At 35.4% G+C, this 126,345-nt stretch overlaps 12 protein-coding genes and 2 long non-coding RNA genes across 14 annotated transcripts; 7 read left to right on the plus strand and 7 right to left on the minus strand.

The window, feature by feature from the left end:
- The first annotated feature begins 399 nt into the window (after positions 1-399).
- Positions 400-3,756, plus strand: LOC144423005 (integrin alpha-11-like). The gene is made up of 8 exons (XM_078113153.1): positions 400-664; positions 1,429-1,496; positions 1,821-1,984; positions 2,201-2,318; positions 2,397-2,568; positions 2,820-2,892; positions 3,173-3,315; positions 3,630-3,756. The coding sequence occupies exons 1-8, from the start codon at positions 429-431 to the stop codon at positions 3,754-3,756; spliced, it is 1,101 nt and encodes a 366-aa protein (XP_077969279.1). The 5' UTR covers positions 400-428.
- Positions 3,757-4,466: 710 nt separating this feature from the next.
- On the plus strand, positions 4,467-10,059 carry LOC144422665 (cytochrome P450 2B1-like). Its single transcript, XM_078112332.1, has 7 exons — positions 4,467-4,573; positions 5,026-5,087; positions 7,982-8,103; positions 8,815-8,936; positions 9,030-9,174; positions 9,400-9,560; positions 9,693-10,059. Exons 2-7 carry the CDS (start codon positions 5,071-5,073, stop codon positions 10,005-10,007), a joined length of 882 nt encoding a protein of 293 aa, XP_077968458.1. The 5' UTR covers positions 4,467-4,573; positions 5,026-5,070; the 3' UTR covers positions 10,008-10,059.
- Positions 10,060-10,676: 617 nt separating this feature from the next.
- Positions 10,677-15,899, minus strand: LOC120344813 (neuroligin-2-like). Its single transcript, XM_039414124.2, has 10 exons — positions 15,779-15,899; positions 15,203-15,305; positions 14,934-15,085; positions 14,324-14,495; positions 13,780-13,938; positions 12,899-13,070; positions 12,269-12,444; positions 12,002-12,164; positions 11,456-11,591; positions 10,677-11,047 (listed from the first exon to the last, which is right to left on the minus strand). The coding sequence occupies exons 2-10, from the start codon at positions 15,299-15,301 to the stop codon at positions 10,855-10,857; spliced, it is 1,422 nt and encodes a 473-aa protein (XP_039270058.2). The 5' UTR covers positions 15,302-15,305; positions 15,779-15,899; the 3' UTR covers positions 10,677-10,854.
- Positions 15,900-21,264: 5,365 nt separating this feature from the next.
- LOC120344811 (integrin alpha-11-like) lies at positions 21,265-26,213 on the plus strand. The gene is made up of 11 exons (XM_078113154.1): positions 21,265-21,532; positions 22,297-22,364; positions 22,690-22,853; positions 23,068-23,185; positions 23,264-23,435; positions 23,687-23,759; positions 24,040-24,182; positions 24,496-24,604; positions 25,325-25,439; positions 25,892-25,953; positions 26,127-26,213. The coding sequence occupies exons 1-11, from the start codon at positions 21,297-21,299 to the stop codon at positions 26,211-26,213; spliced, it is 1,347 nt and encodes a 448-aa protein (XP_077969280.1). The 5' UTR covers positions 21,265-21,296.
- On the plus strand, positions 25,911-30,888 carry LOC144422666 (cytochrome P450 2B1-like). The gene is made up of 5 exons (XM_078112333.1): positions 25,911-28,963; positions 29,675-29,796; positions 29,890-30,034; positions 30,260-30,420; positions 30,553-30,888. Exons 3-5 carry the CDS (start codon positions 29,911-29,913, stop codon positions 30,865-30,867), a joined length of 600 nt encoding a protein of 199 aa, XP_077968459.1. The 5' UTR covers positions 25,911-28,963; positions 29,675-29,796; positions 29,890-29,910; the 3' UTR covers positions 30,868-30,888.
- An 828-nt stretch (positions 30,889-31,716) lies between these two features.
- LOC120344809 (uncharacterized) lies at positions 31,717-46,599 on the minus strand. Its single transcript, XM_039414119.2, has 21 exons — positions 46,533-46,599; positions 45,852-45,987; positions 42,766-42,950; positions 42,485-42,655; positions 42,275-42,390; positions 41,821-41,976; positions 41,348-41,502; positions 40,846-41,081; positions 40,493-40,601; positions 37,625-37,849; positions 36,918-37,316; positions 36,681-36,821; positions 36,261-36,363; positions 35,992-36,143; positions 35,384-35,555; positions 34,839-34,997; positions 33,959-34,130; positions 33,340-33,515; positions 33,073-33,235; positions 32,542-32,677; positions 31,717-32,115 (listed from the first exon to the last, which is right to left on the minus strand). Exons 1-21 carry the CDS (start codon positions 46,597-46,599, stop codon positions 31,923-31,925), a joined length of 3,522 nt encoding a protein of 1,173 aa, XP_039270053.2. The 3' UTR covers positions 31,717-31,922.
- Positions 46,600-48,179: 1,580 nt separating this feature from the next.
- Positions 48,180-49,788, minus strand: LOC120343935 (uncharacterized). The gene is made up of 4 exons (XR_013475376.1): positions 49,703-49,788; positions 49,417-49,433; positions 48,976-49,094; positions 48,180-48,303 (listed from the first exon to the last, which is right to left on the minus strand). It is a non-coding gene; the product is annotated as an uncharacterized LOC120343935 (long non-coding RNA).
- Positions 49,789-52,761: 2,973 nt separating this feature from the next.
- On the minus strand, positions 52,762-55,186 carry LOC144422976 (uncharacterized). Its single transcript, XR_013475507.1, has 4 exons — positions 55,083-55,186; positions 54,313-54,344; positions 53,615-53,742; positions 52,762-52,951 (listed from the first exon to the last, which is right to left on the minus strand). It is a non-coding gene; the product is annotated as an uncharacterized LOC144422976 (long non-coding RNA).
- A 3,090-nt stretch (positions 55,187-58,276) lies between these two features.
- LOC120344703 (uncharacterized) lies at positions 58,277-61,780 on the minus strand. Its single transcript, XM_039414013.2, has 6 exons — positions 61,682-61,780; positions 61,580-61,599; positions 60,977-61,107; positions 59,613-59,780; positions 59,112-59,147; positions 58,277-58,482 (listed from the first exon to the last, which is right to left on the minus strand). The coding sequence occupies exons 1-6, from the start codon at positions 61,725-61,727 to the stop codon at positions 58,440-58,442; spliced, it is 444 nt and encodes a 147-aa protein (XP_039269947.2). The 5' UTR covers positions 61,728-61,780; the 3' UTR covers positions 58,277-58,439.
- A 9,634-nt stretch (positions 61,781-71,414) lies between these two features.
- LOC120343960 (uncharacterized) lies at positions 71,415-93,974 on the plus strand. The gene is made up of 26 exons (XM_039413012.2): positions 71,415-71,672; positions 72,036-72,185; positions 72,805-72,933; positions 73,767-73,833; positions 74,495-74,549; positions 76,973-77,001; positions 77,309-77,382; positions 80,355-80,465; positions 81,448-81,471; positions 81,795-81,881; positions 82,948-83,039; positions 83,531-83,636; positions 83,763-83,824; positions 84,585-84,681; positions 85,755-85,868; positions 86,048-86,183; positions 86,494-86,671; positions 87,614-87,779; positions 88,681-88,840; positions 89,030-89,137; positions 90,014-90,114; positions 90,227-90,317; positions 90,603-90,714; positions 91,041-91,212; positions 91,950-92,071; positions 92,707-93,974. Exons 1-26 carry the CDS (start codon positions 71,609-71,611, stop codon positions 92,860-92,862), a joined length of 2,763 nt encoding a protein of 920 aa, XP_039268946.2. The 5' UTR covers positions 71,415-71,608; the 3' UTR covers positions 92,863-93,974.
- On the minus strand, positions 93,626-106,245 carry LOC120343962 (rab9 effector protein with kelch motifs-like). The gene is made up of 8 exons (XM_078113091.1): positions 105,934-106,245; positions 104,338-104,501; positions 103,524-103,715; positions 102,170-102,296; positions 95,987-96,126; positions 95,018-95,136; positions 94,564-94,912; positions 93,626-94,057 (listed from the first exon to the last, which is right to left on the minus strand). Exons 1-7 carry the CDS (start codon positions 106,128-106,130, stop codon positions 94,568-94,570), a joined length of 1,284 nt encoding a protein of 427 aa, XP_077969217.1. The 5' UTR covers positions 106,131-106,245; the 3' UTR covers positions 93,626-94,057; positions 94,564-94,567.
- Positions 97,664-100,512, plus strand: LOC144422975 (uncharacterized). Its single transcript, XM_078113092.1, has 3 exons — positions 97,664-98,112; positions 98,691-98,889; positions 99,860-100,512. Exons 1-3 carry the CDS (start codon positions 98,010-98,012, stop codon positions 100,065-100,067), a joined length of 510 nt encoding a protein of 169 aa, XP_077969218.1. The 5' UTR covers positions 97,664-98,009; the 3' UTR covers positions 100,068-100,512.
- An 888-nt stretch (positions 106,246-107,133) lies between the features above and the next one.
- Positions 107,134-112,057, minus strand: LOC120343961 (putative ATP-dependent RNA helicase DDX43). The gene has a single exon (XM_039413013.2). It carries the CDS (start codon positions 110,323-110,325, stop codon positions 108,070-108,072), a length of 2,256 nt encoding a protein of 751 aa, XP_039268947.2. The 5' UTR covers positions 110,326-112,057; the 3' UTR covers positions 107,134-108,069.
- Positions 112,058-120,456: 8,399 nt separating this feature from the next.
- Positions 120,457-121,891, plus strand: LOC144422977 (uncharacterized). Its single transcript, XM_078113095.1, has one exon. The coding sequence runs from the start codon at positions 120,568-120,570 to the stop codon at positions 121,030-121,032; it is 465 nt and encodes a 154-aa protein (XP_077969221.1). The 5' UTR covers positions 120,457-120,567; the 3' UTR covers positions 121,033-121,891.
- Positions 121,892-126,345: the final 4,454 nt, after the last annotated feature.

A 126,345-nucleotide genomic window follows, 5' to 3' on the forward strand; every position in this document is an offset into this window, starting at 1 on the left:
ACCATTCTTCTTAATTTTATTAAATGAATGTCGTCTTCGACGCAAGGTTTTTGAACCAGGGTTTTGTTTATCTAGACTGGCGCGCCATGTAAGTGTGACGTAAAAAGTTAATTTTATGAACAATATTTACAGTGTTACAAAAGCAAAAGTGGAAAAAAATGAGTCTCGCACCAAAACTAAATTTAATCGCAATCTCAACAAATTCCTTGAGCTATTTTTAGCTGAAACATCAAAAAATGGTTTTAGTTTAGTTTTAGCAGCATCAGGCGGGCCAGATTGTATTACCTAACGGGCCGGATTTGGCCCGCTGGACATAGTTTGCCCATGTCAGCTTTAATGTCACCATGTGCCAATTCCTAGGCACGAAAATAATGCAATTTTTCTTTTTGCAGTGTATTTACATGAAAATTGCAATGACGACGTGAGATATGAATAACTCCGGATCAAAGTTAGTGTTTATCTTGTTTCTGTTGGCTGTTTTGTCGTCTGCTGCGGCGTTTAACGTGGACATTTCTTCAAATCACATTGATATCATTTCGTCGCCTGATGTAAACACAAAACTTTTAACAGTTCCACTAAGTAGTAATATTTCCGATACAACTTCGTATTTTGGATATACTGTTGGAATTAACATGGTCGACATAAATAATATAACAAAGGCAAGGTAGGAGTCAGTTTAATTTGATTTCTATTCTCTAATTCGTGTACTCCATAGTGCGTGTTCCAGGTTAGGGTTATTCCGATTTGCCTCATTTTAGTTCCAATTCGAGTTAATGAACTGTCTGTGTTAGCAAAGTTAATATACCCTTTGCCCATAGGTTTCAATCCCTTTACACAACTTGATGTAAAGTAGCCGAACAAAATTAGTTACCTTGGTTTTGGTACACACACTTTTGGAGCGCTAAATTCCTAGTAATGTTTAGGATTTAATTTCCCTGCGCTTGTAAAAGACTTCCTGCTGTTAATTTGACTTAATGCTGTTAATAAAAATTTATCGGGAGAGATCTATATTTCTATATAGACTGATTTTTGAACTGGTAGGATGAATTTCGCAATTGTTGAAGCAATAATAACAAAGTGCAATACTTATAAAGTTTAAGGGGATAAGTAAATAAATAAACGTAACACTTTGTAATCAACGATATTGATTTTTATTTTATATTTATAAAATATAGTATCAATTATATTAAGTTCGTATCAGAAAATATTAATCTATCAGTCTGGATTAATTTGTCGAGACGATCAAACCGTGCCTCCCAGTTGTAGCATGTCCACATATCAGTTCTTCTCAGCCTGAATTCTGATATAACAAAAATCCGATATACTCGGACAAAATATCCGCAGCAGTAGCAATGAAATCAGGTGATAAAAAAGGTATTGACTTTGTTTGCTCAAATGCCTAATCCATTCCAATAATATAATTCACAGATTGCTCGTAGGATCACCACTGCACAGAGCAACAAATCGATCTTCAGTTCATCCGCACATTGAAAAAAGTAATTTAATATTCAACGTATACTTTTAAAGTCGAATTGATGTTTTACATCGGTCCTTTTTGGTCAGTCAGTTATAATCGATTAGCAGATATTCTTAACAGACGACCTACCCGGTCCGGAGTCAACGTTAATTCATCTAAAATTCTGCTGTTTGAAATTCCTATCAAAATATCATTTATTAGATTTTTTTGGCAAAAATTGATACTTTGTGGTATTAATCAACTATCCGTTCACGCCACCTTAGTTTCCTCTTTTCCACCAAAATAAATGAATATGATAATCCTAAAACTATATCATTTTTTTTTCAATCTGTTTTGTTTTAAGAGCCGGAAGGAGGAATTTATGAATGCCAAATTGAAAACATTTTCATAATTGAAAAAAATGATTCCGAAATATCTTCACTCTGCGTGCCAATTCATCCAGAAAAACGACTCCCCGGCGATGTATTTGGAAAAAGTGTTTCTTCAAATCCTGATGGAGATATGACGGTATTTACCAACATTGGATTTTTAATCTGAGTTATTCTGATACCATCTAAAACCAGACTTCTTTTTAACGTTTATAGATATATATTGATATATTATTTACATATATATATATCATTTTATAGCCAACTCAAAACTATCGAACCTGTCACTATAATATGCCAGCACTTAGGTTTAGATGAATTTTCAATAGTTAACTGAAATGTTTCTTTTTCGCAGGCTTGCTCTGCAACGAGAGGAAAGAACTGCTCTTCTGCAATTCATTTACCGGGGTTTTGTTATAGAAGTTCTGATTTTGGAAAGACGTGGAATATGGATAAACGGTCAAGAAATGCAGGTAAAACAATTTGATAATATGAAAATATTTTTCACTCCTAATTAATATCAGCATAAAAAGTATGGATTATTTTTGCAGCTTGCGGTGTGGAAACAGTCGACGTCATGTTCGTTCTTGATGGTTCGGCTTCAGTAGTCGGTCACTTTCAAAAGATTAAAGATTTTGCAACGAATATCACGGCCTTGCTTGACATAGAAAAGGGCACAATACACGTTGGAGTCATTCAGTATTCAACGTATATATGGAAAAGGTACATAGATTCATTTTATATAGAGATAAACTATGCTGTACTTTCTGACTCGGTATAGTCAGGTCGATTAGGCTTTAAAATGTTGGCAGTTTCGGACACAAAAGTTCACAATATTGCATTCTACATTCAATTTCTCAGGTGTGTATTAAGACCGCTGAACGTTTAATCTTGACTGGTTTTTGGTTTTTGATAATAAGTGTTTCATTTACAGTTTTCATTTTAATGTGGTTTTATCATTTATATTCAAACAGACCCCAGCATCGAAAGAATTACATCAAAACCGAATTAAAACTAGGAGAGTTTCAAAATTTGGAAGATTTTCAAGCAAGTATATTTATGCAATCTAACTAAAATTATAGACTACTGACACAACTCCAATACATCGCTGATTTCGAACGAATAATTGTTGGGCAATGGTTTGTCATATGGTCTTCTTGAACTGGTAAGTAATTCTTGTACCCAAACTGAGACCGAACGAAAGACCTATCGCGAAATTCTATGCTGGAATTGTATCAAGCTTGATGAATCAATGGATTTTCCAATAGAATTTCAGCTTTATGTATAATGGGGATCAATAGTAATTCAATATATAATCTATTTCCAGGAAGCCATGTCGCATGTAAATATTAGCATGGGTAGCACAATGACAGGTGCTGCATTAAAAAAAGTCGTTGACGATTTCACACAATCTGAAAGATATAACTCTTCGACCAATAAGCAAGTTATGATACTTCTTACCGACGGGCGGTAAGAAAAATTTTTGTTCTTTGTAATAAACTCTGATATTGCGGAATAATGTATAAAAATCCTTATCTCATTTTTATTAGAATATGACAAACTTTTAGATTTGAAAAAAAACGATTTTTGCCAGTTGTTTGTAAATAACCAGAAAAGACAACAAAAGGGCTAGTATTTAAGTTATATGATGATGTGCAAATGGAGTTTTTCGCCTATTTTTTATCCGACAATTTGCCCATTTTTTCTTGGTTAACGATCAAAAGATAACATTACTCAAGTTAATCATTGAACGTGAGTGATTTATATGAATTTTATGTTTTCAGTTCAATATATTCGAAGCGGGTAACACTTTATGCTCAACAACTTCGTGACTTTGGAGTTGTTCCTTATGCGATTGGAGTTGGACAGGAAATTGATGACAATGAACTAAGAGTAATAATACTTTATTAAAAAAACGTTGCATAGTGTATATAGATTTAGCATTTGCCTATAGCTTAAGAAATAGGCTATTAAGCAGTTGATTGGGCGCTCCCGAAGTATGTGCACCAAGATGACGCACAATCTGAACCCTAACCAGGTACTGACTACTTTATACCATAGAGTAGGGGTGGGCAAAATTTTTAGGATAAGAGCCGCATGCGGCAAGTCAGAAATATGTGAGAGTCGCATAATTGAAATTAATATTATTAGAATACCGTGAACTGAAAAGAACTTTACACAAACGTATAATATTGCAAAGTATTCATTGCGAGGCCATATCAGAAGTAGTTGACTTGTGTGTTCCCATCCTATCTGAAAGTTTTTAAAAGTCTTGGTAATATGTGCCAACGCATCAACAAACATTTGATCATTGCGATGTAAGATTTATCATTTGACTGATTTAACTTCAAATTCTACGCTACGATTTTCATACTAAAACATAATTTGTCTTAATCATTTCTGAAAATTTCTCCAACCGCTTGTTAATTAAAAAAAATGATCTGTTACGCTACAGTTTCTCTAAGTTGAATTTGGATAATAATTATTGCTAGCGAGAAGAGCCGAACAAAAACTCAGGCGAGACGCATGCGGCTCGCGAGCCGCGGTTTGCCCACCGTTGCTATAGAGTAATCAAAATACAAATTGTTTAGGTAATTTTTCTTAAATACTAAGGTGATTGCCACGGGAACAGATACTGACGTCAGAGTATATAAAGTTGAAAATTTTGAAGGACTGAATGATATTGTTGATGATTTTCAAAGTGAAATCTTGAGCTCTCAGTTAGAATGTAAGTCAAGGTGTTGTTTTTCTGGCATGTGATCATGCTGTTTGACTTGAGTACCAATTGCATTTTTAGTTTTTAAATATGCATGTGTCTCCTCCAACTGGAGTCTCCTGCTACTCTACATTTTGTCGTATTTCAGAAAAATCCGCCAGTACAAAAATGAATTGTTCGCTGATCAATTTAAATCCACAAGTGTCACGTGTTTGAGCATTGGTCTCTAGTTATAAACGAACTTTCACAAATTCGGCGCTTCGGCAGAACAACTGTCCGATACTTGCTCATTAAAGAGAAATCTGAATTACTGTCTATACTGCAATGTTGTGTATATTCTAAAATTTACGTGTAAAATTAGTTTAACTCAGAATAATTTTTCGAAATATTCAATTTTGTATTTTATTCACTGTCCTGTATTCCACCTTCGCATCATAATGACAACGCTTCATTCAAATTGGAAGTTGGCGAGACAGGATTTTCGTCGCATTATGGAGCTATAGTGAAAGATGAAAACAATACCACAGTAAGTTTATAGCCTTACGAAACTGGGTAATATTGATTTTGTTTTAATTGCTTTATTTTGAGTAATTTTTGTCAATTGTGAGTTGTGACTGCAATGTATCTTATTTGGGTGTGTGATGTGTCTGTTTTGAGCAGCGATGCCAAAAAAGAGTTAATTTATATTCTTCCCCAGTCTCAATTTTGGTTTACTTTGAGGCATAACAGAGTATCACGATGGAAAGTAGAATCCGCTGGAGATGAAAACCGAGTTTCATGTTGAGTTAAGTTGCAAAGTTTAGTTGACTATTGCTTAAAGAAAAACGGGTATGTTTGAAGTTATTTGTTAAATACTAGATGAAGGCGCTTTGTTATCAATAATAAAGTAAGTATGATACTCAAGTCCCTCGGTTTCATCAATGAATGTTGAACGATGGAGTGGAAAAGTAGTATTTTACTGTTTATATAATTTGAAGCAGTTAATCTTGACAAACTGTAACATAACGTGCAACAACAACAAGATTGCAAGATAAAATTGACATAGCATAATAGTGTATTAACGAAAACGTAAGTGAGCTCTCTTTTAACAGCAAATGTAGAATGCTAGTATTTTATAAAAATTAATATTAAACTAGGGATAGAGGATTGGGTACTCCCGTAGTATGTAAACCAAGATGGCGGAGACTAGAACGTAGTATGTGTACCAGGTTAGGATTAGGCCATAATTTCAGGTACAAATACTACGGGAGTCACTTGGCTAGTCGAAATCGTAATAGAACTGAAATAAGGAAAATTTAAATAAAATTATGGCCTATGACCTGGTACAAATACTACGTGTCTAAACCGGTGTCGGCCATCTTGGTTCACATACTACAGGGGCGCCGATGATTGCGTATATATTTAATAAACACACACAGAAATGATTTCAAGTAAAATATTTTGCAAAATATTTAGCAATCTCCAAACATTGTAATAAATGTTTCAAATTCGGCAAACAATATTATTAGTATATAGGAATACAGTGAATTTTTTTTCCATCTATGTGTGAAAGATTGTCACGGCAAACATATATGTTTCCTTTTAGGTAATCATAGTAAATATTGAAAAAAACTCTAACTTATAAAATTATATATTATACATGTCCAGAGTCTCAAAATACGCAATCAGTTTCACCATACTGTTGGCGCTTTATGGGAATGGACATGTGTGAGATAAAAATAAAATCATTTCTTCAAATTTCACGTAAAACTTTCATAACCACATATTAGATTTAAAGTATATAAATAGTAACGAATTGTTGTCCATTCCGAGAGCGCAACACGTGAAAGAAAGAACGTTAAAATTGTATGCCGCATATTCAATGTATTCGCATGTACTACAATAATATCCTTAATTTATTCATATTTGCAGGCGATGCTTCATAGAATTTATAGTTTAAGAATCCTGGCTGTGCTCCTGCTTATAAACATTGTCATTTTTTTATTCCGCCTCTTTGCCATATTTCGAGGCTATATTGTTGTCAGATTTTATCAAAGCTGTTATTGCTTCTTTGAACAGTTACAAAATTAGTCAGTATTTTGAAAAGTAATCGAATGGCTCGCGGAGCCCCTGGGGCTCCGTACGGAGCACTTTGAGAACCTATGCAATAGACTACGGGTTTCACGACAAACGCGAGCGCAAGCCGCCACAAGATGCGCAATATTTGAGACGTTATAGAACACAAAAAAAGAATCCCACAGAGCCCACGGAAACAACAACACGAGGTCCCATGTCCAATATATGGAAAGGAAAGCCAAATCCAAATATTTTATCCACAATTTCCCCAAATGTCATATCTTGGACGAAACCTCAACTGTAGAGTATCGTAACTTCTTAATCTACTAGTATTGTGCTAAATTGCATTAAAATTTCAAATGATTCAACTCATGACTGTAGTATCAAATGTTTTACAGTACTTTACACCTTCAATCGTAACTTCACATCATTTACAGTTAACGTTACGTACCTAGTCTACAGCGCGTCACTGATATCGATAAGTTTCCGACTTTCGCGTAGCAAGAGTTCGAAAAATCGAAACCGAAGACAGCCGTCACGCTTGGCGGATTAAAAACTGTGTTCACTCGGATAAAAATAAAACTGTGAAATTTTGGATGAAATTTTTAATCTCATAGCATTCTATGAAAATTTAGCAATAAATAAAAGTAAATATTTTTCTAGCGACAACATCCACAAAAACGACTTCAACATTGAATCAAAGCAATCAATTGTCAAAGCAATTAAGTGATCAAGTAGTTAAAGAAAAACGATTTTTTTCAACAAGAATAAAACGAGAATATCGGTTGGAAACCGAAGACTTATCGATCGATAGTTAGGGAATCCCCCAAAACAGAAACTGCAGCTTCGATTCATCAGCTCTTGTAACTTGCGCACTGCGCATCGCACACACACACTCGGCGGGTCTCAAAATTCTCTCGCTTTACAAAAATCTAGATCACTATATCAATAATTGATTGATAACTCGCTAATTATACGACATAATTCGCCCAAAATCAATAGATTTCTGGTCCGAGATAAGATGAATGCACATGCAAAATTTGGAGCAGATTTAACCTCGCATTCGCGAGATATCGCGTTCATCTAACAGACAGACAGACAGACAGACAGACATACATACAGACAAATACCTATCAATATACTTACCGATCTTAAGATCGATAAGTAAAAACTCAACATAAAAGCAAAACGATCCATATGTACATTTCTTGTCCAATAAATCCAGGAATAATGTATAAATCTAATTTTTCATTTAAATATTTTTTTCGCTCAATCTTATATAAATTTAAGAACCAAATGTTTACATCTGATATGTGTCATATACCACTGCATTACAATCTAACTAACATGCATTCATTAATACAGATTTGGTGACAGGAGACTTGCGATACAACGTGCTTTGTTGGCATATGTCCCGATTTTAAGACATTTGCCTATTTTTTCTGGAGCCTTCAAACGTATAGAGAGTGACGTTACCAGTGTGTTAGGTATGTTTTGGATTGCCAAGTTTAGAAAACTACTGAAGATGTTGTTATCACAGGTTAAAGATATTTTGTTATGACCTATTTCCAGTAATTTTCCAACCCAGGCCTAAAACTCGAATTTTACTCCTATTTTAGAATTTTGGATTTAATTTTTTCAGAATATTCTAAACTAATTTGTCATGGGCCGAATTATGATATAAGTCATGAATATTTTCGTGAATTTAAAAACAATCATGTCGAATCATTCTGAATGGTTTAATTTTAATTCCTCCGAATCCAACTTTTTCAAACATACTTATATATCTTAGTTTGTAATAACAAATTCGGCATGATAAACTCCATCTGAACCGGCGTCCGAAAGATGTCTTGTCATTTGCCCCACAATATATGTCTTTACCCTAACTTTGGGACGGTCCAAGTGTGCCAAAAAGGTTGCCCCTTTGCGACACGGCATTTATAATAAGCCGAACTAAAAGCATTTATGAGATATATATTGTATGTTACAGCCTCCAGCATCTATGTAGAGATTTATTGCACCCAGCAGTTTTCTGAGCACATTTGGCGATTACGAAATTTCACAACTAAGAAATGTTATTCCGTTAACCCATATTGTTTGACTATTGCAACTATGTTGCTATCTGAAAATCCCCTTGCTATTGAATTTAACTACGAATGCACCCAGACAAGCAATCATTTTATATTGAAATATTCCAGATGTATTCAGAGATATAATTGAAGAACATCGCAAAACCTTTGACATTGATAACACACGCGACTATATTGATGGATATCTTAAACAAATCGAACTAAGAGGCGGAAAAGAATCTTCATTTAAAGTAAGCTGGATCTGAAATGTCTTGACTTTAAATTGGACCATCCAAATAGAAGTTATTTTTTACTGTTATAATGTATCGTTCTAAATATTACAGGAACAACAGCTTCTACACACGATGCGTGATTTCTTTATTGCTGGAACCGAAAATTCGTCAAGTACATTGAGATGGTCCTTTTTATGCTTTGCCCATTATCCAGAAATTCAAGAAAAAGTTTCAAAAGAAGTAAAGCAAGTCATTGGTAAGAATTGTATTTTAACACTGACTGTATACATAAGATTGATATGATATATGACAGTGCTGCCCTGGCCTTCAGTGAAATCTTGACTTGAGTATGCTTGACTAAGTCTAACACAGACTCAGCAATTTCGTTGTAATTAGTAGACCTGTACACAAAGTTCAATATACCGTAGTTATGGAATTGATTGATAAATGAAATTTGAAAAAAAAGGAATTATCTTGCCAGGGTCTGGAGTTCCCTCGATGAGTCACAAAGAAGCAATGCCATACACGTGTGCGTTCATTCATGAAATAACGAGATTTAGAACGTTGGTACCTTTAGCAATTCCGCACGTTACGACAGAAGATGTGAAATTCAAGGGATACAGAATACCAAAAGGAACACCAGTAAGACGTTTTATCTCTAGGATTTGCATATATTCTTTATAGTATTGGTCTTTGATAGTCGAATTTTATGTACAAAAACCATGTTTATATAGTTTTGTTTGTCTATTGTCCTAAATACTAAACTTTGTTCAGGTACTGCCGAACTTATATGCCGCAAATCACGACCCAAACGTCTTTGAGCATCCGAACGAATTCAAGCCTGAAAGATTCATTGATGACGCTGGGAAGTTTGTTCCGAGTAATCAAGTGGTTCCGTTCTCTGTTGGTCCAAGATATTGTCTTAGCGAACAACTTGCAAAAATGGAACTCTTTCTTTTCCTAACCAACGTAATACAAAGATTTGAAATCGTACCTGATCCTGAAAAACCTCTGCCCAGTTTTCGTGACAGTGTTACCGGAATGGCCGATGTCGCCTTACCATACGAAGTATCCTTTCGACAACGATGAAAAGAAAAATGATCGAATTCCACATTCTAATTACGCATTTCTAGTTCTTGCTTGCAAGTTCACGCAAATGTTGCAGTAAAATAATAATAATTTTAATTATATTGAAATTCTCGTAATAAATATTGTAGCGTTTAAACTTCATTTTTTGAGAACAATAGTTGAGGGTAGTATTCCACCTAAACTAAATGCTATACTTCCATCGAGCCGTTCTTTCGCTTACCAGTTCAAGTGCAGTGCAAGAATATAGATATCTATTTAACATTCCAGCGCCTATACGTGGTGTGTCTATAGTCAGACAATCGACTATGTGACACGTAGTCATATAGTGCATGTACATTCTACATACAATCATACTCTAACTCTGTAAAAGATGAGAAGAAGAGAGCTTCTTAGCTGCTGAATTCTCCATTTCAGGAATCGGGCGGTACTCAGTGTGATGAACCACGACCCACGAATGATAATAAGGCTACCTATGCCTACCGCTAACTATGTTAACGTTCTACACACCTGACCGCCACCCGCCAAATTATGCCGGCAATAGCAAATTTGAGAGATTCGCATTATTCCGAATACAGTAGCCCAATACGTACAGGTAGTTTCTTTCTCAGAGGGAAAACCTAAAATCATCCCACAAACTAAGTTAAACATAATAATATACTTGCAACAAAATTGTCCATATTTATTTCCAAAGTATTTTAATTAGACAAACAGGTCATGGTTATTACTTTATACTGCCAACCACAAAATGTAAGCAACATTAGATCACCTGCGGTATTTCGAGTGAAATTTTCAAATTACTCAATATTACCAAATTATTTTGAGCATTTTCAATTAAAGTCTTTCTCTATCAAGGCATATATAACGGACAGGACACTCGAAGTGTAGGCATGATGAAATTCCAGAATGCCGTATCCTTTCCACCTAGATAAGAATCGGCCGAGATATCGTTGCCGTCAAGTTTGAGATAATGACGATGTAGGTTCCGATACCGTGGCCACTCTACGTCTGTCAATACGCCTTGATCGCCCATACTTGGATTTCTAGAAAATTGGCAAGGCAAGATCGTTGCTAATAAAAAATTATAAAAAAATATTTTACTATCTTCAACCAAAAAAATGAATACAAACAAGTATTCAATGTATTTCAAGCTGTTGTTTCTGATTGGAATGCATAATAAGTTGCCAACAATATTATCGAAGACACTGGTTTGTTGATTTGTTCATGTAGGCTGTGACATGTCATTAGTTAGCCTATTTCATCGCCGTGGAGATTAGAATCATGCATGGGCCCACGTCCATCTGCACACCACATTATGTCACATTATAAACTCTACCTCATACAAAATACCCGTGTAATTGGGCCGAACGATACTCAATGGACTTGGAAGGACTCATTTAGGTTTCCCTGAAACAATTAAAACGTAAGCAGTTGTTACCGCCAATTCTTACCCAGTTTTTGCAAAGTTGGCCCAGTATTTCATCATGTTGAAACTAAGGATAGAGGCCTCCGGATTATCACCTTGCGTAGCTGAATCTCTCACAATATCTCCCCAGACGTATGGAATATCTCCCCCGTGCATAACACCTATGAATACGAATTTCCATTTAAACCTGGATTGCTCTAGCTGGGAACACAAACAATAATAAGTTTCTCGAAACAGCATAAAAACTTTTGCAACTTGGCTCTTTAAAAAACGTTATTTCTTATCTGTTTACTATTATTGTTTACCTCAGTGCTGGACAAAGAAATTAATTTTTTTCCCCGAAGAACTACATCTGTATGAAATTGATTGCCTCATAGCTTTTCTCGCATAGATTTGAGATATATATTCCAAGTCTCGAGTCAAATGGAATATATATGTTGACGCGTAATGTCCACTACAAATCTATATAGTTCCTGAAGCTTGGGATTCCAATCGTGTACCTGACTTTACTCAGAGATGGGTTGCTTATTAATATCGCTTGAATTTAAACAAATGAGTAGAATTGATATACCCGTCCATGATGGATATTGCTGTTGCTCTGTTGTTTGGTATGGATAATCGAGAGAATACATGTACACATCTGTCAATGTACCACCAGCGGTAAATGAAAGTTTAGCAGCCTGGGAATTATATCGTTGACTGGTGTACATGGAGAATAGTTGTTTTTGCATTTCCTAAAAGTAAGTACGTGTTCGTAAAATGAGAAAAGGTAGGCAACTAGTGAATCCGATTCCTCCATGAATTAAAGAATATCGTTCATTGTCAGAAATCAACTTACCGTAGTATCCGATGTAAAATATTCATTTGCCCATTCTGTATATTCAAATTCAACATCATCTGATGCCACCCCATAAGAATCTCTAAATGAGGTTCTGATAGTATTTCGGAATTGATCAGCGGTATTGACGCTTGTAACTGTATCCCAGTATGGGGTCCCATCTCCGCTATTAGAACCTGTAAATCAGGAATAAAAAGTGCTACTAAATCCTATCAAAGCTTTCATCGGTTTGTCAACATTATATTAATAATAAAGAGTTTAGTTTATATACAAATCAAAGCTGTGGTGTTGGAAAATTTACAACCAACTCCCAACTCTGGGTTAAAATAATTTTTGGCTTTGACTGCGAGTTAAGCATTTTTTTACCCCGACTCCAAGGTACAAACAACCAGCTTCGGACAAACCAATTTTAAATGACAAAAATTTTGGGGTGAGCAGGAGTGTTGCGAAATCAAATTCCACAAAATCGTATCGTTCTCGCCTAACTAGAAATAGGTTGAGATCTTCTTGTTTTCAAGGTAGAGATATTGTCGATGTAAGTCTTTTGCGCTCCTGGCAACTTCCTTACTGATTAATTTTCATATGCAATCCATCCAAACATGCTGAAAGTACAAATGTAATAGAAGTTACCCAGCATGAATTTCCAGCCAAGCATTTCCTTAAGAGTTAAAAGGTTTCGTGGGTCTCTAAGTATAAAGCTACCATCAACTACAGGCGCAAACTGAAGAGGAACTGATTCGTCCAACGATCCATCTTGTCCAGAAACAATATCTTCGATAGGAAGCGATCTCACACATTCAACCTAGACATATATATAGTAGTATATATTTCTAAGCTCACATTGAGCATATTTTTCATCTACGACAATAATAATGTTAACAAGAGAGCAATGCTCAAAAATATGGACAAGAACGTCAAATGGCCAATATGGCCACCACAATATCAGAAAAAGTTTCGGCGAAATGTTAAAAGGACTATCTACCAAATGTTATATAAAGATCAATACAAAAAACATTTACGGTTGAATATATGGCAACAGGAAACCAAGTAATAGTCTCCTAGTATTGTAACTTTATTCATCTCTGGATGGGCCTACTGGAAATTTGAAATCGAATGTTCTTTTTGTAGTGGAGAGAAGCGATTTTTTCAATTTCAACAAAAAACAGCAATTCAGCAAATCGATCTATAGCTCAAATCGGTGTCCAATAAATTGAAACTATAAACTGATTTTCTTGACCATATGCTTGTTCCCTATCAAAATTAGTTTGCGTAAATGGTATTCCTTTAATATGTACATTAGCTCGCCCAAGCTGCAGTATGATCACTCAGTCAACAAACATAATGTGGCACGATCGATTGTCGTTTATTTCCAAACTGTAGAAGCGTTCACACACTTGAAAACATTTATGATATTTTGATGATATTTTACAAACAAGTAGCAGATATTGAATAAAGTTAGAAACTTAGTAAATATATCGTCAAAATAACAGATGACTCAAAATAATACATACTGAGTCACTTGATGTCGCTCGCGAGCATCCAGTACGAGAAATCAATTCTGATGAAACTGTTTCCTGGTCTGGATAATCGTAAAATCCATATAACGTCCCACTTTGCAAAATAGTTTGATTGACTCCAACTTTCCTACTTGAAGGGCTGACCATATGTAACTAAAATAAAAATCATTTGAAAGATCATATACTGTTTCCCAATTTACACGTTACATACATCACACTAACATGTGACAGACAGTTGTCAGTTCGATGGCCATACTTTGTTAACGGTCAGGGTAATTATGACGTGAAAACATCGAAGATTATTTGAACTCACATCGTTGTATCCGGATTGGTAAGCACGCAAAGAACATAAAATCAGTATCTCATTCAAATAAAGATCAGAAAATTATAATGAGTGTAAACGGGATTTGAAGTCATGATTTTGTGTATTCGTTTTCAATACTAACGTTTAATTGCACAATATCTCATTACGACATGTTCATGTTTAAACGTGAATTAAATACAATCTTTGTGATTTTGTCTATAAGTATTGAATAACCTGAGCACTTTCTGCCCCCGCGCCTTGTCCAAATATAGTCATTCTTTCTGAATCTCCACCAAACGCTTCTATGTTATCAGCAACCCACTGCATTGCAAGATTTTGATCCCATAATCCGTAATTACCTGGTGAAAATCGATTGCCCGTACTCATAAATCCAATAGCACCTAACCTGTCAAAAATTGAAGATGTTTTTTGTAAAATGAAATACGGTTATATTGGAACTATTAAAATTTTGTATCACCAGATGGCGACTGAAATGAGTATTGGGGCATTACAATACCGTCGGAAAAAGCTGAGTGGAAAGAAACTCAACAAAGGGGCATGTTTTGAAAAGAGAACTAGAAAAAACACCGACAAACGTATCAAGACGAGTAAAACATATAATATATGCGCTTATGCAAATAGAAAGAATCTGATTCTGCATTGACTTTTACTAAAATTCCAGTCTCCAACTAGATCAGAGTTCCAACTTCAAATAATGAGTATTTTATCAATCGCCCATCATCAATAAAGTAGGCCTACTGGGGTGAAGTTCATTTTTTATCAATTATTTGAAAGATGCTACATGCTGTAATTATGTCAATTTTATTTCAATGTCTTGCCGTACCTGTAATTCATTGTAACCACAATTACTTGTTCAGATGTGGCTAAAACATCTCCCATATAACTTTCCATCCCATCTCCTGTCATATAACCACCACCATGTAACCATATCATAACAGCGTATTTTTTCGGAATGACTTGGTCGTACGGTTGTGTCTGAAATAGAAGTTTATCAGTTTGTTCTTTAGGTTTGACGGGGCCAAATCGATTCAATTTAACTACTGCGCCGTTTAAGCATCATGATTTTTCAACATTGATACGCCCAATTCTTACCGAATCAATGGGAACATATACATTCATGTACAAGCAGTCTTCACTCATAGTTAAAGCATCATATGGAGATTGCGGACACGATTTTTGGAAAGTAGTCATCGACCTGGAAAAGATTGTTCGCATATTACATACTTTAAAATCCGGGTCCGTCGCAAGAAAAACCATCTTTGCAAAGCGGAATTATAAACACTTTTATGCCAAAATGTGATTGTTGCATGATTCAAATGTATTCATGTTACCTAAATCGATTAACTTTATGTATTTCAATGAAATAAAAATTCTCTACCAAATTACTTCATTTTCTATATATTATTCTTTTTGGCGATTTTTATTACATTTTCCTCAATATACTTCAGGGGTGTTCAACCAGTCACAGACCAAGGCCCACATTTCGCACTTTATTACGACGAAGAGCCACATTGTAAACAAACATGAACATCAGATATATCTTTATTAAAATAACTTTTATGCATTTATTGGGCATGGTACGGTCAGTCAGTCAGCATTCTGATTAGTCAGCTATCTGATTATCTTATCTAATTTTACCCAAGTCAATTAAAGAGCTTTAATTAATACCGTGTTCTGCTAATAGATCTTGACCAATCCACCCGACTAATTCTCTATGAAAGTCAAGGACTGGAATAGTAAACAGCTTCATTCATAACTTAAATGAGCGTACATACTGAAATAAGTAACTATCAATAGGTAATTTGTAACAACACGTCTTTAGCCGAATCCATCGAAATTTCAAGTCGCACAAAGGATCACTCAGGGGTTTAAAAGAGTCGGAAAGATTTTGCATACAGAACAAAAGGAATTGATGGACTGGCACTGGAGGGAAAGTTATCTCGTAGAGGAAACCAGTAGCAGTCGAAAATGAGACAATGTAATTTTTATTTCAACGTTTTAGGGAAAGCAATAAAACATTTTGTGATTGGATGAATGAAAGTGTAATAATGCAATACACTTTACATTGGTTTATTTCATTTGGAACGTATTTGTTAGATGAGTACTTGAACAAAATTAAACAAATGCTCGTATCAGATTTAAATGATAAAATGAGTAAATAAGATCACACACTGAACATTTAGGGCTGCAAATTGTTTGTCGAATTAGTTTAATCTACTAATCTGAGGAGATACTGCTGAATAAGTACTCTGGTCCTTCCGTAACAAACTAGAAATCTCATAGATATGAGTATCCGAAATAGGGGCATGCAAAGGCCATTTTGTTCGGTAAATTCTGTTCATTTTGATGCAGCCTATAGGTAATTCTACACGATTGCATTGCTATAATCCAAGTAGCTAACTTCCTAAATAATCGAAATATGGTCACGACAAAGAACAGTTCGAAATACAATTCATTCAATCAATAGAAACGCGCATGCCAAATAAAACAAAATTAACGTCACACTTGAAAATAGAATTTTTACTTGAGAAAATAATGTATATATATATCGATTAATAAAATCAACTTTTGTTCGAATAAAAAACTACGAGTCTTATTGGGAGGTCATCGTCTACCTTGGAACATGCAAATGCACTTATATAAATATAACAATATTGAAATGACAACGATTAACTGTTGTCATTTGGCAAAAGCTGCTCGGACGTTCCTTCCCCGCTATCGGAGTAGCTGGTGGCTTTAGTAGTATGTGGCTGCTTGCCTTTAGGCTCGGTATTACATTTTGTCATATCTCCGCCATCACCTTCCGGACTTCTATTCTTCTCAGCTTCTTCAGCCCTTGTTATAATATTTGTCAGCGTCTCAAGTGATTCTATGTTTTTTTTTCTTTCAGATATCTTATCAAGTATGAAACAAGTGCATTCATAGAGGGAATACGAATGACGGCTGAATAACTTAATTAGAACGTAGTCATTTTCAATTGAATTTCGATTCATTTTTTCCCTGATCCCGCAAGATCCACACATCCACATAGAGCATGCACCGTCGATAAACGTCATACAGATCATTATGGCTAGGAGGGCTAAACATATTATGGAGTATGGAAAAAGTCTTGAGTGAAGTTCGTTAAAGCACACAAATTCGTTTGTTGGGAGTGACGAAGAAGCTTTACTATCTTTGGCATAGCACAAAAATATATGATCAGTAGAAATGATAGTTTTGAGCCAGAATATACAGATTAGACAGAAAGTGACAATTGATCCTAATAAGCCGGAAAAATTTCTTAGGTTGTAGAAAGTTAAGATTCCCAATTTATGTGTTCTACCGTACAGCAGACCCATGACGTATCTTAGAGTTTTTGCATGACAAAGCACATTCTCAGTGATTTTTCTTGATTCGATGGTTTCTCGATCTGTCGAAAAAATGTCGCAAGCTTCTTTTTTTGTCAAATGTTCTTTCCGCAGAATTTCGTCGATGCTTCTAACAGTATGAAACCCAGATATAACGTTCGGTATAAGTTCCCACCAAGCATAAAGACAGTGTATAATGGTACTTGCTAGGATTGCTGCGAGTCCGGAGTGTCGGATGACTCCATCAACTTCGTGGAAGCAAAATTTATTGATAAAATCAGCTTGTGATCTTGACAGAGTGACGTTCCTTGACGGCTGTTTCACCGTACATGGAGTAGAATTTGTGGTTTCGACAACATAAATCATAATGAATGATGTAATATACAAAGCTCTCATGCTGTATTGCCTCACTTTTTCCCACCATGGTTTGAATTGTGTCTCATGCAGAAGATCGGAATTCCCAATTATGTCGGAAAAACTGACCCCTGACATTTTAATGCAATTTTAAATAATATTCCTAACTATATTGTTTCTGAGATATGTAAAAACCATAAAATGACTGTACTAATTAGGTAAGTATATAACTAACCACCCAATAGCTAAAACTGTACCGATTGCTCGCTACATTTCAGTATAACTGGAAGAACACGCTCGCCTGGAATCATTGAAGCGGAAATGTCTGACTCGTAGGTACCACAATAGCGCGGCGTGTATCCTTCGCTCTGACTCAATAGCGCGGAAAATTTCTCCAAGAAAACTTGCGCATCGCGACGACGTCAAAGTTACAAGAGGGATATGGACAATGCTTAAGTGAGGTGACATGCGGTGGCAAAACATTGGCGGTTTAGCCAACTCGCACGGCATTTTAGGTCTAACTCTAGTCACAGTTATCGCAATGTCACCTTGTTACTAATCCCATAAACCAAAATGGTTTTGGTGATAAAACTTACCCCAGGCTGTCTGTCAACTTTTATTAAACCTGTTAAGCAGCGTAAGCGATTTTTTACAACCAAATATATTGCGGTGAATAGCCTGTATAATAATTCACGTTCTTGGATAACGGATGACGAAAGTTATTCAAAATAAACCACCATTGTGTTGGACAACGAAACTTGACAAGTTGACGGCGCTTGTTGAATGCTCGTCATCCTCTCACATGCTGGTAAAATAAACATCGCGAGCTTACGAATGTTTATTTACCTTCTCCATCAACTGAAATAAAAATACGGACCTTTCCGGGAGGTTTGGAAAACGCGAATACCATTCCACGTAGCGTATTTATGATATCCCCCATCTTTGGTTTAGTAATAATTTGTAACATTTTTGTTCCCTTTCCGAGACCTGGCGTGTTTGTGTTTATATATCAGTTTCGTTTCGATAAATTGACTTTTGTGAAAGCAATGACCCGTTCAATAATGTCACGGTAATAATATGATGTATTATATTTACCACTGGATAGTTTAGATTTGGACGACCATTCTGGAACAAAATATCCGAGTGTGATTATGATGTTTTGCGAATAGTGGTGGTCCCGTGTACAGGAGGTAAGACATTAAAAAATTATGGTTCACCGAAGTACATGTAAGAGCTTCTCTGTTTGATGATCCAATTTTATCATATTAAACATAAAGTTAGCTGATTAGTTTATAGATATTTTTCCTTATAAATATTCCCAAGGTTTTGGAGTTACTTTTAATTCAAACCGAACAATAGCCAAGCTATAAGGGTGTAATCCCTCGTGCATTGATTTTCCAATCCTCGAAGCGGTGGGAGCTCTTGGACTTCAAGAGCTTAAAGCATAACTAAGTTACCACAGTGTCACCTGGGCCATCGTGCACACAAATATTGCTCTCAGATGACTTTATGGACAAATAGGATAATATTGAAATATCACAGATGACTAAAATCAGGATTTATCAATCATCCCAAGATTCCCAAAACGTGATACTTTTATTTGAATCTATGACGTAACGTACAATGGTTTACGTATATACGTTTACGTATATATATATACTAAATATGGATCTTATACACCGTAAGTCAAATGGGTTGTCTTAATAACTTACTAATATCGTAATATACTATACGCTATAAATTATTCTCCTTGCATATACTTACCTGGCACCATCCTCTTTCCCCAACACCCGTATGCTAGTTCACTATATTAAGTATACTGAGTAGCTAAATATGGAGATCCCAACAGTGTACTATATTAATTATACTGAGTAACTAAATATAGATATCCCCAACAAGCATATACGGAAACCAGCTATGTACACTTGATTTCTATTTCGCGGTTTAAGTCATTTCCTACATTGCAGCCAGGACCCTTAAATGAACTTAGGCGATACCATAGTCGGAGTTACGGGATAACAGCATGAAATTGTTTAATTTTCTTTTTAATTGTCACTCACTACACTGTGGGGTATCTATTGATTTTAAATCAAATTTAGCTTTCCTTTTGTTCTGACACTGTCCCAATTTTATTTATATCTCTCTTTCGCAAACAGACCCAATATTTGAAACCAATATTTATGTGCATGCAATTGCGTTTCTTGTTATAGTTGTAAAATGCTTGTCTGAAGAAGTCTGACCTCGGTCAGGCGAAACGTTACAGAAATATATTTGTGTTCGTGTGCAGCAGGACTCTTGAATTGAATAGAATAGCCATTACACTTACATTTGCTACAGCATCCTTGCGTAATACGCATACGGATCCACCTGCGCAAAGGCATAGAGAGCAAGGAAAGGTAGTTAGTTTCACGCAACCTCAACTGTTATACGAAGACAGCTACTAATATTGTAATATAACAATAACTTAATGACCCCCGTTAGCTATAGTAAATATGATTTATGTACCATAAGTGAAATATGGTTCCAAATAAGTCACTGACATCGTAATATAACATAAGCTATAAATAATTCCCTCTAGTTATACAATCGGTCAACTAAATGATCCCACTTAATAAGTAAAAAATACCGACCTCGCTACAACCTACCTGACCCAATCCTCTCGAACACTGTATAGTAGTTGAAATACGGACCCCGCTCCAACATACCTGGCACCCACCTTCTCAAACACCGTATGGTAGTTGAAAATACGGACCCCGCCTCCACTTACCTGGCACCGTCCACTCCCCAAATGCTTGAACATTGAGCAATAAATACGTGTTAAAATCCAAGGCAGACCCGTAGTGTTATCCCACTAGGGTTATCTGACTAATTGCACTCTAATGTAGAGCACGATGGTGAATATTATTTTTGTTCAATATTGGATTTAATTGTGGTTGTATACATATTATCGAAATAAAAAAAAAATAAAAAATTACATAATTTTTCATATTGTCAATTGTTTTATTGGAGTTCATGATCATTAGCGTAATGACTACATTGTAAACACAATAGATTATGTCACCTCACGGAAATCGCAATAATATGGTCATTTGGCATTATTCAATTTGCGATGAGGTATTGCAGATCTGATCGTGACAATGCAAAACATTTAGGCATTCCTTTAACCTTATAAATTTCGTATCGAGTTGGTCGATCTCGCAATATAGCTTTTGTTTTGCTTCAGTCACCATTCTTCTTAATTTTATTAAATGAATGTCGTCTTCGTCGCAAGATTTTTGAACCAGGGTTTTGTTTATCTAGACTGGCGCGCCATGAAAGTGTGACGTAAAAAGTTACATTTTATGAACAATATTTACAGTGTTACAAAAGCAAAAGTGGAAAAAAATGAGTCTCGCGCCAAAACTAAGTTTAATCGCAATCTCAACCAAATTCAATTTTTCTTTTTGCAGTGTATTTACATGAAAATTGCAATGACGACGTGAGATATGAATAACTCCAGATCAAAGTTAGTGTTTATCTTGTCTCTGTTGGCTGTTTTGTCGTCTGCTGCGGCGTTTAACGTGGACATTTCTTCAAATCACATTGATATCATTTCGTCGCCTGATGTAAACACAAAACTTTTAACAGTTCCACCAAGTAGTAATATTTCCGATACAACTTCGTATTTTGGATATACTGTTGGAATTAACATGGTCGACATAAATAATATAACAAAGGCAAGGTAGGAGTCAGTTTAATTTGATTTCTATTCTCTAATTCGTGTACTCCGTAGTGCGTGTTCCAGGTTAGGGTTATTCCGATTTGCCTCATTTTAGTTCCAATTCGAGTTAATGAACTGTCTGTGTTAGCAAAGTTAATATACCCTTTGCCCATAGGTTTCAATCCCTTTACACAACTTGATGTAAAGTAGCCGAACAAAATTAGTTACCTTGGTTTTGGTACACACACTTTTGGAGCGCTAAATTCCTAGTAATGTTTAGGATTTAATTTCCCTGCGCTTGTAAAAGACTTCCTGCTGTTAATTTGACTTAATGCTGTTAATAAAAATTTATCGGGAGAGATCTATATTTCTATATAGACTGATTTTTGAACTGGTAGGATAAATTTCGCAATTGTTGAAGCAATAATAACAAAGTGCAATACCTTTAAAGTTTAAGGGGATAAGTAAATAAATAAACGTAACACTTTGTAATCAACGATATTGATTTTTATTTTATATTTATAAAATATAGTATCAATTATATTAAGTTCGTATCTGAAAATATTAATCTATCAGTCTGGGTTAATTTGGCGAGACGATCAAACCGTTCCTCCCAGTTGTAGCATGTCCACATATCAGTTCTTCTCAGCCTGAATTCTGATATAACAAAAATCCGATATACTCGGACAAAATATCCGCAGCAGTAGCAATGAAATCAGGTGATAAAAAAGGTATTAACTTTGTTTGCTCAAATGCCTAATCCATTCCAATAATATATTTCACAGATTGTTCGTTGTATCACCACTGCACAGAGCAACAAATCGATCTTCAGTTCATCCGCACATTGAAAAAAGTAATTTAATATTCACCGTATACTTTTAAAGTCGAATTAATGTTTTACATCGGTCCTTTTTGGTCAGTCAGTTATAATCGATTAGCAGATATTCTTAACAGACGATCTACCCGGTCCGGAGTCAACGTCAATTCATCTAAAATTCTGCTGTTCGAAATTCCTATCAAAATATCATTTATTATATTTTTTTGGCAAAAATTGATACTTTGTGGTATTAATCAACTATCCGTTCACGCCACCTTAGTTTCCTCTTTTCCACCAAAATAAATGAATATGATAATCCTAAAACTATATCATTTTTTTTTTCAATCTGTTTTGTTTTAAGAGCCGGAAGGAGGAATTTATGAATGCCAAATTGAAAACATTTTCATAATTGAAAAAAATGATTCCGAAATATCTTCACTCTGCGTGCCAATTCATCCAGAAAAACGACTCCCCAGCGATGTATTTGGAAAAAGTGTTTCTTCAAATTCTGATGGACATATGACGGTATTTACCAACATTGGATTTTTAATCTGAGTTATTCTGATACCATCTAAAACCAGACTTCTTTTTAACGTTTATAGATATATATTGATATATTATTTACATATATATATCATTTTATAGCCAACTCAAAACTATCGAACCTGTCACTATAATATGCCAGCACTTAGGTTTAGATGAATTTTCAATAGTTAACTGAAATGTTTCTTTTTCGCAGGCTTGCTCTGCAACAAGAGGAAAGAACTGCTCTTCTGCAATTCATTTACCGGGGTTTTGTTATAGAAGTTCTGATTTTGGAAAGACGTGGAATATGGATAAACGGTCAAGAAATGCAGGTAAAACAATTTAATATTATGAAAATATTTTTCACTCCTAATTAATATCAGCATAAAAAGTATGGATTATTTTTGCAGCTTGCGGTGTGGAAACAGTCGACGTCATGTTCGTTCTTGATGGTTCGGCTTCAGTAGTCGGTCACTTTCAAAAGATTAAAGATTTTGCAACGAATATCACGGCCTTGCTTGACATAGAAAAGGGTACAATACACGTTGGAGTCATTCAGTATTCAACGTTTATATGGCAAAGGTACATAGATTCATTTTATATAGAGATAAACTATGCTGTACTTTCTGACTCGGTATAGTCAGGTCGATAAGGCTTTAAAATGTTGGCAGTTTCGGACACAAAAGTTTACAATATTACACTCTACATTCAATTTCTCAGGTGTGTATTAAGACCGCTGAACTTTTAATCTTGACTAATTTTTGTTTTTTGATAATAAGTGTTTCATTTACAGTTTTCATTTTAATGTGGTTTTATCATTTATATTCAAACAGTCCCCAGCATCGAAAAAATTACATCAAAACGGAATTAAAACTAGGAGAGTTTCAAAATTTGGAAGATTTTCAAGCAAGTATATTTATGCAATCTAACTAAAATTATAGACTACTGGCACAACTCCAATACATCGCTAATTTCGTACGAATAATTGTTGGGCAATGGTTTGTCATATGGTCTTCTTGAACTGGTAAGTAATTCTTGTACCCAAACTGAGACCGAACGAAAGACCTATCGCGAAATTCTATGCTGGAATTGTATCAAGCTTGATAAATCAATGGATTTTCCAATAGAATTTCAGCTTTATGTATAATGGGGATCAATAGTAATTCAATATATAATCTATTTCCAGGAAGCCATGTCGCATGTAAATATTAGCATGGGTAGCACAATGACAGGTGCTGCATTAAAAAAAGTCGTTGACGATTTCACACAATCTGAAAGATATAACTCTTCGACCAATAAGCAAGTTATGATACTTCTTACCGACGGGCGGTAAGAAAAATTTTTGTTCTTTGTAATAAACTCTGATATTGCGGAATAATGTATAAAAATCCTTATCTCATTTTTATTAGAATATGACAAACTTTTAGATTTAAAAATTACGATTTTTGCCAGTTGTTTGTAAATAACCAGAAAAGACAACAAAAGGGCTAGTATTTAAGTTATATGATGATGTGCAAATGGAGTTTTTCGCCTATTTTTTATCCGACAATTTGCCCATTTTTTCTTGGTTAACGATCAAAAGATAACATTACTCAAGTTAATCATTGAACGTGAGTGATTTATATGAATTTTATGTTTTCAGTTCAATATATTCGAAGCGAGTAACACTTTATGCTCAACAACTTCGTGACTTTGGAGTTGTTCCTTATGCGATTGGAGTTGGACAGGAAATTGATGACAATGAACTGAGAGTAATAATACTTTATTAAAAAAACGTTGCATAGTGTATATAGATTTAGCATTTGCCTATAGCTTAAGAAATAGGCTATTAAGCAGTTGATTGGGCGCTCCCGAAGTATGTGCACCAAGATGACGCACAATCTGAACCCTAACCAGGTACTGACTACTTTATACCATAGAGTAGGGGTGGGCAAAATTTTTAGGATAAGAGCCGCATGCGGCAAGTCAGAAATATGTGAGAGTCGCATAATTGAAATTAATAATATTATAATACCGTGAACTGAAAAGAACTTTACACAAACGTATAATATTGCAAAGTATTCATTGCGAGGCCATATCAGAAGTAGTTGACTTGTGTGTTCCCATCCTATCTGAAAGTTTTTAAAAGTCTTGGTAATATGTGCCAACGCATCAACAAACATTTGATCATTGCGATGTAAGATTTATCATTTGACTGATTTAACTTCAAATTCTACGCTACGATTTTCATACTAAAACATAATTTGTCTTAATCATTTCTGAAAATTTCTCCAACCGCTTGTTAATTAAAAAAAAAGATCTGTTACGCTACAGTTTCTCTAAGTTGAATTTGGATAATAATTATTGCTAGCGAGAAGAGCCGAACAAAAACTCAGGCGAGACGCATGCGGCTCGCGAGCCGCGGTTTGCCCACCGTTGCTATAGAGTAATCAAAATACAAATTGTTTAGGTAATTTTTCTTAAATACTAAGGTGATTGCCACGGGAACAGATACTGACGTCAGAGTATATAAAGTTGAAAATTTTGAAGGACTGAATGATATTGTTGATGATTTTCAAAGTGAAATCTTGAGCTCTCAGTTAGAATGTAAGTCAAGGTGTTGTTTTTCTGGCATGTGATCATGCTGTTTGACTTGAGTACCAATTGCATTTTTAGTTTTTAAATATGCATGTGTCTCCTCCAACTGGAGTCTCCTGCTACTCTACATTTTGTCGTATTTCAGAAAAATCCGCCAGTACAAAAATGAATTGTTCGCTGATCAATTTAAATCCACAAGTGTCACGTGTTTGAGCATTGGTCTCTAGTTATAAACGAACTTTCACAAATTCGGCGCTTCGGCAGAACAACTGTCCGATACTTGCTCATTAAAGAGAAATCTGAATTACTGTCTATACTGCAATGTTGTGTATATTCTAAAATTTACGTGTAAAATTAGTTTAACTCAGAATAATTTTTCGAAATATTCAATTTTGTATTTTATTCACTGTCCTGTATTCCACCTTCGCATCACAATGACAACGCTTCATTCAAATTGGAAGTTGGCGAGACAGGATTTTCGTCGCATTATGGAGCTATAGTGAAAGATGAAAACAATACCACAGTAAGTTTATATAGCCTTACGAAACTGGGTAATATTGATTTTGTTTTAATTGCTTTATTTTGAGTAATTTTTGTCAATTGTGAGTTGTGACTGCAATGTATCTTATTTGGGTGTGTGATGTGTCTGTCTTGAGCAGCGATGCCAAAAAAGAGTTAATTTATATTCTTCCCCAGTCTCAATTTTGGTTTACTTTGAGGCATAACAGAGTATCACGATGGAAAGTAGAATCCGCTGGAGATGAAAACCGAGTTTCATGTTGAGTTAAGTTGCAAAGTTTAGTTGACTATTGCCTAAAGAAAAACGGGTATGTTTGAAGTTATTTGTTAAATACTAGATGAAGGCGCTTTGTTATCAATAATAAAGTAAGTATGATACTCAAGTCCCTCGGTTTCATCAATGAATGTTGAACGATGAAGTGGAAAAGTAGTATTTTACTGTTTATATAATTTGAAGCAGTTAATCTTGACAAACTGTAACATAACGTGCAACAACAACAAGATTGCAAGATAAAATTGACATAGCATAATAGTGTATTAACGAAAACGTAAGTGAGCTCTCTTTTAACAGCAAATGTAGAATGCTAGTATTTTATAAAAATTAATATTAAACTAGGGATAGAGGATTGGGTACTCCCGTAGTATGTAAACCAAGATGGCGGAGACTAGAACGTAGTATGTGTACCAGGTTAGGGTTAGGCCATAATTTCAGGTACAAATACTACGGGAGTCACTTGGCTAGTCGAAATCGTAATAGAACTGAAATAAGGAAAATTTAAATAAAATTATGGCCTATGACCTGGTACAAATACTACGTGTCTAAACCGGTGTCGGCCATCTTGGTTCACATACTACAGGGGCGCCGATGATTGCGTATATATTTAATAAACACACACAGAAATGATTTCAAGTAAAATATTTTGCAAAATATTTAGCAATCTCCAAACATTGTAATAAATGTTTCAAATTCGGCAAACAATATTATTAGTATATAGGAATACAGTGAAATTTTTTTCCATCTATGTGTGAAAGATTGTCACGGCAAACATATATGTTTCCTTTTAGGTAATCATAGTAAATATTGAAAAAAACTCTAACTTATAAAATTATATATTATACATGTCCAGAGTCTCAAAATACGCAATCAGTTTCACCAAACTGTTGGCGCTTCATGGGAATGGACATGTGTGAGATAAAAATAAAATCATTTCTTCAAATTTCACGTAAAACTTTCATAACCACATATTAGATTTAAAGTATATAAATAGTAACGAATTGTTGTCCATTCCGAGAGCGCAACACGTGAAAGAAAGAACGTTAAAATTGTATGCCGCATATTCAATGTATTCGCATGTACTACAATAATATCCTTAATTTATTCATATTTGCAGGCGATGCTTCATAGAATTTATAGTTTAAGAATCCTGGCTGTGCTCCTGCTTATAAACATTGTCATTTTTTTATTCCGCCTCTTTGCCATATTTCGAGGCTATATTGTTGTCAGATTTTATCAAAGCTGTTATTGCTTCTTTGAACAGTTACAAAATTAGTCAGTATTTTGAAAAGTAATCGAATGGCTCGCGGAGCCCCTGGGGCTCCGTACGGAGCACTTTGAGAACCTATGCAATAGACTACGGGTTTCACGACAAACGCGAGCGCAAGCCGCCACAAGATGCGCAATATTTGAGACGTTATAGAACACAAAAAAAGAATCCCACAGAGCCCACGGAAACAACAACACGAGGTCCCATGTCCAATATATGGAAAGAAAAGCCAAATCCAAATATTTTATCCACAATTTCCCCAAATGTCATATCTTGGACGAAACCTCAACTGTAGAGTATCGTAACTTCTTAATCTACTAGTATTGTGCTAAATTGCATTAAAATTTCAAATGATTCAACTCATGACTATAGTATCAAATGTTTTACAGTACTTTACACCTTCAATCGTAACTTCACATCATTTACAGTTAACGTTACGTACCTAGTCTACAGCGCGTCACTGATATCGATAAGTTTCCGACTTTCGCGTAGCAAGAGTTCAAAAAATCGAAACCGAAGACAGCCGTCACGCTTGGCGGATTAAAAACTGTGTTCACTCGGATAAAAATAAAACTGTGAAATTTTGGATGAAATTTTTAATCTCATAGCATTCTATGAAAATTTAGCAATAAATAAAAGTAAATATTTTTCTAGCGACAACATCCACAAAAACGACTTCAACGTTGAATCAAAGCAATCAATTGTCAAAGCAATTAAGTGATCAAGTAGTTAAAGAAAAACGATTTTTTTCAACAAGAAAAAAACGAGAATATCGGTTGGAAACCGAAGACTTATCGATCGATAGTTAGGGAATCCCCCAAAACAGAAACTGCAGTTTCGATTCATCAGCTCTTGTAACTTGCGCACTGCGCATCGCACACACACACTCGGCGGGTCTCAAAATTCTCTCGCTTTACAAAAATCTAGATCACTATATCAATAATTGATTGATAACTCGCTAATTATACGACATAATTCGCCCAAAATCAATAGATTTCTGGTCCGAGATAAGATGAATGCACATGCAAAATTTGGAGCAGATTTAACCTCGCATTCGCGAGATATCGCGTTCATCTAACAGACAGACAGACAGACATACATACAGACAAATACCTATCAATATACTTACCGATCTTAAGATCGATAAGTAAAAACTCAACATAAAAGCAAAACGATCCATATGTACATTTCTTGTCCAATAAATCCAGGAATAATGTATAAATCTAATTTTTCATTTAATTATTTTTTTCGCTCAATCTTATATAAATTTAAGAACCAAATGTTTACATCTGATATGTGTCATATACCACTGCATTACAATCTAACTAACATGCATTCATTAATACAGATTTGGTGACAGGAGACTTGAGATACAACGTGCTTTGTTGGCATATGTCCCGATTTTAAGACATTTGCCTATTTTTTCTGGAGCCTTCAAACGTATAGAGGGTGACGTTACCAGTGTGTTAGGTATGTTTTGGATTGCCAAGTTTAGAAAACTACTGAAGATGTTGTTATCACAGGTTAAAGATATTTTGTTATGACCTATTTCCAGTAATTTTCCAACCCAGGCCTAAAACTCGAATTTTACTCCTATTTTAGAATTTTGGATTTAATTTTTTCAGAATATTCTAAACTAATTTGTCATGGGCCGAATTATGATATAAGTCATGAATATTTTCGTGAATTTAAAAACAATCATGTCGAATCATTCTGAATGGTTTAATTTTAATTCCTCCGAATCCAACTTTTTCAAACATACTTATATATCTTAGTTTGTAATAACAAATTCGGCATGATAAACTCCATCTGAACCGGCGTCCGAAAGATGTCTCGTCATTTGCCCGACAATATATGTCTTTACCCTAACTTTGGGACGGTCCAAGTGTGCCAAAAAGGTTGCCCCTTTGCGACACGGCATTTATAATAAGCCGAACTAAAAGCATTTATGAGATATATATTGTATGTTACAGCCTCCAGCATCTATGTAGAGATTTATTGCACCCAGCAGTTTTCTGAGCACATTTGGCGATTACGAAATTTCATAACTAAGAAATGTTATTCCGTTAACCCATATTGTTTGACTATTGCAACTATGTTGCTATCTGAAAATCCCCTTGCTATTGAATTTAACTACGAATGCACCCAGACAAGCAATCATTTTATATTGAAATATTCCAGATGTATTCAGAGATATAATTGAAGAACATCGCAAAACCTTTGACATTGATAACACACGCGACTATATTGATGAATATCTTAAACAAATCGAACTAAGAGGCGGAAAAGAATCTTCATTTAAAGTAAGCTGGATCTGAAATGTCTTGACTTTAAATTGGACCATCCAAATAGAAGTTATTTTTTACTGTTATAATGTATCGTTCTAAATATTACAGGAACAACAGCTTCTACACACGATGCGTGATTTCTTCATTGCTGGAACCGAAAATTCGTCAAGTACATTGAGATGGTCCTTTTTATGCTTTGCCCATTATCCAGAAATTCAAGAAAAAGTTTCAAAAGAAGTAAAGCAAGTCATTGGTAAGAATTGTATTTTAACACTGACTGTATACATAAGATTGATATGATATATGACAGTGCTGCCCTGGCCTTCAGTGAAATCTTGACTTGAGTATGCTTGACTAAGTCTAACACAGACTCAGCAATTTCGTTGTAATTAGTGGACCTGTACACAAAGTTCAATATACCGTAGTTATGGAATTGATTGATAAATGAAATTTGAAAAAAAAGGAATTATCTTGCCAGGGTCTGGAGTTCCCTCGATGAGTCACAAAGAAGCAATGCCATACACGTGTGCGTTCATTCATGAAATAACGAGATTTAGAACGTTGGTACCTTTAGCAATTCCGCACGTTACGACAGAAGATGTGAAATTCAAGGGATACAGAATACCAAAAGGAACACCAGTAAGACGTTTTATCTCTAGGATTTGCATATATTCTTTATAGTATTGGTCTTTGATAGTCGAATTTTATGTACAAAAATCATGTTTATATAGTTTTGTTTGTCTATTGTCCTAAATACTAAACTTTGTTCAGGTACTGCCGAACTTATATGCCGCAAATCACGACCCAAACGTCTTTGAGCATCCGAACGAATTCAAGCCTGAAAGATTCATTGATGACGCTGGGAAGTTTGTTCCGAGTAATCAAGTGGTTCCGTTCTCTGTTGGTCCAAGATATTGTCTTAGCGAACAACTTGCAAAAATGGAACTCTTTCTTTTCCTAACCAACGTAATACAAAGATTTGAAATCGTACCTGATCCTGAAAAACCTCTGCCCAGTTTTCGTGACAGTGTTACCGGAATGGCCGATGTCGCCTTACCATACGAAGTATCCTTTCGACAACGATGAAAAGAAAAATGGTCGAATTCCACATCCTAATTACGCATTTCTAGTTCTTGCTTGCAAGTTCACGCAAATGTTGCAGTAAAATAACAATAATTTTAATTATATTGAAATTCTCGTAATAAATATTGTAGCATTTAAACTTCATTTTTTGAGAACAATAGTCGAGGATAGTATTCCACTTAAATGTTATACTTCCATCAAGCCGTTCTTTCGCTTACCAGTTCAAGAATATAGATATCTATTTAACATTCCAGCGCATATACGTGGTGTGTTAGTCAGACAATCGACTATGTGACACGTTTACACGTAGTCAAATAGTACATGTACATTCTACATACAATCATACCCTAACTCTGTAAAAGATGAGAAGAAGAGAGTTTTTTTAGCAGCTGAATTCTCCATTTCAGGAATCGGGCGGTACGCAGTGTGATGAACCACGACCCACAAATGATAATAAGGCGTCGAACCTAACTATGTTACCGTTCTACACGGTGACCGTACATTTGAACCCACGTACATTTGAACCCATGTGTATATCCACGGGTTCAATCTATATGCGGGTGCTAAAATCCATGGGTTAGGGTTAATGTGGGTTCAACTATCCGAAAAACAAAAAAAAAATTCCTTAGGTGCAATAGCATACAGGTGCAATTGCCATGGGTTCAAATGTACGTGGGTTCAAATGTAATGGGACCGTTCTACACACCTGACCGCCACCCGCCAAATTATGACGGCAATAGCAAATTTGAGAGATTCGCATTATTCCGAATACAGCAGCCCAATACGTACAGGTAGTTTCTTTCTCAGAGGGAAAACCTAAAATCATCCCACAAACTAAGTTAAACATAATAATATACTTGCAACAAAATTGTCCATATTTATTTCAAAGTATTTTAATTAGACAAACAGGCCATGGTTATTACTTTATACTGCCAACCACAAAATGTAAGCAACATTAGATCCCCTGCGGTATTTCGAGTGAAATTTTCAAATTACTTTAAAATATTACTTAATATTACCAAATTATTTTGAGCATTTTCAATTAAAGTCTTTCTCTATCAAGGCATATATAACGGACAGGACACTCGAAGTGTAGGCATGATAAAATTCCAGAATGCCGTATCCTTTCCACCTAGATATGAATCGGCCGAGATATCGTTGCCGTCAAGTTTGAGATAATGACGATGTAGGTTCCGATACCGTGGCCACTCTACGTCTGTCATTACGCCTTGATCGCCAATACTTGGATTTCTAGAAAATTGGCAAGGCAAGATCGTTGCTAACAAAAAATTATAAAAAAATATTTTACTATCTTCAACCAAAAAAATGAATACAAACAAGTATTCAATGTATTTCAAGCTGTTGTTTCTGATTGGAATGCATAATAAGTTGCCAATAATATTATCGAAAACACTGGTTTGTTGTTTTGTTCATGTAGGCTGTGACATGTCATTAGTTAGCCTATATCATCGCCGTGGAGATTAGAATCATGCAAAGGCCCACGTCCATCTGCACACCACATTATAAATTTCTGGTGTCACATAAACTCAACGGGCCTCATACAATATACCCGTGTAATTGGACCGAACGACACTAAATAGACTAGGAAAAACTCATTTAAGTCTCCACAAAAACATTAATACGTAGGCAGTTGTTACCACTGACAACAATTCTTACCCAGTTTTTGCAAAGTTGGCCCAGTATTTCATCATGTTGAAACTAAGGATAGAGGCCTCCGGATTTTCACCTTGCGTAGCTGAATCTCTCACGATATCTCCCCAGACGTATGGAATATCTCCCCCGTGCATAACACCTATAAATACAAATTTCCATTGAAACCTGGATTGCTCTGGCTGGGAACACAAACAAAAATAAGTTTCTCGAAACATGGCTCTTTAAAAACGTTATTTCTTATCTGTTTACTATTATTGTTTACCCCAGTGCTGGACAAAGAAATTAATTTTTTTTCCCCGAAGAACTACATCTGTATGAAATTGATGGCCTCATAGCTTTTCTCGCATAGATTTGAGATATATACTCCTATAAGTCTCGAGTCAAATGGAATATATATGTTGACGCGTAATGCTCACTACAAATCTATATAGTTCCTGAAGCTCTTGGGATTCCAATCGTTTACCTGACTTTACTCAGAGATGGGTTGCTTATTAATATCGCTTGAATTTAAACAAATGAGTAGAATTGATATACCCGTCCATGATGGATATTGCTGTTGCTCTGTTGTTTGGTATGGATAATCGAGAGAATACATGTACACATCTGTCAATGTACCACCAGCAGTAAATGCAAGTTTAGCAGCCTGGGAATTATATCGTTGACTGGTGTACATGGAGAATAGTTGTTTTTGCATTTCCTAAAAGTAAGTACGTGTTCGTAAAATGAGAAAATGTAGGCAACTAGTGAATCCGATTCCTCCATGAATTAAAGAATATCGTTCATTGTCAGAAATCAACTTACCGTAGTATCCGATGTAAAATATTCATTTGCCCATTCTGTATATTCAAATTCAACATCATCTGATGCCACCCCATAAGAATCTCTAAATGAGGTTCTGATAGTATTTCGGAATTGATCAGCGGTATTGACGCTTGTAACTGTATCCCAGTATGGGGTCCCATCTCCGCTATTAGAACCTGTAAATCAGGAATAAGAAGTGCTACTACATCCTATCAAAGCTTTCATCGGTTTGTCAACAATATATTAATAATAAAGAGTTTAGTTTATATACAAATCAAAGCTGTGGTGTTGGAAAATTTACAACCAACTCCCAACTCTGGGTTAAAATAATTTTTGGCTTTGACTGCGAGGCAAGCATGACTCCAAGGTACAAACAACCAGCTTCGGACAAACCAATTTTAAATGACAAAAATTTTTGGGTGAGCAGGAGTGTTGCAAAATCAAATTCGACAAAATCGTATCGTTCTCGCCTAACTAGAAATAGGTTGAGATTTTCTTGTTTTCAAAGTAGAGATATTGTCGATGTAAATCTTTTGCGCTCCTGGCAACTTCCTTACTGATTAATTTTCATATGCAATCCATCCAAACATGCTGAAAGTACAAATGTAATAGAAGTTACCCAGCATGAATTTCCAGCCCCGCATTTCTTTAAGAGTTAAAAGATTTCGTGGGTCTCTAAGTAAGAAGCTACCATCAACTACAGGCGCAAACTGAAGAGGAACTGATTCGTCCAACGATCCATCTTGTCCAGAAATAATAGCTTCGATAGGAAGCGATCTCACACATTCAACCTAGACATATATATAGTAGTATATATTTCTATGCTTACATTGAGCATATTTTACATCTACGACAATAATAATGTTAACAAGAGAGCAATGCTCAAAAATATGGACAAGAACGTCAAATGGCCAACATGGCCACCACAATATCAGAAAAAGTTTCGGCGAAATGTTAAAAGGACTATCTACCAAATGTTATATGAAGATCAATACAAGAAACATTTACGGTTGAATATCTGGCAACAGGAAACCAAGTAATAGTCTCCTAGTATTGTAACTTTATTCATCTCTGGATGGGCCTACTGGAAATTTGAAATCGAATGTTCTTTTTGTAGTGGAGAGAAGCGATTTTTTCAATTTCAACAAAAACAGCAAATCAGCAAATCGATCTATAGCTCAAATCTGTGTCCAATAAATTGAAACTCTAAACTGATTTTCTTGACCATATGCTTGTTCCCTATCAAAATTAGTTTGCGTAAATGGTGTTCCTTTAATATGTACATTAGTTCGCCCAAGCTGCAGTATGATCACTCAGTCAACAAACATAATGTGGCACGATCGATTGTCGTTTATTTCCAAACTGTACAAGCGTTCACACACTTGAAAACATTTATGATATTTTGATGAAATTTTACAAACAAGTAGCAGTTATTGAATAAAGTTAGATACTTAGTAAATATATCGTCAAAATAACAGAAGACTCAAAATAATACATACTGAGTCACTTGATGTCGCTCGCGAGCATCCAGTACGAGAAATCAATTCTGATGAAACTGTTTCCTGGTCTGGATAATCGTAAAATCCATATAACGTCCCACTTTGCAAAATAGTTTGATTGACTCCAACTTTCCTACTTGAAGGGCTGATCATATGTAACTAAAATAAAAATCATTTGAAACATCATATACTGTTTCCCAAGTTTACACGTTACATACATCACACTAACATGTGACAGACAGTTGTCAGTTCGATGGCCACACTTTGTTAACGGTCAGGGTAATTATGACGTGAAAACATCGAAGATTATTTGAACTCACATCTTTGTAGCCGGATTGGTAAGCACGCAAAGAACATAAAATCAGTATCTCATTCAAATAAAGATCAGAAAATTATAATGAGTGTAAACGGGATTTGAAGTCATGATTTTGTGTATTCGTTTTCAATACTAACGTTTAATTGCACAATATCTCATTACGACATGTTCATGTTTAAACGTGAATTAAATACAATTTTTGTGATTTTGTCTATAAGTATTGAATAACCTGAGCACTTTCTGCCCCCGCGCCTTGTCCAAATATTGTCATTCTTTCTGAATCTCCACCAAACGCTTCTATGTTATCAGCAACCCACTGCATTGCAAGATTTTGATCCCATAATCCGTAATTACCTGGTGAAAATCGATTGCCCGTACTCATGAATCCAATAGCACCTAACCTGTCAAAAATTGAAGATGTTTTTTGTAAAATGAAATACGGTTATTGGAACTATTAAAATTTTGTATCACCAGATGGCGACTGGAATGAGTATTTGGGCATTACAATACCGTCGGAAAAAGCTGAGTGAAAAGAAACTCAACAAAGGGGCATGTTTTGAAAAAAGAACTAAAAAAAACACCGACAAACGTATCAAGACGAGTAGAACATATAATATATGCGCTTATGCAAATAGAAAAAATCTGATTCTGCATTGACTTTTACTAAAATTCCAGTCTCCAGCTAGATCAGAGTTCCAACTTCAAATAATGAGTATTTTATCAATCGCCCATCATCAATAAAGTAGGCCTACTGGGGTGAAGTTCATTTTTTATCAATTATTTGAAAGATGCTACATGCTCTAATTATGGCAATTTTATTTCAATGTCTTGCCGTACCTGTAATTCATTGTAACCACAATTACTTGTTCAGATGTGGCTAAAACATCTCCCATATAACTTTCCATCCCATCTCCTGTCATATACCCACCACCATGTAACCATATCATAACAGCGTATTTTTTCGGAATGACTTGGTCGTACGGTTCTGTCTGAAATAGAAGTTTATCAGTTTGTTCTTTAGGTTTGACGGGGCCAAATCGATTCAATTTAACTACTGCGCCATTTAAGCATCATTATTTTTCAACATTGATACGCCCAATTCTTACCGAATTAATGGGAACATATACATTCATGTACAAGCAATCTTCACTCATAGTTAAAGCATCATATGGAGATTGCGGACACGATTTTTGGAAAGTAGTCATCGACCTGAAAAAGATTGTTCGCATTTTACATACTTTAAAATCCGGGTCTGTCGCAAGAAAAACCATCTTTGCAAAGCGGAATTATAAACACTTTTATGCCAAAATGTAATTGTTGCATGATTCAAATGTATTCATGTTACCTTAAATCAATGAACTTTAGGTATATATAATATATATACCCATATAAATTCAAACTCATTCGCCAAATTACTTGATTTTTATTTTTACGTTTTAACGTTAACTCTTTCTATCTTCTGGATTAATTACATACAAATGAGTACCCACACAATAGAAATCATATTTTGTAATAACATAACTTGCCTCGTTCCTGTCCAGGGCGTTGGTTCTGTAGGTTTCTCAAATCTTTCTGATCCAACCGGCGGTATTGCGTATGGGATGCCAAGAAACCTTGAGTACAACATTCCGTTGGTTTTTCCCATTTCACCTCGAATGCATCCATAACTGAAAACATTGTACCGTGGGATAATAAAAACGATTTATATATATATAAATTATACTTCTGCAATATATATATATACTCATTTACGCATAGCCTACCTTGTAGCTCTAATAAAATCCCCTGTTCCTTCGCATACGCTGCCTTCACGACTGCTGATTGTTTTTGGGAAACTTTTTAGTTTTAGGAAGTCATCCTCATCGGGTTGGTCTAATTTGAACTTGGGGCGATTGAGAGCGGTTTCTGCCCCCAAAACATTGAGTGATTTTGTGCGAGAATACTGGTTGTTTGCAACCGATTCGCAAATTCCACTTTTTGAACCATATATTTGAGGTACCATACGACTCCAGAATACGGAAAAATCTCTCCGGAAAGAATATCCAACTGCATTGTTGCCACTGTCTTCTAAACTTGTGTTTAGTTCAAGATAATGCCTCGTATTGTAATCGTAGACTGGCCAATAAGCCGGAGGAGCATCTTTCGCACCCTCGTTTGGATTTCTGAAAATAGGAATTAATAGAATTGAGTAAATAACTATTATTAAGCTTCCAACTACACGGCTTCAATGTTTTCTTTCAATTTTTATTGAATTTTATTCCAATGGGAATCCCATGGGATGGGACAGACATAATGGCTATGAGATGGACAAGCAAAAATATGTCCCATGTACAAGCTTGGCAATATCACAAGCAATATAATATCAATGGCCTGCCATTGCAGGCCCCCATATTTTCCATTGCTGCTGCAGTAACGCCAGGATATGGACGTTACAGTAACGTTGGTTAACTTCTAAAATTGGCTTGCTTACCCTGTCCGAGCAAAGTTTGTCCAATATGTTATGATTGAATTGGCAAGTTTCTGTTCTGCTCTGCTGTATCTGAGTCCCGCTCGATTGGGTACATCAAAAACATATTGTACTTCCTCTCCGTGTTCTGCGCCATCCAATTTACCATCGAATTCTCCGTTCAGTAGCGTTCGGGTTTTGGGTTCGGAGAAAAGGTAAACAAACGTTTTTGCTCCCGTGCCCTGGTTTCTAATATATGTAGTATTATTAAACATGACGTAGAAAAAGTAATCAGGCAAAAGGTTATATAAATGCGTGTGTGTAATGCAACATGATGAAGGTGACGTAACAATTGAAATTTTGGATTCTCCGACACCTTTTTCACTCGGATAGATTTACAGGCGTGATTGTGAACTAGGCTTGCACGTAATTTACGGATTTACGGAATTACGTAATTATTTGGAGTTACGGAAGGGAAGTTACGAATTACGTAAAGTCGTAATTATTGCATTGAAACGAGCTTTCTTCAAAGCAGTCAATTTCGTCGATTGCGAAAATGAAAGTTCAACAAGTAGAAGAAGTTAGAGTTCCGGTATTCGCAGCCGTTTTTCTCTCTCTTGTTACGTAGGTGAAGGAAGGCAGACGCGTTGCCATTTACTAACCTATTATCAACTTATCTGGCGTGGCCAATGTAAATTATTAACGTAGTTAATGGGGGAAGAACTGAGTAGGGCCGTTTGACGCCAACACACCTGGTTTTAACTTCTCCCGCAACTTAACCGTAGATAAGGGATAGAATTGCGTTGAGACCGATTGACGCCAACACACCTGGTTTCAACTTCTCTCGCATCTTATCTAGCATGGCCATGGCCAATGCACATAATAACCGTAGATAGGGGGAAGAATTGTGTTAAGACAGATGGACGCTAACACGCCCGGTTTCAACTTCTTCGGGTGAAATGACTAATGAACGCAGGAGATCAATCTATCAAACATGGTCTATCAAACATTTGTATTCATTTTACTTTTATTTATCATTTACTTGTTCCAGTTTTCCGTTACTTATGGTATATATGTTCCGTTTCTATTTTATTCTATTTTATAGTCACGCGTTTGAATAGTGGGAATTCCCCACCAAGTGTGGATTAGCAATGCTCAACCATTCTTTATTGTTAATATCAACACTTGATATTTGAACATGGAATATCATATTGTTTTTGGCTGTTTCATTTCAGACTTGGGGTATAAACAGGAAAATATCCATAACCTTTCAACACGACTATCTTGTGAAATTTAACGAAGAGCTTTCGCGACAAATTGGAACCAAATAAGCGAAAAGAGCGATTGATCACTCGCGCCAATACCTCGCCGTGATAATTAATGTCGCGCTTATCAAATAGCAATATGACGACAAAAGAGAGATTGCGTAATGAACCAAAACGACGGATTCCTCGCGGACCGTTGAAAATTTAACTGCTAGCATATATAATCAAATATGAGCCTCTGTGTTTATTTTGTGCGAGATCCATTTCCTATTACAAAATTTTGATGTTCTGTTAACGGTTTTATCGTTATATATCAGCCATATATGATTAACTGTCTTACCAAATGCGGCAACTTATTTTGATTTATCGTCGACTTGAATACCACCGGCACTCGACCAAACTTTTGTCAATCTTGGCCTATAGGATCGCCGACTTGAGTTAGCAAATAAATGTTGTGAGTGTAAAATAAATGTCACAAAATGCATTGTTTTGTGATATAACTTTGTATTTTCGGAGAAGGCATGTCATATAAGTTCGATATTTAAATTATACGCAAATAAATAATATTTGATCTAAATTTATCGCAAATAATGTTATAAACATTCAGTTCGCGAAATGATTGAATGTAAAATGAAGCATGGTAATAGGAATATCGTCAATAAGTCGACATCAATAATTATTATTATAAAAATGCTAACAAGGCAGTAATGTCGGATAATGCAGAAAACGCTGCAAAAACAAGTCTTCGTCGCGAGGAAATCGCAAGTATAATCAAATGAGAAAATACGCTCGTCGTTGGCTAATAAATTAGAAACCCGTAATTTTTATTCAGTACTCAGGTGGTTTTAAAAAACTATCGTTTCCATAAATATCCGTATACCAGTGTCGGTAATGATAAAATAAAATTGATCGCATAAAAATGGGACGGTTAATTTGCGAAGGTGATAAAGAAAAACCAAAGCTAACACAAAAGATAAAAATCAGAATAAAATTAATTTGAATTCACTCCTTGATAGTTGTCTTTAACATCTGCCGCCGGCGTGTAGTACTGCCAAGAATAGGAAAACCCAACTTCAATGTCCCATTCGGAAAAAAGTGGATTCAATTGGTTGTTACGATAGGTTTAAATGCGTGGAAAAATATCGCAATTACGGGGTCATTACGTAATTGATTTTGCCGTAATTACGGAATTGATTTTTGTCAATTACGTGCAAGCCTAATTGTGAACATTGTTTTTTTTGTAGTGTTGTTAGCCGTTTGTCAGTTTTTAGTTGTGTTTCCGAAATTTAAGTAAAAATCGAATAACTCAATGGTTATTTTGTCTTCCGGTAGTTTTAGTTTAGTTGAAGTAATAAAAATTTAGTCCTGGAAAAGCTGTGATAGACTACGCTACAAATAGTCATCAGCAGGCCTACTTTTATTTAGCACGTGAGTAAATATTTTTTTAAAATTAACAGTTGGGAAACATTTTAACCAGTAGGCTACGCAAGTATCAATTTGCTAAAATAATTTTACAATGATCAATAAAAATTTTCCAGTAATGAGTTATAGGAATATTCTTTAAACGTCCACTAATTTAGATACCAAATTCACAATAACAAGATTGCAATAACAACAAATTACTTACTGTGATAAAAATGAATGTTGTTGTGCCATAGAATAGGTAGGAGCAGTGAACATAAAGTCAGTGTATAAATCAACAAGCACATCTTTATAATAATGCTTATCTCGTCCGTCTGTAAAAGCAGAATTTAGGGTTACTTTACAAACTAGAATTGACAGCCAGTGTCAAGTGCACCAATTATGGGTACCGTAAATGAAAAAATATGGCAACACAAATACCATATGAACCCATTGTAAATGCTTAACGAAACTAAAGTGTTTTAAGTAGGTTGAACGGTTTAAACTGCAGATTTGAAAGCATAAAATGCTCTAATATATATTACAAAGTTGCTTTTAGGTGACATCGTCATGCGATACCTTTATATTTCTGGTACTGGAAGTCGATCAATTGAGATATGTGGGGAGTTATGTAGGGACTCAGTCGACGTGATGCCCTTAGTAGAGATATCTCTGTCATAGGAACTATAGGTAATCTTGAAAAAGGAAAGTCAAGTCCGGCGAATAAATGACCGTCCATGTTATTGCTTCCAACCAAATAATCCTTTGTAGCAGCATTTTGAATAAGAAGCTCTGGTTCACTTGGCAGGAATGTTCTACATAAAAAGCAAGTATATTATTATTAGTTGTATTAGCGGGTCTGGTATAGCTTAGTACCGCAAGTACTTCTAGTCTGCGTGGCTCAACAATTTTTAAATATGTCATTCCTGACCAACAAAATTTTGTCTATAGCTAAATATCTCGATCGAATTTTTAAGTCAGCTAACTTAATAGTTGTGAACGGATTCACACTAGTTTTGTTATTTAAATGATATGCTAATGTGCCGTATTATAACAACAAAAAGTATTCTCACTGATTTACCCATCAACGACTGGCGCCCAAGGTAAATTCAGATTTGAGATCTTCAATACTCCATAAACTCTTAAACCAGTTGCAATTTCCTCCGCGGGTTTTTGTTTAATGCAGGATACAAGATCAACATTGTTTTCTGTTGTGCAATTCAGTTCTCCGGCTAGCTGTAAATGCAATTTCCCTTGATCTAGATTCTTAGAATATAATTATTAAGTGCCTAATACAGAACGTCAAATTGTAAAACATTGGCATTGACACCGTGGCTTTTGGATAACATTTTATGGATTTATTTTATGCCAATCTGTTAAACTTGTATTTCTGGCACTTTATTAATAAAATAATCTTTTCGGATGAATTTTTCCCTTCTTGATATATAGGATCTGGTATTTAATACGAACATGCATCGCTGCATAAACGTCATTGGATAACAAGGTAAACGTACAAGCCTTGTGGTTCGTGAATAGCGATTTTTTAACTTTTACCTTTGTCGCACTTCGCATCGGGTCTCTTTGTAATCCCCACTGTGACAATGATGTTCCGCTCTCTGAAATAGCTCGACTAAACAAATTTGTACTCATCGGAGATACCATATGTAAACCTACACTTGTTCCTCCAGTTGATTGACCAAATATAGTCACCTATGGAAATATATATATAATATGTATATTTAGCCTGAAATCAGTTGCTTGTTAGAATTATGATATGATAGGAGATAGAACTATGTGCTACATATAATAAGTCATTATCAACCTGTCAAGGTAAAGAAGGTGAATTTTGAATTTTTCAAATTGGTCTGAATTGCCAAAAACGTCACTTGTTTGAGAGATGCCTACATTCAACCTGTCGAGTATTAATTACATCATACATCGCCAATACTATGCAACGCACACACATCCGATTCAACAGGTATCTCGGGTTATGTAAAACCCAACGTACCCTTTGTGCGTCTCCTCCAAATGCCCAAATATTATCTTGAATCCACTGTAACGCCATCACTTGATCTAGCATTCCGTAGTTACCTGGTGCATTTTCATCACCAGTACTGAAAAATCCTGCAGACGAACGAATAAATTTGTCAGATTATTTGAGCGTTTTTGAACACTTATATAGAAATGGAATAAAACACTCATGAAGAAAAAATCTCACCGAATGGACCAAGTCTGTAATTGATACTGATGCCAATTATATCACCTCGCAGTGCGAGAGGTGCCATATCATAAAGTCTTTCGTCGTTTACACTTGGTCCCCAACTACTCCCATAACTGTATCCTTCACCGTGAATCCAAACCATTACAGGACGTGGATTTCTTCTGGCTTCTGTTAAGTGCAGTAGTACTAGTGTTTATATTATAACAAAATATCAGCTTAAGAAACAACGTTTTGAACACCTGTATCTTAATTTTTGCTAGTTGTATAGGTAACTTTACCGTCAACTCCCCCAGCAACCCATACGTTCAGATATAAACAATCTTCGCTTCCAACTGCACCACTTCGTAGATCTGTGTTTGGTCTTGTTTGTATACACATCTTGTCCTTCAAGTCTGTTCCTAAGCCTCCAGTTGCATCATATGTATTGGCTCCCCATCCTGGATGAGCCACAGGAGGACTGAATCTTAAAATCAGGAAAAAAGATGTTGAAGTTAATCTATTTTTCAAAGTAAAGGTTGGTCACGTGTTCTGCATTTTAAAACAGTGTATTAATTACTTATGAAATGAGTCTTAAACACGATGACTTATGCTCAAAAATAGAAAGAACAACAGTGGTACCAAATAAAATGGTGGCGATGACTATATTTAGAGTTACCATACGTCCCGATTTTAGCGAGCTATTCCGCCGTTCGGCAGATCTAAATGTCCCGGTCATGCATTATGTCAGTCATAAATCTTATTTTTATTTGATATTAGTACAATTTTTTTATCGGATGTAGACGATTCCACACTGATACCGAAAACAAAGTTTTCTAATGGGTTGAAAAAAAATATCCAACATTTGAAGAAATGACTAATAGAGAATATTTTAAAATGATTTACAGTAGGCTTGCACGTAATTTACGGATTTACGGAATTACGTAATTATTTGGAGTTACGGAAGGGAAGTTACGAATTACGTAAAATCGTAATTACTGCATTGAAACGAGCTTTCTTCAAAGCAGTCAATTTCGTCGATTGCGAAAAATGGAAGCTCAACAAGTAGAAGAGAGTTCCGGTATTCGCAGCCGTTTTTCTCTCTCTTGTTACGTAGGTGAAGGAAGACATGACGCGTTGCCATTTACTAACGTATTATCAACTTCTCTGGCATGGCCAATGTAAATTATTAACGTAGTTAAGGGGGAAGAACTGAGTAGGGCCGTTTGACGCCAACACACCTGGTTTTAACTTCTCCCGTAACTTAACCGTAGATAAGGGATAGAATTGCGTTGAGACCGCTTGATGCCAACACACCTGGTTTCAACTTCTCTCGCTTCTTATCTAGCATGACCATGGCCAATGTACATAATAACCGTAGATAGGGGGAAGAATTGTGTTAAGACCGATGGACGCTAACACGCCCGGTTTCAACTTCTTCGGGTGAAATGACTAAGGAACGCAGGAGATCAATCTTCCAAACATGGTCTATCAAACATTTGTATTCATTTTACTTTTATTTATTATTTACTTGTTCCAGTTTTCCGATACTTGTGGTATATAATATATATGTTCCGTTTCTATTTTATAGTCACGCGTTTAAATAGTGGGAATTCCCCACCAAGTGTGGATTAGCAATGCTTAACCATTCGTTATTGTTAATATCAACAATTAATATATGAACATGGAATATCATACTGTTTTTGGCTGTTTTATTTCAGACTTGGGGTATAAACAGGAAAATATCCATAACCTTTCAACACGACGATCTTGTGAAATTTAACGAAGAGCTTTCGCGACGAATTGGAACCAAATAAGCGAAAAGAGCGATTGATCACTCGCACCAATACCTCGCCGTGATAATTAATGTCGCGCTTATCAAATAGCAATATGACGACAAAAGAGAGATTGCGTAATGAACCAACGCAACTTCGTCTCCTCGGCATCGGTAAAGCGATTGCGACGGCAGAGAAAGAGCAAAACGACGGATTCCTCGCGGACCGCTAAAAATTTAACTGCTATCATATATAATCAAATATGAGCCAGTGTGTTTATTCTGTGCGAGATCCATTTTCTATTACAAAATCTTATGTTTTCTGTTAACGGTTTTATCGTTATATATCAGTCCGGACTTGGCCCTGCTCATGATGTTTTTCACAATTCCTCTCAATATTTCGGCCGTATATGATTAACTGTCTTACCAAATGCGGCAACTTATTTTGATTTATCGTCGACTTGAATACCACCGGCACTCGACCAAACTTGTGTCAATCTTGGCCGATAGGATCGCCGACTTGAGTTAGCAAATAAATGTCGTGAGTGTAAAATAAATGTCACAAAATGCATTGTTTTGCGATATAACTTTGTATTTTCGGAGACGGCATATCATATAAGTTCCATATTTAAATTATACTCAAATAAATAATATTTGATCTAAATTTATCGCAAATAATGTTATAAACATTCAGTCCGCGAAATGATTAAATGTAAAATGAAGCATGGTAATCGGAATATCGTCAATAAGTCGACATCAATAATTATTATTATTAAATGCTAACAAGGCAGTAATGTCGGATAATGCAGAAGACGCTGCAAAAACAAGTCTTCGTCGCGAGGAAATCGCAAGTATAATCAAACGAGAGAATACGCTCGTCGTTAGTTAATAAATTAGAAACCCGTAATTTTTATTCAGCACTAAGGTGGTTTTAAAAAACTATCGTTTCCATAAATATCCGTATACCAGTGTCGGTATTGATAAAATAAAATTGATCGCATAAAAATGGGACGGTTAATTTGCGAAGGTGATAAATGAAAACCAAAGCCAACACAAAATATAAAAATCAGAATAAAATTAATTTGAATTCACTCCTTGATATTTGTCTTTAACATCTGCCGACGGCGTGTAGTACTGCCAAGAATATGAAAACCCAACTTCAATGTCCCATTCGGAAAAGAAGTGGATTTAATTGGTTGTTATGATAGGTTTAAATGCGTGGAAAAATATCGCAATTACGGGGTCATTACGTAATTGATTTTGCCGTAATTACGGAATTGATTTTTGTCAATTACGTGCAAGCCTAATTTACAGCTAATTTTCATGCCCGTGATCTACCCACAGTGGTATGAAAAAAGTTTGAACTATTATTAGGCCTCGGATTCGAACCAAGATTGGCTTGTCCAATCCGCACTGTCCCATGTTTTGCTTCAGATATATGATAAGCCCAACTATATTACCACTCTCGACACTACAGAGAAAGATGAAATGGGCGCAAAAGTAGTCTAAATTCCATTAAGCTACCACTAATCTATTCTAATATATATATATATATATATATATATATATATATATATATATATATATATATATCAAGCCCTTCAATGAACTTACCTCAGATCGCCAATGGGCGGAGATGCATACGGAATTGCCACAAATCTGTCGATTCGTCGAAGATCATATCGAATATCCTTTCCTTCAATTTTTCCTTGAGTAACAATCACTTCTGGATTTCCTAATCTTGTTGACGCTGGAACAAGAGAAACTTAGTTTTTTTTATCCCTTCATGACACTTGTCGTATTTGGCTATACATGTACATCTGGCATCTACCTTTTATTTGTATTCCGCGATAAAACAAAATATTTCCATATACACCAATAAAAATTACGATTTAGTTACCTAGTGAAAGTTATTGAACAATACAATTTCTCAATATCTCAGTAGAATGTGACAAGAAATGTTGATTTTCGAGGAAACAAACTTTAATTCTGCCCCCTCGAAATGGTCTTCGAAAAGTCACCAAGCGAATGTGGGGTGCCTCTGTTACTGTGCCTCTTCTCAGAATCGGGTTTATTCTGATAACCAATGATCTACACTGTTTCTTAGAAGCACCGGCGTCTAAATATTTTTGTGTATCGTATCCATCTCGACACTCCGGGTAAATTGCTGGCGTATAAATCAGAAAAAAAGATTAATGGGCCATTCATCTTTAGTATCAATATTTATTTATATATATTGTCCATTCGTCATCAATAGAAATACTACTACTAATTACTTTCAAGATATAAACTTACGTTGTTCGGATTTCACAGTTGCAAGACTGCACAAAACCAACCCAAAGATGGATATTCGAAGAAACATTTTCCAACAAAATATGATATTCCAGGCTCTTACGAGCAACGTCAAAGCTGAAATGTCAGACGCACAATAGGTGTGTTTGCACGATTAATAAATTAGCTACAAAACCATATAATTTATGAAATAAAAATAGTAAAATTAACGCTCATTTAGCGGTGTTCTATCTGATCTTTCAGGAGTTTGTCATATATTGTGTAGTCTACACAGCGAACAAAGTTTTAAAAAGGTAAACCGAAGGTTCAATACCACTGTTAATCACTTTCAAATGTTCGGTGAGTTTTCAATTATTCTCACTATATTACAGGAATATGGATAATCTTACGATGATATTAGATCTAGCACGGAGCGCATATATAAATTGCTCCATACGAAACAAAGTATTTGTATTATAAACGTACTTTTGTGATAACATGAGAGCGATCAATATGGTGTTCTATATATATGGGCCTAAATATTTGTTTGTTAAATGCAAGGTTAGGGAACCAGCATTGCGGTACCACCTACACCAAGAAATCGTAAAACAAAAAACTTACATAATAACGAAAATTAAATTTATGAATATATTTATTAAAACAATTTTCCGAGTTTTCAACATGTAGCTTCATAATGTCTGAAAATCTACTTGCTCGCATTTATAATGATTTCATGACCTCGTTATAACGACTACACTATGTGATAACATTATCATCCAATCAATCATGGTATCGTTATCCAAGCAAATTATATATTTATGTACTCTATCAATCGTACCAAAATGTCACCCGAAAGCGATAATTTATCACGTAAATATCAAGTTCTTTTATTCCACCTTCAAACCAATCATTGTGACCTGAATACTCAATTACACAAAATAGGATGCCACTGCGACGGATAGGCCTATTGTAAACCGTGTTCTGTATCTGAGACGCTATCTCACTATCTACTCTACTGCAACAACATCATTATAATCATCAAAGAAAGCCAACAAATATGGAAAGGACTTTGGAGTACATTTATTTTAAAATTCAGTCTCCTCATTCTGGGTTGGAGAAATGAAATGTTTCACAAGACTCTCGAATTGATCGAAAAACTTTTAGAATCGTCCACCCAAATTATCTCTCGAAAAAAAAGAACATTTTGCGAGAATCAGACGTTTGATGAAACTTCAATCGTTCCGTGGCGCCTATCGCAATCTATGAATGCTATCTGTGAATGCTTAATAACAGTTTTTTTGAACGCGTCAATGGAATTGCAACCTATTGCATCGTTGATACCCTAGTGGCACAAGTTGCTGACTCACATTACCATCAACTAATACTATTCAATGTGTTCGTAAGGCATGTAAATTTAATTAGTAAACATCCCAGCCATGCTCACAACTACTTTCGAAGACCGTTTCTTTTTTTTTTATTGGATGGACTCTTTTATTAAAGATTCACATGGAAAACCTCAAAGCACTGCCATAGTTTTCCTGCTGCCAAGTTCTTTCAATGGTTATACGCCATTCGCTGCCATATTTCTATAAAGCAAGAAGGTATATGAAAAAGTTTTGTATTTTTGTTGAATTTATTTGATTCGAACGTTGCTAATTAATTTGATTAATATAAAAATCCAAAGTATTATTTCATATATTCAGAATGAATCAATTGTAATCTTCGTGCTTTCATCGTTCCTCCTCATTTAGATCTGAGTTATTTGCATTTCCCCGGAGTAAAAACAACCTCGGTTCTAGAAAAATATAAGAAAATAATTTAAATACATATTAAAAATACATAACGGAATGTTGGACACATTTCAGTCAAGAAAATAGAGATTCCTTTTTGACGACGAAATGATGGACAACTTACAAGTAAGTATAAGAGAGAAAGAGTAACAGAGATGCAACAGTTGTTTCCCCAAGCACCGACTTCCTGTTCTATCTCCATAAAATTGGCTAATGAGCAAGGTGTCAAAGTGATGTAACAGTTAAATTTGAGAGCCGCTCAAACAATATATACACTCAGACAGATTTCAATTGGTGCACGCAATCATCATTTTCAAATCGAGCATAATAATTGGAATGATACAATGTAAAAAGAAAATATCTGGGGTCGGGCAACTTCCATTTGTTGGTACAATCGATATGGCGAGAGATTATTTAATTAAAAGGTCAGAGGTGGCCGTGAAGACCCTTCCGCAATGTTCTTGGTTAGATTAAAAGAACTCCGAAGTAATTTACTATGACTGTTCATGTTTTTTAACTGGATCAGATTATCTTGTCACATATTCCATCCCAAATTGCATAAGTATTGAATTGTACATTCAGAAAATAATAAAACTACTGAAAATGATTTGAAGTGCAGTTGCTATAATGCTCGTTATCAATCAGTTATAAAAAAAAAGCACGGTTGAAAAACCTACATTCCTTTTTCATCGCAGTACATGCATTTGTTATTGAATGTTTTAAGATTTCCATCTTTCGTTCTGACGCAAACTGGCATCAATTCACGAGTGCATCCTCTAGTTTTGCCAGAACAAGACTAAAATATTAAAATCATATGGTTGTTTATATTTGTTGTCATGAGTTAGTTAAATGGCTAACTATTTGAAACTTAAGCTTAAAATGCAGATGATGATTATGCATGTTCATTAAAGTTTGTCCAGAGCAAGGTTATGAGTTATAAACATCGATAAATAAATTTTACTAAATATATAATGAAACAACACGATGAAACAAATTTTATAATACCTCATCACAAATTAGCTTTTCCTAAACTATTTGAGTGCTTTATATTTTATATATGATCATTGGGCTATGCTAAAGGTTCTAAAACATATTATCGTTCTAGATAAAATACTCACAAAGCGTTCTGACGAACCTAAAAAAATAAAAACTCATATAATTGAATATATATCATATTACGACGAAATCTCAAGTAAAATTTTTTAAAACAAAATAAGTCATACTACTTTTGTATTTGGTAATCATATTAAACCCTAATGTCATTTAACACATTTTTAGAAAATTTTAAAGTTTAAAACCGTATTGGCCAGACTATTTTTAAATTGAACTGAAGTGTTTTTTGCTTCTTGGAGTAATTACCAGCATTCGTTATATATACTTAACATAAACTTGAAGTATACTTACATGAAACCGTCAGAAATACGGTAAGTAAAATAATGCATAAGACGTACTTCATTATTTGTTATCTATGTATTTATTTGTTTAATGCTGTGAATATAAGCATAATATGTAGAAAACCAGTGAAAACACCAACATCATTGGAGTTATTTTTTTGTTCTCTCCTTTGCAAATGTTAGGACAGCAAGCGACTTTTTCAGATTTGATTTCTTCAGTTACTTTCTTATGTTGTAGGCCTACTGTGCTCAAAGTTGTGATACAAAAGCTATGGGAAAGCTTGTGTGTAAGCAACTATTTAGATTATCCGTTCAGTTTTCCTGCTGCCTATTTTCTTTCGTAGATCGATGTCATTTCTTACTATTAAACTATCAACCACATATAGACTTATGGTGAACGTTAACGCTAAAACTAGTATATATATTTCAAACTACAATGTGACCCTCAAAACAGAATATAGAAATTTCGTAACTACTTCTACGAAAATGCGGAAAATTCAATTAACACTTGAACTTCTGTTTATGTATGATTGCACCCAAAAGTTATAATTTCTCTGGAATATGTTTAAAATGACCTGGTTTCTCTATTTTATGTCAGCCTGTATTTTCCTATCCTTCTTGCTATGAATACCCCCTTCTGCTATTACAAGAGAGCTATTTTTACGTTACCTCCTAGTCATGCCCAGAAATAGCAACTAATCAATGAATCGCAAAGCTGTACTCAGAAACTGACTCAAGTCATTACAAATTCTGATTTTTACTTGCTTGACCACTTTGAGACTATAAATCGATATTGAAATTCATTAAAATTACGAATAATATACATTAACAATTGTTCATTATTGATCAAATATAATTCGTTTTGTTCTTATCCTGTCAAATGTAGATTATTTATTTTATGAATATTAAACAAACACACATGGCATATTCCCAGCTTGTTGTGACGTTGATCACGTTTCCAATGCAATCAAATTTTGATAACGCCTAATTAGTATGGGATTTACAAATATTTTTAGTATATTTATGACTTGACCCCAAACAAACAAATATATATACAAGAAAACGATGGATTTGGAAGAATTGAAATCTTTTTGTTGATGATTCATTTCAAGTCAGTTCATGGTTTTCAAACGCTAAGCCATAAACATATTCTGTATATATATACAGTAAGATATGGGGAACTCAACTTAATACAATCAATTGCATACAATCTATTCGCAAATAAGGATTTCATAAATGCCCACTAAATTTGTACTAATGGAACGCTTTCTCTACAAGGTAATGGACAACTTACGGGGTGTAAAATATACTATACAGAAAGACTGATATAATCGAAATGTTAAATCGAACAAAAGACCATTCACCATTGCAGATTTGTCATGATCAGCGATATAAATTGCAAGTACATGCCTAAAATAATTGCCAAATTATAATGGTAGCTGCCACAAAATTCAAACTATTCCAGGGTGATCCAAACCCTGGCAAGCGAACTGCGGATCCATCTTTTTTTAGTTAGATCCCGAAATCCCAACTTGGACCAAATTTGTTGTTCTTTGACGATAGCACTAGGCCTGCTCACGCTGCAAGTTATTAAAGTAGTCAAATATAACAACTCATCATGAAATATGTGGCAGAGGAAAACAGAGAGTTTAATGTTGACTGGGTGGAAACGTATCATGGTGTATTAAACCACAGTGTCTGGTAAGCTTTCTGTGATATCTGTTACTGAAATTAATGCTGGCATTGAAAGAGTAACCAAGAGCAAGTAACAATAAATTGTTTTGTTATTTTGTTTGTGCTTAACCTTATTTAATATAAGAAAACGCCACCCATGCAACAAACAATAAGCTGATTAGAACAGTGAACTCGATCATTTTTGGGTTTCCCGACTGTGGCCCGCAAGGTCTCTTCAAAATTTTAGCGGGCATTCCAATCTCGCAACCTTGAACCACATTGAACTATACTATCTATATGGAGCTCAGAGGCTGTTCACATGCTGGTTGGGATCCCATATTCGCCATATTAAGTAGACCTATTTTTCAAAACACTAAAAGAATACTGTTTAGTATGGTCTTCTATGGTATCTATGGTCTTTCATGATCAGTTCTGCATTAGCGTATGTTCTATTTAATCGTTCTCAGCAATTCCAGTGATATTGTGTTGTGGTGCCAGTGCACCAGTCTCTGTACCAGTGCATTTCCATGCTTGATGTATGTGACTGATGGAGTCAAGTCGTCACATAACAACAACAAAAAGAGCAATGCTCAAATATATGGACACGAAGACCAAAACGAATATTTATCCATAACTTTCCCCAAAATTATATTTTGAACGGAACTGGAACTGCGGGACAGCTGCGGTAATCCACCAGAACCCGTACAAAGACTTTTCCAGGTCCTTCGACGTTGATACTCATGCGTTCTATCCTCATCGTAAATTGAAATACCAAATGATTCGAGCCCTAACTGTAGTATATATCAAATCTTTTGCAGTACCTTACCTTGTCTAACGTACCGATACACCATCAAAAAATTCCAGGACAAATTACAAGTAATTTTGATACGGATGACGTCACCACACAAAACTTCGAAGTGAAAAAGGGAATAGAACTCACAAACATTTTTGAAAAAAAATGTAATAGCTTTCCAGCGAGAACACCACTCTTCAACCATTAGAAATTTCAAAGCAATTGGTCGAACAGATGAAGAAAATCGATTTTTTTTTCACAATAACGACATAACGAAGAAGAATTCTACCGACAATTCAACAAAGCGGTCCATAGGTCCATTCCTAGTCCAATAAGAGTTTGTTCTTAATTCACTTGCTACCAGCAGTAGTCCAGGACATTACACAAAATGAACGCAAAGATTTTTTTATAAATTACAGAAATGTCCAATTTTTACGGATGTTTAATGGTATATTTAGCAAACAAAAAAGTTTAACATAAAAACAGATCAACTATACTGCTTCCTTTTCTCCTCCAGCTGACGATCTAGAATTTTATGGCAGGTGACCTATGCTATGTTTTCCTGATTTCACTCATTTTAGCATGCGAAAAACGCAACGCAGTTTGGATTTCTTTTATTTATTAAAATTATCAATAATAATCTATCTTCAGAAATATCAAATTGAATTAATTAATTATCATTTGACGACACCCGGTTGTTTTCTCGGCGAGATTCGCCCCAATTATTTTTTGCATTCCCCATAGGAAAATCTGGGAGTGAACCCGCTAAAGTCATCATTTTCAGCCTTCAATCTAAAAATATCAGAACTATTTAATATCATATAATAATTCAATACAAAAAAAAAAAACGGAGCTCCCGGAGTATGTGCACCATGATGGCGCACAGCCTGAACTTAGTATGTATACCAGGTTAGGGTTCCGGTTGTACGCCATCTTGGTACACATACCTCAGGAGCGCCAAAAAGACTACAATAAACAAAACTACAAAAAACAATAAAAAACAAACCACTAAGCTTCATGCAACTAGGTTTGTAGAAATTAGCAATTTCAGATATTCGATTTGATTTATTTTAAGATCGAAAAATCTGTATATTAATTGGCATTTGTCTAGATTGACATCATTGGGGTCCATTTGTACAATTGATTCACATACAAGAAAGATGAATTTGGGATTATTTTGCCTACTTTTTTAGTAAATATCACTAGAATGTCCTATTTTCAATAACAAGCCTGTGGATGCAGTACCACTAGCCGTCGCCATAACTCGCCCTTATTGAGAAAATTGGTGCGTTTCTATTAAATATACTAAATTGCTGAAAAATCCTTCTTTATTTTTAATTCCTGGTTTTACTTTTACTAATAAAATAAATCAACATTGTCATTCTAAAGACAGAAGGTTGTCATTGTCCTATATGCAATGTTTTTTTTTCATAACACAAATACAAAAAATCTTACTCGTCAAGGCGGCGACAGTATACACAGCGGTTAGATATCGTTTTGAATCCCTCTGAATTTGGTAGAAGACCACACACAAGATCAGATTCTCTTGTACACCGTCGTCCCGTCGGTAATTCCGAGCAATCCTTCAAAAGAATTTAGTTAAGTAGTTAGTAAGCAAGTAGTAAGTGATGTATAAGTCAATCTGCATGCTTCAGCAAAACATAAGTATTTCAATTTTTTCAGTTCAGTTCAGTTTATTTCAGTAAGCAAGTAGTAAGTGATGTATGAGTCTATCTGCATGCTTCAGCAAAACATAAGTATTTCAGTTTTGTTAAGAATAAAACAGAGAAAGATATATTCAACGAGAAGAACAGCAGGACAAAACAAAACTTCTCCGATCATAAATACAACACATTTTAGTACCAGCCATATTACCAGTTTACTCTACTGTAAAAACAATCAAAATTGTCGACTGTCTTAGCCCATGAGCCCACGTATTTTTCATGCTTAAGCCTTTATTTTTAATTCGTTAGTCGAGCAAATGCATTTTTTTGGGCGGAATGAGTGTTACCATCTTGTATTATAAATAATACTATATATATATATATATATATATATATATACCAATGAAATTTAAATTTCAAAAGTTATAACATTTCACGACAAATAGATAAACATTATCTCTAAAAGGTGCATGAAATATATTATCTTACCAGAATTTTGTGATCAAAGTCAGCAAAAGTACCTGTAATCGAATAAAAATACTTTAATTGATTGAAAATTTGTTAAGATTCATTACCACTATTCTTAACATCTATAATACGAATTAGTTTTATGCGGTTAGTTCATAATAACACAAATAGGATTAATATATATTATATGTCAGTGGTCCCAACATTTTTTGCAGACGACCGGAATTTTCTGAAAACTAAATTTTGCGAAATCTTGCGATTCAAGGATATTATGAAATACTCAATGACATGTAGTACTTTTATGCCCGCAAAATTGAATAACTGAATAAAACAATTATTTTTACATTTATTTCCCCAGAAATTACCTCAAGGTGAAAAAATGCACTTGTTTGCAGCGAAGTTTTTTCAAAACCCTGCCGTGGCTTTACTTTTACAAATTTTTACAATTACTATTGAGCAACACTTTGATAACAAATATAAAATAAACAATAAAATTCACTAGAAAATAACATTAGTGATTTTAGGTTTTTATTGAAAAATTAAGCAACCCAAGAAAATTTGCAGTCAACCCAGTTTTTGATCGCAACCCATAAGTTGGGAAACAGTGTTATAAGTAACAATTAAAATTTCAAATATCATTAAACCCCCTATTTTCGCTATCCACAAATAAAAATCTTTACTTTTCATTTCCGAATCGTCGGTGTTTTGGACTTCTAAGGTAAGAAATTAACGTTAGTCCGTAAATAAAATCCGTCATTGTAAAATTTCACTTCATTTAACATGTTACTTACTTGTGACTAGCACGCAGATAAAAATAAGACAAATTGTTGTCTTCATATTTTCAACGTTTTTTTAAAACAATTCACTATTATAGTAATTTTCTAAATCTAAACCTAATAGATATTTAAATAAATTTAAACAATATTGACTCTCGGACTTAAAATGTAACTTGCGGAACCTCTGGTGGACTGCACCGGCAGAATCTCGGCTTAAAACCACTCCCCTAGTCACTGATTTGCACTCATACTGATTAAAAGCGTACTTGATCGCGCGTTTTGTGAAAGATTTCGAACAAGAAGTTCTTTGAAATAACATTTAGTGTAAATCTAATCGAAACACATGTTGCAACTTACTGTAAATCTTTAACAAAATACAGTGAATTCACTGATGTTTCATATTATCTAAACCATCTACAACATGAGATGAACTATTATTATAAATGCTTTGAGATCGAACGTTGACACATCGCATTAAAACAATCGGTAAAAACTGTTTTAAAGACTTTAGACAAAATTTTACGCCTAAAAGTGAATGAGATTCATGCATTTACCGTAGAATACAATAAGACATGAATTTTTCATTACAACATTTATGCTATTTCGCTATTTGCTTCAAGCAAACTTTGTAAAAATTTTACAATGTGTTTTTATGCTGAAATGGTTGAAGGTTAATAGCAATAATAATAATAACTCTTCATGCAGACGATGGACAAATACATTTGAGCAGTTAACCCAATAAAAATCGGATTTTTATTTTTTATAAAGCAAAAAGATTGTTAAAAGAAAGGAAATATAAAGAAATTGAATAACGGGGAAAGTTTTCTCCTAAAGTTTCATTTGAATAAAATCTTTAAAGTTTACAAATTTAAGACGCTAGTAAACCTTGTTTTGCATTCAGGGTAACATTAGAGATACTTGAGGCCCTTGACAGTACAAATAAATATCGTACATGGCGCATACTCATTGGTATTTTGTTATTTTAGTTGCTCAACATTGAATACCAAATTTCTAGAAAATTTACATTTCTTGTTGATGAAATATGTAAGCTAAAGGATGTTTTCGATGTAAAGAAATAGCTGACAGTGTGTGCAGTAATGTTGTAAAACACTGGTTAAAAATACGTTTTGTAGACTTGTTTTTGAAAAGTTTGCTTACACAAGGATGTGAAGGTCGTTACATCAGAGAGAAAACAGACAACATGTTTGTGGCTACGTTCACTTCAACATAACTCGAATAATATTTACCGTGAAACTAGAAGTAAATCTGTTGACTTAGTAATAAAACATATTTTTGTAGGTCAATGTAGTTTTATGGCAATTTAACATAAATTACTGAAATCGGTAAACGTTGTTTCGCTTATAAAATATTTGGGCAGTAAAATAACTACTATATTTCACTGATAAAACATTTTTTTTCATTGTACATTTGACAAACTAGAAAAAAAATTAATTTTTTTCCTCATTAAAAAACTGATTCATCATCGGCGCTAGCTTTCCAGATTTGGTTCCAACGACTATATTCCCAGTTTGCAGACTTATATCAGGTTCAACAGAACTCAGTTTTTATCCAACCTAATGTAACTGTAACGGGATTCCGGTGCAATACATTTCGTTTGGATTTTGGCTCGATAGCCTGCACACATTGTTGAGTGCACGGTGCTTCACGAAACGCTTCTGGTTCTTCAACCATCCGTGTTCATGTATTTGGAACGTACAATTTTTCAGCGATTCACATATATAACCTAATTTTTTAACTCATGAGAGTCCAAACGCGTAATCCGTCTTAATTCTATTCCTCTCTACGGAAATGTAAATATGAAGAAAAGACTGATTCTATTAAATCAAACTTTACCGAAATTTAAAGATTTCATCGGCCTACCACTGGGGTTTGCTCTAACCCTGCTTGTTTGTGACTAATTGTTTCAATTAGTTTTAAAACGAAGAAAATTGATTTTCTTTTCGTAAATATTTTTTGCTCGGGTTTAAAAAGAATGACGAAATGGGTTTTATTACTCTACTATGCATTATTGCTTATATATGTTATCATATTTTATGTCATGATATCAATGCTTGTGTTCTCGACAAGCATGTCAGCAAATGTAGGCGTTTTTACTCCATTTACCACATATTACAAATGAAGCCATCAGATAACAGCATTTCAATTTTGTTGTAATTGCATGTACTACTATAGTCTTTCTGTCTGTATCTGTCTGTCGTATATCAAAATAAAGGCAAGATTTTTTTTCATGAATTTTAATGCTGTTTTATGATTTAGTTGAAATATTAAACATGAGCTCGCATCTAAAAATTGAAAATTTACTTTTAGAAAGGCTGATGAACTTCAATTTTTCCATTTCGTTCACTTTGCAAATCAGAATTTATAAGGCGCCAGAACAAATTTCGAATCTTAATTTTGTATTTTTAAACATGGGAGAATAGTGGCTCAAATATGCACTTCCAAATATTTTTTTCATGATCCTTTTGTCAAACTGTCATTAGTTATCGATTTTAATCGTTAAGTATGTTGATAGGTATTTGTCTGTCTGTCTGTCTGTTAGATGCACGCGATATCTCACTGCTCCAGATTTTTCATGTGCATTCATCATATCTCGGACCAGAAGCCTATTGATTTTGGGCGAATTATGTCGTATAACTAGCGAGTTATCAATTAATTAGTGATGGGACACAAGGTGTCACTATGGAGTAAGAGCGCTGTTTTGGCGGATCCCCTAACTTTTGATCGATAAGTCCTCGGTCTCTGACCGATATTCTTGTTATTATATTTCATAAACATTCAACAAGTAATATCGGACGAAATCGCAGATTTTCTTCACAATTATCCACACAGTTTATATTATCGTTGCACCACGTAGCCTACATCCGCGTCTGCAAACTACAAGATATTTATACCTGCATACTTTTGTACCTGTGAGTGCAAATGAACGTGGTGCACATTGAATGTTTCAAAACATTTAATAGCTAGAATAAAAGTGTCGAAAATTGACTATTCAACAAATTATAATTCGTGACTAGGCAATTCGTTTCTAGACAAATACAGTTCCAAATTGTCCGGAACAAAATCGTTACTATAAATAGGTAAGGCCAAATTAGAAGTAATTCGTCTGTTACAAGCCTTTGTTCCCCGCTGAGGGGCTAAATCTTATCCAATCTCCATAACCTATACCCCGATAACCACAGGGACAAAAGTTGGCTAGTATTTTTATTTTGTTATTAATTTCTCACTAATTATTAAGACAATGATGAAATCATGATAGGAAACAAATAACAACTAGGTTAATACAGAATTATTAAAACAGCATAATCGGGCATTGTCCCATATTGACAATTGCAGCGAATTACAGAAGAAATATCACTTTCCTTCAAGTTCGCCGTTTTTGATGAGTCTCTGGATCCTGCAGGAGAAATAAAACAATTATTGAAAAAGGGTAAAAAAACGAAGAATTCAGTTATTATTATTTTTTTTAGTTCACAATGATTACAATCGAAACATATGTCGAATTTCACTGAGATTAGGACATCAAATCAACTATGCATTTTCACAAACAAAAAACAGTACATAAGAATGTTGAATATTCATTTCAGAACATTAATTTTCAGACCACTAAAGGGAATTATCAATTCTACCTGTTAAAAATCATACGGTAATTAGAGGGCGCTCCCGAAGTATGTGCACCAAGATGGCGCACAACTTGAACCCTAACCTGTCACATACTATGTTCAGATTGTGCGCCATCTTGGTGCACATAATTCTGGAGCTCCAATTATAGATGTCTGTGTTTATGAATATATATCCTATATTTTAAACTATTTTTTTAACAATTTTATCAATGCTAATATTAGATAGCTTTCTACAATGCCATGAGCAAATTTTACGCTCGCTCAATAAATCATATAACAAAAACCGCAGGCAAAGTCCGTTGCCATGGCTTCCAATTTGGGTCCGCACTGTGTATGATTAAAGATAATTTTATGTAATTACAAATAAATTTATAGCAAACAACATAATAAATGAAAGAATTACATGTTGCATTTTCCTTCTGTGTAGTGGTATTGAGCCCTGCATAAAAAATCGTTAAAAATGTTAGATGGGTAATTGTACGCATCTGGATTCTAGTGTGACATTCCATTTATTACATATACATACTGTAAACTGAGAGGCACTAATCGTAACAAAAAGTAAACTCAAGTGGTTTTGTATTTTAGTAAATCAATTTTCTTGCAAAACTAAAAAAAATGATATATTTAAATAAATTTTTGCGCGTATTTAAGTATATATGGAGTCTTTCAACCACCGCGGGACCGTGCATCTCAAAAGAAGTATTAGTGTGGTTCAGTTTTGTACTATGACGTCACAATTTTGTTTTGTATTTTATTACAACTGCTATCTCTTATCCAGATCTTAAATACCCAATTCTTGCATCTATAACCAATACAATTTCATATACAAAATCATTCAAAACAAAATAGAATTGTTTAGCAAATCTGATGTGATATGTTACCGATACTATAAAATAATACTTACAAGGTGTGCGATTGCCCCAAAGCTTGACAGTACACGCACAGGTTGTTGAATGTATGGTAAGATCCATTGAGGAGACCGCAAACTGGGTCGTACATTCGGTTACAGCCTTTCGGTTCGAATGGACATCCAGTCATTATGCATTGTCCCGATCTGAAATCCTCTGATTCTCTTCATGGCAAAAGTAAAGAATCACAATGTTTAGCTTAGAAAATGTCATTGGACACGTAGTGGACATAACGATCTTTTCAAAATTTTGTTGTTATTGTTATTATTTGTCTCCGTCAACAGGTTTTAAAGAAATCGCTTTTATCTTCGAATACTGGACCAATTGCTTTGAAATTTTCAGTGGTTAAAGATAAAAATTTTCTCCAGAAGGCTATTACTTTTTTTTCGCTATGACGTCATCAAAATTATGTGACTCTACGTGCCCATATATTTGAGCATAGCTCTCTTGTTTAATCTCACTCATTACATTCTTCATTGTATAGATGCGTTGTGTGCCCACAATTTTATATCGCGAGTTAAAACTATGTATAAAATGGTCGTTTTCGATACACGGAAGGTGTTAGTATACTTAACCAAATACTTATTTTGAAAACAAAAGACTCAAACAACCAACATACTCGTAATATTTATGGAAAAATATTCAAACACAAAGTAATTTATATTTTCACGGAATAATGTTAACACAATATAAACACAAATCTTTTAAGTATTTTTGCTTTGAACGTTTTTAGTCGTTGCCATGTCGATAGCATATTAAGCTTCAAATTTTGTTCCAACTAGTTTTTTGCACCACGAATGTAACAAAGTAATATTAAAAGTATTATTATTACTAATTGACATCTTGAAAACTTCGAGCACTATTTTGAAGATGAAATTATTATGAGAAGGACGATCCATATTTACTCAGAAAAGTGGGAAATGTATATTACGTTCAAAAATGATTGGGTGAACCTGATCAACTTGGCCATATTTTTTAGGGTGGTAATTTCAAATCGAATATTCGAACCAAATCGAATGGTGATTTATTTGAATCAGTTCAGACGAAAAATTCAAATAACTGTTATCTTGTTTTTTTAATCCGCCAAAGGTGAAAAAAGTGAAAACCTTATTTTTTTTATTGAAGCCATATTTTTGAAATGCAATTCTGACATGTGACTTTTTTCTTTCAAATGAGTTATTGATGAAACATGTGTCTTATTGTATGTGACAACCCAGTGGACTGATTGACAATTTTTTTTTTTTAGTAATTTATGTGTCTTATCATCCAAGTATTCGAGATTCGATTTGAAAATAATATTTTCGATTAAATTTGGAAATCATAAGGTATTTAAAAATGCCCAGCTCTAGATATTACTTACAGCAAGCCAGCATCATATATAGCGTTGCAGTAAACGCATAAGTTGCCAAATGTTTGATAGCTTCCCTTGTAGTTGCCACAGACGGGGTCATACATCATAGTGCAAGCACCATTCGGTTCGGCTGGACAGCTCTGTAGATTTAAATCAGATATACACATCATGAATATAACGAAATATAATCTTCGCACATATTTTTTATTTGTTCAAGTACGATAACCCTATTAGTTGATATATTTGATATAGGTGCATATGCGATTTAATTTAATGAAGGTAGAAAGTATAAAGGTTGTATCTTATATTCTAAAGCTCAAGCAGTAGTATTGGTGATTTAAAGAATAAAAATAGTATTATGACTGCCTTATTCCTATTTTTTGGTATACATTATTTTATAGGAATTTTTGTTCTAATGGAGTCTCATATTGATTAATTCAAAATTGCAGTAATATTAATACGTTTAAATAATTTTTTTTTAGAAACTCACAGCCCCTTTGCTATACGAAGTTTAAAATAAAAAATTGATTTGGCGGAGTATTTCATCACCAATTGATTGTTTGGTCTGAATAATTTTGAATATTCATATGTTTATAAACTGTAACATCTTACCGCTTCGTTGCCCAGCGAACCTGTAAAAATATGTGAAGGTAAATTATACGTGAAGATTCTCTAATCAATAAAATTTAAAAAATATTGTTTTATAAGACTTACCGACGACGAAGAGCAATACCATCAAAATGCTTGCTGTTGTCTTCATTTTTTATGGATGAAAATCACAATTGACCAAGGTTATTTAATACTGAACTATATTTATATATAACAAAAATTACCAGTTTCCATATTAATTTGTATTATTTTTACATCAAGTTTCGCGTTGTTTATATATTTTTTTATTTTAATTCAAGAGTATAGATATTAAATAGGCGATTCTGACTCTACTGTATTTTTTAAATTTCACTCCTGTCCCTTCAAATTCCGACCAAAACTTCTGCTGTCATATATCGAACCGATACAACAAAGAGATTTTCGTTGAAACAGTATGAAATGTGCGAATTGTAATTTTTACCTGGTACCAGTTTGCTTTTGGTACACAATGCTGTCATGCACATAAAGTCGTGTCTTTTTATAGCCTTTTTACACAATCGACCAGTTTTCCAATATTGACAAAAATAGCAAAACAACGTAGTTACGATCTTAACAAATATCAGGGACTATTTAATTTCATGACTAATACTTATTGTGAGTTTTTTCACATGATAAAATTACCACAAGGGCGGAAATGGTTTTGATAAATTTGATGAATTTGTCCACAACAAACTAGTCAAGAACAAAACCCTGGCGCCAATGATAAAGTATCTGGTTGTCAAGGGCGTTACGATGTCGCGCAGTTTATCACCAAGCAGGTGATAAAAAAAGTTCATTTGTTCTGTCTGACTCGACGAGTTCAATAATACTTTTATTTTTACAGAGTATAATTAGGTGCTGGGTTGATTTTTGAATCCATTCGCCATTTGAATGTTATCTTCCGAACCCGGCATTTTCACCTGCCATATGAATACCCAAATGCAAACGTATTTATCAAGTCAAAAATAACTTGACAGTTGCAATGTTTTTTTTTATTAGTCATCATTTTAGCATATTCCGTGTTTTGTACAAAAACACGCTTGCCTTTTGTATGCAGGGTTTTGGTTTATTTGGATTTGGTTTAATCAGAAGACTCAACCTAAATCTCAAATAAGCAAATGAGATGGGAAATTTAATCGCCTTCATATTTGACAAAAAAATGATTTTGCACATTTCTCAGACCTAATCTCGACTGAACAAGATGATAAATTATTAGTAAATATGATTTCTGCAAATTTTCCAAACCGTAAATTCTAGATTTACAACCAAACAGCGCATCGTTCCACGAAATGTCAGAGACATGTGTCAACATTCAAGATGGATGTGATTATACCTAATGTTATAGGGTGACGCCCAAAAGTCGTTTTTAATTAAAAAAGAACAAAAACTGTAGAACAGGATTCCGGTACGTAATTTGCTCTTGTAAAAATTTTAGTCGATAGCAAATATCAATGCGGGTTTTACCTACATGTTGTGGATTGCCACAAAGTTAAAGAGAATATATCTTTCTTCGAGAGTATAACTAGCATCTTGCAAAAACGTGCTCGTATAATTGCGCAGTTACCGAACAAATATGTATCCAGAGTCTAGACAACATTTGATCCATACGTGAGGGCGCAGCTCAGTTACACAGAGATTACACCAGCATTGTGTGGCCCACGGGTCGTATCCGGCACATGTGACGATTCTGTCCGGTCAGCGATGTCAATATCAAACCACTACATTTACATTTTACCTCTGCAACTGAAGCAGACCAGGGATAATGTACGATCCCAGGCAACATGTAGACTGTCTAGTGTTAATTAGAAATTACATGTTACACATATTTTCTAACTTCGCCTCATCCATATTATATATATAAAGCTGCAATGCTTTTATTTGTAAGTTTTTTTTACTCACGTATGTGCCCACAAGTAACTACGCATGATTGGATCGTTGTCACTAGGTGACTTACGCCCTCAAAAACTTCTGCCCCCGCGAAAAATGCATTGTGTTATACACCAAAATTTGCAGTGCAAATCAGTGCTAAAAATGAACCATGGTATTGATGTTGTTACTAAAATAGCACACTTTAACAGCTCACGTGCATTGATTCACAGACTGTTTGTTGCACTTTTGGAGGAGCGTTGAGTATTGTGACATCGGCTACCACACTTTAACATGTGTTTTACCAGCTTAACAGAATAATGCTATTGGGTGATTTTCATAACGATATACAGATCATTTTGTGCAGAATTGAATTCAGGCTTTTGTTCCGGTCCTCCACAATATATTATTTGTTTTCATGTGGCTTCGTGGAAAATTAATTGCCCACCCCCGATTTTTACTTATTATATAAAATCGATATACTTTTCATAGATTTAAAATTAAATGAATAACGAGAAAATACCAACCCAACTACCTCATTCCACTAGGTGGCACCAACAAGCGATACTATCTCATGGGTCCAGCAGCCGCGAGGGCTTTTAATCGCCAGATTTGAAGTCAGATTTTTTCCGCTATCTTACGGATTAAATACGTATCTTCGGCTCAAAATCAAACCTATCATCGGGTATACAACACACATTGAAAACGTCTTTGGGAAAAGAAATTTATTATTCGCAAATAAAAAAGTAAAATCATATAGTTAATATGTGAAGTTAAAACCTGAAAAATTGGAAGTGATTAGCAAATGCCCTTATAACAATTTAAAAAAATGTATTTGCTACCCAAGAACCGTTATATTTGTATTGCTTTGATGTCATTGTTGTTTTGATCGACATTCAGAATGCATTTCGAATTCCACGCCAGGAATTTCGATTTACGAATTGATGACTCATGCTAGTGTTACAAATCCGATCGATTACGTGATAAATTGCTTGAATCGTTTGCGTGACTTTATATTGTTTTTCACACATATTCACGATAATAATAATATCAACATCCTTTTATTAACTTATTTTAATACCAAGTTTTAAGTGTTACCAACTTGATAGTAAACCTAAACGTATCATATAATACTTTTACTTTCGATAGTTACCACGCACGATTCCTTAAAATCTTAAGTCGTATATCAAATACTTTATACATCAAATAAATAGCACCTTGAGAAGAACATACTTCATTTCGCGGAATTTATTAGAAATAAATATAATATGCAATATAAAGTATATAATCTGCGAGCAAACCATATCTGAAGTTAACTTGCTGCCGTAAAATATCCATCTCAGTTGGATAGCACTTTTCCTGCCACTGTATTACCAGACCCAATCGGATTTTGATGAAGTTGGAAGTCAGTCCAATAATGCTTGTTAGATCTAGGTCTTGTATAGATTCTATCCGTTACAACGCCTGCACGGCCTGGATTAAACTGAGTTCCAAACGAATATTTGGTATGGTGAACTGGGGGGATATATTTTTCGGTTGGCCAGTATTTAAATCCATTCATGGCGTGTATATAAAACTTTGTATGCTTAGATTCTCTCCCGTTTTTATTTTGAGATTTCTCACCGGACTTCGGAAATTCAGAAATCAGTCCCTTTGTTCGCTGAGAATCGAGTCCTTGTTGAGCCGCGACATTGCTGTGGGCGGCCCGAAGTTGTCTTTCAAATTGCTTTTGACGAATAGTACCGGTGTAATCTGGCTTAGATACTCTTGCATCGTCTCGTAATTTAGGATCCATTATTGTTTTTTCCAGTTGCCTGCTACGGTATTTTTCTGGGTCCGGATGTTTCCGTATTTTAGGCAGTACCACAGGGGCACCAAACCCGCTGTTCCAAGAGTACAGATCTTGGGTATCTCGCAAACGAGCAGATGTTTCGTGAAGGCTGCCAGGTTTCTTGTACCAGCCGTCCATCTTGTCCAGCCATCGCAAATAGGCCAGAACAGCTGGAATACGCGGTACTGGTCGCTTTTGTTCGTCAGTTACAGTCTGTTTAACATGACGAGTTGCCCGATTTGCTTCAATCTGCAGTGCTTTTTCTGCCATCGAGTTGGTTTTGGGACGATTGATATGAATTCCGTATTTATAGTAAGGCTTTGTGGTTGATGGTCTGGCTGGTTTTCTGACTACTTCTCGTGCTCCGTATTTGTTGTCAGCTGAGCCAACTGATCGATATCTCGAACGATGTAAATGTGAAGCTGACATGATTACTTGTTCATAAAGTAGAAACACTTTCTATGGTGGTCGAATGCCGTATGAACGCGATAATTATAAAAACTTCTCAGCTTTTACAAAGGTTTCGTCATGATTGGGTGGCAAACAATAGCATTCGTAATCGAAGCAACGCGCGACTTTGTTTTGCTTTTCTGTAAACGCTAAGGAAATGACACTCCTGCCTATCGTCTCAAAACAGTAAGGTCACACAGACAATTTGCCATAGCTAAGGCATGATATTATCACGCACAGTTATGAAACATCTGCTCGATCTCTATGTGGGAGGATCGACAAGTTGTACGATCGTTTATATAGCAAAGCTAAAGATTTATACAAAACGCCGCCAAAGAAAAACAAGGTTCCAGTCTCATAAAAGAGCTCAATTGCTTCGTGTTTAAATGTCTTTTGTTATAGTGTATATCCGAGTAGTTTAATACAGCACTTGATATCGTCAACACAATAAGCCAACTCAATCTTGTTAATCAGTCATTATTCGTCTTGACTGTACGATACCTCTTCAATAGCCATTAAAAAGATCTTAAGCGTGCGTGTAAAAGTGCCATCTACACTGACAACTTCTAAAAATAGATTCTCTTTGTCAAGTTCTTTTCCTTTTTAATGTAGACCTACCCTGTTTTGTAAATGTTCATGATTTTAATTGAATTTGTGTTTTTGGTTTAAATAATAGTGGTTTAGTGTTGGAAGTTAAAAATATTGCACAGGCTAACAAAAGAAAAAGACTCTTCGATGAAAAAATAATTGATTTAATGATGAACCCGGTGCAATCCTTTATTTCTTACGAACATAACGTAGAATGAATGTTTTCAAGCTTTATTTTTGATTTGGCCATGGTCATGAACTCATCTTGATAAGGACTTCACTGATCTTAGTCGGAAACCTACCATATAATAGCTTTTTCCGAATACTTTGTGAACAGTTACTGCTTTTGATAGTTCTCCAATTGTAGATATTAGACAACAACAGGACACACGGTCCCACACTGGCAGGTGTCATAACAGTCGGTTGTCCAAATCTGACTGGGAAAATTTCAGACTTTTGAAACGTAAGCAAGATGAAATGAAATTGGTATTTCCTACCCAAGAACCCTTATAGTTGTATTTCTTTGATGTCATTGTTGTTTTGAACGACATTCAGAATGCATTTTGTATAACAGGGATTTCGAGTTTACGGTGACTCATGCTAGTGTTACAAATCCAATAGATTACGTGATAAATTGCTCGAATCATTTGCCCGACTTTATATTGTTTTTCACGCCAATTCACGATAATAATAATGTTAATAAACTTTTCACGTAGCATTTCACATCAGTTATTTTGACACCAAATGTCATTTGCCACCAACTTGATAGTAAATCCAAACGTACCACGCATGATCCCTTGACAACTTAAGTCGTTACTGCTTTTGACAGTTCTCCAATTTTAGATATTAGTATTGATATTTTGTTAGACCCAATATATTTTGCCCAATTCTAATTTGTTGCATTTTCAGATTATCTTTTAACATATAGTTGCCCAGAATATTATTTAATTTACAATATCTATTTGTAATGAATTTGCCAGACAATGTGTTTTTTGTTCAGGTTGGTGATATAAAACAAGTTTAAGTTAAGCAATTCAGCAATAATTTTTGTATTCTAAAAAAAATTTCGTGTCTTTCTGTGGGTTAATCGGGTTTAAGCTTATCTACTTATGATTACTTTTGGGGAATGCTCCAAATGACACGTCCCAGTTTGAGTAGGTAAGGAATCAGTAGGACAGCAAAAAAAAAAAAAACATGTGACAGATTAAATTCACAGAATGTTCTTATAAGTCAAAAATCGGGGCCAAATATTGGGTTACCATAGGACTTAAGGGAGCTAATTTGAAAATATAAAGTAATAGCATTGTGGCAGCTTCATTCATATTTACGTTCTGGAATTTAAAATTGATTGATTCATCGGTTTTTCCCCAACAACAACACCATCAATAAGACCAACAACTACAAAAATTTCGCGGAATGATCTATTGGTACACTACGTGTACAATAAATCGTGCTACGCGCGGGAAAGACCAAATAGTCCACGGAATAAAAAATTTCCTCGACAGTTTAAAACAACAATATTCCAGAAATATCATGAGATGGGTGTGTGGTGATCCAAACCTCACATCGGTTGGGATTGAACGATTAGATTCAGTTTATAATTCATTTCCAACCTAATTCTCGGCATTGAAATACTCTCCCATTTTTGGAAGCAGCGTAAAATGCCGGATCACTCCCTTTGGTGGCACGGAAGTCACTTTAATTGCTTACGTTTTGAACATCTTCCCTCAAAGCACGTGACAACCGGAAATTTTTTTTAACGCTTTGCAATAATTTTTCTGACATTGCGATTGTCATTTGTCTTTTGTGTCAATGTCTTTGATCATTGCTGCTTTTGTTTTTCTAATTGCTTTTCTATAATATAAATATTTGGGGGAAATCAGCGTTGTCAAAAAAGTAATGTCACCATTAACACGCAGGGTATACCTAATTGAAAAACAGCCCTTGCAGCAAATCAGAGAAAACCATTACAAAAAATTGGAAGAAACTTTATATAGAACTATATATCATATATATTTGACCTCAAGTTTTTAAGATATATAACTAAATTGATGAATGACGCGGTGGGTTCCATATTTCCAATTACACATTTCAAATGTGTTATTTCTCATTGCATTATATTCTGCAGCCTCAATATTGTATCTAATATTCTAAATGTTTGTGTTTGAATAATGTAGAACGCTGGAAAATTGTAATCGCTACACAAATTTATTGAAAAAAGAGGTGCCATTAACCTTTTGCCAGAGTTTATAAACACTTCCGTTATCTCTTATGCATCGTTTGGTGTTCCGTTTGATCGACAATAGAGGCGTTCATTACTTTATTCCAATGGGTAATTCTATTCTGACAAAATTGATAAAATCTCTTTTACGTGACATGAATTTAAAATATTTTCTATGAAATAAAATGATTACTGTGCACGGAGGAAGGAAGACAATCGTGCAATTTTTGAAATTGCCACTCAGTTATTGTATGAAAAAAACATATTGAATGCTCGTTGATGACTTCCCGGATGTTCAATTCCATTTGCTGAAAATCGTGACGCTTCTCTTTTTGTTTTATGGCAATATTATAATCACCCCACTATTAAAACAATGAAATTTCAAAATATTTCGTTCAATTACTCAAAATGATCTTTTTTGATATGCTACTCAGCAACAATTTTATAAAATTAACAAATTGGCATAATCATCATTGGAAATAATCATCGGCAGGTGTTTCTGTGAAGTCCGTGTTTCTTACAAGTCTAATTTAAACTAAATTTTTAAAACGTAAAATGAAAACAGTCTAATTTAATCCGGACAATCTATTTCAGCGTAACATGTATCAGTCATCCATCAACATCATGACCGTCCATTTAGCTTATAATATTGTTGTAGAAGTTGTATTAAATGACTACGAAATTGAAGTAAATTAGCTGATTTTTAGCATAGCACATCGAAATAATGGTGCTTTCCGCCCCGATTCTGCAAAATACACAATAGACGGACACTTGATGACACAAGAACCAGACAATCGCTGTTTCATTGTAAATATGCCTTATATTTAATTTTAAGTTATTTACTATTTGAAATTTTATGTAAACTTCATTATAAACCAATTCTGAGATTGAAATTAAAGTGCCGAATCCGACTCTTAATGACCGTGACTCCAGACTCCGGAGATTTCCGATGCCGACTCTGTTAAAAATTTTGACATTGGTTTCAGACTACAACGCGTTTTAACGTGCACCAGCTGTAGACTGCACCTGTTGTAAAAACAAATTATATTTCGTTATGTTATTTCGTTTGACTCAGTGTCGTTTCGAAAAAGTTATAGATAATTATATTCAAAACCGGTGATATCCCCAGCGTTTCCGCTTTTCTCTGTCATGTTTTCACATCTGTTGAATAAACCTATTGATGTTACATGTTACTCATTCTTGCTCTGGAAACTTTCAGTTCTCTGTGGTGGATATGGGCCGTGTGTAATAAACCCAAACAATAATCAGATCATCCTTGGAATATGCTGGAAAAAAGCACTCATGTTTGTATCAAAAACGGTAAATCTCGAGTTTTGTTCCGTATTTACAAATACTGCATGCGGTTAATTGCACCTAACTATTCAGACAGGTTTTGGAAATTACCCTCACCATGTTCAGCAGCTTCGTGTGCTAGTGATATTGTGCATAAAAATGCAATATGCCTTTTATTGAAGTGTAATTTTACACGAGCTCAGAGGAAACGTCAGTAATCAGAAAATTTCATCTACTGTGCATATGTACAATAGATCTTTACAATTTCCGATTGAAGGTTGCCATATTTTTGCAGGAAAGATCACATACGTGCTATGTTATTTTGCACCTAGCCTTAAAGGAAAGGGAAATGATCGTGTTTGTCTAGAATTTATAAATTTTTATTGAGCTCCTGATATATCAGTTCAAACCGAGAGGCATTGCATACAAGTAGAGAGAATATATACAAATTTTGGGTTCCATTACATTTGAACCCACGTACATTTGAACCCACGACAACGGCACCTGCTTACTATTGCACCTACGAATTTTTTTTTTTACGGATATTTGAACCCATACTAACGCTAACCCATGGATTTTAGCACCCTCATATAGATTGAACCCGTGGATATTCGGGTGCAAATGTATGGGTTCAAATATACGTGGATTCAAATAAACGGTCACCCAAATTTTGTTGTTCAGTGTGAGGTAAGTAACGTTATTGAAACTTTATCCTAGTTCGTAGATGTCGGGTCTACTTCATTACACCAGCAAATGCACGTTATTTAGACTGGGGCCGCAATGGCTCATTGATTGAGTTTGTGTCATTATGGAGTAATTATCAATCCTATTTTAATAGTTACTCTGAATGGGTAGGGAACGAGGTATACTTGACGGCGATGCCAGCTTTTAGATGTTCGGATTTCGGATGAAAGAGGGTTGGTATATGACAAAAGTTGCTAAGTTATACCGCAGATTGAACTGAGTTATTGTAAACCCAAACGAATAAATATTTCTGGATAGTTTTAATTATCAATAAAATACTATTCATAACTGTTTAAAATGAAAAGTTAAACAAAACATAATCACGTAAGAAAAAGTCAGTACAACTTTCAGTACTGCTTTCGAGCTTAAAACAAGTATATCCTCTTCTGGGTATGGTTTAGGTGCGCGCTATCGAATTCGCACATTTATATTTGCAGCAAACTTAACACATATCATACAAAGAGTACGCAAAGCCACATAACAAAGCATATGCGTACTAAATCGAACTTCCGTTAGAATGATATATAACAGTAGTCTACATTCACTGTTAAACGCGATCAAATTTGTTTGTATGTTCAAGATAGTCTCTGGCCACAGGAACCTTGCAAAGAATGAACACTATTGTTGATATTGCAACCATATTGTAGACATCATTTGCGTGGATCGTTATTGCCGTCGTTTCAGTCTGCATACGCTTGCAATAGAAATACTTTCCTGTTGAAAGATGAGAAAAAATGTCGATGTATAAAATCTAAATCCGGCAACACCCATGTCATTTTCAACCTGCATTCTCAGGGTTTCTTGATGATAACTTGTCACAATAGTGCTTTAACCTAAAATGAAGCTTTTAATTTGTTTAGTGCTTCTGTAGGTTTGAAATTTGCAAATTGTGAATGTTTTTTGAAAAAGCATTTTTTGCTTAATTCAAAATTGATTCAAAAACTCTATATTATTTATAGAGTTAGCATACCAAGCTCTAATTTACACAGTGTTTGATAGAGGGGAGGATTCGCTTTCAGCAATGATGAGGGATTCTTTGATGGTAGCGTTGATTTGCGTCTGTTTTGCAGCCATACAAGTTCAAGGTACTGAGTGTATATATGCATTACATTGTCTCAGTGTATAGATCAGTAGCTGGGACGGTCGATTGACAACTCTGGTAAAAATTCAAAAAAAAAAAAATAACATATCTCAATTAAAATTTGAAAGTATGTAAAACTGATGTATACAAACGTGTACGAACAAATTAATTATTAACATCAAATGTTTAAAATATTGTTTCATGGTTTAGTACCTTGAAAGGTGGTTGTGAATAAATTGCAGGTCTAATGCTTGGATCAGTCCATCAAAATCCGCCTTTAATATTAAAATAACATTTGTAACTGTCTAATGCGTTTGTTCGAATTACCCAGTGTCTTATCGCGATATCTCATTTCAATTTGTCTCAGGTCATAAGAAGACATGTGCTGTCAACTTCGGTGGCTGCGACAAGAGTCGGGGTTACTGCTGGAATACAGATAAAGGGAAGAGTTCGATGTGTTCTTGTAAATCTGGTTACAGATTTCGACTTCCACATACCAGAAGAGGGACGTGTGTTGGTACGTTGGCTTTAGGAGGATTTGTGTTTGCATCGTGGTAAACTATTCGATTACATACATCATCCGCTTTTCATAGATTGATTCCGAGACTTGGGTTAAGATGGGTAGTTCGTGTTTATCACTGCGGGGAACAATGAAACGCTCTACCAAGGTTCCACGTTCATATACTAATCCCTTTCGTGATGGGAGTAGTTAACCAGTTATTCATTTCAGATAAATGGTTTGTGTTAAACGTACAAGAATATAAACCACCGGCTTAAACTTGATTAACGCTCAATAAGGTGTTTCAAGCATTTTTCATTTTAACAATACTTTGTGCATGAAACATTTTCTTAAATAGAGTTATATAGATAGAAACGGCTGTCATCGTTCCCACTCGACTGTGTGTACGTCCCCTAGATTGTGTTGATTTGTTCGAATAAACGTAGTCCAAGATCATAACCTGCAATGACAACCATAATCAAGGCAACGAACGAGTGATGTCCAGATTATTATACCTGGTCGCTCACAGAAAATGTGGTAAATAGCTCGTGTATCATTTATAATCACTTTCAACTCGAAAAACTTCTGGATTGGAGTCAATTTTTTATTTATAAATATTCTCTTTTGATCACTTTAGACATCAATGAATGTCGAGCGAATCTCCACAGTTGCGACACAACCAATGGAAGATGCATTAACACCCTTGGATCTCATAGATGTTCCTGTAAACGTGGATTCGTCCTTGATTACACAAAGACCAAATGCTGTAAGTTACTTAGGACAGAATAGAACTTTATGTTTATTCCACACGGGACATCACCGACGCGACAACGTCAGAATCGAGATTTGCGTATTGTCGTCTTGTCTCAATGCATGGGCGTGATTGGAGCAAGACGGTTCCATTACATTTGAACCCACGTACATTTGAACCCATGACAGTTGCATCTGTATGCTATTGCACCTATGGAATTTTTTTTGTTTCACGGATAGTTAAACCCATACTAACCCTAACCCATGGGTTTTAGCACCCGCATATAGATTGAACCCGTGGATATACGCATGGGTTCAAATGTACATGGGTTCAAATGTACGGTCACCGAGCAAGACATTGCTCACAAGCGAGAAACCACTGTTCGACGTGCTATATATTCATACGTCATAAAGGTTAAGCTCGCCACCACATTATACAATGATTATATCGGTGCGGTGGACACGTTGCGTGGGATCAGCACTTTCGGCGTGAAACCCCGAACAGTTACTTTGACGCATTCTGTTTGTAGATAAAATTGGATTGAATGATATGCTCTGTCCTACGGTATGTATAAAACCTTACACAAATGATTAGGTTCAGCCTTGAAAGAAATCAATCATAGCATGGTTTCGCTTTCGAGAACGTAACGCTAAGCACAATGCAACATAAACCGTGTCAAATATTCCCAAATCGATTATTATATGTGATATATATATATATACCTAATACAATATTAGAGTGTGATTGTTATCTATTCATAGGGGGAAGTCATTCGACAGGATTTATAGTATATCATCGAATTATAATTCTACGAGAATAACTAAGCATATTTATATTTTTATTCTCAGTGAGGCAAAATCAAATCAAGGGAACCTGCTCAAGAAGACGCTGTGGAAAATGTCGAAACCGCTCCAGGTGAGATTACATTATATTTTCGTCAATCAATTTCATAATTTCGATATTTTCTGATAGAGCAAGGACATCTAGTGGAAAATCTAAAAAACCGCTTTCTCTTTCATTACTGGACTGATTGCTTCGAAATTTTTACTGGTTAAAGATGAAATTTTTCTCCAGAAGGCTATTACTTTTATTTATTTCAAATATTTCTGTTAGCTCTGTGAGATTTGTTTTTGTTTGCTATGACGTCATTAAACGTTCTGCGGTCATCGGACGCCATTTTGTGTCCTACTGTACTGCTTCGCTTGATGTGAATATATTTGTAGACTGTGATCTGACGGTACGGTAAACCGTACTGTACTGCGAACAGACGTGTCCATATATTTGGGCGTAGCTCTCTTGTTATAGTTGTAGTTGTTCTACTCCATCAATCATAATGTGAAATTTGGAGAAGTTGTAATAGTATGTTATTACTGTCCCCAAAACATCAATACAAACAAGAATTTGGCAAGACTTCGTGTTCAAAAATGCTTGTTTGTTTACTTTAAACCCACGCTTGTACGTACTTGATTTGATAAATTCATCGCGATTCACAAAGGAGATATTCCTTCCATATAACTCAAATTAATTCGTGTTTGGAATACTATTTTTTTTTATTTTCTTTATTTTTTACTCCCAGATACGACGCTGAAAACCCGGACGAAGATGCCGTCAAGTTCTGGACGCGATTCTTTGTAAGTTTTTTAGATTTGAGTATAAATTATGGTTTTATGTAATTGTAACTGCAAATAATTGCAAATTAAAAAACTGCTTGGTCAAGGCTGTCCAAATCGCGACGGACTGCGATTTAAGTTCAGTATTTTATGCTCAATTATGTTTCGTGATTTCAACGCGGTTGTTTTCGCCATAATAATGTTGGTAATCCTGTTGAATTTCCGACAGTTGTCATCATCATCTCGTCAGACATCAATGTTTATTTTTAGTTCAGTCGGATGAACGCGAAAGTTGTTGTGCGTACATCGGTAATTAGATGTCAAAAAAAAATTCTAGGAGAAATATTGCAAACAATTTTTCTAAATTAGTTTCATACTGCATTTTTATCTTTCGTAGGCTCTGGTTGTTCCCATCGCCGTTGTAAAATAAAAGTGAACAATATCTTCGATACTGGCTCCGAAATAGGTTGTTTTTCCACTGTTTGGATTCATTTCATATAATATTTTCCTCGAAAATCTTGGGAAAGTTATGTACAATACTTTATTACTTGGCTTGATGTTTTAAATTTTACAAAACGGCCCACTGAACAAATTGTTGGAATTTGCGCGCATTATGCTCATTTGAAAACTGAAACGATATCGTAGGTACTGGAATTAAACAAAAAAAAAACCATAACGCAAATATAACTATTCAAGTTTGCCGTCTTAATCTGTTAGCAATCCGTGTGCAAATCTCGCGTGTTCGTCTAAAGTCGGAAATGGAACGCTGTGTGTAATCCAGGCGTTTGGTTCAGCGGCGGGCGAGTGCCATGTACAGTCAAGTTACGTAGCTCACGTTTTGCAAATTATTCGTATAGTAAAATTACATTCAATTCAATATTAATGTTCGAATATTCTGCTCAGCCTTTCACATTGACAAGTAATTACTGACTCGATTTTATGTAAACAAACTTGCTTTTTTTATTATATAAATTCTTTCGTAAATCAGATTGATAAACTTAATTGATATTCAAGATTGATGAAAACGACAATAACTTTCTTCGTGTGAAAGTGGCTTACAACACTCGAAAGATTGCGCACAGGTCTGACAAGGCCACTGAAATTTTCGGGAGGGGGGGGGGGGGGGGTGGGGGGGAGAGAAATCGAGCTCTTTATTAACAAACTTTTGCCCTTTTGACAGCTGACATGACCAGAAAAATATAGTAAAGATTATCACAAATTATTATCATACGGATCGCGATTTATTTTGTGCTGAGCGTGAGGAAATCGCTTGTCATCGCAAGAGAGAGCAATGCGCAATATATGGACACGTTAACCAGAGCGAAGCAGTCCTTCCTTTGACGCTACCGTTACCCTCAAACAAAATTTTCCGAGTTTTGTGTAGCAAGAATTTACAGAATCAAACCGGACAACCAGTGTTTCCATGGATAAAATGATACAGCGAAATTCTGGACTAAAGATCAGATTTCATACGAAATTTAGAAATAAATGAAAGAAATAGCCTTCTGGCAAAAAAATCAATCTTCAACCACTGAAAAGCGAATGCAAGTATTCGAAGAGAAAAGCGATTTTTTAATGATAATGATGACAAACAAGAACAACAACATAATAATGAAACGATCGTTATGTCCACTAACAATAAGCATAATATATGTCTAACCGTTTGGGGTGGTTCGGTAACTAATTGGCGGTTACAGCATACTTTCCCAGGAAATTTTCAGCATTTGAACGAGTTGGCTTGTTGAACGTGTCAGTGGACATAACGATCGTTTCAATATTATGTTGTTGTTCTTGTTTTTCTCCTCTTTCGTCATAATAAAATCGCTTGTCTCTTCGAATAGTGGACCAATTCCGTTGAAATTTTCAGTGGTTAAAGATTGCCCGAAGGCTATTACTTTTACTTATTTCAAAAATTTTTGTGGACTTCAAGAGATTCGTTTTTTATGTGTCAGAATAAAAAAATAGCGACACCTTGTTACGTGTCCATATATTTGAGCATAGGTCTCTTGTAAATTATCCCATGCACGTATTGCAACTAGTTTCCATATGTTATCATCGGCATATGTTGCACCATATGTTCCATATGTTGCACCCGGCAATGAATATTAAGATCGTTTTTCTTCAGACTACGATCTTAATATTTATTTCGGATGATATGCGCATAACGGCTTTTCACTCGGAGACCAGCAAATGTCGGGTTTTGGAATATTTACCCGATTGTTTGTATCACATGATTGAAATCAACGGCGGACGAAGCACTTCCCAAACAACGGCTACCCATATCACCCGATTGGGTGTCCAGCATCCCCCCCCCCCCCCCCAATATAAATTCGGAACCTACGCAGGGTAACCCAAGGTGCGATGTCAAAAGCGTCCCTAGCGCTTAGCAAAACATGTCAACTTTTTTGTCATAAACATCTAATGTATTTTTATCATCTCTGCAGAAGCCTCGTCGCGGTGGGAAGAGAGGAAGGTAATTTTATTTTGTATATCGGTTCACTAATGACTAAGACTGTAAGGCGACAAGTTATTTTATAACAATAATTTAACAAGTTCAGAAACTTGTTTGAATGTACTTATTACATCTATAGCTGTTATTAACATGAACAAAACATCGGTCAAAAATATAACAGGGAAAATAATAAAACACTTGTGAGCATTCGCATAAGTTGCAAACCTTTTTTGAAAATTGTTACAATTATATATTATGCCATTGAATTCACTTGGCAGCACTTGTATTTCTCTATACCGGTACTAATTTTATATTTCTTTTATAATAGCTGTGTGTGTGAACCTGGCTTTGCCAAAAGAAGAGGATGTAAATATTGCCAAGACATAAACGAATGCAGACTAAGTACGTATTACATAAAGTACGTTATTCTGTGCCACCATTCACAGTGGGTACACATGTCCCGGTTGTTAACAGGGTTGGCATTATACTTTACCTATTTCATGTTTAAACCAACGCCTTACGCGGGTGGTTGGAAATTGGATAGTCTCAAATGCGAAGGTCCCAAGATCACAGGACAACCAGTCGCGCTTGTCCAGAATTTTTCTGAGCAAATCTTAAGAAAATCTCATAAAAGTATTATTTGGTTTGACCTTGGCGTGACATACGTTGGCCACGGTATTTTCATTCCCGCGGAACAGCACATATTTTATATTCCATGGCAACTTGATTAAATTACCCTTAGTTTTTATACTTTTCACCTCCGAAGAGCCCTTTATATCCAAAATTTTTTTTAGGCGAAACTAAGGATAAATCAATAAATACATATAGCCTTTTTATATAAAATTAGTTACCATTAGCCATGAGATTGTCCTTCCCATGGAAAACGTCCCTTAGAGTGGGCGGAACAAGCATAAATTGCCATGATATGGGACGAAAAAATATGTCCCATGGATAGGCTTGTCTACATCTTTGATCAAATCTTACCTAGGAGTACATAAATTGAATAGTCATTTAGTCAACTAGTTATTTTAAATGGATTCTGTATCCTGTTATTTTACGTTGATTTCAGTATTTTGAAATTACATTTTCATAAAGTGTTAAATACACAATAGTATACGTAAATGGTGATAAGATATGTCAGCAAAGTTGTTTAAAGATGCTTTCGAATGAAAAATCAATAATTACTAAAGGAAAAAATAATTTCATGAAAAAGAACAAAAAATAAAAAAGTTTAGTAAACCTCAGTAGATCGTCATGCACATATTATGACTGTTCGAAATCGGAAATTCCCAGTGCCGTCTGTAACAGTCACTGCGATTACGCGCTCGTTAAAAGAGCCGCCTCTTCAGCGTATAATGATTTTTCTGTCGCGTCAAATATTCAATCCATGACAACTACGAGATTCTAAAATGTCCTTATATATTAATTTAATTGTGTATATTAGTTTAATTGTCTTTAATTTTACCTGCGGTTGCGTCGACAAAACAAGGGCCACTCTAAAACCACAAATGTCCGTCAATGAGCGGACATAAAAATAAAAATGTGTGGTAAACTGCTGCCCGATTATATTATATATTGTTTTGATCCGTATTTTTGCTATTTTGCGAATTCGACAAATTTGAGATGTACTTGTAACACTGACTCCGCTCACGCGCAATGCTGCCACTCCGATTATTTTTAAAGATGAAACCTTTCAAAAAATCCGTAAATCTGCTGTAATTTCTCACGAAATAAAACTTATTTCAGCTCAATCAAAATTGATCGAATATACTTAAGTTTGATTATCTTATATATCACCACAAACCGGAAACAGTCGCGTTCTCAATCTGGTTTAATGATAACATGAAAATTTTCTACGACAATTTTGAATTAATGGATAAAAAGGCAAACCGTGTTTCGATTTTAGTGACGATATGTTTCTAAACGCCGACCAAACATAATGTGTGGCATAGGCATACGGATTTTTGCGTTTTTCAATGACTAGAAAAGCGTTTTTAGACTGTCGCAGGCCTCAACAAAGCTTATATTGTTCACAGTTTTATTTTTAGTATTTTATATTGCGGCTTTTCAATCGAAAAATTAGGATCGCGGATTTACTCCTTTATTTGTCCTTAGAATCTCGCCGCCGATGAACGTATAATAACCCTCACCGAATCCACAATTCCGTGCGAGTACAAAAATAAAATAATTATCATCGTTATCGTGGCATAAATTTTTAGAAAATTTGTGATTTAGAGAGAATAAACACCAATGTAAAGGCGTTTACGGCCCAAATAACACGCCACGCTGATGAAAACAATCGACGATTTCAGCAAAAGGCAATTGCACGCGTTATTGGCGACTTCTTCAGTTAAATTCAAACAATTTCTACTTCGACCTCCCCCCCCCCCCCCCCTTCTGGCTGCGCCACTGATAGGGTCCTTTAATTTAAATATTGCTTATTTAAATGTTGTGGATCTCTGCATATAAAAAGAATGATTTCGCGCCCTAATTAATATGGTTCCATCTGATTTGTAGAGGGTAAATAAAATGAGAACTTTACCTATACCATGTTTTCCCGAAAATAAGAATTAGCCTGTATTTCAAAAATGATTTTAATATAAGCCCTCCCCTTGAAATAAGACCTGGTCGATAGCCCAAATTTATTTTTGACCTAATTGATAGCAAAAAATCTCTGTTACACATTTTAAATGATTAATCTAAAACAAGAGAGCTACGACCAAATATATGGACACGTCTGTTCGCAGTACAGTACGGTTCACCGTACCGTCAGATCACAGTCTACAAATATATTCACACCAAGCGAAGCAGTACAGTAGGACACAAAATGGCGTCCGATGTCCGAAGAACGTTAAATGAGGTCATAGCAAACAAAAACAAATCTCACAGAGCTAACAGAAATATTTAAAATGAATAAAAGTAATAGCCTTCTGCGGAAAAATTTTATCTTCAACCACTGAAAATTTCAAAGCAATTGGTCCAGTATTCGAAGAGAAAAATGATTTTTTTTAAAATGATGGAGACAAATAAAAACAATAGCAACAAAATTTTGAAACGATCGGTATGTCCACCACGTGTCCAATAATAAATGAAAATAAAAGACATCTCCCCAAAATAAGACCTAGTGTTTTATTTCGAAAGATAATTTAATTGAGGTCCTGTTTTAATTTTGGGGAAGCGTGATATAGTAAATGCATTGAGTTACAAATTGTAACTTTTAAATGATTTTTTTTATAAGCTCAAGCTTTATTTTACAATTTTCAATTCAACAACTAAGTAATAAAATGAGTATGATATTAATACAATACAATACATTCAAATATAAAAAAAAACAAATTTAAATGTTTTACTGAACACTTTTCGATATTTTCAAGGGATTTCAATGTGCGATTTGAGACGAGGTCATTGCCATAATTCCGATGGTGGCTATTTCTGCACTTGCAAAAACGGATATCTTCTAGGACCGTGTGGATTCAAGTGCTACAGTAAGTTAAATTTATCACCTATTTGATGTAACTTCCAAATAAATGACTTGAATGTATACTTTGTATGTATGAATTGTATACTCAAGTGATATGTAGGCAAGAGCATAGCCAGCCCCAAATTTTGGGAGGGAGGCAAATTTTTTTTGTATATTGACATAAAACCGAACAAAGCCAGATAAAAGTAGACACTGATATGTAACAATACGCTTTGTACCTCACTGCCGAAGTTATCCAAGGCATATAAGCGCGCATTTTCATCTATCTTGTTTGGTGAAAGGACTCACGTAACCGCAGGTCGGTTAAGGCTTCCTCCACCATCAAGTCCAAGCTTCCGAAAACAAATAACTAACTAATCCCATACCCGACATGGAATGGTAACCGGACGAGAGGCCATGGTTCGCCATATGGTTAAGCCGTCTTATCGGTTTTCCTCTCCCCCGGGATAAATATGTAAATCCTATCCTATCCTATTGATAGCAAGCCAGGAAATGACCGATTTTCAATAAATCATTCAAGAATAGAGCAAAATGATATTGAAAACGCCCTATGTAGATATGTCTTTCTTCAGATGCCGCAAAATTGCATTAAAATTTTGTTTTTCTCATTTTGAAGGGCCATGGTCCCGTCGGGCCCCTGGCTACGCCTATGTATGTAGGATATACAATATTATTTATTCTGATCCATATTGACATTGCGGCTTAGAAATCAAGGTTGCAAACCTTTTTCACACCTACCAGGTGTAATAACTTGTGAGGCTACTTAGAATCAAAAATATTTCAGGTTTTAAAAATGTGGTAACATATATAGAAACACTTTAGATTCAAGTTAATGTGAGTGAAAAGGTGATAACACATCCTATTCCATAAAGACAAGATCATTTACATATTTACTTAGTAGTTTCTAGTTGTGTTTCATTCTCATTTCAATAGTAGTTGATGAAACACCAATGTACTTGATTATTTTTTTTGTGATCTTCTTACAGGAGCCAATAAAAGACCATCAGAGTGTAAGTACAATAAAATACACTGATGCATAGATGTCCAAAAAATATCTGAATGTATCAACTGTGGAAATCTGGTATTTACATCAGAATTGTAGATAGCTGTGTTCAAATACAAATATGGGAAAATATATAGTGCTTCTCAAATGACCTGGGTTCTGTTGTTTGGGGTCACTGTATACTTGTTTAAGCCATACGTACCAGCAAATAGTTGATTATTTTTTGTGCGTATCCCAGATGGAAAATGGTGGTTTGCCATGTGTATTAGCTTCTCGAATTCCTTCTCTCCACAAGGATAAATATAAAAATACCTTATTATTCATTTCCAGGCAATTCTGAAGTCTTTCAATCATCAAGACTTGCAAATGGTGACAGTGATGGATTGAATGATGAAACTACTAAAGCTGTTCTTCTCGGTAAATAATTCTTTTTTTTTTGTGTATTTATTTTTTCATATTGAAGAGTATATGCTCGATATATGCTCGAGAAGCTGTAAATACAGGCTAGAATTGATGAATAGAATATTATTATGTATTTTGGACCATTTTATACATATATTGTAAGACATTTTTAGTTCTGAAGTAGTCAGACATATAGCCATAGAAAGTGGTTGAATGGGAATCAGGGGGTTCACATAGGATCATGTGGGATCGCGTTCTTGAAATGTCATGATAATCTGCAAACCCCTTCAGGTTTTTTGTTTCAGATGAGAGGTTCCCAAACTGGGGTACCCTCAGGGGTATGTTTCGACTTTTCAAGGGGTACAGTAGATTGAGTAAAAGAATTTATCTTCCATAATTCTTAATCTGATGATAACTGATGTTGATAATTTGAAGATGGCAGTTTAGCAACTCCTTAGAAAGTCAAATTTTCACCTTAGAAGCTGTAACTACTTATACACATTCGCAGTTCACATGACTTTTTTTTCCAATCACAGCACAAAAGGCACACAGCACAAGCGATTTAGGTCCTAAGGGATACCTATTAGCTTTACGTTTCGAAAACCCTGTTTTAGATGTTAAATGACCACAGTAAATGGTTAACATGCATCCCAGCTGACCACTAGCATTATATTTGCCATTTTGAAGTTGTGTATTAGATTTATGTAAAGCATTTTGTTCGCCTACTTTACATCAAGTTGTGTAAAAGGACGGAAGCCTATGGGCAGGGGGTATATTCATTTGGCTAACACAGACAGTACTCACACTCATGATAGAACTCAAATAGGGAAAATTGGAATAAAATTATGGCCTAACCCTAACCTGGTACATACACTACAGAAGTAGTACCATAGCTTACAGTGACATACAAGAATTTACAGTGACATACAAGAATTCTGAAATGAGAGTTATCCTGGATCCTATGATGAAAAACAGTGTTATTTATTTCCATGGAATTAAATTTTAGTTATTGATACATTATTTGATGTTTTATATGTAGATATCAAATAATATTTTTATAGTGATGAATTGTTTGTTTTAGATCATATTACCGAAAAGATTGCTAAACTTGGAGGAAGACTAACGCTGTTTCATACGTTATTGTACAAGACCTGTAAAACTGGAGATAAAAAGGTGAAAACATGAGACAAATGATTGTATTTTTTCCAGGAATTTTTGTCAACTTGTTAAATTTGAGCTATTTATAAAGATTAACATAACATTATATTTGTTTAGCTTATAATATAGTTAGTTATACGAGCTGATTACCATATCAGAAATGATGTATTATTCATTTGTTAAATATCGTTATACATGTATGAAATATATATTTTTTCTTCAACATAATATACCATTAGATCAACAGTTCTCTTTTGAAATCTCATGGCCTAGTTGGTTAAATCGTTGGACTTAACTATGCAGAAATTGAGTTCAAATTCCACACCCACTGCCTCACTCAGTTCATCACTCGGGAAAAATCTAGTTCTTGTAAAAATAGAAGCTACTTACATATTGTTCGATATCAGTTGAGCTTAGTTCAGAGCGAAAGGTGTGGATGAGCATCGTAATAAAATTTACAAAATCACATGTTTTATCATGTAACCTTTTAAATTACATTTCTTCAGAGAGTGCAAATATTTGATGTAAATCATGATGGGAAAGATGATATTGTTATTCATTATGTTTGTGCTGGAAACATTTGGAACGTAAAAGCTGTTTTTGACACTGAAGGTATTGTGTTCACTTGTGACTTTAATCAATCGTTTAGAAATATAAGAATTGTCATGTCAATTTTTCCAACATTTTGTGCTCATTGCTAGCATTGTAAACTATTAATAATTCCCATTCCTTTATTAGCGCGTTGGTCACCTTGGACTTGCTGGACTTCTTGCAAACCTACTTGTACAGGTGGAATTCAGGTGATATATCTTTGTTTTGTCAAAAAATATTGGGTTTAAGAAATTTAATGTTGAATGAAAATGAAAATGTGAGAGAGTTATCTGGTATGGCCTTACAGAATTAGGATTTACATATTTATCTCAGGGGAGTAAAAAGGCGATAGCATGGCCTAATCATATGGTAAACCCCTGGCCTCTCGTCTGGTTACATGTTCAGCCTGTCTGGTATAGGATTAGTTAGACTATTATTTGTTTCAGATGCATAAATTTAATGGTAGAGGAAACCTAGCGTTTATGTGAACAACTTTACGGTGGTGCGGAGTCTAGCAATCTTCTCGCACATAATTATACCCCACAGGATTTGAACCTTAGAAACCCCAAGGGGAATCAAAGTTGCAATGAAAAGCTTATTTCAATGCACCAACTTGTGTTCATGTAGCTTCCTCTATCCATTGTCATGCATCTGGAATCATGCACTTATTCGCTATGTATTTAATCTATATCTAATTTTCATTTATTTTCCCATACTCTCAATCTTTAATTATTTTTTAAAAAAGGAAATAAATTCGATTGACAAATTTTGAATTTAAGAACATTGTATAAACTAACTGATGTAAAAGACTGTGCGGTTTTGGAATGAATTTTTATTTGCAATTAGCCTTTGAAACTTTCAAGTTTTTTGGTATTATAATCTATTGCTAGGGTGGGAAACCCTTAATTTTAATTACCGGTATGTGGTAGCTTATGATCTGGTGTAAAGTGTTCACCTCATAATTTCTAGACTCGTGTTCGCATTTGCAAATATGGTTTAGTCGGAGAAGGAAAATGCAAAGGTCCTGCAACTCAATACAAGACATGCTATACAGGAAAGAAATGTGGTAAGCATTTTTATAGAGTGATACAAGAAATTATTCAGGTGCTGGGCCCCATGCATATCATTCATTTTAAGCAATCCATTCAATAATATTCTGCTGCTTCAATACATGTGTTAGATTAATATTTTCTTAGTGATTATCGTAACATTATATTACTCGATTTAAGCCTTCACTTAGTTATATTTATACACATGGTATGATTAACTGACGAACTATCTGCATACAGATATGAACTCTCAAAGTAGTGTCTCGAAAATGTCATGTCTCAATTGTTCCACACTTGCCCCATTGTTAGGCTTACCGTACGTCGCGCTTTAGGCGGGACAGTCCCGCTTTTCAACGTATTGTCCCGGTGTCCCGGAAGGTCAGTCAAATGTCCCACTTTGGCGGTCAACCATTCAGCATCGAACAATACCAATTAGAATGTTCTTGATACTGTTGTTGCTGTGTAGCGTACCGTTAGCCTTCTTACTGAAGGTGCATGCGTGGCTTTGTTTGTTTCGTTGTTTTGTTAGCGGATAATTGCTACATTTTGTTACGTGTAAGCCCCGTACACCAAAAGGGTGCTTAACGTTAGCGTAAATTTGTTCCTGTTTTTCGAACTGAAACCGATATTTAGACAGACAGCGCATGAACTTTCGATTACAGAATAGTCAATGAAGACGGTCGGGATGGTTTTAAATGTCGGCCCCCAATATAAAATTCAAAGGTGCAAAAATCACAGCTATGGTCTTTGGAGACGTCCCGCTTCAAGATCACAAAAATATGGTAACCCTACCCATTGCGCTACATGTATCACTTGTCCCACTGTTGCATTACTTATCCCATGTGATCCACTTGTCCTTTGTTTAGTGGGACGAATGTTTGTCAAGTGGGCACACGATTTTCTTGAGACACCGCTCCTAAGGGGCATGTTGCCACTATATGGTCATGGTGTTTAATTTACTTTTCTTCTCTGTAGGCTAATTAGTATTAGAAAAATATCAAATAATAAAATACTGACCAAAACTTTTATGGAATTTATGTTGCCAAATTTTCTATTATTGAATTTTTTTTTTGAAAATTGCAATTTCCAGCATTGCGCGTAAGAAGGGAAGCTCACTCATTAAATACCAGACAACAGAAAGATCTCATTCAAGCAATGGAGAAATACAAGAAAGATTCCACTACTTTTGGATTCCATAACGCGGGTACTTATCATATCTTAGAAAAATGATAATAATTTTATACTATGATGATCAAAAATTTTCAAATAAACTCATCGAACAAGCTACATTTTTGAAAGCCTAAAATTTGGGCAGATATTATCCTAAACTATTTCAAATTTCAGTCCAATTTTTTAAATATTGATAATTTCCTTAACATCCAGGTGGAACTCACGAGTTCCCCTTCCAATGCATGGGCTCTGATGGAAAAGACAAGGGATGCTGCTTTCATGGTGCAAAACTGAATTTTTTGATGTGGCACAGGGCTGAGTTGCTTAACTTTGAAGAAGGTTTAACAAGGTAACTTTATACAGCTTTTAAACCAAGTTAGAAGCTTTTTACTGCCAAATATAAACAGTTCAACTTTCATAATGAAAGTGTGATTAGATTTCCTGATTACGTTTTATATATTGTATTATATTTAAAGAGTATCAATAAAAAGTATTTTGAAAGACTATCCCAAACGAAATCAAAAATGTTCAACCTGCATTTCTTGTGCTTATTCTTTCGTGTACCGATGTAATTTTTTAAAGCAAAATGTTGTCTAGTCTAGAGTGTTATTTTCAATTTTTGTGATAATATATTCTTACAAAGTTTTGACATTTTTCAGACATCTGAAGGACAAAACACTTGGATTGCCATATTGGGACTGGTTGACTTATCCTAACCCACCACCCCTGGTTTGGAGCAAAAAGCTATTTAAAAAAGATAACCCTTTTACTTCAATGACAATTAGATATGACGTCACCCCGAATATAGTGACGCAACGTTCGCCTACTGTTGATCCTGTAAGAAGTTTAAAAATGATTTTCTGTTATATTTTGTGATTGGTAGATCATTTTTTTTAATTTTGAATATCAGTTTCCTTACTGTATTTGTTTTCTGTATTCCTGGGTGTAGTACCCTGGCGGTTTCACCGTTTCTTGCGACTTTCTTTGCTTGGAACACCTACGATTTTTATCTCAAGAAATGAAATGTGGGGTTTCCAAAAAAATTAACATATGGTAAAATTAAAAAGTTTGCTGTAATCTTGAAAATTGAAAAATTAGGCTGATGGTTAACGATATTGAACAGTTAACGAAGACCACATGCTTTTCAGACTAGCCTGTGGCCTGTCCGCCTGTTTAGATAGCAAGGCCTAAATTTACGACCAGAGTCGCCGAAATATGACCAAGGTCACCATGACGACCAATTTAGTCACAACTTCGATCCCTGTTCCGCGGAAAGCTCTGAAGAAGCTCGCGGAACACAGCTTTAGTAACGCTGGGTACAGCATTAAACTTAACTATTATGGCATCCCTTCAGGTTCAAATCCCATGATCACCATCTCACCCATGATTGGGTAGGCAATGTCAAACCCAGTCCTTCCAGATTATTGTAACTCATTACCTGGTAGTAGCTGCTTGCACAGAGCATTGTTTAGAGCAAAATTATTTCATTTGTCTCATTATCAAAAATTTCAACACCTTAGTTTTTATTCATTTTCTCACAGCAGGTTGTTGAATAATATAACAAATATGGCAAAATTGTAAATTCAACCTTTGTATAAAAACCATGCACGTTTTGTAATTCTGATATGAATTAAAAACTAAATCACAAATTTAACCGTAAACAACACTATGAAGTAAATGATTTACTAAATATATCAACTGTTTGAAGATTTGTGAGGTTTAGTCATTATCTTAGAGTATCTTCGTTGAAAAATCTCTATATGAGTTTGTTCTTTTCAGTCCATGGTCAAAACATCCAAGGACAATTATTATGTCGCAAGGAAGTTGATGCAGTCACACAGTATCCATGAATTTTCTGAAGCTTTGGAAAGTGCTCACAATACGATTCATTTGTCCATTTGCTGGGGCGCTCAACAAAACCAAAATAAATGCACTTATTCAATGGGTAAGAAATGTGAATACTTGTATGTGTGATATAAAAATGTCGGAGTATGTGAACCAAGATGGCAGATACCGGAACGTAGTATGTGTACATGGTTAGAGTTAGGCCAGAATTTTAGGTACAAACACTACGGGTCACTTGGCTAGTCCCCGAAATCATAATAAAACTGAATAAATTGGAATAAAATTATGGCCTAACCCTAACCTGGTACACATGCTACAAAATGAATCAATCTGCAGTTTTAGTCACTACCGTATTAAAAACAACATTATTTTAAGATTACATAGCTAAAAGTCTTTTGTGTAATGCATTGTAGCTAAATTCCTTGGCATTAAATATCTATGTTTCATACCCTATTTCTGTCCAACTTCACTCAAAATGTAATACATTGGGTAAGCTAAATGGCTTTCCTCACCTAGAAACTAAAAATAAGGTCTCAGTAAAAAGAGTTGCTATAGATAAGTATATTTATCATCACCAACAATTTCTCTTTCTTTTAGACAGTTTTTAAGCATTTTAATTGCAAGTTAAATGATTACGGTAACTTTTTATCGTAAAGAGTGATTATGACGATTCGGGCTAAATAAATATTTGGGCTTCTCATGTAATGCGAACGTATAGTTATGCAATAAGCAAACCTATAATTTCGAATCCTAAAAATTTAGAACATTCCTGTTTAATAGCTATTGTCACCCACAAGCCTAATAAAAATTGAAATTAAAGTTGTGTTTATCTCACAGATCAAAAAGAGACGAAAACTCAAAATTTAGTAAAAATATCATAGACCGAACCAGATACCATTTTTTCAAAGCATATTCTGACTCTGAACGTTTAAATGGCTGTATGTTTGGAGTAAGTACTCCATAAAAAACAATTGCGTATAACAACAATTTTCTTATTTCAGCTGGACTGACATATGCTGCTTTTGATCCTGTATTTTTCTTCCATCACACAAATATAGACAGGCTTTTTTCTGTTTTCCAAGACTGGATGAGTCGCAACAATGAATTAGCTTGGACAAGACAATCAGTTCTTGAACCACAAGAAAACATTTTTCATTTCAAGTAAAATTTCATATGATTGCAAGTTATTTTTTATCATCAAATTTTGGTATGCATGACAGAAATGACGGAAAAAGCATTTCATAATAGAAAAAAAAATCATCAAGTAGCAATTCATAGTGTTATAATACCTGTTCAAAATGAGTTCAAAATATTGCTTCCTTGTTTATTCATTTTCTTCCTTTATTTCAGCCAACCATATTTGCCATTCAACAATCATTCTTTGACCCCGTTCAAAAAGCTTCATGCAGTTTCAAACATTCAAGATCTATTTTTTAACAGACAATTGCTTGGCTACAGGTAAATTATATATTTAATAATTTAATTAGGAAGTGTATTTATGAAGTAGAATTTTTAGGAGTAATTTTTTTTATTGTAAATCTTTCAGGACTTTTTTTGGGGGGATGGGGGTATTAGTATTTTATTTAATGTGGTTATTCAAATATTGTTTAATTATTTAGTACTTTCGCAATACATAGTTTTGCACACATTATGAACTATTCGAATGACGAACTATTTAATATTTCGAACTATTTGATGACTCAACTCATGTTGCATTTTTAAAACTTTGATTATAGCTTCGATAAAAGCAAGTAGTGTACCCCAGTGGTTCTCAACCGCCTGTCCGCGGCAACCTTGCTGCCGGTCTACCAAATAGATTCCAATTCTGATATATTATAAGGGAGAAGTTTTTAGGCAGTTTGATAAGGAGTATTTGGAGCTAGGTTTCACTATTGATGCCAGCAGCAAAAAAGTGACGCTTCCCATGTGCCTAGTCTGCACCAAAATTCTTTCAAACGGCGCAATGAAACCCACAAAACTAACGAAAAAGACAGCAGCAAATTTCTCATTAAATTGGATTGTCTTCTTTTGTATCGCCTACTTTAGTCGTAATTGCATTCTTTTGATTATGTTTTGTGTCCATGACATTTTTGGTTAATTTTGAAGGTCCGCCGGTCTGCGAACTGAAAAAGGTTGAGAATCACTGGTATAGACAAAAGAACTCGACTTGTATTCAGGCACTGCAAATTGCCAAAGAGACTTGACTTAGGACTTGAAAAAAATTGATAAGCCTCAGAAATGGAAAAAGTATGAGACATGACTCGTACAGACTAGTATACTCATATATAGCCAACTAATATATATTGTATTGTTTTTATTTAAAACCACATATAGATATGACAGTCTCAAGGTACCTAAACAGGTGGCCAAGAATGGATCAGCCAGTGATGCAGAAAAGGCTCATATTCCATCATCCGCTGACAAACTTATGTTAGGTAAAAACTCTCAATTCATTTTGTTTTGTCAGTAAAGGCTACAGCATTTGTAGTTATAGCATTGAACTTTTAGTAACATACAATCGATTAATAAGGTTTGTTTTTTTACCAGGACAATATGAAAGAAGCATCCGAACAAACGTTAAGATTACTTACTTTCTGGCAAATAAACTAACAGGACTCGCTAACATCAAGAAATGCTCGTGAGCTCAATTTTGATTTTTCATCATGTAGAAAATTTCCAATTAGGTACTATAAAATTGTGTTATCGACACTCTCTTCCGAACAAGTTTGCCCACCTAATTAAGAAGAACGCCCAAAATATTGACCCTCTCTAGTTGAATGCCTTATAAGGGGATATTGAAGATAAATTAAAATTTGGAATTCTTTATCCTTATGTAGCTTAGATATTTATTTTAAAATCCTATGAAAAAGAACTCACAAATAGGGTTTTTATTATTCATATTCATATGATTCATTCATCATAGAAAACTGAATGAAGATGAAACTCGATTTCTGGCAAGTGCTCAAATTCTGGGAAGCAGAAGAGAGAGATCATGGAAGTCCAGACAACCTACTATTGTAAACATCAATCATTTGGTTAGTTGTTTTTATATATGTATTAAATAAAATATTCAGTCCTGAAAAGAATAGGGTTTTCATATTTATTCTATTCATATTTATTCAACTCAATCATATGGCATACCAGTCTATGTTGGGTATGGGATTACGGTAGTTACGGTACCAGTTATTTGTTTTAGATGTAAAAATGAGTATGGTAAAATACTGTAATGTATTTTTCTATTTTAAAATAATGTAGCCAAATTTATAGCTTATAAATAAAAAAATAATCATGTTCATTTGAAATTGAAAACCAAAAAAATATTATCAGCGCTAAAAATTCATTTACCTAATTTTGAATTCAGTTCGGAAAGTTGAGTAGGCCACAAGGTGCGCTTATTTCTCCAACAAGTAATGTGCAGATAAGGGCTTGCTACAGTCACAATCTATCCTGTCGTAAGAACTGCAAACAAATCAGATCAAACATCAGAAGATTAATACCATCTCCTCAGCTGATCTTATACCCAAAGAATATTCGTAAGTTTTTCCAATTTTTTTTCACTGTTTTTCAGATATCATAGAATTGACAATATGAGGTCTTTGTTGATATGAGCAAACATGCTCATTTATAAAATTACTTAGCGGTAGATAAGTAACATAGTCCATACTGCGGTTTAGGCTAACCAGCTGTCACAGTGGATAAAAACCATTTTGACAAAACTCCAACTAATGATTTAAAAACAATATGGTGAAATCTTAATTTAAGGTAATAATCTTAAGTTAATAATCGGTCAAAACTTGTTTTGGTTAGTCCCTTAGAATGTATGATACATTAAAAGACAGAAGCTAAACATGAATATCTAATCTAATTTTTTGTGTTCATATCTAAAGTGGGCTCATTCGTATGTAGTAGGTGCAGATAGCAAAAGTTTTCGTATTTTGTAACATATCGATTGCTACTTAAATACCAGTTCATATATAAGTATATATATATATCAGCCATGAGCAAAACTCGAAATTTTTGCTAGAAAAATTATCTTTTCACCAGCGATTTATGCTTTTTCACAATAACAAAACTCAAATAAATCAAAATTACCTCTTACCGGAGGATTTAACTTAATTAAAACCAGAAAATTTAAGAGAGTTCCAGGGGATGTGACATTTGTTTTGTTTGAAAACTTGTTCATTTTTTCAAACAAACTAGTATCGGCAACTTGAAGAACACCTTTGTTACCAAACAGTCATGCCAGAATAACCCTAGCTCTCTAATCCAGGTACTGATGTACAGAAGATTGAATGGGCGAAAGGAGTTCGCTTGCCAACTTGGACTATCGATGCTATTTCTGGGACTAAGTGGTTCGTCTTCTGGGGAAAGGAAGCCAAGGATGTTGTGCAGGTTAATATTCTTTCAAAATCACTTCATTGAGATAAGGACAAGATAAAAATTTCATATTTATCCCAGGATAGAAGAAAGCTGATATGACGGCCTATCAAAACCAGGGGTCACATAAAGGGAGTCAAGCAATCCTCTCGCACATATTTATCCCCCCATGAGATTTGAACCTGCGAACCCACACAGGCACCATATCTTAACTCTTAGCATGATGCTCCTCGTCAAGCCATTTAGAATACCAGACATGCCAAATAGATCCAAAACTTGAATGAACGCATAAGTTGAAAAGCATACAATCAAGATGTTTTATGGTAAGAAGTATACACCGGTAATTTTTATGTTCAGACTAAGTGGACCGCTTTTAAGATTTACGAACTTTCTAAACGAGCTTCCAAGAAATTTTTATCTTATGAGTCTGAGACCAAGTATTTACCACCCTAGCAATAAGGTCAACAACAATCTCGTTTTCAGGCAAGATGATATAAAACATAACTGTGTGATCTACCCTGCACTGGCAACTCCCTCACATCTCATAATTATCAAAGCCTCATTTTTGCGATCGACACACAGTAATTAAATGAAAAATATATTATAACACAATGAGCTAATTTTGAGACAAAATAAATGCAATTTTATAGGTTCCCAACAGATCTAGTTACCTGTCTTGTAACACCAAAGGCGCAAGGAAAGTGAATTGTGAAACAGCATGCGTTCTGCCAAGTGGAATGCACTACTTTGTGCATAAAACAAGATGTCGACGTGGAATGAAGCTTAGCATCCTGGCTCACGTTTAAATGGGATAAAATTTCAAGTGGAATCATTTATTAATCAAGATTTGTCATTGTTATAGAACTGATTTCAGAGTTCATGTCAGCAGTTATCAACGCCTGTTCGTTTGGTCTCAGTTTTGATAGTTTGACAAAACTGATTAAAAGGTAATATGAGGTGGTACCTAGTCTTAAGCTGTTCATAGCTATATATATCTATTAGTGTGTCCAATAAATAAGTAACCAGTTGTGATATTACAACTTTTCACTAGTCCTGTTTGCCTTATCAATGTGTGTTTTTTAATCTCAGGTCCTATCAAGTAATAGTGCTATTATCTTATAGTCAAGATTTGAGTGTTTTAAAGATTTTTATTTGTAACATGTTATAATATTTTTCTGGTGAAAGGGAAGCAGTGTTTGATAAATGCTAAGATATTTATAAGAACTGAGATAGTAATTTTAATTGACATGGGTTATTTAGTTTTGTTCTCGAAGAGTTTCACGTCTAGGTATTATTAGCTATGCCTAGAACATGTTTTTAACATAGTACCGCCCAGACTTCATAGTTTCAGACTAATATCTGAACTTGGAATTAGGGAGTATTTCTATTATTAAAAAAATTCTTACAGGCTCTGGTCCGGCCTCAAGCCACCCCAACCTATACAACCCTATTAAATCATGATTAATTGCTCAAGAGATTGGAGCGCTGATCTGGCTTTGGAAAGTTGTACACCCCAGTACCGTATAAAAACTCTTTAATTTTTCACTGCAGGATAATTAGCAGCGAAATATGGTGTATTGAATTTATGGAGTATCATTATATTCACTGCAATATGGATATGTGCGTGTTCGAATTTATAAACGGTCTTTATGTATATTTTTGATTACTACTATTATTCTATGCAGAAAAAAAAGAGGTGATTTTTACTGTGTGATGATATATCATTGGAAGAAGTATCGTTCTAATTCGATTTGAAACATTGTCAAATAATACAAAGCATTCAAAGGCCCATTTGAATAACATGTTACTTCGGCAAAAAATATATATCTATCAAATTTATTTAAAAAAATATACTTTAACACAAAGCATTGAAATAATTGAGAACCAAAAAATATTCAATAAACATTGTATCTGGAAAGAGCTGTAGTTTTTTTCTTGTGCAAGGTGGAACAGTGCTCAGTTCATCAGAAAAACCTGTAATCCAATTACAGTGGAAGATTCCTGTTAAAAAGTAGTATGGTGAAAACATTGCGAATCCTACCATGGAGTTGGTTTATCAAAATTGGGACCGAACATAATCATATTAGTTTTGACATGTAACAGAAATATACAGATTTAAGAAGATGATATGTCGATGGTATGTTTTAGAAGTAATAAAAGATTGTATATGTCACAGTCATACATCAAAAACTAATGTATTCTAAACAGGACTTGTTATTCAACAAAGTAGTCTGCACAAAGCATCGCGTATTTTTAGGAATACAATATTATATTAGGATAGGATTTTCCTATTTACCCCAGGAAGAGAAAAGTAAATAACACAGCTTAAGAAAATGAGACACCATGGCGCCTCGTCCAGTTACCATAGTATGGGATTAATTACAGATGCATAGACTTGACGGTGGAGGAAATCAATTAGCGGTTACAAGGACTACCCTGCGACATCACAATCCTTTCACATGTATTTGAATATTTTACTTATCATCAAGAATATCATTTATTAATACCTTCTCAGTTCTTTTCACCAATTCTTGTAATTAATATATCATTGAACAAATTTCCAGTTGTATCCATTCCACCAATGATAACACATACTGGTACGTAATCATATTCATGATCAGTGGCATCATTGCCGTTTGTGGCACCTGTTTCCAAGTCAGGAACAGATGTCACAGGAGGAGTTGAACCATCTCCAGAGTCTTTCAATGATAAATTTTGCATTTCACTATTTGCGTCTCCTGCGACAGTGCCTTGCCATATGTCAACAGGTACTATTTTTGGTGCATCTGAACTGTTACCATTTGAGGTGGCTGCAGTTTCACTTTGCAATGGTGTTCCATTGCTTCGTACAGAAACCTGGAAGAATTAATAAAATTTTGAAATTAAAAACATAGATTCTAACCAAAACTATACAACAACTATAATAACATAATGTTCCAATCCGAAAAGCTGATCACCAACCTCATTAACACTTGGGTTATTATCCCTTTTGACTGGCAACGAAGTACATAACATGGAATGATCCAATCTTGGAGCAGGTGGTGGACAATCAAGTTTCAATGAGGTCCAGGTTGAGGTCGCTGTAAAATAACGGTAATGTTATCAGTTGGTCAGAATTTTTGTCTTGGATTCAGCAATATGCAATTTGAAATGTGAAGGTCTCAATTATTTTTATTAATTAAAACATGTAAAGCTAAGGTGTTAACTTTCCCTCCACAAACAGAACTTTATAAATGCTATTAGTTGAGGAAATAAATTTTGTTATTCTGTGACTTATAGCGTCAATAACATAAATTATTCATCATTGGGTTATGAGAAAAAGATAAGATGTTTTGGTGCTCCCGAAGTATGCGAACCAAGATGGCGGACATCGGAACGTAACATGGGTAACATGTTAGGGTTAGGCGATAATTTTTTTTTTCAATTTTCCTTATTTTAGTCCTATTATCAGTTCGAAGACTAGCCAAGAGCCTCCCGTAGTATTTATACCCAAAATTATGGCCTAACCCTAACCTAGTACACATAATACATTCCGATGTCCGCCATCTTGGTTCGCATACTTCGGGAGCCCCGATGTTTTTTTATATGACAAAACCATGGTCTCGTATCAAAAGCCAGTCTAGTTAGATATCAAACTAACTTGACACTTTTAAACATAAACATAGATAGTGAGTCCCGTAATAAAAGCACACAAAGATATACCCACAGGGTTCAAGCCTGCCCCCCCCCCCCCCATCCCCATGAATGGGTGGATGAATGGATCATTTAAGAAGAATATAGAAAACAAAGTTGTGTAAATGTAGGAAGCATGACAATAAAGTAGAACCCATTGAATGAGTCAGCCCAAGTACAAATTCCAACACCTTTAAATGAATAACGAGTTTTTTGAAATCATTATGTTGAATACCCACATGAAGAAGACTAAAATACCTGTATCAAAAGTATAAAAGTCATCCAGAGCTCCTTGGGGGCACATTCCTCCAAATATGTAAAATTTAGATAGATGACTGCAAGCCGAATGGGCTGCTCTTGCACAAGGAATATCACCAGACGGCTCAACTTTGGAACACCTGAAAAAATAAGAATTCAAAACTGTGTTTTTTGGTAAATAAGTAGTGAGCAATAGTAAGCACTAAAAATGAGGATTTATTCATATCACCGCCCAATAAGCAGGGGCAGAAAAATTGCATTACTTTTTTTTCTGCTTGTCAGTTAAGCACCAATGCGCGGAAACTGACGGGGAAGACACATTATTGCCTTTTTTCCGGTATTTTCTGATTCAAAGCTAATATTAATCTAAAATAAGTCTAGCTAACCCCGAAAAATTGGGTCCAGTAAATCGGCCTATTAGGCTACAGCTACATACGTTGTACATTGGGTGTATATAACCTATGAATTCAGCTATACTAACATTAAAACTTGTTTAAATTTCAAACAGAAAGTGTCTGTTACGCACTTACGCTGACCTATTTTTGTAACAAAATCCCTTTAACATAGGGCTTGTTTTGTTTACTTACATATCAATCAGACCCACAGTTCTATCTTTGATGCGTTTCCTCTCCCATGACGATCAAATGGCAACATTTGAAATGAGAGAGGAGACAAAAATAAATAAGATTTCATTACAACAAATTTATTGAAAGCAAATCTGGGGCGACGCAACTGTCTAGCAGAATACAAATCTTGGTTTCAAATCCCATGCCCCCACCTCACCCAGGGTGTAACAAAATTGGGTAGGAAATGCCAAAGCAGAAAAATAGCAGCTCCCAATATACCATTAGATACCAGTGCTGCTTGCACAGGGCCTAGTTCAGAGCAAAAGACATGAATTAATTAGTGTCGCATAAAAAATATTAAATAAGCGGTAATTATTAAAAATGTGCCGTTCATTTGGAATTTACATATATAAACACTGCACGTTGTAGTCCTTCAAGTGAAAATTTTAACTTGGTAATGGTTCGGTAGTTTAAAACAGTCTGTATGTATTCATCATACGTCAAATCACTAAATTTAAAAGGTGACGCAGATGTGAAACATGGGCAATGTTTACACTTTACTTGTCAATTTATAAATTGGCTTTTATAAAATAATCAGACATCATCAAGAGACAACATAACAAAACTTATTTATAAACAGAAAGTCCATGACTCGTACATGTCAGTAAAGCTCGAGGCTTAATGTTGCAACAGAGACAGACGCGAGTAAATTCAAATTGATCCACGGCTTCAGACTGTCAGAAAAACAGATGTACAGAAGAAAATCAAACTGTGAGACTTTTATCAGGGAAATTAGGAATCTAAGTCTTATTGTTTTGTCACTAAAAACTATTACTTTAAATTTATGTGGACTCTAGAGCAGGGATGTGCAACCTGTAATATAGAAAGGCCAGATACGAATAACCGGGTGAAATCGCGGGCCGCACCTTCATTTAACAAAGACTTTTGCAGGCACAAAAATGTTGGATATTGATCTTATGACCTGCGTTGTTCGCTTTGCACAAGCTAGCCATATTGTTATGTCATAGGCATAGATAAAAAATTGGTTTGGTGTATAGGCTCACGGGCTGCACACCTTCAAAATTGGCACTTCTCCGTGGGCTCATGGGCTGCACAAATTTTCCTTGTGGGCTGCAGCAAGGCCCAGTATGTGCAGCGACTGATATCTCACGATATCTAAGAAGCTCTTTATCACTGGGAAGGACCACTATCTTTCCAGTTCTGCAATTTCTCACACTCTGGGTGAGGTGAGGTGGGGTTCATGGGGTTTAAACCCGCCATGCTAACAGATAAAGCCCTAGAGTCTGAATTTGAAACTATCCAGATGTAGAATATCAAGCTTCTAGTCAGAAGAGACGTGTTTTCAGTTTTCAGATAAATTAGAACAGCGCAGCGCTAATACTAACCACCATAATTTTTATTTTTGAAAAGTCTTTTACATCTAATTTAGTGAGCTAATGTCATCAGGTTTATATATATATATTTCTATTAGGATGGAAAATATAAATAACATATATGGACAACAGATTATCACCGCCAACACACCCACCACAAGAGAAGGTTACATATTTTTCGGTTTTACAAAACAAACCTTGAGCCGAATTATCCTCTGACATATTGCTATACTACTGTCCTAAGTAAAAAATAAAACAATTTTCATTCAATTAATAATATGACTCAATTAAAATTAAATGAAAAAATGATGAGTTAATCTCACTTGATATTTTCCCTAACATCGAATTCATGAATCTGGGAAAGATAACTGATTTACTTTTCCCATACCTGACATTGACCGGTAACCGGACGAGAGCCCTGGCTCACCATACAATTGGGCCGTCTCATTGGTTTTTCTCTCCCCTGGATAAAAATGTGTTAATCTCATGGGTATTTATCCTGATTTCAGGTTCAAGTATCTGTCACAAATAACTGGTTTACTATTCCCATACCCGACCCAGTCTAATATTCGGACAAGAACAGTGGCTTGTTATATGATTATCTTATTGCCTTTCCTCTCCCCTGGATAAATATATAAATCCTATCTAATCCGCTTCATCTGCAACATCATAGCTCCTGAATATTTAAGCTAAATTACAAACCACATTCATCAACTTAAACAATATTACTTTCAGTCACCATAGGATCCACACCTAATGAAATAACTACGATTCCTTTTGCTGATGAACATCTATCAATGAAAATCACAGAGACCGATTCACACACAGCTAGTCAAGAAGAAATCGAATTACAATGCATCTCGTATACGAATGCTGCTATGGTATCAGTAGCTGTAATTGGTGGAATAATAATCGGGGTGTTGCTGGTTTTTCTTGTGCAAAGGTAAATGCTAAATTCTAATTCAGAGCAGTTTTATTGCTAATTAAATATGAACGGCCTTTTTTTTCATGATTTTGATTTGCATAAATGAAGCCAAAATAGCAAAATTTCAGACTATTCTTTATCGTAGCAGAGCTCTCATATGACAAGTCATTCGCAACTATATGAACTGACCCTGTGGTAACAATAAAATTTGCTGACATATTACTATATTCACCTCGAAAAAGTCAAACAAGTATTAAAGTCATCATTTGATTAAGTTTAATGGTACATTACGCATTGTTTGTTATCTGCGCAAGAAGTTTTAGAAAGGCGTATTATATCATCCTCCAAATTCACACTCGTCAAAAGTGCTTTCATGTGCAATTTTCATGAAAAGTATATTATTGATGAATAAAACTCATACGCAAGTAACGCAACAGTTTTGGCTGGTTCTATTCAGAAGGGTCCACTTTCAGTCAGTTCCAGTTAAATTTTGGCAGTGTGGCGCATCATACTTTAGTATTAGGAATACGTTCTGCCACCACCCCTCTTATCACCCTGCGGGGGTTCGCAAGTTTGAATCTCGTGTGAGAATGAGTCACTGTAGATTGGTTTAGTAACCTTTGGTCGGTTACTGCTAACTGGCTAACTAATCCCATACCCGACATAAACTTGTAACCGGACAAGAGGCAGTGGTTCGTAATATGATCTAGCTGTCAATTAGCCTGTAAATCCTATCCAATAAAAAGGTCAATAGCACTGGAAAAGTCAGAAACCACTGGTGTATATTCTTTTCACACTGTCTTGTGATTGAATTCAGCTTCAGATTCTCAAAATAAGAGTAATGAAAAATAAAGTTGATAAAGCTTCCTTTTCAGTACAAACAAAATTTCTGATTTCGTCATGACAAATTTCACAAACATGGAAAGACTGCATAACCATTTTTAAATCTGGACTTGACTAATTACTTCCTATCTAAATTTTAATTCAGATACTGCTTTAAAAAACAGACAGCAAGCGAAGAAAATATATATGCTGATTGTCATACCCCGTCTGTAAGTGAACAAGCCGCATATGAAGACTACCACATAACAACATATAAAAATGGTTATGAACTACCAATGCAAATGGAAAGTGATAGCCAATATGCAACATTTGTAGGAAATGATGGAGAATATCAGCTTGAAATTATTTCATGAGCTTGGCGATAATATACACACTAAAAGATTTATGGCTTCATATATGCTACAATTTAAGTGACAATATGGACACAATATGGAGTGGTCCTATAGATCAGGGTTTCTCAAACTTTTGGTGTTGCGGAGCCCTTGAAAAGTTGAATATTATTCGCGGAGCCCCAAAATAAATGTTAAAATTGTTACTTTCAGATTAATATTCCTGGGCAAGTTAAAAGTACTTTACTTATTTAAAATGCTGAACCTTTTTTAATAGGATTAACACAAGCCATAAATGAATCTGAATTTCATACTAAAGCTGTAAATTTGACACTTGACGAACATATTAATAAATTAGGGGTCGAATCTTTTCTTTTTTGACATTTTTGGAAGACTTAACAGGCCGCTAATAACGTGCGCGATTTTATTTTGTTACAAACGCCGATTTTTTTCGTCAGCATGGCGTGTTTTGAACATCTTTACGCCGGTGTTTTTATTCTCCTTAAATCAAAAATTTCCCTCGGCATATACATGTATTGTTACACAATGACGACGTTAATTCCTTTTTTGTTCTCGTGGGAAATTATGAGTTCAATGTGAAAAACATGTTACCATATAATAGTCATCTGCGACGAAATGTTAAAAATTATATTTAATAAAGAGATAAATCCGCAACTCAAATTTCTTGATTGAAAAACGGCATTCTAAAATATTAAAACTGAAACTTAAAATGGAAGATCACACGTTTAGACTCACCTCAGATTGAAAACGCTTTTATAGACATTGTAAATCACAAAATTTGGTGTTATGTTAGGTTTTCGTCGTAGTAACTGCGAAATCGAAACACAGTCAATTGTGCGCGCGATGTACCTTTTTTTCCCATTCTGAAACTACCGACGAAGCCGCACGCAATCAATTGTGCACGCGATCCACGATGTACCTTTTTTCATTCTGAAACTACCGACGGAGCCGAATGCAATAAAATAAATTCTAATTGTTCGTATTTTGCCCAGACATTGTGATTTTCTAAACGGCGATATCCTGCTTAAAAATAATCTCAGGTGCGAAAGAACAAATCAAGTTTGACAAATCCCAAGATCGCGAAAATACGACTCCACTTTATTTATTGTTGGCAGTTTATTACATATTTTATGTTATTTTAGAATAGTATTCTTTCATTTAAGTAATACTAATACTACTCTCGAATCAAACTTGAGTAACGATGATCACAATTACATTATAACGAAGAGACACGTTGAATGCTCGCATCGGTCATGGATTGAATATTTTACAGAAATCTCGTTATCCGTTTTTTTAATGGCGAAGAATGTTGCGCGGAAATTTCCGATTCCAATTTTGAACCACCTCCCTCTTAAGAATCCTGGCTGCGCTCCTGCTTATAAATAATGTCATTTTTAATTCAGCCTCTTTACCATATTTCGAGGCTGTATAGTTGTCAGATTTTATCAACGCTGTTATTGCTTCTTTCAACAGTTACAAAATTTTGAGTCAGTATTTCGAAGAGTAATCGAATAGCTCGCGGAGCCCCTGGGTTTCTCTCGCGGAGCCCTGGGGCTCCGTACGGAGCACTTTGAGAACCTATGCTATAGATAGTTTAGTGAAATTTTTGTTGTTGTGAAAAAAAATGCTATCTTTTCGACTGGTTGGGCATGCTAAACAAGATTCCAGTCCTCCCAAATAATAGTAATTCCTTACATATCGTGAGTGGGGCTAGGTATTTTCGAATACCCGGAGATTTCAGAATTGAATTGAATATTTTTTTTCAGAATCGTATAGAATCCATCACTCAGACAGTTCGCTAACAGTTTAGACACAATATGGAACAGGTTTCATCAATAACTCACCAAGACGAAAAGAGCCATATTTCAGAATTGCGACTGAAATTATTGATTCAATAAAAAAGATTGAGGGATTCATTCCGAACTTTGTCAGATAAATCACAGCATATTTCGCTGGTTTTGCCTATATTGTGTTTCATTATGTTATGTCAAGCCATTGTTTCAGCGCTATACAGTGTTAACTATACAGATTTTGTTACTATATAGCTTATGTTACAGATTGAAGGCCCATAAATCTAACTTGAGCTAATTATAAAATGCCAATACCTGAAATTCTTCAAATCAATGGCAAACATATCTCCGTGGAAGTTAGTTCCTGCCATTCCACCATGAATGAATAATGTAGAGTCTACAACAACCATTATATGACCATGTCTTGGAGTTGGGACGTCACCTAGAAATAGGAAAGGATTTATATATTTATCCCGGGAATAAGAAAAGACGATAAGACAGCGAAGAAGATGGCGAACCACGGCCTCTTGTCCGGTTACCAGTCCATATCTGGTATGGGATTAGTTAGCCAGTTATTAGTTTTCGGGAGCATGAACTTGATGGAGGAAGCCATAACCGACCAGCGATTTTGTGAACCACCCTTTTGCAGCAAGAAGTCCAGCAATCCTCTCGCACATAACTAAGCATGGGATTCAAACCTGCGAAATATGAAACCCTTTTATCAGGGGTGGGCAACATACGGCCCGGGCCGGGTCCGGCCCGCTGACTGTGTCCAATCACACTCTGTAATGTGGACCGAGGCATCATTCCTGAAAGTTCGCTACTCTCACCGCACTGTCAGTACGAGCTGGTGGAATAAACAAATGCCTTAGTCAACAAACAATTGCGATAGCACACTTGTTAAACAAACAATATAAGGTCAGAGCAGAGAGTGTTGTAAACATCCACCACTACTGTTATTAGTTATATTTATATACCAAATATAAATAGATTTCAGAAATTAGATTTTATAGTAATTTTTATCAACCATGGAATATCCCAAGAAATGTAAAGTTGACAGAGAGTGTCGAGCATTTAATAAAGATTGAATACCGAAGTATTTTTTGTATCAATCCGGCCCACCGAGGGTTTCATTTTTCCACATCTGGCTCGCCGACTAGAGAAGATGCCCACCCTGCCTTATATCATAGTTTTGAGTCCTACTGCCACGAAACTAGACTAGGGGTCATACCATAAAATGCACACATCCATGACTATGAAGCCAGAGCACAGCTCAAGAGATAAAATACCAAGCTCCTACAACAGGGCCACAATTTGAATATACTGCGGCTCCGAAACTGAAGCCAGAACCCTTTCAATTTCAAATCAGCTCCCCAGCCATAGTACTCAGACAGTATTGTCCGGAATAAATTAAATATTTGAATATTATATATTCAAAATTAGGTATACTTGATATAAAGAGTTTACGGTATCTTTAGAATAACCCAGAATATTTTAGTTGGTATTTTGACCAACAAATTGGCCTCTACTAGTCAACCAAATTAAGTCTCAAACAAGCTTTTCACCTGCATAAACATGCAGGGGGTGATGGCACGTGTATCCCTTACCTGAATGAATCTAACCTACCGGTAATTTCTATATAAATTATCAAATTTAGTTGAAATTTTACCTTGTAGCTCAGGCTGAGACCATGCTTTATTAGTCGCATCAAAGACATGCAATTTCAAATCTGATACAGGGTCAGCACCAAGATGCCCCCCTCCAAATATATACATTTTATTGCCAGAAAATCCTCCGCAATGCAGGGTTCTGGGGCCAGGTGATTGACCATTGAATGATGTTACATTCCATGTACCTGAACCTGAAGTAGAAGTGTTATACAAAAGTGAATTCAGGTAGTTGACAAATATCAATGCCAACTCGGGAAGATAGTAGCTCCATATAAGTTGCCTTTGTTACAACAACCTTTGTCGAGAATGAAGATGTAAAAAACACATGAAAAAATCGGCAGCATTATGTGTTCGTAAAGACATAGATAGCTGGATCCAAGTCAGTATAAAAAGGAACAAATTCCATTTGAAAAACATTGAATAAAAATGGGTATATTTTCGTCGCAAAATTAAAAGTAATTGAGACAAATTCAAAGAAATAAACATATTGTAAAAACAAGGTTAAATATTTCAAATTAAATTTTTGAATAAACAGAATAAATGTGAATAAAATTATTTTTACAAAATTTCTGTCAACGCTCCAGAGGTCAAACATTTTGACAAATATTCTACAAATTTAGAAATATACCTTGTCTATATCTCAGTAGCCCCTACGTAAAAGGGCAGAAATAACCTGAAACTGAAAAACAATGTAAATTGAATGCATAGGTATATGCCACAAATACAGACCATAAAAAACTTGATATATTTATTGATATATAATAAACCAGCATGTCATAATTTTCATTAGCTCTGTATTTATACATTACTCACCTCGGTCAAAGGATTGCAAGCAGTCTAAATTTCCAGATTTATTAGCTCCACCAAATATATAGATGAGATTCGGATATGATGTTGGAATAAAAGCAGCATGCTCATATCTAGATCTTAGTCCTTTACATTCAATTTGAGTCCATTGTAATGTTTTCCAATTGAGCCTGAAGATGTAACGACCAATAAAAGGTTTATTTAATATTATTCAATGCAAATGTTTCTACTGTAAAATTTCATCTCATAAAATATGGCCCTGTTTTTTTTGTTCAATTAGGATAAGATTAGGGTGGTGTAGCCAGTCTGTGGACGATTTCATTCAAACCGCTATAAAACAAAAACCAATATTTCCAACCCATTGCATTGGCATTTATTTTACACGCTAAACCTCGAATTAACTTTCTACGACCAGGGGTTAAAGCTATACAAACCACCAAAGTATGACACTCTGAAGACGTATTTGCGACCTAACGACCAGTGTGCGACCACAAATTTCAAGCCTTGAACATCGTTTTTGCTGCCTCGAGATTAGGGCATACGCAGCCATGCGTGAAAAAATTGGGCTTCCAATTGCATTTCTGACCGTCTTATATTTTAAGAACACGATTGTTTCGAACAAAACTCGTCAAATTATATACAAAGCACCGCATCACAGCAATCAAACAGACAAAAACACGGTGGTCGCAAATTGGTCTACAAAAATATTATCGACGTATTGGAAATGCGCACCCCCCTATTCCCCCTCCTTTAAATGTAGAAATGCGAAAATGTAAAGATGGTTAAAAGAAACACAGCCTTACCCCTATGCCAAGTTTCATCTTTTTATCTCTTATATTTGTATGGATTTTCAAGTTTTTTTTAATGGGACAATGGGTAGTTGGCGACATGAAAAAAATGGTCCGTTTTTCTCTTCAGTCGGGTTTTCGGTCGTAACTTTTTTTGTTTGTGGCCGCATTTTAGTGTAAATTCGCAGAGCTATGAGGGACAAGTGGACGATCACGCGTGAGAAATATTGTCGCGGTTTGTTAATTTTTTCGGCATTAATTAGATCGATGAAGTTGATGGCCGCAAATAGGTCGTGGCTGCAAAGTGGGTAAGCCACCCTGTACACATTTATCCCCGAGGAGAGAAAAGTCGATAAGATGCTTTTATCATATAGTGTGTCTGCCACAGCTTCTCGTCCATGTTAGCTATGAACTAATTGGCTTAGGAAGCTGTGAACTAAGATATATGTTCCATACCAAATAGGACGGTAGGATATAGCGTTCAGAGCGAGACATACTTTTATTTTAAATTTACCTAAATGATAAAATATAGCAGAATACTGGAATAGATTACAATAAAAACTTTTTGACAAGTGATGACAGGATGAGGTTTATTCAGCTTACAGAAGTATGGTATTTGTCAGAATACTGGAATAAGACAGTTTGAATATAGCATAGGAATTTATATCCTGCTGTCGTGTGGTTTCACATATTTGTGACAATTGTGAGCCCTATTCTGGAATTCTATATGTCTATACACAGCTATCTAGAATACTAACTCCAAATGAATGGTAAAATATCTGTTTACTAACAAACAAAAAAAATTATAGCCTACCTGTAGACATCACTGAAAGTCGCTGATGGATTTGCTCCGCCAATAGCAATAATTTCATCGGCGCCGTTTGACTGCTGGCTGGTTCTTGCCACGCACGCCTGTCCCACTCTTGATTCCGGGCTTTTGTCAGGCGATACAACATACCATAAACCGTTCGTCGGATTGTCCCCACATTCCAAAATTGGATGCAAGTCCATCACCTACTTAGGCAATATTGGAACCAGAATAGTGAAAATTTCTATCCAACAATAAACTGGTCGAACCAGGACAGCGATATCGGAATATTAGTCTACTATTATGGAATTTTAAATCTGAAAATGTTAGGGGATTCCCCAACCATAAATCATAAGAAACCGCCACGGGAGAGCGCACTTTAATATGCAGAAAGTATAAATTTCGTTAAAACCAGGGGTTATCCAAATTCAATATCTTATTTATTCATATGAAATTTTTAAGTAAAATTTAACCCGTGCAATGTTCTATATATTTACATCAACAAATACCTACAATGATTCATGCAACGAAAGCGCATTTGGAAGGAGATTCAATTTATATTTGTGAATGCAAATGTCTAACTTTAACGAAGTTAATTTTTTTTTTAAGTAACAAACAGATAGCATTCGCTGCAGTTAGAGCATAATAACATTTATTATGAAATCGAAATAAACTTATACTATTAAGAGGAAACCGATTACCTATTCGTGCGGCAGACAACAAAGTGTGCTGTTGCCATAAAGTTGAAACCCCCATTGAAAATGAACCCCTGGTTTAAACCATAATCAATCTGACCCATACCACCAAAGCCTAAATACTTTTTCATTATCTTCAGCGGATAAGAGAAGAAGGAGCAGTGTGGGAAAAAATTCTCGAAAGATAACATAGCCTGCATATGGATATCGATACCAGTGTAGTGGCCTCCTCACCATTACAAATTTGGAACGATTAAGTGGTTACCTAAAACCATACCCAAATGAAATGAATAAAGCTTAATTTTGAAAGTTATATTACAATTTAGGCATTTATTTCCTTGGCGCTATAAGAAACTGTTGTACTTTGGTTTGCCTATTTTTTTTTAGATAAAAGCAGGTTACAGATAAATTGTGTTAGAAATAAGTCCAAAATTTTATAATGCATAATTGCATCTAAAAACCAATGAACATTTTTTGAAATTCTGAATCCCAAAAACTAAAGATAAAGCAATCTTGACATAATTTGTTTGTATTTGACAGGTCAAATGAAAAGATGAAAGAAGGTGCTTTAATAACAGTAAATGAAAGATGAAATATAGGCGGTTATGGGTCAACCGTTAATACTAAGCAACAAATATGGCAAACCAAGCCTTTCAAGACAATTGAAGATTCGAATCCTCAACCGCTTATATTGAGGTCTTTGATGGTCACTAAATTTCTAAAAAATTTTGACATGCAAACATTAAATTATAGGGGATCTGAGGAATCCAATTTTGATTACTAGTAGAATTATCAAAACTTCGTTAGGGTTGGTTTCACTTTGTCCAAAAAGGGTAATGAATTTTTAAGGTAACAAATAAACAAGAACTGCATTATTTATCATATTACAAAAAAAATGGGATAAATAAAAATTCACAATGACAGCCTGAGATAGAAAGATAAAGCAAAAAATAATCCATATTAAACGCAACAGTATCCAACAAATATTCCTACGATCATGCAATTTTAACTGACAAATGCACCACTGGTAAAATCGCAATATCAAAAGGTTGCCAAAAAAGCATAATCTTTGTTAGAATGATATTTATTAATGTTGCTGTTTTGAAAGATATTGACAAGTCTGATTCAATGATAAATAGGGAATATTAGTTAAACAGTGTAATCGGCCTACAAAACCCCCAATAATTCTACCAGACCTTAGGCCTTAATAGTTAACATTCAATATCAGCAAAATACAGATCCATTAATAATATGAACATGGATTAACATTTGCCATTGCCACATAGCAAATTGATTATTAAGAATTTAAAATTTCTACTAAAAATAAACATGATTCAACCAATTTAAAGACCAATATAACTCCTGCACCATACTTTGAATTTTATAATTTCGAAACCCAAGTTGTTAAAAATGTCCTGGTGTATAATCTGCATAGATGTGTGAATGTTTACCATCTACTATTACCTCTTCCTCTTCGACCACCAAAACCTCCGCCTCTACCACGCCCACCACCTCTGCGAAATCCACCTTCACGCTCACGTCTTTCCTTCATTTTTGCAAATCTTTCTGCCATGTCATAGAGTTCAATCGGTACATCTTGTTGAGCCTCGACAAGGATATCTATCAATTCTCTAGCAGTGCTCCAATCCTCTCTTGTAACGAGTGTTATTGAAGTACCACTACGGCCTGCTCTACCAGTCCTACCAACTCTGTGGACATATTCCTCTGTGTTGCGAGGATAATCATAATTAAATACATGTGAAATATCAGCAACATCCAAACCTCTTGAAGCCACATCTGTAGCTACAAGAATGTTGACTTCTCCAGATTTAAAATCATTCAGAGCTTGCTCTCTGTCATATTGTTCACGACCTCCGTGAATAGACTGGCAGATAATGTTCATCATGATCAAATCGGCCGATAAATTATCTGCTGTAGTCTTTCGACCAACAAAAACTAGAACCTTATCACTTGGTTCCATATTTGCTATATGGTCTAAAAGCCTATCTCGTTTCTCTTCTTCTGCAACAATTTCTACAATTTGTTTTACGGTGTGAGTCGCAGCGAGATCCAATGATCCGACAGCAACTTGCATTGGATCCGTTAAATAGCTTCTTGCCAGGCGACGAACCCCTTCTGGCCAAGTAGCAGAAGTCATCATAGTTTGTCGGTCGGGTCGAATATCAAGTAAAATTTTCATAATTTGTGGTTCGAATCCCATATCCAACATGCGGTCTGCCTCATCCAATACTAAAAACGTCACAGAATCCAAAGAGACATACTCATTGGCTAGCAAGTCGTTAAATCTACCCGGCGTCGCTACAATTATTTCAACACCTTGTGTAACCAGGTTGATTTGCTTTCTTCTGTCTCCACCACCGTAAACACAAACGCAACGTATATCACGGTAATGATACTTTTTGATTTCCATTTCAATTTGAAGAGCCAGTTCTCGAGTCGGTGTCAAAATCAGGCAACTTGGGCCACCCCTTTCACTTCTTGGAATTGGCTGTCCATCAATATGTAAAAACGCTGGAAGCAAAAACGCCAATGTCTTTCCTGTGCCGGTCTGTGCAATACCTATCACATCAAAGCCACTCATTGCAAGAGGCCAAGCCTGGCATTGCACAGGAGATGGTTTGACAAATCCCTGATCATATATAGTTTTTAAAACCTCCGGATAACAATTGAACGCTTGTTCAAATGTTAAAACAGGATTTAAAATACGATTTGTTTGCTCTTTAGCCAAATGAGTAACTGATATATTGAAGTTATCTTCTCTCCATTGAGCAACTTCATGAGGTAACATATCTGCCACAGATTCATCTTCGATATAAAAGTTTTTTCTGATTGGTGGAGAGTTTTCCCATCGTTTTTTGGTTTGAATGCGACACATCAGATTCACATTATTCCAATCTATAAATCCACTTGACGTAAAGCCATCACCTTTCCCTGCTCCTCTGTCACTTTTCATATCATTATGTGTAGACTTTGATGATCCATAACTATCTTCGCTGAGAAGATCAAGGATCAACTCTTCAGCTTTATCAATCGCTGCTTGGCCGCCAGTAAGTACAACAGGAACAGTATCACCATCACTCTCGTTGCTTTTCACATTAATACGAGCGCCACTATCATCTTGAAGCTCATGAATTTTTGAACCTCCACGTCCTATGACTCTCCCACATTGTGTTGCTTTGATGAAAATTGTTTTTCCAGAATTTGTATTTGAAAAATTATCATTCTTTCGTTCATTTCCAAACCTGCTTCTGTCACTTTGGAAACTGGAAGAATTACCCTTTTGTTCTTCCAGCAAGCTTTTTATCAGTCGTTCAGCCTCTTCTTTTTCTAGATCATTACCAGATATTTTAACAGGTACTTTATCTCCTTCTTGTTCATTTCTATCCACTTGTATTTTTGCTCCACTGCTCTCCTGTAGTTCCCGTATCTTTGCGCCTCCTTTACCTATTATTCTGCCACACATTTTGCAGTCTACCATTATTATTTTTTCATCACCAGGGTCATTGTTTATATATCCACTATTTTCTTGTTCTCGGAATGCAAATGGCTGCTTTTGTCCTCTGCCGAATTTGATATTGTTCGGAACATGATGATCAAATGACTCATTAGTATTTACATTAGCTGATGGTGTAATATTAGAGAAGCCATCGCCCCATTCTTCAGACTCATCCCAACCAGACATAATTTATTTCGAGGTAAATTTGACAAAATCTATTTAGGCAAAAATGAATAGTACAGATTTAATCATTTGATTAGTGAGAAAATTCCCATTTATTTAGAAAATGTTAGAAATATTTATATGCTCAAAATCACTACTTTGTATTTTCAAAGCAGATTTGAGCAGTAAAATCAATAACAAACCTGCAAAAATTTGTGCATATAACATTATTTCAATATTATGGCCCTATGGGTAATACAACAGGTATCTAAGACCTGATCTTGAAATTTATTTAAAATGAATTCAAAACGGTTGTTCCAATAGGTTGCAGATCTATACTTCAAACTTGCAATTAACTAGTATTCTGAATATTTTTCAAATTTGTTGGGTGAACACAAATCCGTAGTATTTCTCATTTCATGGAACTTTTCACATTCAATATTACAATAATTACATGACACACAACCTGAAGTAAATTAATGCGCAGTGAGTTAACTCTAAGGATTTAAATCAGATTTCGTTCGATACACAAACAAGCCCTTAGCTCTATAGCTTAACAAAAAACATTAAAATTAAATTGTCACTTGCTTCAAATTTAAAGAAATTGTTTACAGGCAATAGTAATTTTTGCCATCATAAAGAACAGTTCACCTTCATTCAAACAAAAGTATTTGGCTGAACTATTGATGCTATTTAGATAGAACTGGCATAAATCAAAGATCTTTGAATTTCATATTCAAAGATTCTTTTTAAACGGAGTGTAAAACCATAAAATAATTTACAAGTTGGAGCGCAAGAAAAATGAACACCATAGCCTGTTATATGAATTTAAAGGATTGCACAATGGAATTAAAAGTGAATGAATACACTTTCTGACCAGTCCTAGTACAGAAATAAGTAGCCCAACTGCATCACTACATAAAAAAACACTCTGACATTCAAGTCTTTGCACTAACATATGGTACTGACATAAGGCAAACTAACAATAGCGATCTATAAAGTATATTTCGAAAACCCCTCAAAATAATGTGTAATTGGCATAGTTCAGTAGTTTATACAGTCATGAACTCATGGGCAAGTACTTCACTGGACAACAACCGACATCATCTAAATTTGTTATGGGTAGTAACTAGTGAATGAATTAGCATGAATATACCAGTATTTTATGATGATATATCAAATTAAACATGGTACCGTACCACGAGTTAGCCTCCACCCCCGTAACATGCCTCAGTGCAGCAGTTCTTTGTGATGAAATTCTTTAAAGTCTTTCAAAAAATCTTCAAAAATTATTACACACATTTGTGGCCGTCTTGGATCTTGCTAGAACTGTCTGGCTGTAGAATGTCCAAGATCCGGTACCGTAGCTGTAGGCGGTATAGGATAGGATTTAGGCCTACATATTTATCCCGGGGGAGAGGAAAGCCGATAATACGGCTTATCCATATGGCGAACCACGTCCTCTCGTCCGGTTACCATTCCAAGTCGGGTATGGGATTAGTTATATTGTTTGTTTTTCGGAAGCATGGACTTGGTGGTGGAGGAAGCCGTAACCGACCAGCGGTTACGTGAACCACCCAACGACGGCGAGGAGTCCAGCAATCCTCTCGCACATAACCATCCCTGCATGGGATTCGAACCTGCGAACCCACGCAGAGTAATTAGAGGTGCGGTGGCGAGCGTATTCCTAACGCTTAGCCCGTTGAGCCACACCGCCGCCTGTACTGTATACGATGTACCGTACGGAACTGACGTTAATTGGTAAAAATGGATTTTCGTCGTAATACAGATAAAATAAAAAAATTTCAGGAAAATAAACTTTTTAGCTGTTCTCATTGATTGATTGATACCTGACCCAGCAATAGGGTTGCCATTATTTTGTAACTTGAAGGTAAGAACAATATAAAACAATGAAATAAAATGACGTCATAGCAAAAAAAAAAGTAATAGCCTTCTGGAGAAAAATTTTATCTTCAACCACTGAAAATTTCAAAGCAATTGGTCCAGTATTCGAAGAGAAAAGCGATTTCTTCAAAACGTGTCAAAGACCAAGGAACAGGGACACTAAGAACACAACAAGAGAGCTATGCTCAAATATGTGGACACGTAGCGCCACCCAATGGCAATAATTTTGATGACGTCTTGCGAAAAAAAAGTAATAGCCTTCTGGAGAAAAATTTTACCTTCAACCACTGAAAATTTCAAAGCAATTGGTCCAGTATTCGAAGAGAAAAGCGACTTTTTAAAAACGTGTCAAAGAACAAGAACAACAACAACATAATATTGAAACGATCGTTATGTCCACTTCGTGTCAGAGCTATGCTCAAATACATGGACACGTAGCGCCACCCAGTAGGAATAATTTTGATGACGTCATAGCGAAAAAAAAAGTAATAGCCTTCTGGAGAAAAATTTTATCTTCAACCACTGAAAATTTCAAAGCAATTGGTCCAGTATTCGAAGAGAAAAGCGATTTCTTCAAAACGTGTCAAAGACCAAAGAACAAGGACACTAAGAACAACAATAAGAACAACAACAACGTAATATTGAAACGATCGCTATGTCCACTACGTATCCAATAATTAAAAGCCTGCAGATATTAAACGGAGGCGATTTTTGAAGAACGGAACAATATTAAACACAGTAGCCTACTATAACTATCGGGCAAAACGACGCTGGAAAGAATAAAGACAATTAGCATCTTTGCTGAATGCTAAAAGGGACAAGAACAGAAAAGCTTATTTGTCCTTCGAAATAAAGGACGGTTGGCAACCCTACCCAGCGACCACGCAGGGCCGCTAAACTGATCTCGGCACACCAAACACAGCCAAGAGTACGTTTATGCGGCTCTATGTGGATACACAACCAAAGTTTCGGGCGGTATGTTAGTCGTTGGGTTCGGGCGAATAGGAGGAGCACAGAGGGAGAGAGAAGAAAGAGATTAATTTTTTTGTCAACAAAATAAAATAACAGTCTTCGTAATAATAAAAATAATAACAAGTTTTAAATTAGTCTGGTATAGACAGGCGGGAGTGATACGACCAGGCGATCATCAAAGTCAACTTCCCACTTCACGCTATTATGTTTAAGATTCACAATTTCAGATGATTCAATATCAAGGTAGAACATTCTATGTTTTAAAATTATATTCACAAAATGGAAGAGAAAAAGTGGGGCGGGGAATGCTAGAGTAAATCATTTTTATTTGTGCATGTGAAGTGGGGTTTAAAGATTTAAAGTGATTCCAAAGGGTTTTAGGTAATAAAGATGTTATACAACAACCGAAGCAAGTGTTTGTATATCTTTATTGTAGTTAAAGACAGGTTGTTGGACCAAGCTGGCAAGGTCTTTTGTTCACGGGCCAAACATTTTGCCCGCCTATAATGACGGGCCATGTAAGTGTGACGTGAACAGTTACATATTATAGACAATATTTACAGTAAAGCAAAAGTGGAAAACAATTAGCCTCGTGCCAAAACTAAATTTAATCACAATCTAAACAAATTCCTCGACTTATTTTTCAGCTGAAACATCAAAATTTGGTTTTAGTTTGGTTGTGGAAGCATCAGGCGGGCCAGATTGAATTACCCAACGGGCCGGATTTGGCCCGCGGGCCATAGTTTGCCCATGTAAAATATAGACTATGATGAGAAAACAGTGTGTGTCAAAGAGTCTTTTCTGGATTTCCCCAATCTCCGGATAGCTTTGCAAATTTTGCTGACATTGGCAGTATCCATAGAAAATTGCCATCGGTCGTTTAGTAAACTAAAATTAATTCTGTCATACCTTCGATCTTCAATCAGCCAGGAAAGCTTTGTGATTTGGCTATATCAAGTATAAAGAGGGGTGAAACAAAGAAAATAAATTTTGATGAAATCATTGGCATATTTGCGTCACGAAATATACTATTCTAAGATCTTGTTATTGCCCGACCGTCTACTGCTTATTGTGTAGTTATTAAATTGCTTGTTATGTTGCGTGGTTGAGAGCAATCAATTTCATGTAAACGAAAGGGGCGCATTTTTAAACCATTGCCATGGGCGCCATTTTACTTAGATACGCCACTGCGCATATGTGATTAATTAGCAGAAATGTTTTATTCCATGACATAGGTAGGCTACACATTGAGATAACTGATAACTAACGTAATTTCACTTTGATTTGCCAAATTTAAGAAAACAATCAGTCATTCGGGCAATGTCATCAAATTTGATAAGAGTAAGGCCTAGCAATCATTATTCCAGCAAACCTTGGTACAACATAACCTTTACTTCTCAATGGCAAAGCAATTGAAAGAGCAAGAGATAAAATTCTTAGGACTGCCCCATTACCCTAGGCTGGGGGTTCACAATCTTTTATGGCTAATGGCCCCTTCCGGAGGCTTTCAGCACTCATATAAGTGAGCATATGGCCGCACGTTCATCATTACTAAAATACAGTGGCGGCGCGTGGTCATTTTGACAACCGGGGCAAGCTACTGCGGGACCAAGTCACCCCCATCTACGGGGACAGGATGAGCGCTGTAAGTTCTCCCATCCTTTTATGAGTATAAAAACCATTCCATCGGTAACAACCAATCGGCAAAAGCGACAATTTTTAACGATAAGAAAGTGTCTTTAAAACCCGTCCAAGTCAAGGGATTAATAAACATAGACATAGTTTATTTTGAAACCTCTTTCAGAAGGAAAGGCAATATTTACCCAGATAAATACAATGACATATTAACAGAAACTCCGGGAAAGCAGACAAAACCTAAAATGAGGTTTAAAACGTTACTATGAAGAAAGGAAAGTTAATGCAAAGATAACGACATGCGTCGCTCACTCATAGATATATATGCTGCTAGACTTCTACTGCTTGAACATATATGCAACACGCCGCGGTTTCTTGGAAGCAAAATGCTCAATAACGCGCTGATTAAAGTCATGCATCCCAGAAATAACGTCTCTGTGAATGGATAAAACAGCCAAGGAATTTAATCTATCTTGCTTCATTGTGTTTCTGAGATACGTTTTAATACGCTTCAGCGTGCTGAATATTCGCTCTGCGTCGGCGGAAGAAATAGGCGTCGTCAAAATGATGTCCAGAAATTTTGCAGACGCCGCAAAGGTAGTTACTAGAGTGTTATCTATGAGGAACCCATAGAGCGCGCAAGTTGATGTGATGTTCAAAAAAGTTTGATTGGTGTATATTCATCGCAATTCATTTTCCAATTTACCCACGTTTATCATGGGGTAAAATTTGGAGACAGTAGTCAACAAATGGATGGGAAATTGACGTGCAAATTTTGAAAACATTTTGGGGTTCATCAAAGAGAACGCGGCAAGGTGTTCAGTGCGCAGACGATCGCCTATTTGATTCACCAAAATGTCACAGCATTCCTTTGCAGAAAAAATCAAACGCTGCGTTGTTTACCCGCGGCGTAAAGAAGCACTCCATGTGTCGTCGTATTTTATTGTTTCCCGGATACGAGATACAGCATCGCAGAAGTCTGAAATACACGACTGCATAGACGCTCCATCCATTAGCTTTGACTGCAATGCGCCGTATAATACATCCACGTGATAGAATATTGTGGAGAAAAAATGAAAACTCACCATCTTCTAGCAGACGCTTTAGACCTGCCGCCTCCCTCACAGAGCGTTCGTCCCAAACCGGAGAGCTCTGAATGCCATTGAAACACTCAATGAGCTCAGACCTAATTTCGGACACGCCCTGCACCACGCGTGATTGGAAGTTCCAACGTGTTGGTGCACAAGCTGGGAGACGGCGGCTACATATCTGGCGAAGGAGGTCAGAGCGCTTCGGCGAAACGGAAAAAAACGAAGAAAACCCCGAAACGTTTGCAAAAAATATACGGACGAGAGGGGTATCAAGACACAAATTTTTAATAACGAGGTTAAATTGGTGTGCATAACAATGTAAAAAATGCGCATGAGGAAAATCTTCTTTTATATAAACTTGAACACCATGTTTCGACCCACTCATGACTGCCGCGCCGTCATAAGTTTGAGCTATCAATTTTGACTTCGCGTTATAAGGCTGTAACACTTCTTTCAGTACAGCCGATATCCCGCAAGCCGTGCGATCAACGATTGGTACAAAGCTGTGAAATCTTTCGGTAGGTTTACCATCTTTCACAAACCAAAAAATCACAGCCAGTTGGGAAACGCACGTGATGTCAGTTGTCTCGTCAGACTGAATCGAAAGGAACTGGCAATTCTCAATTTCCAGAGCCAAATGTTGTAAATAAATTTTATACATTGAGTCGAGCAAATCATTTTGGATATCCTTAGATGTCCCTTTCGAAACAGTTGCGGCATCAAGATGATCTCTCAATACTGTATCTAGGGATGCGGTGTATTCCACCATATCCAAAAATACCCCCCTATTAGAAGAGCCAGCCCGTTCATTGTGCCCACGGAAGGACAGCTCGTGACAACCAATGAACTTCAAAACATCTATCAATCGACCGAGAACATGGCGGTTTTTCTCGACGTTTTGGTTGTGCCGACGAATAGAAACCGCGCGTCCTTCATCCAACTGTGCTGCAATATTAACATTTCCGAATGTTCGGTATTTTACTGCATTGTCCAGATGCTCTACAGAAGATTGATGATCCCTGGCACGCTCGGAAAGATGTTTAAGATCTCTAAAACCAAATTTACACCAACGTGAGTCACGGGCGGTAGCAAAAAGTAGGCAATAAAAACAAAAAAGTGCATTTTTGTCCTCGCTGTAACACAACCATTTGTGTTTTTTATACCAAGTTTCTGCGCAGAATGTACGCCGACGCTTTCCTCCGTCATGGGATTGTTCCAGTGAACAATTTTTTGGTTGATAAGGCCCAAGACGTTGTACCTCTAATTTTTGTTCCAGCGGCAGCTGCGAAAACGGAGTGCGAAGTAGTGCATCAACCTTATTCATTATGAGGTCTAAGGCTAAGAAATGCGAAGCCGGAAAGAAGTGAGGAGCTCAAAAGGAATGTGGAAAATCGAAAGCAAATGGACTAAAGGTCTCTTACTGATTCAAATAGCGAAACAAGCGACAAAAACGAAGGCGAGGAAACTATCAACTCTTCAAGCAACCAACGAACGAGGAGGAATGCGTGAATATGTCAACACGTTGTTGTAAGAAACGTCGGCATTGTGTCGTCATAATTTCGGGGCTAGCCCCGATCGGCCCCGATGATTTAGTAAAAGAAACAGAAGACAAACGAGACAAACTCGGCGAGTGGAAGATAAAAGAGAGAATACGATAAACAATGAGCAACCGGGGCAAAATCGGCGTCGCCCCGTCGACGTTCGGCGGAGGCTTTGCGAGCGAAAAATGAACCATGTCCGGAGAATATGGCTAGTGTAGACAGTCTGTGCAACCGATATTGAGGTATTTTTCGGATATTTTTTATGATACCGAAAAAACAACCGGGGCATTGCCCCGGTTGGCCCTATTGACCCGCCGCCACTGCTAAAATACGAGCAATGTAGGCTACGCCTTGTAAACATTCTAGGTCAGTGGTTCTCAAACTTTTTAAAGCCGCGTCGCCTTTTTAGAATTTGTCAAGTCTCCCGCCCTATCTTAAAAATAACTAGCTAACAATAAGCTACTAATAACAGATAGTACTGCAAAAGTATTTTTTATATTCAAAAGCACTTTAAAAATACGTAAATAATATGAAATAAATTATTTAAATAATGTTTTAAAACCATGCAAAATTTGTCGTTATTTTTATTAGTGCAGTTATTTTTGGCTAACAAAATAAGAAATGTAAATATCCAAAGCGGCCAGACCAAATCTAACAAATATTTTTATTTTTAATTAGCTCCACAGTCCCTTAGAGGTATTAATAGTGTTGTTTTGATTGGTAGATTGCAAATCCCGTACAATTCATGCTTAAGAAAGTGGAATCACCTTGTGGAATAACCTTTTCAAGTGATGAGATTTAATGAGAATAGGGAATTTTCTTATCGAAAGAAAAGTATGCAAACGAAATTGCATTTTTCGCAACTAGTATCGTGGACGTCCCCTAACTGCTCTGTGGCACCCTTTGAAGTAGGGTACAGGACAGACCAGTACGGCAATATTCACGACCGACGTGAAACCGAACGGAACCGCCACAATGTGCCCAATTTTTGATAACGTTTTGACACACAAAAACCGAAAACCACAGAACCGCTAAATTTTTTTGAAGTGGACCTAAGTAAAGCCTGCCAGCGCAAATATATAGTAGTTTATAGGAGGAGAGATTTTTTATAACGACAAGAAGAAAAATACCGACAACAACAACATAATAACAAAACGATCAATATGTACATTTCGTGTCCAATAATGGTTCAAACTGAAATGCGGACGCCGCTGCGTGTTTCGGTGTTCTCGGCTTCAGCCTAACTACGCTTGTTGTCAATTGCGGTGGATATATTCTCATTAAGTGCACGTAATCCATTCGCTGCGGTCGTCTAGCGTTTAAAACAAAAAACAGGACCAGTTTTATTGATTATTCCGACATTCCAAGAACGGGTAGGCGCGAACCCCCTGAATCCCACCACTTCCTCTTATAATGGACGTTTCTTCGACTCTTGAGCAATTCTTCTTATACTTCATCATTGCAAAATGCAAAATTTTCAACGTGGTTTTGAGAGTGTTTTAGAGTTGGCGCTTATATAAACTGGCTCACATGTTCAAAACTATCATTTTTATTCAAAACAATAAACTACGTACCGCTTATAGGTACTGATAGCTAATTTTAGGCTAGCTTATCGCATCGTTTGCGGTATCAATTTTGGATTATTGTAACTAAATGAAAAGTTCTTCACAAGTAATAATGAATATTGAGTTATTTGATTTAAAACTATTTTTGAAAACACAACTGAAAACTGAGGAATAACTCGCAAAACTGTTAAAAGAGGCAATGTTTATAGCCACACTTGAATATCTGTCTGATCAAAAGATGTGCCTGGGCCGGAATAAATTTCAATTGTTAAGTTAATGCTAAATTATTTACTGTTACGGAAATAAACAAGGAAATCGATGCTCGGGGAAACGTCCTTTATGTGAAGATCGATCACGCATCTTGTGTCACCCACACTTGGTGGCGCTGTTGCCCCAGTTCCAAAATGATTGATTTGTTTTGGGTCGCGTTCGCGTCATATGATTACGGCATATATGATATGATGCTGCAGTTAATGCGTAGATGTGTACGGTATTTTCCCACCAGTCGCTTCCTTGTTTAGCTATTTAAAAGCTGATTGCAAGCAAGTAAGAGTGACGCTATAATTAATTTACTTTTCACACAGATTCCAAATATTAAAGTGCGCTTGTGAACACGCCAACACTGTCTGTGTATCTGTTTTAGTTCTGTAGTTATACAGTTATAGGATTTACTAATTTATCCGGGAAGAGGAAAGACGACTTAATCATATGGCGAACCACGGCCAGTTACAGAGTTATTTGTTTCAGATGCATGAACTTGATAGAAGAAGCCGTAACTGGCCAGCGATTACTTGAACCACCCAACCGATGAGGAGACCAGCAATCCTTCGTGCCACACAGCTGAGTCGAGTTGTGTTCCATTTCAGTTCTTAAATGTTCTTGAGATTCTCGATACTCATGTACAGGAAAGTGATTTTGAATAGGTTTTTAAATGAATAATAATGAACACCTGTTGATCGTCGTAAAAAATAGCCTATCTAAATAATTTTAATGCTAATGTCTGAATGTTTACATTTGCTAGAACTGATGTTCATTTGAGATTTTTATATCTATTTGATGTACTGTATGGTAGGTACCGGTACCGTAGTCTAGTAGTAGTGTGAGACAGGTGTCATTTGCACAAAAATCTTCTACACGGCGATCTTTGCGAGTACAAACTTTTGTACAAATATAGTTTTGTTAGAATAGTTCTTATGGCGTTTCTGCTGAATGATTTAAGAAATATCCTGAATTTTATATGCTGTTGTGTACAACGCATTATCTATAATGATTTATGTAAGAGCTCATTTTATTCACAATATCCAAACAAGAATGCGTATTCACGTAACACAGTAACAACTTTGTCCTTATACTAAATTCCTACAGACAGACAGACATCGTTACAAGATTTTTTTTGCCGAAATGCTGTACATTTTACAAAACCCATACTTCAGTACTTGAGAGTAAAATTCTCGTATCTCCTCCCCACAAGATAATTGACTGCTCTATTTTATTTTTCTTTATACAAAGTCTAAATTACTCGTGTTTTTTGATATCTGTTTATACCAGTAGAAAGTGATGGGGCTGTTAACTATGGATCAATCATCAAACAGAACTTCCACACAATCTGCAGGCAGAATTGAGGTAGGATCTGGTGATGGAATTGATATTACAACAAAATCAATGCATGATATTGATGATGAGACCACTGGGAGTTTGATTACTGTTGAGGGACGTGATACTCCAATATCTGGGAGCTCAAACACAGGACTTGTAATTGGAATGCTCATAGGATCTGCAATAGTGATAGCAATAATCATTCTTGCATATCGACGAAATAAAGCTTTGAAAAAGAGGAGTAATGACCCATATCACGTTCCAATAATAGAATACAAAGAAAACAACGAAAGAGTTATTGTTGCACGTAGTCCATCTACAGCTGGTTATGGAACATACAAAGATCTTGAGGAATATCCAATCAACGAGTTTTCAACACGTATCGAAGGCAAACTGACTCTACAAGGTCTTCACAACAACATCTGAGCGACGTACTATGCCTCTTAGCAGCATTTGGTTGACTATCCTACATCATGTGCACAAACTTGCCATTGAAAGATTTTCTTATTGCTTGTATCACAAATACTTGTTACGGTTTCGTCATTATTTTACATTTTTAAAATTATAAATGTATATAGGTAAATAAAACCGTTCATACTGTATTTGTATCCATTTGAAAATTAATCTGCAGATGCGCTACATATCATACTTCATGTTAGTATGTTTTTTTTATTATGTTCAATTTGCCTCCGTTGATATTACTATTTTACAGCCAGTATTTTTCTTTCCGAATTTCTTCAAATTTTTGCATATTATTTTGTATCGAATAGTTTCAACATAATCTCGAAGAGGGCCGTAATTATCAGTAGTCCGTTTTTGTGAGAATCAATATTTATGTTTTGTTAATAATTAAGCATGATTTACGATTGACTGACCAAATTTTGCACATACATTCAAAGAAAACTACTGTAAGTTTTCTATTGCTGTTATCTTGCTGTATTTTTTAACCTACTTAAATACCCATTTTCCTGACATTGTGTCTGTATTTATTTTCATAACATATTATGCATTTTTGGCCTGAAAACCAAGATAACGGAACTTCTAAATCGTAATATGCAAGCTTATATCCATTTTTGCATCAATGATAACAACAGTTTATTCATCAAATGCTTTATAAAGTCATGTTTGTAGGTGCTGTGATATCTTCAATGACCAAAAGCTGGGTTTCGTCTATTATCTTCTTCAATATGTTCATTTTTTTGTTGTGCAGTATTTTTTTCCTATCGTTTCTTCACTAATACTTTATTTGTTTTGTTGTAGTAACATGATCGTTGCATTTCTGTAATGTTTGAATTCTAATTTCATGAGTTCTTGAGTGTCTTAGCATAGATTGGTTCTGTTAAATGAATAACGAAACCGATAAGTCCAGCAAGTAGACACAAGCTTGCTAGTACGATGAAAACATATCGAAGAATGATCAGATCATCGTATAAGATTGTCGCTGAGGTGTTTGTTGTTATGTCTTCTCGAGGCAGAGTCAATAAAATGATGGTTACAATTGCAACTGCTGCAAATACTCCTGTTGCTATATGCTTAGCTCCACCTGATGCTCTCATAAATATTAGACAGCACAGTAAAGTGAGAACCCAGAGACTTCCTAGCACCCATATTCCAACCCCTACTCCTAGCACAAGAGCCATGGCTTATATAATAACTGTAAAGTGGGATTACAAAAGATTTTAGTAAGGATGCTATGCCAGATGACTATATAACGAAGGCTACGTTTACTACAGAGAAAGGGCGAGTATCTGCAAAATAAAATCGGGTAGACTCAAATTGACCAATATCCATATTATTTTTATTGGAAGTTTGGGGAAAATTATATTTGTGCTAACTGAATCAATTTTATTGGTAATTGTACTGATAGAGCAAGGTAATATTCGTTTTAAAGTACGGGGAAAATCACCAATCGAATGACAAGAACTAATACAGTGATAACAATGTAGCCTACATCTCAACAATTAGGAATGTATTTAACAAAAATGAATATGGAAATCATGTTATGGATGGATCACATCATGATTCGATTGATGCCATTCAAGTAGTTTATGTGTTTGAAACAATGTTCCACCAACCACGTACTTCGCTTTGTTAAATTTAATAATAAGGTTTATTTAACGAAAGCATCATCCCCAATCTCACAACAATACTGGGCTTGGCATATAGGCAGATTGACATGGAGTTTTTTGGTCTCGTACCTAACGTACTTTTAGTGGGCGTAGCATAACAATTTTTTGATATGTCAATCCTAACCCCCATCTGACTACGCCATTCAAGAATTACGTCACTACGACATCACAATGACGTCATAGAGATTGCCAAATATACGTACAATCGCTCGAAATGGCATTGGCGCCGACGATAAAGAACTGACTGACATTATCGGTCTCTCTCCTATTGGAATCGTTGCGACGAGAAAACGAGAGAAATAACTGTTCGATTTTGGGTGCTCGTTTGCGCGTCTTGGATGGCAGTTCGTATAGTTTAAAGGGCTCTATTACGTCAATTTTTGGATGGTGTAGTCAGGTGGGGGTTAGGATTGATACGTGAAAAAATTGTCATGCTGCGCCCACTAGAAGTATGTTAGGTACGAAACTACATGAGACCCGAGTTTTTGCCCAGAGAATATTTTCAGCTGCAATAAACTGGGATGTTTTGTCAAATTTAGTTTTCCTAGAGCTAGAGTTAAAGTCAAAATTTCCCTTAACTTCGGAGTAGCCGTCAAAATGTTTGCTGAGTCAGAGCAATTTGAATAGTTTGAACTTGAGTGTGAAGTGTAAATTTTCCTGACTTCGAGCACTCTGACTATATCCAGTCAATCCAGATATATTACAACCAACTGCTGAAATTGGTGAACCTTTTCATTACCGAATATATTGGCGTTTTATGAAATCGCAGTATTAACTTCATATTAAGTTAAAATTGTATAATTAGTACCTCTTCTAAGAAATGACGAGCTTCCCACCTACTAAAAGCATACAGAACTATGCGTCACCACAATAACTGGAAATTCTTTGAAGTGTGCTTGTTTGTAACTGCTGGCAACACAAACGGCTGACTTGAGGCGCCGTCACGTATTCATGCCTCAAAACACGCAACCACAAGACAAGGTAATTTTCTTCAAGATTATCTAATATTTTAAAGAAGTTACGTGCTCATTTAAAACGATTATTGTCGGATTTCTATTGGTATCCAATGTGAGACAATAATTTCATTTTGGAAAAGCAAGAAAACGGCTCGATACAGAATTACCTGGAAGGCGCGCATAATTTGAAAGAATTTATTGATTATGTTTGAAACGTAATAAAAGAGGAATAAACACACACGATATAAAAGCAGAAACGTTAATAAATCAGTTAAAGGTTCCCAAAGGCTAAATTCTCCCTATTGACATAGATATTACCCGGGTTGAATAAGGAGATTCAGTTCTTTGCACCACGATTAAGAGTTTGAAGTGCGTTATATCCAATCTGCAGGGCCGGATTCACCATTAAGCAAGATAAGCTGAAAACTAGGGCGTATAAGCTTTAGCGATCCAAACATTCAATTTAGAATTGTTCATTTTTAAAATGTTTTCGGTTTGTAAAGGCTCGTTCCAGAATGAAACCGCTTCAAAATTTACTATAGTAATGCTTCATTTTTAAAAAAGATTAGAAAATACGGACATATATATATACAGTATATATATATATACCGTGTTTCCCCGAAATTTTCAATTTTCTTCCGAAAAATAACATTAGGGCTTATTTTCGGGGGATGTCTTATATTTTTAATATTAAAGAACATTTTTTTAAAAATCATTTTTTAGAATTCAGGCTAGGTCTTATTTTCTGGGTAGGTCTTATTTTCGGATAATTTTATTTGTCAGAAATGTTTTATTTATCAGTTTTTATCCCATGCCACTCACCTCTCATGACTAAAATGGGTATTATGCCGTCAGGCTTAGTGTAGTATACACAGGCCCAAATTTACCTATAGGCAGGGTTGCCGTGCTTATTTCTAAGATTTGTGCTTATTTTCTAGTGCGTGTCTTATAAAGTAACGATGTGCTTATTTCTAAGAAAAGTGCTTATTTTTGAGTTGCGTGCTTATTTGGTCTTAGAAACGTGGATGAACAGTACTTGTTTTGCGTACAAAGCTTGCGTGGAAACGAGGGACACACTTTTTCTGTCAACGGTTGGGTTTGCGGTATTTCCAGGCGAACTGTGACACACACAATAGTTGCTGCTAGTTTTTAGGAATACTGTTTTTAGGGACATCTGCAATTTAGAGTAAGCGTAACCATGAGTTCTGTTTCGAACATGAAAAGAAATTTTCTATTATCTACTGCTATTGCGACACTGAGAAAGGTGGAAAACAGTAATCGGTGCCCACAATACTACCATAAAAACACAAGAAGCATGGCGGGAAACCAAAGTTAGAGGACTTTAGATTGGAGGTCGGCCACCTGCGGGCCATATCCGGCACACGGAGTAAAATAATCCGGCCCACAGTGCTTCACTTAAACCTACGGATCGTTATTATGTTATTCTTGCTCTTCATTAATAATTCGTTTTCAAATTTTTATGAAAAAAATCGCTTTTGTTTTCAATTACGTAACCAAAATAAAATTTTCCTTGCGAAGAACTAGAATTAGTGATAGACATTTAGAAAATTTCGATTTTACCTAGTGTGTCACCTAGTGTCGCATTAAACGTTATTCGTAAATTTTTCGTATAATAAGACGACTTAAGTCCACGAGTTGTCGCAGTGTTCGCTCGCTATTAAAGTCCGAAATTCGAATTTCTAATCTGTATAAATAATGTGGTTCATCAGCCACCCGTTCAGTTTTTACCTTTCTTGAAAAAATGTGTGCGCCCCGCCAAGATTCGTAACACTTGGTTTTGGCCCGGGAGCGACAAAAAGATGCCGACCCTTGTCGTAGCTCTACCAATTTATCTAAGCGTAATTCCCCAAATTTTAAAAATTTATTTAGCACGTATTTATTTCATATTAATTCCGCAAAACCTCTGTTTGTTTCATGAGGATTGGCTTTTATTGAGTGCGCGCTGCTATTACGTCATAACACAGGTTTATCTCTCACTGAACCCGGATATCACTAACAAATAGTTTCCCGCATTCATGACAAATCGAAAAAGTTTAGAGCTCTCCGAAAAAAGCTGAACTGCGACGCCAATACGTGAAGTACAGATTTCAGTCTCCTTCGATTCTTAGCGAATACGTGACCCAACCTTGAGCCGATTTCCCTTTCCAAATTTCCGAAAAAATACGCAGACGGAAATTATGAAACGAAAGAACATGAAGTAAAGCAAAATAGAGTTAATGGTCCGGCCTCAATTTATTTAATGGTTTCCCGAATTACAGTTCGAGAGAATTATCATTTTCTATCGGCTTTCGAGACCTTTTGAAAAATTATCATCCTGCTCAATTGTCATTTCGATCGACTAACGCTTTTATCCCAACTAAGTGCATTTAATTCGTTTAAACAGAACAGAAAATTGATTGAACATACATTACAATGATTACATTTCGGTAGCGGAAGTCACCTTTGCTGCGCCACTGATGGCACATACAGTAGTTACAAATCAAGTCCGCCTTATTATTATCAATTTTTATCACAGATTGTGACGGAAAAAACACTGTGGATCACTTTGTGTTGTAACGTTGAAACAACATCGTTGTCAATCTTAAAACTAACAAATTCCCAATCATTTCATGTTCAACTGACTGTGTAGATAA

The sequence above is a fragment of the Styela clava genome, chromosome 5 (genome assembly GCF_964204865.1).
Source record: "Styela clava chromosome 5, kaStyClav1.hap1.2, whole genome shotgun sequence".
NCBI classification, from domain to species: domain Eukaryota; kingdom Metazoa; phylum Chordata; class Ascidiacea; order Stolidobranchia; family Styelidae; genus Styela; species Styela clava.

Coding starts and splice junctions, on each gene's coding strand:
- LOC144422666 (XM_078112333.1), top strand. CDS start 29,911: ATGCGTGATTTCTTCATTGCTGGAACCGAAAATTCGTCAAGTACATTG. Junction 30,035..30,259: donor AGAAGTAAAGCAAGTCATTG/GTAAGAATTGTA, acceptor TTATCTTGCCAG/GGTCTGGAGTTCCCTCGATG. Junction 30,421..30,552: donor GAATACCAAAAGGAACACCA/GTAAGACGTTTT, acceptor AACTTTGTTCAG/GTACTGCCGAACTTATATGC.
- LOC120344809 (XM_039414119.2), bottom strand. CDS start 46,599: ATGTTTCTTCGAATATCCATCTTTGGGTTGGTTTTGTGCAGTCTTGCA. Junction 34,131..34,838: donor GAGCGACATCAAGTGACTCA/GTATGTATTATT, acceptor ATATATGTCTAG/GTTGAATGTGTGAGATCGCT. Junction 33,236..33,339: donor ATTTTACATCGGATACTACG/GTAAGTTGATTT, acceptor ACTTACTTTTAG/GAAATGCAAAAACAACTATT.
- LOC144422975 (XM_078113092.1), top strand. CDS start 98,010: ATGTCATCAGGTTTATATATATATATTTCTATTAGGATGGAAAATATA. Junction 98,113..98,690: donor CACACCCACCACAAGAGAAG/GTTACATATTTT, acceptor CAGTCACCATAG/GATCCACACCTAATGAAATA. Junction 98,890..99,859: donor CTGGTTTTTCTTGTGCAAAG/GTAAATGCTAAA, acceptor ATTTTAATTCAG/ATACTGCTTTAAAAAACAGA.
- LOC144422977 (XM_078113095.1), top strand. CDS start 120,568: ATGGGGCTGTTAACTATGGATCAATCATCAAACAGAACTTCCACACAA.
- LOC120343961 (XM_039413013.2), bottom strand. CDS start 110,325: ATGTCTGGTTGGGATGAGTCTGAAGAATGGGGCGATGGCTTCTCTAAT.
- LOC144422665 (XM_078112332.1), top strand. Junction 9,175..9,399: donor AGAAGTAAAGCAAGTCATTG/GTAAGAATTGTA, acceptor TTATCTTGCCAG/GGTCTGGAGTTCCCTCGATG. Junction 9,561..9,692: donor GAATACCAAAAGGAACACCA/GTAAGACGTTTT, acceptor AACTTTGTTCAG/GTACTGCCGAACTTATATGC.
- LOC120343960 (XM_039413012.2), top strand. CDS start 71,609: ATGATGAGGGATTCTTTGATGGTAGCGTTGATTTGCGTCTGTTTTGCA. Junction 87,780..88,680: donor TAAATGCACTTATTCAATGG/GTAAGAAATGTG, acceptor TTCTTATTTCAG/CTGGACTGACATATGCTGCT. Junction 92,072..92,706: donor AAGCCAAGGATGTTGTGCAG/GTTAATATTCTT, acceptor GCAATTTTATAG/GTTCCCAACAGATCTAGTTA.
- LOC120343962 (XM_078113091.1), bottom strand. CDS start 106,130: ATGGACTTGCATCCAATTTTGGAATGTGGGGACAATCCGACGAACGGT. Junction 103,716..104,337: donor CTTGCAATCCTTTGACCGAG/GTGAGTAATGTA, acceptor CTTCTACTTCAG/GTTCAGGTACATGGAATGTA. Junction 95,137..95,986: donor CTTTTATACTTTTGATACAG/GTATTTTAGTCT, acceptor GTTATTTTACAG/CGACCTCAACCTGGACCTCA.
- LOC120344811 (XM_078113154.1), top strand. CDS start 21,297: ATGAATAACTCCAGATCAAAGTTAGTGTTTATCTTGTCTCTGTTGGCT. Junction 23,436..23,686: donor TCAACGTTTATATGGCAAAG/GTACATAGATTC, acceptor ATATTCAAACAG/TCCCCAGCATCGAAAAAATT. Junction 23,760..24,039: donor AAAATTTGGAAGATTTTCAA/GCAAGTATATTT, acceptor ATCTATTTCCAG/GAAGCCATGTCGCATGTAAA.
- LOC120344813 (XM_039414124.2), bottom strand. CDS start 15,301: ATGACTACTTTCCAAAAATCGTGTCCGCAATCTCCATATGATGCTTTA. Junction 14,496..14,933: donor GTGGTTACAATGAATTACAG/GTACGGCAAGAC, acceptor AATTTTTGACAG/GTTAGGTGCTATTGGATTTA. Junction 12,165..12,268: donor ATTTTACATCGGATACTACG/GTAAGTTGATTT, acceptor ACTTACTTTTAG/GAAATGCAAAAACAACTATT.
- LOC120344703 (XM_039414013.2), bottom strand. CDS start 61,727: ATGAAGACAACAGCAAGCATTTTGATGGTATTGCTCTTCGTCGTCG. Junction 61,600..61,681: donor GGTATTGCTCTTCGTCGTCG/GTAAGTCTTATA, acceptor ATATTTTTACAG/GTTCGCTGGGCAACGAAGCG. Junction 58,483..59,111: donor ACAGAAGGAAAATGCAACAT/GTAATTCTTTCA, acceptor TTTCTCCTGCAG/GATCCAGAGACTCATCAAAA.
- LOC144423005 (XM_078113153.1), top strand. CDS start 429: ATGAATAACTCCGGATCAAAGTTAGTGTTTATCTTGTTTCTGTTGGCT. Junction 665..1,428: donor AATAATATAACAAAGGCAAG/GTAGGAGTCAGT, acceptor TATAATTCACAG/ATTGCTCGTAGGATCACCAC. Junction 2,569..2,819: donor TCAACGTATATATGGAAAAG/GTACATAGATTC, acceptor ATATTCAAACAG/ACCCCAGCATCGAAAGAATT.